Consider the following 144,179-nt stretch of genomic DNA (forward strand, 5'->3'; position numbering starts at 1 on the left):
CAGCTAATAAAGGGTATACGTACTGTGCACAAATAATGGAGGGGTGGGCAAATGGTGGAGATTATAGAAGACTGACGTGTGTGAGGAGGTCTCTCTGTATTGTGATTTTTCCTGTAAGGTTGAAATCATTTCAAAGTCAAAGTTAAAAAATTTTCTCGTGACAGTTTGACTTGGATTAGTGAGCACCATAGTGTCTGTCCTGGGCAGGCCGTGGGGGCTGTTAGACCTCGTGAGGAGCCTGCTGCCCTGCCACAGGACACAGTCGCGTGCTTTGTCGCCCCGGCAGGTCCGGGAGGCAAGACCATCTATGGTTATTTTACTGCAAAGAGGTCAGCCCCTTAAGAGCCCACACACGGTAGATCCACACGCTGGACCTTCCCTCTTACTGAAGGAAGCAGTGGACATTTCAGAGGGCTGCTTCACAGGAGAGGAAAACGTCACCCAGGGACGTGGAGAGCTCCCGGCATCCTTAGTTTATTTCTTTTTCTCAGCACTTGTGGGAAGCTGCCGGGATGAAACAGCTCAGAACTTTGAGAATTTTAGGGGAAACACAGTTTTAGTCAGCCTGCCATCTTACTCATTGTTCAGAGATAAAAAGAGCCGGAAATCAACATTCCCTCAAAATGTAGGTGCTGAGAACCCATCAGTCTCCAAGACTTTTTACCAGAATTATACTGGACATATACATATTTTTCTTTCTTGCCTTTACTTCCCTCTTCCTGGTCCCACCTCCTTTTCTCTCCCTGCTCCTCCCCTCTTCCTCCTCCTTTTCCTCTTCCCCTTCCCCTCTCCTTCCCTCTCCCCATCTTTTAGCACTGTTGGGGTTTGAGCTCAAAGTTGCTGCACATGCTAGGCCGGTGTCGGACCACTGGGCTCCATCCCCCTCCTGATCTTTTCTTTCTCCTTGTTTTTGTGTCTTTTCACACAGGGATGGAGGGGGACGAGGGAGCAAACAGGAGAAACGGGCTAGTGTGTCGAATCTGGGCAGAGCTGGCCCAAAGTCTGAATGAATTCAGTTCACTGCCTGTCTACCCCAGTAACCAAGAATTGTCCGTGACTCAGGCTCTGGTCCATTGTGTTCCTTGGGTCCCCGTGAGACCATGCTCTCTGCTGGCCCAACTTTCACGTGGTTCAATTCAAAGCAAACTTTTGTTTCTTCCACAGAAGAAGTAATTTCCTGAAAATGAGTAATTAAAGGCCTGAAACCCTCTAAGGAATGTTCAGGCCTGTGTCAGCTCTACCTCCTTCAGGGGAAGGAGAACTGTGGCCCTGAACCTGCGGCTTGGGTTTTATGCACTTACGAAGAACTTCTCAGGTAACTCAGAGTTCTGTTGGAATCTGTGGTCGGCAGCACGGGTGTCCATCAGCAAGGCATATGTCCTAGAATGTAGAAACTAGTTGTGTGTGTGTGTGTGTGTGTGTGTGTGTGTAAGCATATGTAGTGTATATGCCTATATATAGACACATATGTTTACTCAGGTGAGTATGCATGTGGAGGCAGACAGTCACCCCTGGACGTTATTCCTCAGGTGCTGGTCTGGAACCAGCTGATTGGCATAGGCTGGCTGGCCAGTGAGCTCCAGGGATCCCTTGTCTCTGACTCCCCATGTTAGAATTGAAGGTGCGTGGCACTGCACCCAGCTTCCTTCCCATGGGTCTTGGGGATGGAACTCAGGTCCTCAAGCTTGCACAGGAAACACTTTTCTGACTGAACTATCTCCCAGCCCCTTAAATAAGTGTTTGAAAACAAGATTTTGATATGTGTCTATTTTTTTTTCTTTAGTTTTCTTGGTTACCTTGATTCTAGCACCTGCATTTTCAACTCTTTATTTCTCGGGGAGCAAATAATAATGCCTTCTTGTGTTTGGAAAGAGAATTCTTGAAGCAGTTCTGGAATATTCTGTGGAGACGTTGAATCGATAGAGGCTTTTTGATAGCCGGCCAGCAAATTGTCCTTACTAAACATGACCATGCAGTAACATGGAATAGGTCCTAGCTGGCTGGTGGCATTCCTGGGGAGGAGGGGGCTGTGAAGTGCTGGCACCCAGGCTGTGAGGTGCCTTCCATCTCCCCTGTGCGGCCATGCAGAGCCCATCACATCTGTATCCTGCTTTGGTCTGGGGCAGCCTGTCACCCAGAGTCACACAGGTCACACCTGCTGTGACAGTCCCAGCCCCAGCCAATTGATGCCTTTTTTTTTTTCAATTAAAAAAAAAATCTCCTGGCTGCATATCATCAAGAAAAACAACATTGTTTTCAGGGTCTCTTATCTCTCCACTCCCAAATATCCTGTTTCTTTGGGCTGGGCAGCCAGGACCAATAGAAGCCTCTTCCTGCCATTGGCTGACTTCATTTCCCAGACTTAGCACAATCTCATCCGCTCAAACAACCTCATCAAAACTACTTTCTGGTCAGAGAGAAGCAATAATTATTATTAACATTTATTAACGATCAATAAACTTGATTGCATTATGGCCAGCACTATTAAGGTAAGGAGAGGGTTCCTCTACATTTGACAAAATCTTGCTCTTCTCGCGCTTGGCTTCCTTTATCAAGGCAGATAAGTTAGGGTTGGGCAACACCCCCCCCTACCACAATAGAGGACAACAAGATTTCCTTTGCGCTGCCTAGTAAATTTCCTTTTTCCTACTCCGACCATCCGCAAGGCTTAAAAACTTCAAACTCAGAAAAAAATTGGGGTTTCTAAATTCTCTGTTGAGCGCCGTGGATTACTTTTGTGAAGGCTTTTTGGAGCACTTCTGAATTCTCAGATTCTTTACCTGTTCCTAACGGTGTCTGGATGTGGGTCTGAGGCGGAGCGACAGTCACAGAGGTTGGAGGGCAGGGTCCCAGAGACGGGCTTGTCAATGGCGAAGGTTTGGATGGATGCGCTTCAGGGACTCCTCACCACCACCAGCCGCGCCAGCCCGTCCCGGGGAAGTGAGGAGGCGCTCCGTGGCTGTTGGTAACAGGACGGACACATGTTGACTTGAATTGTGGGACCTCCATGCTGAGAGGACTGAGCCGCCTCAGAACTCAAATGGTGGTAACTGAGTGTGTTGGCGTATGTGTCTATCCCAAATAAAGCACCTGTCCCTCTGTGCACTGTATGCTTTCTTCCTTGTCATGTGTGGTGTGTGGGGACTGTGAAGCTGTGGTCTGTTGGCCTATTCTCTGTTGTGTTTGGTTCTATGTGTTTTCTTGTAAATGTTTCTGGAAGACAGCTGGTAGAGTTTACCACGGAGACAAATCTGCACGGGTGGAGAATTCAATGTGGGCTGGTTGCTACTGACAGCTGAAGCTGAAATAGATGTCAGTGGAAGTGCTGGTGCTCTGAGGTGGCGGGTCTGTTAAACCACATTCCAGGCCGCCAGGCTTTGGTGACATTTGTAGGAATGAGGAAAGTCAGCAGCCTACATAAAGGAAGCCTAAGAGTGTGTTATTTGTTATGTCTGTAGTTCTGTGTCACAAAGATGAGACGTGGCTGTCTGTCCACTAAGAGTTCTGCTGAGCTTGAAAATTCATGAAATTTGGGCTTTGCCCACAACTGAGATGAGGCGTTAGAAAACCCTCTTAGGTTTAATATCCGTCTCGTTATGTATCGTGTAAACTGTGTTTCAGAGTTCATCCAATTTTCAGTTCTCAGAAACTGAAAATTAATATATAATATAATATAATATAATATAATATAATATAATATAATATAATATAGTAAAGTAAGGCTCACAGCAAAGGCTGTCATCTAAGTGTTTACTTTCTCTGGCTTCAAGGATTAGGGCCAGCTGTAATAGTGTGACCTACAGGGGAATTTTAACATTGGGTCTGATGCATCCTACTTTCAGATAAATGAGTAGAAATGACTTGACTTTTATAACCCCAAATTCTGTTTTTTGCTTTCTGCTTTAGATTTTTAATTCTTATCCATATTTCAGGACAATTAAATCAAATATTCTTTGTAAATCTCTTAAATAGCTTGAGTAGAAGCTTATGCGGGCTCCTTCCCGCTCCCCAAACCAATGCTTTAAAAGGCACAGAGAGAGCAGGCCGCCTTGTAGAAGGTGGAGTACATTTTGACAAACACTCCAATGTGTTACACTGTTTTGTTTAAGATCCATGTTTATGAAGAAGTTGCTTTTGAAGTCTGAATGAATTTTTATCTTTTGTATACATTTGGGGACAATTGCTTGTGATTGTGTAGGACTCTGTGCGTGGTTGAATTCTGTGTTACATGACATTGTATGTCTCCCTGTGACAGAAATGGCTTCCAGGGAATTCTTTAAGGCTCCCTGTCAGAGCAGTCTCTCTTGACAGGTGACTTCTTTGAAGTTCAGCTTTCTGTGAGGTTTCCTGGATAAAGTAATGAGATAGTTTTATGGCTTTGTTTATAGAGTGGGGAAAAAAGGCCTTGAGTCTGTTGACTGCAGTTTTAATTACACTAGTGTGAGCCTCAGATCAGCACAGGGAAATGCCCTCTCAAGTTGAGACAGTCCCCACAGGGGTATTTTCTGATAGCAAATACCTTGGAGTTTTGGGTGTTTCAGTAAATAAATCATTGAGTCCTTTCGTTCACAGGTACACTGTGCTTGTGAAGTGAGCACAGCACTCCAGCCTGGGATTCCTTCCCTTCAGTCATTCTGCCTAAGCCTGTGAGGCTCTTTGCTGGTAGTCTTACCCAGCTCTGCGGGTCGGAGTTCGAGAACATGGTATTTGAGTGGGGGAGAGGTGAAGGTATTTTAGGAACTTAGATTTCTCTCTGCACATTGACAGGCTTCAGGAACAGGTTGAGGGTTCTAAGAAAAACATGTTAGCAAACGAGCCAATATCTCTGTGTGCAAGCGTTTGGAAGATGGCTCTGAGGCCTTCTTACAAGACTGAGGGATGATTGACCCTGGAGGCCGCTATTCCTCAAGTAAACCTTCAGTTAGGGGTTTAATTCAGCCCTCCTAAGATTTTTCTGACCTTGTTTGCAATACCCATTGCCTTTGGGTAGCCCAAGGAAGCCTGCAATCTGCACATACCCTGCATTTAAAAATATTCGGGGGGGTGGGGGGGGAATTGAATAGGGTTCCCACAGGAAAAAGTCTAACCCTGAACAATTTGAGACTGGGAAAGCCTTGATTCTAGAGTTGAATCTTTCAAGTGTGTGCATGTGTCTTTGCATGTGTGTGTGTGTGTGTGTGTGTGTGTGTGTGTGTGTGTAGTATACATGGAAGGAGCATGTTCTAACAGCAGCTTGAGTGGAACCAGCGTAGGAGTCAGACAGGATATGGAAATTTCCTAAGGAGGCCCAAGGCGAGCAGCTATCTAGCAGGCTCTGGATAGTTGGAAAGTTACTGAGGAGGCCCATGGATGGCACTCTGACATTGGGGATGATGAGGGAAAGGTCTTCTCTGCATGGGCTTTCATGGAGGTGGCTAAGCAGCTGTGTTCCTCACCTCCCTCTGGGCATCAGGGGAACGGGAAAGGCCTCCTTCTCAGGGATTCTGTGACGGTGGAGGAAACTCCAGGTGCCAAGTGCTGTTGTTCTTGCTTGGTAACGGCCACATCCCAGAGCAGCCCCCACCCCCCACCCCTGCTTCTGCCCTGGCCTAAGTGCATTGAAAAGACAGCAGCTCAGAGATTCTCACTGTGTGCACTCTAGGCTATTCTCAGACCCTCTGTGATACGGAACACTTACGTCTGCACATGCATGAATGCCTGTGTGTGTATGTCTGTGTGTGTGCACCTATGTCCACCCGTCACCCTGACTGGTGGCCCTGGTGAGCAGAATCGAAAACAGATGAATCTCTGGGTGTACCCCACCCCCCGCCTCGCATTGAACACACTGCAGGACTCCCACACTCTGAGAATGTTCCAGAACAAAATGATTTCTTCATCATCTGTATCTCCTTTTAACTCATTATTTTTTTTGCTTCTGAAAAAAGCAGACTCTGATTTTTAAAAACATATTCCCAAGCACACTCATACATTCTCACCAATGTTTCTTTAAAAAGCATACATACAAAATAAAATAAGTTTTAAAAAACAAACGATGCTTTCAGGAGAGCGTTACTGGTGCTTTCAGGACTTCTGGGAGAGTTTCCTCCAGCTGAGAGGCACTGATGTAGCCACTAGTGCTCGTGAGACTCTGGGGAGGCTATGGGAGTTTCCAAAACATACAGTCTTGGCAAAGGAAACTTGCAGAGATGGTCTGGACAGAGTGGTTTCACACTGCCCTGGTGGGCTTGTCCCTTTGCTACAGAGGCTTCTGCTTCCTGCCCTGTCCTGGGATACTATCAGATCACCCCAGAGGCCATCTCTTACTTTATGGGGCCACAGACACACTTGCATTTGGGTGCTCAGCTGTGTGACCCCAGCTTTCTCTCCATCACAGTGGTGACCCTTCCTCGTGCTGGTGTGAGCCGGCTCTCGGTGAATGGCGGGTGCCACGGAACTCAGGTTATTGTCCCCTTTCATGACAAGCTGCCGTGCTTTCTGATGCCACTCTGTGCTCTGTGTTTCGCATAACCCAGCTTCAGGAGTAAAGCCCACCGCCATGGGCACTGCCTGGGTGGTTTCATGGACACAGAGCGAATGGCGGGGTCTCTTCCAGCTTTCATAATTGTAGCCACCAAGCCTGTGACCGCGTATACAGGGCCAGGGAGAAGGTGGGAGCACCGAATAGCATCCAGTTGCAGCAGGAAAGGTCCTGCTGTGTACCCAAGGAGTCCATTGCTCAGGTGATGGTGGTCAGCCTGCTGCCTTCATCTGTTCTGAGACCCATGACCATGTGTTTGGTGATAGCAGGAGGCCTGGATTGTGTCTTGTTCTTGTCTGTTAGCACAAAAAGAAGGACCCTTGGGCCGGGTGGTAGTGGTACACGCCTTTAATCCCAGCACTCGGGAGGCAGAAGCAGGCGGATTTCTGTGAGTTCGAGGCCAGCCTGGGCTACACAGAGAAACCTTGTCTCGAAAAACCAAAAAAAAAAAAAAAAAAAAAAAAAAAAAGAAGGACCCTGGGATCTCCACTACCCAATTTTCTCCATAAGCTTTTAGGGGAAAACGTAATTTGGCTTTGTACAATTTACAGATGGAGAGTGCAAGGTATTTTCACTATAAGGAAAGTGCAAAGATGTTCCAAAATCAATTTAGTTTCTCTCCATCCCAGCAAGCCACAGTGCCTGCCGACCTCTGGGATGGTCTTTCTGATTGTGTGTGCCTGTTTGTTCCTCCACACAGCTAACTGTTCTGCTTTTTGCTCTTGATATTAATTTACACACATTTCACCACCCTGTCACTACATGCTTTTAATAAACATCATTTTATGCTTTTTAAAATATTAAATTGATGTTACCATTTTTTACAACCAGTGTCCTGCTACAGAAATAGCCTTCCTTCAGGTTTTCATAAATGCGGGGCTGGGCAGGCCCTATCTGATTTCTAGAAAAAACATTTTGTGAGTGTTGTTGCTTAGAAAAGAAACATTTGAGTATGCATATCTTTAATACCTTTGTCAAATTGAAACATTGTGTCGGTTTCACGGACACTTGCCAGCTTTCCCCTAGAGGGAGTGACACAGCAGCTAGGGCCCCTCGAGTATTTGGTCAGGGAGAAGGGAAGCTCATTTTTCTCATTTTGCTTTGAGTTTGTGTTAGTTTTAGCATCTTGTCCCTTTCTGTGTGAGCCTGTCTCAGTTATCCTCTGTGACCCGTGTTTTCCTCTTGTTCAGGCTTCTACTTCCTGGTTGACCCAGCGTGTTCCCTACTGCTTCTTCCGTTGCCCTGATGGAGGCTGGCGGTGGGCGCGGCCTGCCTTCTCCAGTCCCGCACTGCTCCTTTGGTTTCTGGCCCCTTCTCCCCACTGCTCGCCTTTGTTTGTGTGCATCTGTATTCTTACGAAGTCACAGGGCCTTGTTCTTGGTTAGAACGTGCACATGTCTTCGTCGTTGTAGCAGTGGCTGGAAGACTGCAGGGGTTGACAAGTACTGGAACAGTGTTTTAACTAAAACTCAATTATGATCGCCAAGAAGAAAAGAGATAATAACGTAGTCATTGTAACGTCGTATTTCTTTAGTGATCTCTCTCCCACTGAGATGAGTCAAATGGACTTTGTGTTTAAAGGCACATAAAATGCTTTAAAGCACATAGCTCTGGGACGTAGGATTTGTGAATCAGTTTGACACCATCCCCAGAGCTGCCTGGCTGGCCTTGTGCTAAACAAACGGGCATGTCGTCTCATGCACAGAGTGCTTGTTCACAGACGAGGGTGGAAGCTTCGGGAAGGATGTGGATCCATCGATCTCCTTTCTCAGTGTCCCGGTGATCTCCTTATGACGGTTGTTTCCTGTATCCCCAGCACTAGGTTTCTCTGCAGAGAAGAATGGTGTGTTAAATGATGTGAAACACATGAAGACGCTGGGTCATGAGAGTTCTTATAGCTATCTACTCTGCCATCTGTTCTTACGTGGAAAAAAAAAATACCACCAGCAGCTGTTCGGTCCCACGAGGCAGCTACACAATAAACTGCTGGAAGTCTGAGGGTGACATGTTGCCTCTTCTGTGTTGCTTTGATGACAGAGATTGTTTTGGGTTGCTGTTTTGCCTTCTGAGTCTTTGAGATGGTCTCACTCTGTAGCCCAGGCTAGCCCAGAACTCTTGGCAATCCTCCTGCCGCAGCCTCTCCACTGGGAGGATTGCAGGTGTGAACCACTATGCCTGGCTTAAAGGAATATATACGAAGTGGGACTGTTTTTCCCTGAGGCCCTGGGGATGGAACCCAGGGCTTTGTTCATGCTAGGCAAGCACCCTACCACTCAGCTCCACTCTGCTCTAAGAATCCTTTCCTTATTTGGCAGTATCCAAGGGGCAGAGGTTCCCGATTCCAGGTCGGTTGGTGACTGGCTCACATGTCCCGAGTGAGCCCAAGTGTCAACTTCCGTGCTCTGTCTTGGGCGTCAGTAATGAACACTCGGGTCAGAGTTTTCCGCTAGGCCTGCAGCGTCTTTCGGCAGGGTGTTCGTGGAACTCGGCCCCGGGAGGAACAGGTGCCGTGCTGTTGTGTGCAGATAAAGTGCTCAGGGTTTCAGAAGAGAACCACCAAGAAAGCCAAGTAAAATTATTTATGTTTTAAAGTGCCACATCAGAATCCAACCATAACATCAACAGGGCTGATACTTCAAACACTTGCTAAAAACAATGCGTGCTTAGTTCTGGAAAATACGATAGGGACATCAAGCAGAGATGCTCCAGGTTGTGTGTGTGTGCATGCGTGAGTGTGTGTGAGTCTACGTGCACCCGTGTGGGTGTGCGTGTGGCGACCAGAGGTCAAGGCTAGCTGTCTTCCTCAGCTGGACTGACTGGCCAGTGAGCTCCCGAGTCTGTCTTCACCACCCCACTGCTGGGGTCCACGTTTACAGGAGTGCCAGGGGTCTGAACTTGGGTCCTCATGCTTACATAGCGGGTGCTGTATGCACTGAGCTGTCTATCATCCCAGCCCTAAACAGTCTTTCTTCTGAAGCATCTGCATCTACGATGTACTGTTTAGGGCCTTTTCATTTCCCTTTCTCCTGTTTAATAAATACCATCATGGGTTCCGCTCTGAAGAGAGCCCTTCACACCTCCACATGAATCCCCAAATCAATTGATTCAAGTAACCTCAGCCCTTTTGGCATCCCATTCGGCATTATTTTTTAAATGATCTGTTTATTCTTTGACAGTTTCATATATTTACATTGTATATTGAGCATATTCATATACGGCTTCCTCCCTCCACCTACCCCCCCAGACCCCCCATCTCCCTCCCAGCTTCATGCTCTTTGTTGTTGCTGTCAGTAGCCACAAGGCCGATTAATACAGTCCATCTAGGCATGAGCGTGCGGCCATACTTGATAGCGTGTTCATGTGAGCGTCACTTCAGAAGAAGAAGAAACTATCGAAACAGTAGTTCAGAATGTGTCAACAAGGTGAGTTCATGTCTCAATTTGAGGCAGGTTTCTTAAGACGTTGCTTTAAGAACATGTGGTTTCACGTTGCGTGGCTCTCTCCTTGGAGGTCCTGTGCTTGTACAGTGGCCATCAAGAACATGAAGGCTGCCCAGGACACCACAGCCCACAGTTGTCCGTGCCAGAGGCACTTGGTATTCTATTTCTTTGTACCATTGTTGTGATAGAGTCCATGGGAAAGGATTGATTTTATCATTCCTGCAGGAGATGGCAGGTACAGACGGCAGGCACACAAGGGCCACAGGAGAGGGGACTCCCTGGGAGAGGGTGGTCAGATCTTCAGCCTGGCACAGTGGGACCTCAGCAGGAAGTTGGCCTCCCTGGCCTTTGTTTTTTAGGGGTGGGAAGAGCAGAGCTGGGATGCAGAGCTGATCCTCTTTGGGTTTCGGTGGCTCTGTTGATCTCAGGACTCACAAAGCAGTGCCTCATGAGACCTGGACAGCAGGGACTGTATATGCCTAGACAGAAGGCTCCCAGCAAGGATTCAAATCCTGTCCCTTCTCTTCCCTGGTCCACAACAAGTCATAGCCTGTTTCGCCTGGCTTTTTCACCTGGAAAAACCATCATTCCCACTTCCGTTACCATAAAATGGACCGGGCACAGGAGCGCAGAACTCTGCAAAGCACGTGGGGCCTTCAATCCTCAGTGGAGGGAGGACATTTCCATCCACCCAGGCCAGGGTCCCATCTAAGATGAGCAACAACAAAAGAATATGAATTTGCCCACCAGTGAATCCTGATTTTCCATATTCGAGGGGCTTGTTTGATCTTTTTCTCTGTATCATGAGATAAAAGCTCTGACAGAAACAGCCAGTTCCCAGTTGGTCACAGCACTGTGTGCTGGAGGTGGCATGCCCCAGGGCCGGGGAAGTGCCTGATGGTACATTTTCCCGACTCTTTCAGGGAGGCCCCTCTTCTCTCTCCCTCTCCCTGACCCACACTCCCCTCTTCCTCTTCCTCCTCTTTTCTTCCCTCCCTCCATCCCTCCTTCCCCCTTCACTCCTTTCTCTTCTCTTTTTCTCTCTCTTTGCAACTCTCTCTCACGGTGAACCCTGCAGGGGCATTGAAAAGCATAAAAATGAGCAATAGAGCAGAAGAGTCCCCCTGCCTGAGTGTTCAGGTGACCAGTGTCCTTATTGGGTCTGGTCTGCTTATTGCCCTCATCCTGGGAACTTGGACAGAACAGTTTTGTAAAGTCTCGGTGTTAAAAAGCAGAGAGGAGATTGCCCCGGAGAGTTGGCCTCATGCAGAACTCATCCACACGCATGGCTTTGACTTCTACAGTTTCTCTTCATCTTTGTGTGGATGCTTAGAACCAAGACCATATTTGCAGCCCCAGAAAATTCAAACATTGTTGAAGGTGAAATTCAAGTGACTTTCGGGGTTATCTGACTCTAGGAGTTATTCTTTCCACTGACATGAATTAACACAGATGGTTTTGTAGACCTGGCCTATTTTTATTCAAAGAACATGAACTGTGAAGCTTCTAAAAGAGAAATAAAATCTGCTTCGCTGCTTCATACCCCTGAGAGGATGTTGCCTGCCTGACACTAGCCCTGCCTCTGCCCCTACGGCTGGCTTGCTGCTGAAGCATAAACCCATGGCAACTCGTTTTTTAAGATGGTGGTTATGAGAAATGAACACATACATTTTTTTAAGCCTTGTTCTCTGGTGATGGAAAACATCTTTTTTTAGACCCTCTGTTTACTGCTTTGGTAAACAGTAAAATGCTGCTACAGCAATCACCTTGAGGATAAATGGCCTGTAGACAGACACTTCCTACACTTGCTTCCTGCCCTGATAGCCAGGCCAACAGAGGCGCAGGCGCAGGAAGGGCTCCTTGTGGAAGCTTCCTGTCCGTGCGCTGCTCCTTCCTTAGCGGGACGGAGGCCTCCGGATTTTCAAGGGAGGATTCTGTGTTTTGTAGCAGGTGAAGATACGAAGCTTTACTGACTTCTGTGTCTGCCTATCTTGGTGTTATCTCGTACACAGACAGGACTGTGCTGTGTCCTGGGTGGGGGCTTGTGGGTCTCTCGGCCTTTTTGAGTCCTGGAAAGAGATTCAAGTCATTGTCCCCAAGGTTGGATGAAAGGCATCTTCTAGTATTGCTCCATTTAAAGCCATTGTGGAGCTCGCCCTCTTTAGTCAGGCAGAAATCACCAGATTCGGATCCAAAAATTTTCAGTTCACAGTTTGTTCTCTGTGAGTTTACGCCAGTTATTAAATCCCAGGGAACACATTGTTTAGGCCCTTTGAAGCAAAGCAAATAAAACCACAAAGCACAAACACCGAACAATAGAGAGTCATCCATTACCCATCTACAGGATATGTCCTTAGCAACTGGCCCTTTTGTAGGGGGAAAAATATATCAAGTCAACAAACAATAAACTAAACAAAATAAATAGCACGGGAGAGCCCTCAGCTCTAGCCCTGGCAAAGCCCCAAAGAATGGTGTTTACAGGCTCAAAACAGGGAAACCTGCCGCCCCCACAGAGCCTCCTGCAGAGGGTAGAAATAACCAGACCCTGAGCAGCCCCTCACTGCTGCCCCCACTCCCACCCCCGATGCTGGACCTTAGACAAGGCAAACATCTCCGGCAAGCTTTGCTGGGCAGTGAGAAGGACACCAGGGTGGCCCTCTGGCCCTGTGGACACAGGGTCCCTAAGAGATGGTGGCTGCCTCAGTGGAAACAGAGACTAGACCTGACTGGGAAAGGTGTTAGATGTGGGTAGATGACTACTGACCCAGGGTTGCAAGTGGGTGCTTACCAGCATGTTGATATCCCCTAGTGATTTTTATTTGCACAACCACTCAATGTACACATGTATTTTGTGTTTGAAGTGAAGAATTAGAATGAGATGACCCCAAGAGAGATTCCACACCACCACCACGCCGCCCCTCTTTAAACCTGTTTGCTAATCTTGTTGGAGACCTCTAAGCCTAGAACCTCAGTGTGTGTCCCATGTGAGTGAAGACAGCCTCTTCGTCTGCACATCTGCTGGAGGGCATCTGCTACTTTGTTGCCTGATAGTGAAACCTCACCAGCTCTCTCCCAGCATGATTCCCCAGAAGCCACCTCTGCAGGCTTGCAAAGGGTCTGGGCGTTGGTAGGACACCATACATGGTGGTCGTGTGATTCTGGGGCCAATGGAGAGTCTTACCTATTGGGGTCCCTTCAGAAGACCACCCACACTATTGAGGAGGGATTTTGGTCTTGGTTTGTTGACCTTGCCTGGACTGATGCAGGCTCAAAAGAGCTGTTGAAAAATATCAATGAAATGGCAACAATGATTAAAAAAAAATTTTCTTCCTTTTTTTTTTCCATTTCAAAACAACTGCATAGAAGCTGAGAAAATTAAAATTCGGGGTTAGGGATTTAGCTCAGTGGTAAAACGCTGGCCTAGCAAGCGCAAGGCTCTGGGTTCAGTCCTCAGCTCCGAGAGGGGAAAAAAAAGAAAATTAAAATTCAGAAAAGAAAATTTAAAACGCCTTATATCACACTGTCAAGGGTCTGCTGGAACTTGATTCTTTTCTGATATTATAGGGTTTTGTTCTCCATATTTGCAAATATAACATTTGGAAATGAAACTCGTTTTAAAAATATTGATATACTACTCACTTCCTTTTTCATAGGTTCCTTTAGAAATAGAAGCCCATGTTGCCTTTTTTCTTTTGTCTTCCTGTTTTTGTTTGTTTGTTTATTTTCCAGGGTTGGGGATTGATCCCAGGACCTAGTGCATGGGAAGCAAGCTCTCTGTCAACTGAGCTATATGCAGTCCTGTGACTGTTTTGAAAGCTTGATATGTGCGTGAGCACTGAGCAGCAGGGTGCCCAGGTGTGCAAGGGTGGGCTCTGTGGGTACTCACCCTGGCTTCTGTGTTTTGAAACTTTCAAAATTATTTTTTTAAATATTTATTTTTATTATTTTAAAAAAGTGTATGTGTGTGTGTGTGTGTGCATGTGTGTGTATGTATGTGTGTGTGTGCGCGTGTGCGTGTGTGTATGTGTGTCTGTGTGTCTGTGTGTGTGTGTGTGTCTGTGTGTGTGTGTGTGTCTGTGTGTGTGTGTGTCTGTGTCTGTGTCTGTGTGTCTGTGTGTGTGTGTGTGTGTGTCTGTGTGTGTGTGTCTGTGTATGTGTGTGTGTCTGTCTGTGTGTGTCTGTGTGTGTGTGTGTCTGTGTGTGTGTGTGTGTCTGTCTGTGTGTGTCTGTCTGTGTGTGTGTGTCTGTCTGTGTGTGTGTGTCTGTCTGTGTGTGTGTGTGTCTGTGTGTGTGTGTCTGTGTGTGTGTGTCTGTGTGTGTGTGTCTGTGTGTGTGTGTGTGTGTGTGTCTGTCTGTGTGTGTCTGTCTGTGTGTGTGTCTGTGTGTGTGTGTGTATACATGAATGCAGGTGCCTGCAGAGGCCAGAGGTCTCGATCCCTGGGAGCTACAGTTACAGGCAGTCACAAGCCATCTCATTTGGGAGTTAGGACTGATCATGGGTCCTCTGCAGGGGCAGGGTTTGCTCTCTCACCCACAGCCAGCTTTCAGTGCCCCCTTTTTGATGTTGAGACAGGGTCTCACTGTGTAGCTCAGGCTAGCCTTGAATGTGTGATCTTTCTGCTTTCTTCAAACCATTTGGATTTTGCTCCATCATACACAGCTTTACTATTATTTTTTAAACTTACATGCTTTTTGCTCTTCTGAAGTAAATAAATGATCTTTCCCAGATTGTAATTAATTCTCATGTTTGTCTTTGAACCCAATGAACTTTGGACATTTAGAGTTTTTGTATAAAGAAAGGGGCCAGATTGTGAAAAGTGAGAGATGCAATCACGTCTGTGACTCAAGCAAAGACCCACCATTGAGCCGTTGAACTCAGCTCCATCTTTATAATCCCAGGAAACCACAGCCAAAGAAAAATCAAGATGGGCATGAGAAAAGCATCTGCTCTTCCCCAGCCTTAGTCCCCGGATGTGTTCTCTGCCGGGCAGTGGAGAGGTGGTGCAGTTCTATAAGGAGAGACAGCCAGTGTCTGGAGCAGCCCTAGACTTAAAAAAGATACTGTTTTCTCCAGTTCCCAGTGTTGGAACCTTCTTGAGAGGAAGTGAGCAGGCACCTACTGAATTATCATGGATGTGCCGCTTCTATGATTAAAACTACAAGAGAGAGGCCTTCTGGTTCCTGACTCTAATCATAGCTTTTCAGGAGACTGAGGCAGGACGATTGCAAGCTCAAGACCTGCTTGGGCTACAGTGTGAGTTCAAGGACAGCCTGGGCTACTTTGACCCTATGTCAAAATAGTTACAAAGTAGAAAGAGGGCTAGGGATGTAGCTCAGTGGTAGAGCACTTGCTCACAAGTACCCTGAATTCAGTTCTTCAGTCAGCAGTCTCTCTCTCTTTCACACACACACACACACACACACACACACACACACACACACACACAAATCTGTGTCTCATCGGTCATATTCAGAAACCCTCAGGTAAGGACTATGAAAGCTCAGTGCTCTGAGCCTTCAGTATTATGTGACGTCATTGGGCTGATTCCTGTTGAGAGGTGCATCCCAGATAAATGTCTATCTGATGAGTAACGGCTCCAATGGTAAGTGTGTGAGTGAGCATGTGGATTGACTGTAAGATGATAACTAATGGTGACAAAATGATCAGAAAGAATCTGTTCCTTTTTTTCCCCCACATTGTGGGAAATCAAAAACATTTTAGTTCCTTTTCTGAGTGAATACACAATTTTAATGTGGTTCCCCCCCCAAAAAAAATCCACACTTGCCGGGAGGTGGTGGCGCACATGCCTTTAATCCCACCACTCAGGAGGCAGAGCCAGGCGGATCTCAGTGAGTTTGAGGCCAGACTGGTCTACAGAGCGAGATCCAGGACAGGCACCAAAACTACACAGAGAAATCCTGTCTCAGAAAAAAAAATCCACACCTCTCTTCAAAAATGGCTTAAATGATGACTTGCTGTTTACTTTAACTTTTGGTTGTTTGTGTGTAGGTATATGACGTGAGTCTTTGCACACGTTAGATATTGATAAAGCTACTGTACTCAAGCAAGTTAATATGTCTGCTGTCTCCTGTGGTTACCCAGTGTGTATGTCAAGGGGCAAGAGTACCCCAGTTTAGAGTGAGCAAAGTCTCAAAGTCCAACACCATGTCAGCAAGTGCAGCCCTGTGTAGTTCATGATCTCTAGACTCCATCATCTTGCATTCCGGATGCTTCTTCCTTTGGCCTTCATCCTGCCATTTCCTTCTGGACCCATGGTCACTGTTTTATCTTCAGTTTGATGTCTGTACACTTAACAGTTGTAGATTTTACCTGTAAGCAAGATCATCCAGTGCGTTTCCTTCTGTACCCTGCTGTGCTTAGCATATTGTCCTCAAGATTCCTCCACATGTGGACAAGTGATAGAAAGTCACACACACACACACACACACACACACACACACGCACGCACGCACACGCACACACACACACACACACACACACGCACACACGCACTCCCCTTTTTGATAAGTTTCATGTAGCTCAGGCTAGCCTGGAATTATCTATGTAGCTAGTGATGACCTCCAGCTTCTGACCCTCCTCCTAGCATCTCAGGTCCTGAGATTTGAGCTGTGTGATGCCATGTGTGGTTTCCACAACACTGAGCATTGAACCCAGGGCTTCATGAACGCTGGCCAGCATTCTGTAGACTGAAACACGTGCCCAGCCCAGAATGTCACTTTTCAAAGATGAGTAGCATCTGTACATGGCACAGGTTCTTCCTTTGTTCCCCCACCAAGGCTGTTTCCATGTCGTGTTTAAGGGAACAATGCTGCAGTGACTGGAGGCTTGTAGGTATCTTTATTGGGTGTGGACTGATTCCCTTGGGTGTATATCCAGGGACTGGTGGAACATATGGTGGTCACATACTTGAGAACCCCCACCACCAGCACCCTGCCCTCACTATCTCTTGTCTTTTGGTAGGCGGCATCATAACAGGTGTAAAATGACACCTCATTGTAGCTGTGGCTTTTATTTCCACAAACATTAGTTAGACTGAAATCTTTCTATTTCCCTGTTGGCCATTTTTAGGTCATCTTTGGGGAAAAGGAAATACCTTTTCAAGGTTCTTTGTGCATGTTTTTGCTGGTAGCCTAATCATAGGACGACACAGAGCCTGGCGGGGTTTGAGTGCTCAGGGTACTTCTTTGGTGAGTGTATGCAGTCTCCTCTGGGCTGTAGATGGGGACTGTCCTGCTGGTGAGTGTATACAGTCTCCTCCAGGCTGTGGATGGGGACTGTCCTGCTGGTGAGTGTATACAGTCTCCTCCAGGCTGTGGATGGAGACTCCTCTGCTGGAAAATTCCAAGCAGAAAGGCAGCTTCTGAGCGGCTCTGGGCGGCGGCACTTCCTTCCGTGACATTTGCTTTGAGTGAATGACAGCACCTCCCACTGTTCACTTGGGGTCTGCGATGGGTCCTTGGCATGTCCGTCAGCGCCTTGGCTGTAGTCTTTTAACTGTGTCTTGGGTGTGAATTAATGAGAAGTTGCACCAAGTGTGCAGTGGTGGAAACTTTTCACTTCTTCTGTGGCTGTAGTCACTCCTTTAAAGTTTCAAGGACTCTGTCATTTAACCTCTTAATCCCTGGCGCTGGTCTCCATTCCCTGGTCCACAGAACAAGTTTCTCCACCAGTTGGAATCTGGCAGGTGACACCACTGTAGTTTTTATATTATTTCTACAACAGATGTTATGTAAGATCTATATTAATAGATCAGTTTCTGTATTCAACTACAGAATAATCTACTTTTTAATGGAGGTTAATTTCAATAACAGAGAATGACCAGTTTATTAAATTTAAAATTACTTACTGGAATGTCAAAATGTGCAAGTATATTATTTAATTTGGTAAGTATTATGGCTTAAATTGCTCTGTAGAAAATGATGGAATAGGATTTTTGGGAAATCATTCAGCTCTTAAGGGTGATTGCTGCTTTCCCAGAGGACCTGAATTCAGTTCCGCACACAGCATCGGGTACCTGTGACTCCAGCTCCAAGGGATGCAACACTGAGACACTTTCTTCTATTTGTCCGTGGCCTCCTGCACACATGTGACACACATTCATACAGAATCAGACACAGACACCCTATACACGTAAATAAAAATAATAAAAATGGATGAAGAAAATGGTAAAAATATCATCTTCCATGAAATGAGGTATTCTGTGATCCTGGCTAAATATTTTTGCTTAGAAAATAGTACATTTACATGTAGTTTTCAGAAAAAAGTTACAGACAGGTCTCATGGACTCTTTTCCTAGTCTCCCTGAAAGGTAAGATTTTTAAAACGTGTTCATTCTTTCATAATCTCATGCATCTCTAAAGTACTTTGACCATATCCTCCTATTTTCTTACTCTTTTCCAACTCCCACCGAACTCCTCCTTTCCAACAAGTCCCGCCCTCCCCACTTCCGTGTCTGTTTTGGAATCCCTGTGTCAGTCAGTATTGTCTGTGTGAGCAGGTGGGGCTTATGTAGGAGAGGACAGCGGCCGGTGGCAGTGGATCCGATTAAGCTCTTTTTTGTTTTTATCTTTATGGACGTTCTCCAGTTGATCATTAAGGAATTCATCTCTTGGTTATCCCCCTAGCATGTGGAAAGATCTGTCTGTAGATGTCTACTGAAGGAATGAAAGCATGAGGAAGGGATCCAGTGCATACGAAGTCTTTCCTGGACGTGAAACTAGCTAAAACAGGTTCTAGTTTGTAAGGAATCAAAGGAAAGGAAATGACTTTTATTTGGGAATCAAAATGTTGGAAGAAATTTGACTGGTCCCTGAGAGCCCATTGTGTCCTGAGCTAATTACATTTTGGATCTGTACACTTAATTGTTCTTGGATAATTAAAAGAGAAGCAGGGCTTTGCTGGAGGAACAGGTATGCATGGGATAATCATGGAGTAATTTGCTTGCAATTATTGGTTGGAAAACATACTAAGGAAATTATATTTTAACTTCCTTTTGTTGTTTCATTTTAACTTTTAAAATAGTTTTTTAAATTAATCTATTTCTTTTACATTCCGACCCCAGCAGCCTCCCCTCCCCCTTCTGCTTCCACTCCCCCCACCCACCCACCCCTCCTCCGTAAGAAAGAGGCAGGCCTCCCATAGGCCTCAGCAAAGCATGGTGCATCAAGCTGCCATAAGACCAAGCACCTTCCCTGTGTTCATGCTGGGCAAGGCAACTCAGGATGAGGAGTAGGTTCCCTGGAGCCAGTCAAAGCACTAGGGATGGCCTCTGCTCCCATTGCCGGGAGTCCCACAAATAGACCTAGCTACAAAACTGTTACATATATGCAGAGGGCATAGGTCAGTCCCATGCATGCTCTCTTGTAGACTCTGTGAGTTCCCATGAGCCAGGCTAGTAGTTTCTGTGGGTTTTCCTGACCCCCCTGTTTCCTACAACCCTTCCTTCCTCTCCTCCCTCTCCTCCCTCTCCTCATCAGGATTCCCCAAGAAGGCCCCAATGTCTGTCCTTGGGTCTCTGAATCTGCTTCCATCAGTCATTGGATGAAGCTCCTTCGACCTGGGGTAGTGACCAATCTGACCACAGGGGATGACCAGCTCAGGCTATGCATCCTCTGCTGCCAGGGGTCCTAGCTGGGGCCATCCTTGTAGACTTGTGGAAGTTAACCTTGCATCAGGCTGTACCTGACTCTGTAAAGGCCCCCTTTACAGTCATCTTTCTCAGCACTGTCTCCCTCTTCTCACCCCCCAATCTCATCCCTCAAGATCCCATGCCCACCTGCCCCCTGTCCAACCAGGATGCCTCTGTTTCCCCTTCCCAGGGAGATACATGCATTCCCCAACACCCTTGGTTCCTCCTTGTTACCTAGCCTCTCTAGGTCTGTGGACTGTAGCATGGTTATCCTTTATAGTTAATATCCAATTATGAGTGAGTACATACCATGTATGCCTTTTTGGGTCTTGATTATCTCACTCAGGATGATTTTTTTTCTAGTTCCATCCATTTTCCTTTCCTGATGTCATTATTTTTAACAGCTGAGTAACATAGTTGAGCAAGTATCCTTGTGGTATGATTGAGCATCCATTGGGTATATGCCCAAAAGTAGTATCCCTGGGTCTGGAGGTAGATTGATCCCCAATTTTCTGAAGAACTTCCACACTGATTTCCAAAGTGGCTGTACAAGTTTGCACTCCCACCAGCAATGGAGGAGTGTTCCCCTTGCTTCACATCCTCTCCAACATAAGCTGTCATCAGTGTTTTTGATCTTAGCCATTTTGACAGGTGTAAGATGGAATCTGAGTTGTTTTGCTTTGCATTTTCCTGATAGCTAAGGGTGATGAACATTTCTTTAGGTGTTTGAAATTCTTCTGTAGAGAATTCTCTGTTTAGGTCAGTACTCGGTTTTTTAAATTGGATTATTTGTTGGTTTTTTTTTTTTTTTGATGTCTAGTTTCTTGAGTTCTTTATGTATTTTGGAGATCAACCCCATCAGACATGGGGTTGGTTTCCCACTCTGTAGGCTGTTGTTTTGTCCCATGTATCCTGTTGACAGTGTCCTGTGCCTTACAGAAGCTTTTCAGTTTCATGTGGTCCCATTTATTAATTGTTGATCTTAGTGGCTATGCTACTGGTGTTCACTTCAGGAAGTTGTTTCCTGTGCCAATGTGTTCAAAGCTGTTCCCCACTTTCTCTTCTATCAGGTTCAGTGTAGCTGGATTTATGTTGAGGTCTTTGATCCACTTGGACTTGAGTTTTGTATAAGGTGATAGATGTGGATTATTTGCAATCTTCTGCATGCCGACATCCAGTTATGTCAGCACCATTTGTTGAAGACGCTTTCTTTTCTCCTTTCTCTCCACTTTGTTGAAACTCAAGTGTCCATAGGTGTGTGGATTTATTTACTTTATCAATTCCATTGATCCACCTGTCTATTTTTACATCAATACCATGATATTTTTATGACTATAGCTCTGTAATAGAGCTTATATCAGGGATGGTGATGCCACTGGCAGTTCTTTTATTGTACATGATAGTTTTAGCTATCTGAGTTTTTTTTTTTCTCCATATGAAATTGAGTACTGTTCTTTCAAGGTCTACAAAGAATTGTTTTAGAATTTTGATGGGAATTGCATTGACTCTGTAGATTGCTTTTGGTAAAATGGCCATTTTTACTTTGTTAATCCAACTGATCCACGAGCATGGGAGATCTTAACATAGATCATAACATATTAACAAATACAGATTTCAGAAATCTAAAGATGCTTGTGCCATTTGTTCCCTACAGAGTGGTGATGCCCACTGGGACGTGAACTGGATGCATCCTCCACTAGTACAAGGGTAGAGTCTCCTAAGCAGAGAAGCAAAGGTGTGGTCAGACACAGGAGTTGACATGAAATAGTCTACAAAGAAAAATATGCATTCTTCTGAGGAATCATGGCTCCCTGGTTACTGTAACCAGGGAGGAACTCAACTCTTGGTGTAAACCCAGCACTAAGGGAAGTTTGACTAAGACTATAAGGCAAATGTCAGGTCGTGTGATACCCTAAACTGGAAACATGTTTTGTTGTTGTTATAAACAACTGCCGCATTGGGATATCACTCCCCCCTTCCCCCCCCCCCCCCCGGCACCTGTGACAAATCCCACCCCACTGACTTTCAAACCTCATGCTTCTATTCTCCCATTTAGGGAGGATAGGTGTCCCAGTTGCCCTGGCAAGGCAGGCTTCTCACGGAGGTTCTGAGGGGGATTAGACCCCATGCCTCTTCTCTGGCTTCGATTGCCTGCTCGGGATGCTTGTGGCCCCCTTCATTCTGTTCACTGACTCCTGTCTGTGTACTGTTCTGCCTCTAGTAAGGATGCTCTCACAGAGTCTAGAACCAAGTTTAAAGTAGTGTGACCTCATTGCAGCCATTCATTACACTGGCAAGTCCCAACCTCTGAAGAGGCTGTACTTTGAGATCCCAGGTGGATGTGGATTTGTAGGAACACCTACAAACGCAGGATTTGTTCAACCACCATAAATAAGAAAGAGGTAATGGAGGTCATGGAGGCCTAGCTGCACTCAGTCTGTTATTGGAAGAGGCTCAGGTCACTGAGGTCCCTATCAGGTGTAGCAAGAATGCCAGGGGTCTTACCTTCATGACTTCATACCAACCACTTCTGTGTAAACATTCTAGAAGGTAGGAGTGTAATTCATTTTATTAGGAAAAGAAAATGAAATGTGGTAGTGTGCCTGGCCACCGCCACAGTGTTAAATCCTGTGTGATAATCAAAGTGAAATCACTGTAGGGTAAAGCATTCACCCGGCAGCTGGTTCAGTTTCAGAAGATACCCAGTGGGATGCTGCGGTTTCTCTTATCACTTGACTTAGTAAAGACAAGAGAAGTGCAAGGCAGACTCAAGGCTCCATAGACGCACCCGGGTTTGCTGCCCCAGCCGCCAGTCATCCTTCTTCTCTTTGCCCCGCCTACCAGGGTAGATGAGTGTGCTAGTCACCTCTTATGAAAATGTGGTTGTAGTGTCCTCTATCCAAAGACTGAATTCATAAAATTAGGCCCACATGCTAATTGCCAGGCATCATCTCTTTGTTCTTGCTTCTGTATCTTTGATATCTGCTGAGGAGTCACACATGTGGAGATTTCATTCTAGAGATGGGAGCTGCCTGTGATACTCAGGTGCTATGTCATCAGAAGTAGCTTAGTTTCTGGGTTCAAAACCTCATCTTGCCACTAATAATGAGGATTCTGTAAGATTAAGAAACAGGTTCTGGGCTGGGCTGGGCTGGGTGGTGGTAGTACACGCCTTTAATCCAGCGCTCAGGAAGCAGAAGCAAGCAGATCTCTGTGAGTTCAAGCCTGGTCTACAGAGCAAGTTTCAGGACAACTAAGGCTACCAAGAGAACTCTTGTCTAGAAAAACCAAAGAAAGAAAGAGAGGGGGAAAGGGGAAGGGAGGGAGGGAGGGAGGGAGGAAGGGAGGAAAGAAGGGAGGGAAGAAAGAAACAGAGAGGAAGAAAGAGGTTGTGGACTCGTGTCATGGGTCACATTGTCTGTATGCTCTTGCCTTGTTCATGTGCACAAGATCAGGGATGAAAATGTGTCCAGCTCACATGCGGCTGTCCATCTGGCTGTGGCACCAAGGGGCACACAGAGTGATGGGTGAGGTAGGATCACACAAGTGGAATCCTTTTTACACTTGTGATTTAGTGGCGAATACAGGGCTAAGGCAGGTCCCTGGGATTTGGAATTAAGATCTTTCAAAGCTTCTAAATGGACGGATGGTCGGGGCTTCGTCTCTTTTTGTGTACCGTTAAGCACATAATTGTAAGTTTGCAGAGCAAGCCCCTGTTTCCAGGATGCTTTTTCTCAGTCTACAGTGATACTTCTCTGTGTGACTCACGTCTGTGCCATGCTATATTCAGATCCTAGTGTTGGACTGGCCTATACCCAAAACATGGGTGAGGTAACCATGGAAATGTGTTTGGCTGTGTGCAAACATGTCCATGTCCGTGAGGCCTCAGGGCCCAGGGCTTACCCATTGGGTTCAAAGTGGAGATAAGAGCTCATGGGCTGTTTTAAGAGCCATGTTAGGACAGTAAGATGGTCGAGATAGGCTAAAACCCTGGGGGTAGATAAATTTACTTACTGCATGCTAAATGAATGCTTTCAGATTTCCTTTATTTTAAAATTAAGATAGAAGTTGTGGTCCTGCTCTGACAAGCTAGTCACATGGATTACCACCCCCCTGTATGGTTTTGCACATGTACTTTGATATGTCTTGTTCTTTTTATTGTCTAAATACTGGGTATGGCAGGAGGTACCCTATATCCATTTGTGACCAGCCGTGAGCATCATCCGGTCTACCTGTTTAACTAGCATCCCATGCATACATGCATAGGCACAACCCAGAGGCTCGATATAAGCAAATAGCAAAGAAAGCCACCGCCTGGATGATAAGATAAATGTCTGCAGATCCTGCTCTGGGCTTGCAGAGGTTATTTTTAGCTGCCAGCTTTCCCAGCAGATGCCTTAACCTTTTGGTGCTTTACAGGGGCCCTTTGGTTAGCTCCGTCCTTACAGTGTGTGCTGATAACAATGAGATCACAGGTTTGCTGTTTGGGAAGCCAGTAACTTCTCAGAGATGAAAAGGAACAGCTACTCTGTCTTCTGGGACCACCAGTGGCAGGGCTTCTGTGGTCCATAGGCAGGAACGTAGAGCAAGACCATTTGCATGAATTTCTACTGATAGACAGAGGGAAAGAGAAAGTCTCCAGTTCCTTCCAGTGGTAGACATGGCCCTAAAACAGCTATGCCCTGCTCTCCTGGGGATTTTACTTCAAAACACCTCAGTGGGGTTTTATGCTCGTGACCTCAGCTTACTGAACCCGAGGACAGATCATCAGGGCTCTATCCACTGTTGTCTACTTTTTTCCTGAACTTGGTCGTTGGTGCACATCTGTGAAGGGGCCGTTGACGTGGAATTCAAATCTGGTTGTTTAGTCTACGTGGAGTGGGGAAGGGTTCTGTCTCTTTAATATTTATAGCGGTTGGACAGAACTTGCCGGGTGAAGGTTAATTGCTCTCCAGTTTAAGCAGCTCTCTGCCCAGATGGGTTATCAGGGCTGAACACTCGTTACAAGATTAATCTCATTTCCGACAAGACTTCCCTTTCCTTCAACTGATTTCTGCCCAGCCATTGGAGCTGTCATCAGCCGTTAAAAGGAGGGTGGATCGCTCTGGGACAGAAGCACTGGTATGCACAGAAACAATGCAGAGCGATGTCCTATCTCGTGGACATCTTTAGGAGAACACATTTCAGCCCTGCTGTGAAGGCCAAGGCTCATAAACAGCAGGGACAATTGGAGCATTTGTATCTATGTGTCGGTGACAAATTTCTGAGGTGATTGCAGCCCCTTCCCTTGCTGGGGGATCCTGTCCTGGGACATGGAACCACACTTTGGGTGTTATTGGTTTGAAGGTTTTCAGTCATACTGTGATCAGTTTCATATCTGAGGTTCCCCACCCGGGCAGGGAGAGGCTTGCACATCATACTATGTGCCATTGTTGTGAATGGGAGCTATAGCTCAGAATAAGCAGCCTTCAGGGACCATGACTCTGGGCAACCCACTGTGTGCTGTGTACCTATTAGGTGGCTCCTTCAGGGAATTCCGTGCATACCCAGGTTTGTGTTTAATCTCAGAGACTTCGATACGTGGTGCTGACATGTTGGCCTGAGAAGAGCAGGCTGAGTTCTCTTTACTTGAGAATAAGTCTCTTCATTTGTTTAGGTTGTTTCAAGAAGTTCTTCCAGGAACATGGCAGTTGGCTCCGGGGTATGATGTGTGGGAATCGACTCATTGACTTATTCAGCAGTGGTGTTCCCTACCTCCACCAGCTGAGGCTATGCCTGTGGAGGGTCAGGCCCCCGGTCCAGTGGAAATGGAGAAGGCAGCAGTGGGGGCGGGAAGTATTGCACACACACAGAGCCCAGATGTACTGAGATGCAGTACACCAGGAGGCTTTGGGACAGAGCCGGAGGATAGGGCTTAGGGGCTCGGCGCAATCAAGGTGGCTAGGGTAGGTTGGCAGACAGCAAGTGCCAAAGCCCTGGGGCAGGAGCAGCCTTAGGGGTCTAAAGACAATGTTCCCCTTATTCATGTGGGTCGCAGAGGAAACAGAAGGGCCCAGCGCCCTGATAAAAGGGCCCCCTGCTTTGGTTGTGGTCACATATGATGTTAAACACAAGTACCCTCTCCATATCGAGGAGCATACCCTCGGTGTGGGGAACCTGTTCAATGGAAGTGCCTTTGACAGGGGGCTTGGGTGAAGAATGTAGAGGAAATTTCAGCCGTTCAGGTTACACTCTCGTGTCCTGGATCCGCTTGGCTCTGGGCTGGGTGGTGTTCGGGGTCTCGGGCTTCCTGTGCTGTGCTGTGGCTTTGCAGTTCGTTCAGTCGGGTTTCTCACTGACCTGTCTTCAGTGGTTACTGCGCTCAGTCAGGTAGCAGCTGCGCTAGAATCCTGGCTTTGCCGAGCAGCGCCAGGCATCTTAGATAGCTGAGCCTCCATTTCTTTGTCTTTAAAATGGATGTTGCCGGGCGGTGGTGGCTCATGCCTTTAATCCCAGCACTTGGGAGGCAGAGCCAGGCGGATCTCTGTGAGTTCGAGGCCAGCCTGGTCTACAAAGTGAGTTCTAGGAAAGGTGCAAAGCTACACAGAGAAACTCTGTCTCGAAAAACCAAAAAAAAAAAAAAAAAAAAAAAAGAAAGAAAGAAAAAAATTAAATTAATTTAAATGGGTGTTGATGTGCTCCTACTTTAAAACGTTGCCATGTGGGTGTGCATTCGTCCCTGCAGGCGCTTCTCATGGTGCCTGCCACAGGGTGCGCACGCTATCTCAGTAAGCTGTCAACTGTTACAAAGGCCCCATGCTGTCTGCGTGCTTGCTTGGCCTATCCATCCTTTTTTCTTTTCTGAACAAAATGTGATGAATTCCTGTTCAGCCAAGAGACATTTCCAATGACATTGTCAGGGGAGTACTTTGTGTGTCACACCAGTATTGTGTGGTTTGAGGAGATCATGTGTGTGTGAGAGCCTGTGTGCATGCCTATGTGTGCGCGCCTGTGCACATGTATGCACGTGTTTTTTGTGTGGGTGATGCATGTATGTATCTGTGTGTGCATACATGAAGGCCAGAAAGGTATACCAAGGGTCCTACCTTATCATGCTCTGCTTTAGTCACTTGAGAAAGGCTAGGTGAGCCCAGAGCTAGGCGGGCAGCTGGTAAGGCCCAGTGTGACATAGCCATGCCCAGCTCTTTATGTGAGTGCTGGGAACCAAACTCAGGTCTCCACGCTTGGCAAGCAAGTGCTTCTTCCCATAGAGCCGTCTCCTCAGCCCTGCTCAAGGAGATGTGTGAGCCCACAAAGGCATGTGGTATTCAGAGAAAGAAGCGGGGAGGAGGTGGGGAGGAGGTGAGGAGGAGCGGGGAGGACTGAGTCATTGTGCCACCCGGCGCTGTGATGACAGGTCCCTCTAGGGATGCACTGATAGGCCACTGCCCAAGGGCAGATAAGGGCACTTGGTGCTGCACTCACCAGGGTGGGTGGCATCAAGGTGTTTGGGTCTCCTCACCTTCTCTTTCTTCTTGGCTTCTCTGTGGAGAAACTCTCCATTTCCCTCCTGAGAGTTCTTCTAGGGGAGCCACAAACTGGAAGTACTTTGGAGAGGGTGAGTGGAGAGAGCCCACAGGAAATTCTTAGATGTGATCATTCTTGTTGGTGGAGTCAAATCCCAGTGTGTCTCACCCTTACAGTTACTCCATGGGTGACTCACAAGGCAGCCAGAATTGCCACTCCCAGACTGCACTACGGTTTCTGGGAAATAAAGGTCTCCTACATGATGTGTTTCCTTGTGAGTAAACTGTGAACCAGCCTTTTTAAAACCGCTCAGAAAAAAATCAGTTGACGTTTTCATTCCAACTTCCTCTCTGTCTCTCTCTTTCACACACACACACACACACACACACACACACACACACACACGATACATACACATGTGTATGTATATATATAAAACTCTATAACTATCGATATGTATAGATATCTTACTCATAGATCTATATCCATATCATATTTATAGATATGTTACATATAGATATGTATAATATATATTCTTATTTAAGTTCCAGCCCATCTAATTTGATAGGGAACATAGCGAACTTTAGGATGATAGCTAAATTATACAATTACGTATAACTGTTTCACGAAATTATAGCACTCCTAAGCCATGTCTTTGAAAAACGTTTTTTTTTCTTCTCCTGGTTATTACTCCCCACATGTGTGAGAGTTCCAGATTTGGGTCTCTATCTCACATTAGCACAGGATTAGGTTTGAATCAGCACTCCCTCACCACTGTCTGCTGTGTGCCTAATAATGGTCTCTTCGAAACCGAGAACAGCTGTCTAGAAGAACTGCATGGGTGATCAATCATACAGAGAAAACAGAAACAGTGGCAAGCCGAAGGAGATAAAGGGCTGTGGCTGTGGCACGTCGCAGGCCACCTGCAGGACTTCTGTGACTCCGCCCAGCACGGTGACCTCGCTGTGGTTGTACTGCTCTGGGGACTTTGGAGGTCTGGGTGGTAGCTATCCCCTTCTTACTTGATTTAGAAGCTGAGGTCAATCTGCAGCTTCCTGGAGTTGTCAGGCCTAGGGATCAAGGTGACCTGGGCAGGCGTTGTCCAGAATTGGTGTGCTCCCTACGTTGCGCGTCCTGTAGACGCCTTTGAATCTACTCTCCTTTGTCATGGTGACAGAGGACATCCACAGATATGGCTATTTCACAACAAAACTGTTTTCAAAGACAGGGGCTGCCCTGGGCTAGAGAGCTAAGTCTCCTGAGTCCTGGTTAATAATCCTAAACCAGTACTATTTTTTGGTCTTGCTCATGGACCCTGGTTTTGTTAAGATTCCAACACACGTAGAGCTAGGGTAGGTATACAAGAAACTCTCTGTGAGTATCAAGCAATTCTTCTTATAATTTTTAAGTTATTTCGCCAAAATAGTTTGGAAAGTGGAGAAGCAACAATTGTGTGGCTGTGTGCCAACTTTGGATGGCTTCTGTGTTCCCCTGCCATGTACTCCTGCTGTATACCTTCCGGCCCCTGGTGCCTGGATGTAGTCAGGTGTGGCCGTACATATTCCATCAGTACAGCCCTGCCCAGGAATATGTTTTCTGCTCATGCTCTCACCTGAATGGTAGAGAGACATCAGGATCTGATTCCTTAGAATGAAGCTCTCCAAGCCTCAGAATGGATCCCCGGAGGGCCTAATAGACGTTAGCTCAACAGTGCCACGTATCTGGACTGTAAATCTCTTCCCCTGTCTCTACGGCATGTTTGCTTGTAAAACTGGCTGAGTAGACTCCACTGGAACCCAGGGCTTGTTCCCCACTTGCAGGCACAAGGACATGAGTTCAGTCCCAGGGTTTGTAATCCCAGTTCTGGGTTGGCAGTTACAGGAGGATTCCTGGGGATGGCTGAACTAGCCACACACACACACACACACACACACACACACACACACACACACACAAACACACACGCTCACTCATTCCCAGAAAAGCAAAACCGAATGCGCACACACACACACACACACACACACACACACACACACGCTCACTCATTCCCAGAAAAGCAAAACCGAATGTGCACACTCTCTCTCTCTCTCTCTCTCTCTCTCTCTCGATCACTCCCAGAAAAACAAAATCAAATGTGTACACACACACACACACACACACACACACACTCTCGATCACTCCCAGAAAAACAAAATCAAATGTATACACACACACACACACACACACACACACACACACACACTCACTCATTCCCAGAAAAGCAAAACCGAATGTGTACACACACACACACACACACACACACACACACACACACACACACACACACGTTCCTAGAAAAGCAAAACCGAATGTGCTCCTTGGCTTCCACTCCAAAGCTCTCCTGAAATGGAGAATGGCTCTCTACTGAGGCTGAGGAGGGGAAAGATGGGATTGGAGTTTGTATCTCTGGGAACTCATCCTTCAGAAGGACAGAGACTCTGACCGTTCTGAGCTGTGGAGACCTCTCTCCAAGCACATTTCTAGGCAGGTGTTCAATATGCAGAGCAGGCAGCCTGACTGAGCAGGGAAGGGCCTCAGAGAGCGAACCAGAGCCTGAAGATACAGGGTAGAGAAGCCTCAGCAGGGCCAGGAGTTACAGGTGGCAGGCAGCTGCAGAGGCCATGGGCTGACCCACATGTGGATCTGTCCACTGGAGCTGGAGTTAACAGAGGCCACATGGTGGGAAGCTCAACGCTCATTCTGCAGGTCTGTGGCAAATCCAAATTTGCATTGCCAAATTGGACATCGAAAGTGAAGTTGAGTTCACTGAGTGGAGGCTGATGTTTCCCTTTAGGAAGAGGAGGGGTTCTGGGGCCTGAGACCGCGTACCCTTTCTCTAGACCTATAAGGACCTCCTTAGTAGCAAGGGCCAGGGTCCTGGCCGCAGAGCCGTGGCCGTGGCCACTTTCTAAGTAGATGGCGGACTTGGTCCAGTTTTTAACCGCTGTCCGTTCTCTCGCCCTGTCTCCCTGGTCTCTCTGATTCCTGCATAGGTGTGTCGCACAGTGCCTCCTTGGGGCTTTGCCATCTCTGGACAGGAGTTACAGGTTCATAGGAAGAGTGTCTCAGAGGGGGTGTGTCCACCTTGTGTCCTATCAGAGGGTCAAGATGCCAGTCTGGGACTGGTGGGTGTGTTCACTCGCATGGCTTGGTTGAGGCACCGTGTGCCACTTTTAGGGAAGAGGTTTAAATTCTATCTTTGGCAAGGAAGTTATAAAAGGATTTGTAGACAAGCCAGTGGTTTGTCTCTTTAATGCTGCCCTGCTGATCTCAGGGCTACTCAATAGCTCTTGTGTGTGGTGGCGACGTACCTTTCCCCTCATTCCTTGGCGCTGACTATTTTGAATTTTTTTTTAAAGAAGAGCTCTCTCTGGGGCCGAGGAGATGCTCTGTTGGTAAAGTGCTTGCAACACAAATGTGAGGACTGAGTTCACATCCCTAGGACCTAAAAAGCCAGGTGTGGTATGCAAACCTATGTTCCCAACACTGGGGAGATGAATACAGGAAGATTCCTGGGGCTGGGTGGTCGGCCAGTGCAGTCAGCGAGTACAGTCCAAGGAGAGCCTGTCTGAAAAAATAAAATGGAGAAGTGATTGAGGAAGACACACACAGTGAGATTCTGACTTTCACACAAATACATAAATACTCCCTGCACACACACACACACACACACACACACACACACACACAAATACTTTCTACATACACACACACAAACACTCCCTACACACACACACACACACACACACACGAATACTTTCTACATACACACACAAACACTCCCTATACACACACACACACACACACACACACACACATACACACTTTCAACATATACATGAACACTCTCCCATACACACACACAGGAACATCCCCACATAAACAAAATACATACAGAAGTGTCGCTTACCCTGACTGATTTTATTTAATTCTGTTGTGAATTTAATCACTATAGACATTCAGATATATTTATTTTATCCTTTGTGTCATAACCTAGAACTGTCTTGATTTACTTTATTGCTCAGCATTAGCCTCCAGGAACACCTGTGTCCTTTTGAGATGTTTCTAAGACTTGGATCTACTTGTTTTTGAGCATGTCTGTTATTACTCTTTGAGTAGCTATGATCCTCTGCTTATGGTAGAGCACTCTACTGGTAAATGTGGCCTAATTTGCAAATGCAGGTTGAACACGTGCGGCCTTTTCCTGACCCGCCACAGGGCATGGCTTAGCAGCACCCTGCAAAGGGCCTGCTGTTTGTTCTTGTTGTCTTGGGGCTGGGCTCATGGCTGCTGCCCAGTGTCTTGAGAGAGGTCGCCATTTCGCGATGCTTGGCTGAAAGAGGTTAAAAGTTCACAGTTCCAAGCATGGTTTCCACAGACTGCATTGCACTGTCATAAAGTAAAAAGATCATGATATCATGGTAAGTGGAGACCCCACCACTGTAGACTGCTTTGCATGATGGGAAGGTGCTATTCCTGTTTAGAAGGCAGTAGGAAGGGATGGGGTGCCGATTCTGGGATGCACTAGCCGTAGCAGGGAGTCGAGGTCTGCCCCAGAGCTTCGAAAAGGTGCAAAGACAATATGTAAAACAAGACTGTGTGGACATAGGCTGCCAGACTCAGGCAAGTGTGAACACGGCTGCCAGATGCATTTCCTTCAGGTCCTTCAGGGGCTCCTTGGAGTAGAAAAACAGGAAAGTTGGACAAGATGTCCCCTGAATGTACAGGAGGTGAACTGAGTCTGCAGGCCAGAGGTCAAAGCACATGGCTGGGTCTTGTGCAGCTGCTTCTGCTGAGGCCATAGACCAGAGAAGCTAGCTGAGCCACCATGCCAGCTCGACTCTTCCCAACTCCGGCTGTGGTTTGCAAATGATTTTTGCAAACTGATCACTTTTTTTTCCTTTCCCTCTTGACTCTCAGGGCGCCCACATCCTAGAACTGGGGTTGCTCTACACAACGATGATTCCAGCCACTGTACCCAGTGCTGGCACCCGCTCTGAGAGCCCACTGAGTCATTCTGTCGTCTGTTTGTGGTTGGGTTTGGTGCCAGTAGGAGCGTGTGGGGCAGGTGTCCGTGGGAAAGTGGAAAAGGCTGCTTACATACTTCAGTGCTGCTGGTACTTGGAGACCTCTCAGAAAGAGGGGAGAGTTTGGCTTAACAACCATTTTTGCACATGATTGTTTTCTGATGATTGAGGTAGGCGCTGGTCCTCTCAACAGGAAGGATGGAGGTGGTCATGAGGATGGACACCAACCTCAGAGGATGTTTCCACATTGTCTTCTCTTTCTCAGAACACCCTATCCATCACCCCTCAGTGTGGCAACACAACTTGGACACCATCGTTCTTTACACCCTCCTGTTTGGGAGAGTTAAGAATCAGTCAGTCATGTGGTGTCCTCTCTCTCTCTGTCTCTCTCTCTCTCTCTGTTTCTCTCTCCCTCTCTCTCTCTGTCTGTCTCTCTCTCTCTCTTCCTCCCTCCTCTCTCTCTCTCTCTCTCTCTCTCTCTCTCTCTCTCTCTCTCTCTCTCTCTCTCTCTCTCTCGGATAGTTCAGAAGACAGCCTTTGTTTTCAGTCTCTAGGTGCTGGCCTAAGAGCTTGGCAGGCTGGCTGGGCTGGCGCAGCTGAGACAGTGGGACCCTACCTTTGCCTGTTCAGCACCAGGATGACATGAGATCCCCAAGATGCCTGCCTTTTGTGTGTGAGTTCTGGGTATCAAACCCACCCAGGTTCTCATGCTCATGCAGCGCACATCTGAGCATCCCACTGAGCATCCCCCAGCCTAGAAGCCCTTATTTTTTTAAGAGCTTCTTTGAATTTTCTTATTTTAATGTTTAAATCAAGCGATTGGACTGTTTGTCCCTTTTCATCACTGACCCCTGTCTTCTCATTGAGCCTGTTTGTGAATGAATCTGCTCTGATACCATCTCTAATGTGGATGTGTCATTCACCACAGCCTCTTTGAGAGATGAAGCAGTAAGGCATGCATAAACCAGGGAGACAATGTCATGGTACCTACTTAGGGGAGGGAGGCTCAGAGGAACTCAGCTTCAAATTCTACAGGAAGACACAGAACACTCAATCACCTGGGCCTTCCCCAGCCCTCTTCTGGCTCATGGTCAATCTTATGAAAAAGTGCACAAAACTTCTTCCATTTTAGCCCTTTTTGGTTTGTTTCTTACTTAGAGTCAAAATGTGAATTATTTTTGCATTGTCCCTATAATTTATAGCAATTTTCATAAACTCTTACAAAAATAAACAGAATAGAAATTGATGAGCAGTAGAAAGTGGCCCAGGTGAGATACTGAAACCATGGGGGTGTGTAATGTCTTGCACAAACGAGAGGCATGCCCATGCAACACAAATAACACAGTTAAATAGACGGATTCCTTATGAAAAGGGTGTAGAAAACCAACAAGTGTGAAGATGATATTGGAATGAAATGGGGCTGTGCATGTAAGCACACTCCGTGAGCTGTGCACAGGAGGGGACAGGGATACTATCATTCATTCTCTACCATCATCTCCTTACCATCAGCAGTCAGCCCATACAATTCAGGCTTTATGACCTGAGCAACAGCAAGTCCTGCTTATGAGCTGCCTGTATGTTCAAATCTATTACACAACACTTTATTTGAAAATAAAAATGAAAAATAACTTAGGACGTCACAAAATATTTTTGCTATGAATCAGTATTGCCTTAGAAGGAAGAAGGGGAATAGAATAAAACAGTTAGTACAGTACTCTAGGGGAACGCAGAGCTCAGTTAGTTATGGCCAGTTGTACATCTTCATTCCCTAAGAAATCAGGGTGTTCCCAGCATTAGCGCCCTGCACACGTGCACGATGGTTATGAGCGTTTGTGACTGTGTGTCTATCAAACTCCCATGCAAAGAGCTGGAAATTCTTAAGGTGCTTTACGAACGGCAGGGACCACTGATGTTTGTTTGTGTGCTTGTCGGCCTCCCTGGCATGGGTCACCACACCCAACTTTTTTATGTGGGTCCTGGGTATTGACCTCAGACCCTCACACTTGTACAGCAAGCACATTCCTTCCCCGGGCTGTCTTCCCGAGCTGTGGAACTCAGAGTTGTCTTCACAGTCTCACCTTAACCACCAGCTCCTAAATGTTAGCTGTAGAACAAAACTGTAGAGAACTTGACGTATCACCGTGAACGTGTCTGTGTTCATCGCTTTGTTCTATCAGCCGGGAAATGATAGACTGAGCTACAGGAATCAGCAGTCCTAAAATGCGGGTGGGATCAAAGAGATAAAGGTGTTCTTCTCACTCGGTTCAGATCACCTGCAGGGAGAGAGTGACACCAAAAGTCATACTCTAATTCTGACAAATGGCTGCCCACATTCTAAGGGCCCGTTAGTCCTGGAGCCAGCAAACTTTAGGAGAGTGCTGTGTCACCTGCTGCAGTTGGCATGATGGCTGATTTCGATTGTTTCAAGAACTACCTGGGCAGTGACAGCGCACGCCTTTAATCCCAACACTCAGGAGGCGGAGGCAGGCTGGTCTCTGTGAGTTCGAGGCCAGCCTGGTCTGCAGAGTGAGATCCAGGACAGGATCCAAAGCTACACAGAGAAACCTTGTCTCGAAAAACAAACAAACAAACAAAAAACACAGACAAACAAAACAAATGCCCAGGGCGTTAGTGAGACACACCTTTGGGCGTGTCCACAACTCACGAGTTGAATGGCAGCATCGCCGGTGTTGACCACGAGCCTGCACACACCTGACAGTTCTTGGGTCCAGAGCATAGGAAGGTTTGACAATAGGCCGACATGATGTGGGGCTTCCTTTTCCAAATCTGCTTTCCTCTTGTGGTTATTGGAAGCTATCTTTACTGCTCCAGTCAAATCACTGCCAGAGCAATCATCTCCAGCCACCTACGATGGGCGACTCTTCCACGAACCTGTTGGGCCACCCAGGCCAGATTCAGAAAATTAGAGGGTGATGCGGTAGATTCATCATTCCTGGTGAGGGTTCCTGCTTTTCGGGTTGTTTATGAGCTTACATGCTGCCCCTGTGGGAGACTTCCTCCCTGCTGTGGCTTTCGGAGGACAGAGAGTTAGGTCACCGTCTAATGAAACAGATCAGTATCATAAACTAAAGAAATCACTGAAGGACTTGGTGGTTTATGTGAATCAGTACCTAGCTCTCTGTACTACCCAGCTTTCACATGCAGCTTTTTCTTTTCTTTTCTTTTTTTTTTTTTAACATGGGCTCTGGGGGTGGAACTTAAGTGTTTACAAGGCAAGGACTTTACCAACTGAATTTTCTTTCCAGTTCCTGGTTTACGGCCTTCGTGGCACAGCCACCTCCTTTGTGCCACAGCAGTCCCACATTGATGAGGATTGTCGAGAAGACGGTAGAGGGTGGACACCCTCACCTACATTTGCAGTAGACCCTGTCTACTGGGTTTTAGAGAGTGGGAATCAGCACTTTTCTCCACCCCCTCAGTTATATTTAAGTCATGAAGTTATAGATTTAATGGAACACACCGAGTCACCCCCCATGCTTCCCATTTCCTGTAGCTCAACTACCAAAGTGAGTAGCAGAGTAGTAAGCTCAGTGGAGCAAACTACTACATTTTATTGCTGTAACCATGGGTCACTTTAGGCAGTATAGACTGTCTCAGCCATGATTAACCATCTAAATTGTGGGTCTCAAACTTTTGGTCTTAGGGTCCTTTTATGCTCCTAAATGTCAGAGGTATAAAGCATAGTTATTTATGTCAGTTACATCTATGAACACTCGCAGAATTAGCTAGGGAGCCAGAGAATTTGAAACATCTACTTACAAATTCACTTACAAGTGACAGTGAGAAACCTATATGTTAGCACAAACAGTAGGTGTCTAAGAAAAAATAACTTTATTTAATAAATGTTTAGAGAGAAAAGTGTATTAGTTATCTGATAGACAAGCCTCTTCAATGCTCAACCGAAAGTGTCGTGGGTTCCCATGTATTTACAGGGGTTTGCCTGGTCCGTTTTGCTTTGAGGCAATGTGTAGCCTCTGGCTAAGGTCCTTTACTTGCAGCTGTGAGAGGATAGGAACAGGAAGGGCAAACATGTGTCAGAAAACAGTTGCACAGTCCCTGGAGGGCCCCAGGAACCCCAGGGTGTTCCTGGACCATGCTTGGATGGCTGTAATGTGGTACCTAGCATTGCGCTGTGCAGAGACACCCAGCAATGAACGGAGGGTTATACATTCTCTGTCCTCCTTGAGGAGGACTGTTGACTGTCATGGTTGAACTGTGTCTCCATGGTCATATGTCCTGACCCTCAATACCTCAGAATGTGACCTTTTTGGAAAAGTCTATACAGAGGTCATCAAATTCAAATGAGCTCTTTAGGGTGGTCTCTATTCCACTGTGGATGCAAAGGCCATTTAGACCCAGAGACAGGCATGTGCAGAGGGGAGAGATGTGAAGTCATAGGAAGAAGACGGCCCTAGGACCATAGTGGTCCATTTCCAAGCCAAGAGGAGGGGCATAAAGAGGAGTCAATCTAGCTGACACCTTGGCCTTAAACTTCAGCCTCTAGAGTTCTGAGACAAGGAGGTATGTCTCTCCAGCCACTCAGCCAGTGACACTGTGCCTGTAAGCACCGCAGATGAACATGCCCAGACTGCCCACCACTGAGACTGGGTTCAAAGCAGGCTATGAGACCCAGCCTGTCACCTTGAAGAAAATCTTGAGGGCAGAAGAGGAGCTTCCGTTCCTGAATGAGGAACGACCAGACTCTATGGACGCTCTGAGAACTAGAATTCTCCAGAGGCTGGAACAGCGGCAAATGGTTCTAAAAGCCCTTTCCTCAGACATGTTGATTCTTTTGTTTAAACAGGAAATAGCTGGTGATTTGCACGGTTGCTCAAGCCCGAGAACCCACGTCTGTGTGTGCACATGAGGGGGGGGGCGGTCGTTGGGTCTGACTTTTTTTGTTGTTGTTGTTGTTGTTGCCCTCCAGGACCTGTTCTTCCATTGTACTGTCCCACAGTCGGCAGTGATGTGAGGCAGGGAATCCACCTGTGTGGCTACTGAGCTATTGTCCTACCTCAGGTGCCCCGATTGCTTTTCTTAAAGGATAGGTGAGGGTAGTCACCGTGCACTGGTTTCTGTGTTTGCGAAGTCTTTGAAAAATAGTTGTAGGCTCTTGGGATAAAAGTTCCTGAAGGTCCTGTGTGAGAGGACAGATGGAGGTAACATGTGGGCTAGGGATGGCGGTAACATTTTATTAGGCATGGCTTTTGGTGTGCACATGGCAGACACACCACGCATGGTCTGATCTCATTTCGTTTGAAAATAATAAAACTTAAAAGATAGAGCTTTCTGTGTGGAGTCCTTATGATGTGGAAGATATTAATCCGTCTCAAAGGAGATAGTCTCTGGCTTTTGGCCAAGGCAGCTAGAGGGTCTCTTGTCTGCTTTCCCTCTCCAACACCGGGTCTCTGCCTCAGCCTGGCGGACACCACATCTACTCCTTCATGCATGCTCCCATCTCCCTGGGTTCTTGCTTTTCCTGCTCCAAGTTCCCCACCCCCATTCCCAGTGCCTGCCTCTGGCTGCTCAGCTGTTGCCAGGGCTGCAGGTCATTCCCTCCCTCCATTTCTCCACATGTGCTCAGGCCTCACCTGAGGACTCCCTGATAGCTCTGCTGAGAAATGCCATCTCCTTCTCCCCACCTGAGCCTCCTGCTTCTGCTCACCATGTTCTGACCCAGTTCTCACCCAGTCCAACATGTGTGTGATCTGCCTGACTTAGGAGCTCTGGGCTGGGGTGGGATTCTAAATACCTACCAAGGTCCTAGGTGCTGCCTCTTGCTCAAGAACCTAAGAAGGTTCTGATTTTCTCTGTAAATTATTGGCTGATTGGGTGCAGGTAGGGGTGGACATTTACTTGGTAGATGATGAGAAGCATCTTGGAGCTTCTAGGTATGAAGGTTTAGTGCACAGTTGTTGAATTTGTAAATGTTGAACATGTAAATATTCTTTTCAGTACAGTGTGTAACTATAAATGACCTTACTAGGAGGCAGAATTCTAACTTTTTTGAATGAAGTTGTTTTGAACTTGACCCCATCCATTGTCTATGGAGTGACCAGTCCTTCAGGTGACACAAAAGACTGTGTTGGTGTAGAAATCCTAATTACGTAGGTTATCGGGGTAGCAGGAGCAGAGGTGCTTGTTCTGTTGTGTGGGAAGATGTGCGTCATCCAGTTGGTCTTCAGAGGACACCCTAGCAGTGCCCAACCCTCTCGTGTTGTCCGGATGAACATAGTTGAGGAGTCCTTGTGGCACCATCTGAAAAGTAGTGACAGGAGGAAAGTTTGCATCTGAAGACCCTACCCTGGCTGAGTGCTCCCCGACTCCTGCAAGTCTCTTGTTCTCCAGTTACACTCCAGGGACTTGAGTCACCCAGGGAAAGAAACTGGATAAAAGCCAGCAAGTTAGGAAAATCCCATCATGCAAGTGCGGTCCTTCCCGAACAGTGTCACCCTTGAAATAAAACTGTCTGTGGGGGGTCAGGGGTGATGGGGAGGGGGAGGCTGAGGCCACAGGAGGGGTACAGAGAGGGTGGCATGAGGAAGTGGTGTCCACTGAGGGAAGTGACCCAGGGGAGTGCTGAAGGACAGCTGAAGGAGAGCTGAAGTATAGAGAAGCAGGAGAGAAAGAGGAGGGTAGGGGAGTGAGAGGGAAGACTGTCAGAGAGGGCCCAGGGGAGCCCGGGAGAGTCAGCACAGGGGGAGTGGCCGGACTAGCTTGCTCCTCTGGAGGGGCTAATTGATCAAGGAGCAGCAGGGACTGTGGATCCAAGGCTGCTGCTGTCCTCAGCTCACTGCTCATCTTGGTGCAAGGGTAGCAGAACCAGACTGCTAGGTTAGAAGAAGGAGCAGGAGCTGAAGATTCATTAAAGAGTTATAAGCCATTTAATACAGCCATCCCTGGTTATCTGAGGGTGGAGGTGCTTCGAGATCTGTCAAAACTCAGGTGCAAAAGCCTCTCTCTTAGATGAAATGGCTCATTCTGCGCATAGAACCCTTGCATGGCTTCCTGTAGTCAGTTCTTCACATTCAGTAGTACAGCGTTAATGTTGTGTGAATCCTCCTTATACTATATTGTTTGGGGGATAAAAGTCAAGATAAGACTGTGTGTTTTCAGTAAAGAAAAAAAGACTGTACGTTTCCAACAAAGAAAAAAAGACTACATTTTCAGTAAAAGAAAGTAAAACTACATTTTCAGTAAAGAAAATGTATACTTCAGTACCGATTTGGGATTTTGTCTTAAATATTATTAGTTTACTGTTCATTAACTTTGTGGGTAATAGACCTGGAGTACTGTCTGGCTGAAAGCTTGTCCCTGTAAGGCCAGCTACTGCCCATCCCCTGACACTCAGACCCGTAAACTTACAGTCTTTGGCTTGAAAGCCAACTAGGAATGTTGGAGACGTAGGCTTGAGTGGAGAGGAAGTTTTCTCGATCTTAGATAAATATTGCACATTTTCACTGGATAAACGCAGCTTGGGTAAATTCTGTGGAAGAGCAGTGTGGTTAGGAGGATACTGGTGCAATGTCACGTTAGTTAATAAAACTCCAGGGCCTATGGCAGCCTGTCTTTGCAGGCACGGCGTGATGGGACCTTGTGAGGGGGTCCGTGTTGATGCTGGTTCATTCCTGTTTCCTTCGGGTCAGAAGCTCAGTCATTAAGAGCTGACAGTGGCCTGGATGGCTCCCTGGTTTCCAAGGGTGCAGTTCTTTACACCTTTCAAGCTTTTCTCAATCATTTTAGAGTGAGTCTATGTTTGCAAATATGTAGATAGTCAAGTTGGCTGCACTGGGAGAAGGGAAGTGTGACTTCTCTTCCCTTCTGTTCTTTGATGTAGTTACCTGGCCATGCATGCACAAGGTTGATTGTACAGGTTGGATGAATGGGCCAGTTTGAAAGCCCTCTTAGCTCAGAAGGGAGGTCGCCTCTCAGGCTACAGGTAACCGCTCCTCACCTCACCTACTCCCGTCTTCATCAGCAGATACCACCATGAGGCTCAGGATCTGCATGGGAGCGCACGACAGCTGTGCACCCTAGAAACTTCCTGTTCCCCAGAAAAAGGTGACTAGGTAGGGACATCTGTGACTCTCCTCCTGCAGGAAGTGATGAGGTGCTCCGTAAGGGTGTAGTCCTGAGACTCCTGTGCAGGCTACATGGAGAGGTCAAGCCTCCTAGTTAGTATGGAGGTCAGCATAGTCTGGATGTGAATGGATCTTCAAGTTTTTAAAGAGCCTTTGGGACTTTCAAAGGAAATCTATTTACAGAGGGGCTTGCAGCCAGATGCTGGAGACCCCCTGTTGAGTGTGATGGATGTGTGAGTGGTTAGGATTTATAATTCAGCTGTATACAGGGTGGGGGGCTGGTGTCAGTGCTCCCAAAGTTATAAAAACCCAGTCTACTGGCAACCCCTTTGTTGGGGGCATTAAAAGTATAACATCAACGGGGTGCATCCCGCCCCTCAGACTACGTCATGGGAAAAGAACGAGCCGGCCTGGAGCCTGCACAAAGGTCCTGACACCCTGGCTGCCTGGCCCCCTTCCTCTGCAGCACCCAGGGAAGATTTATGTGCTGGAAAATCTTCTGCAAAGTACAGGCTTAGCCCACTGGCCCCGGAGAGGGAGGTGACACCATTCACCCAGAGGAAATGCCAGCTTGGTAGGGACTAGACCCTCACAGTGGAGATCAGTGCTGCTTCCACGGTGGGTGTCAGTCTGAAGAAAAGAAAGGTTTTCATTTGTGTCTGCCTTATACTGTGTGTGGCCTGTGCCTCTAAACATTGGAGGAAAGTGATTAAAAAAGGGGGGGGGGGCTTGAACCTTGTGAAAACAGTAGCAACTATACCTGTAGTCTCTTCTGCTAGCACCCCAGTTTCTGAATGCCTTTTTATTAGAACCACGTTCATTATAAATGATGAATTTTACACATAAAACAGCTGGTGTTTGCACACAGGCGGCAGGGTTGCAGCCACACTTGCAGACACAGAGCCGGCTCTCTGGGGCACAAACCTAACTTATTTCTGCAGTTAAAAAAAATTGTGTGTATGTAGGTTGTGTGTGTGTGCACACGCGTGCGCGCGCATGTGTGGGAATGCTTCCCTGTTCGTACATGTGTGGAGTTCAGAGGTCAATATTGGTGGTCTCTTCCTCAAGTATTCTCCACAGCTTCTGAGACAGTGCATTTCAGTGAACCCAGAGACACCATTTCAGCCAGACTGGTCGGCCAAGTGAGTCCATGGCCTCTCTTGTCCTCATACCCTAGATGTTGGGGCTTCAAGCATACATGACCACGCCTAGCTTCTTAGTGAGTGCTGCGATCGAACCCAGGTCCTCACTCTCTGTAGCAAGCGCTTCCCCCACTGAGTTCTCACCACAGTCCACGAGCTGGCTTCCTGCTATTAGCACAGAGCTATCTGTAGAGATGTAGGAAATTAAAATCTGGGGGCAGCACCTGAGACCCCAAAGCTATCTTCTAACCCAAATTTGCAGAAACTTTTTAACCATTTCATCTGCAGTAAATGTGTATCCTACCCCGTATGTATTCAGACATGGAGAAGGAGACTGTGTCTGCTCCATGGGGCAGGAAGAGAACGCTGCCAGTTAATAAACAGGTTTGGGGGTGGGGGGCAGGAGACAGGGCCTTAGCAAACACTGGTGCACCAAAGCCCTCAATGAGAAGACCAAGTCTCTGCTTCGTGTCCTGTGATTGTGGCTCTTCCTGGTGTGACCCTCCCGACACCTGCATGTCAAGTCCGCAGTGACCACCATGTCAGGAAGCTACATCCATTCTCTAAAGCCCCAAAGCTCTTGTAAAACCTGCCTCTTATGGAAAATTTTAGACTGACTGTTTGAAGGTGTGAGATGGACACCCGATGGACGTGAGCTGAGCTGGAGACAGAATTGTGGGAGGAGGCCAGGGCATCTGCTGCTTCCTCCTCCCACTTGCCAAGGGTCTCCATTGTGCCAGAATTTTCTCATGAATAAAATTCTTGGAATTCTGTGGAAAACAATGAATCCATGTGTCAGAGATTCATGGAGGAGACCCGTTCCAGATGTGTAATGTGTTATATTTTTAGCATATGTGGTTTCTGTGGAGGCCAAGCACACGGGACTGCCTGGATTTTATGGACTTTCTCTGAAGACCAGAGGAATGTTGGCCCATTCCCTCCTCCAAGAAGGACTGCTGTAGTAGAAGATGTGTGCAGAAGGCTCAGCCCGCTGGCCTGGGGGTATTTTCATGCCTCTCATAACCTCACTCATCAGACTCTGCAAGCCTCAAGGATCAGAAGGGTGGGATGGGGTCATGGACTTCTTCCCAGGCCACCATCAAGATACTACTGTGCTGCTATTGGAAACCCCAAGACGTTTTAGGGAAAGGTAAAAGCGTCCTGTAGGGATGAGGTCAGGCAGATGGCTCAGTGAATAGGAGTGCTTGCTCCATAAGCAGGAGTGCTGAATTTGAATCCTCAGCACCCACATAAAAAATGGGGCATGGCTGCATGTGCTTGTAACTCCAGCCTTGAGGGACAGAGTCAGGCAGTTCCCACGAGCTCTCTGGCCAGGTAGTCAAGCTGAAATAGCGAGCTTCCAGTTTAGCGAGAGGCCCTGTCTCAGAGCAGTACGGTAGGAAGTGAGAGGGAGACACCTAAAGCTCTGCTCTGGCTTCTACATCATGTGCACAGGAGCCTGCTCTCACACATTCCTGTGTATGGAAGACGCGTACTATACCACACACATGTGTACTCGCATATGAGTGTCACACGCGCGCACACACACACGCACACACACACACACACACACACACACACCCCAAAACCATACACAAGGCATCATGAGTCACACATCTCAGGAGTTTGAGGAGCATCATTTGCATGCCATGTGCTAATCTAGATGTGTTGGTTTCCTTTTTCTTTTGTGATGTTGGGGGTGGAATCCTTAGTGCTGTACCACTGAGCCACACCCCTGGCCTCTGCTTGTTTTAGAGAAGATCAGACACATGCCAGGAGCATACCAGGCTCCCTTCCTTCTGGACCAGGCTTCTGTTGAATCCATATCAGTGTGGGATTATAATTGAAAACCTGCGAGAGAACGGGACTAGGGACTAACACAGCTAAACCACATGGGGCTCAGGTGACCAGTGTGCTCTCATAGAGAGTAAAGATCCTGTATTCCTTGCTTCTCTCCTTAGACAGACAGATGATTTAAAATTCGGGACTTCCAAAGGAGAAGTGACTAATCGCATACAGAGGGTTGTGTCATCTTCCTGGTGTCCAGCTTATTAGAATAATATGTCTAGAGATGGATAATTCTGCTTCCAGCTGTTGAGGACTTTGAGTCAGCATTGTCAACTTTCTCAAACTTGATAATAATTTGTATGTACTCAGGCTTATAACATTTTTACATACAGTGGCGTAGTTGACTTACCGAGAGCCCAGTGGCTGTGATCTGCACTACCTTTGTGGTCGAGGAAGTGAGACCCAGAAAAGACAGAGCTGAGCTCGGTGAATTGGCATGTGCTAGTAACTCCTGGAGGATGCCTTATAGCAAGAGCCTACTTTCCCAGGCTGAGTTTCGAACCAGCTAGCTCAAACATGGAGCAGGAGGGATTTGAGAACTGACAGAGAGTAGGGGCAGACCTAGCTGTAAACTGGGGTGTCCTTTCCTCACTCGGGACCAGGACTTCTTTGTTCTGTAAAACCATCTCCTGTTTCCTGCTGCTTCTCCAGAGATCTCCTAAGTTTAGCTATTAAAAACTAAAAGCAAAAGAAACCAAACGAAGGGGCTAGGGAGGCAGCTCCATTGGGACAGTGCCTGTCTGCATGCCGGAAGCTCTGGGGAGAGTTGGTTTACAGTAGGGATGTGGCCCTCAAGAGCCGTGCAGTGCTCCAGTAGATGGTCTCACACCCCAACAGGGCAAGGCAGTGCTGAGGGAGCTCAGTGGGTTTGCAAACAGAGCACGTAGTTTTGGAAAGAAGTCATAAGGCCATGGGGGAGGACTGGAGAGGGGATTTGATCAAAACCCATTATAAGCATGTGTGAAATTCTCAGGTAGTTAATAAAGAAATGGTCATGGTGAGGCATGCCTGTAATCCTAACACGTGAGAGGCGGAGGCAGGAGGATTGGAGTGGAAGGTCATTCTCCTTCTGCCAAGACTGTATGAGATTCTGTCTCCACACAGAATAAAAACTAGGCACCGTCTTTTCATGTAAAGGGGATTGCTAGAAACCAGATAAAAGTAGAGATGTCTGTGTGGCTGTTCTCTGTGTGATCTGTTGACAGTGATTAGAAAAACAAGAACAAAAAGAATCGGCTGAGAAGAGTCCGGACAGAGGAGCAACAAGCCGCAATTCTTCACACTCATTTGTTGGGCGGGGGGAGTGGGCAGGGAGGAAAAAACTTACTAATATCAAACACATTAGTTTTTAAAGAAAGAGTGGTTTATTTATTTTTCTTGTTTTTTTTTTTACTTTTAAACTTTTTGTATCCGTATGTATTGTATATTTAGGGTGTTGCTCAGGACACCCCAAGCCCTTCCTTTACTCACCCCTCCCATTAGGCTCCTTCATCTCCTGTTCGTTTCTACTGTCATGTCATATTACACACACACACACACACACACACACACACACACACACACACCCCTACCTTTTTATCTATGCATGTGAAATCTAGAATCACAACTGAGAGAAAACATAAGGTATCTTTCTTTTTTTTTTTTTTTTTTTTTTTTTTTTGCTTTTCGAGACAGGGTTTCTCTGTGTAGCTTTGCGCCTTTCCTGGATCTCTCTCTCTGTAGACCAGGCTGGGCTCGAACTCACAAAGATCCACCTGCCTCTGCCTCCCAAGTGCTGGGATTAAAGGCGTGTGCCACCACCGCCCAGCAGTATCTGTCTTTCTTACACTAGCTTCATTCACTTAATATAATCATCATCAATTGAATCCATTTTCCCACAGACAACACTTCTTTTTTTCTTTATGAAAATGCATTTGTATATATTTTTTACTAGCCTTATTTATAACTGATTTGTAAGACATAGAAATTGTGCATTGGATAATCAGGTTAAATGTGTGTGAGCCCTCCTACCTATCCTTCAAGGGACTAACTGACCTTTGCCAAGCTGGTATCCCTGGCTCCTTCTAGTCCCCAGATACTTGGGGGCACCCCATATGCCACCAACCAAACAAAAAGAGATGACTTCAACATTATATTGGTTGGGTTTCTTAATTTCTCCAGATCCACTGGAGTCTCTTTTGTATTGTGGGGAACATCCTTCACAGGTTTCTGCAAAGTTCCAGTTTTTCACGTTTTTAGACTCTCTGCTTCCTGATTGGTGCTTTCTCTCCTTGCTTTGGAAAAGTTTGTTTTCTCTAAAGCCTGATTTTCCTCATAGGCTTGTACAGTTTAGATTTCTTAGCCTTAGCCTAGATGAGGTTAGAGCAATGTTGCACATTCATGTACTTCGTGATAATACGAGAAGGCACAATGCCACTCTCAAACTCCACACCCACTCATCTCAAGAAGCACATTTCCCCTACTCTGGCCATGACAAATGTGTTTGAACCCCACTGACAGCATGGCCATGGGGCTTAATACCGTGCCCTAACTTTGTTATATGGTTAAAATGAGCATCAGCCAGGGGGTAACATCAGGAAGCTGTTTGAAGCACATTTGTGGGTGGAAGGTGGCGGTGTTGGTGGCTGAAAATGCTTATGTTTTATTTATTTAGTTATGCTAGTTTGTTTACTTTATTTATTTAAGATGTTTTTTATGTAGCCCAGGCTAGAGACTTGTTTACTTATTTGTTTATTTAAGATCTTTTTATGTTGCCCAGGCTAGAGACTTAAAATTCACTGTTCTCCTGCCTCAGTTTCCCCATTGCTTGGATTACAGGTCTATGACAAGAGACCTTGGTCAAATGTGAATTGAAATCCATTGATTACAAAACAAGATAGAACTGGCCTTGGGCCTCCAAAAGGAAGGATCTTATCTGGTCCTTCTCCAAAGACATATAGGCAGACAAGGGAAAACACCTTCTAGGATGAGGAAGGAGTCAATGGCAGTGAGAAGAGAAGAATTCAGACTCTGTATCAGTGAGGTAACGGACGTCTTACTTAGTGGCCATCTGAAGGAATGCCTGGTCTATTAGTGAAGATAACACAGCAGTGTATTGCCTTATGTTTATTTGCTAATATATGCACCTGTATATATATATATATATATATATATATATATATATATATATATATTTTCATTCATGCATATGTGTACATTGTGTGTAAGCCCTCGTGTGTGTGTGTGTGTGTGTGTGTGTGTGTGTGTGTGTGTTTCTGTAGCAGTTCTGGGTCTCATTCCCTTATGTTTATTTGCTAATATATGCACCTGTATATATATATATATATATATATATATATATATATATATTCATTCATGCATATGTGTACATTGCTGTGTAAGCCCTCGTGTGTGTGTGTGTGTGTGTGTGTGTGTGTGTGTGTGTGTGTTTCTGTAGCAGTTCTGGGTCTCATTCCCTTAGCACTGGGTCAGTATTACAAGTTGTAAATTGTTGGATACTGAAGCAATGCCATATTGAAAGAAAACACTCTTTAGATGGACTTAGTTTGCCTACATACATTTTCCCTTTGAGGTTAATCCAAGTTTATATATATATTTGGAGGACTAAAATAGCAACATGTTAAATTAGAAAAATGTGAACACAAAGCAAGATGCTGTGTTCAACACATGACTCTTCTCTGAAGAGGCAAGAAGAGAAGAAACAACATCACGGGGACACAGAGGACCATGCCCAGCCTCACCAGCATCTTCCATCTTACAAGATGCATTGACAGTCAAAGGTTCACTGTGTCTGAACTGTAAATATCCATGAGGGGTGTGGGGGTGGAGAGACAGACTTGCCCATGGGGTATTTGCTTCTGGCATGAGGTGCTGAGCTCCATCCCCAGATCCTGTGTAAAAAAAAAAAAAAAAGCTGGGCATGATGACAAGACCTTAAACCCCAGTGCTGGGGAGGCAGAGATGGGCAGATCCCTGGCATTTGCTGTGTTGTCAGCTTAGTCTTTGTGGCACGTCCCAGGCCAGTAGAGACCCTAGCTCAAAGAGAAGAAAAGCCCGCCGAACTAAACAAGGATGGTACTTGAGGCGTGACCTCTGGCCTCCATGTGCACACACATACATGTGCAAGCACACATACGTGCACGCGGGGACACACACCTCCACAATGAAAATGACATTCCCTACAGGCCTAGAGTCCTGCTGCTGTTGGCCACCGCGGGGCTGTCTGCCAGTGTGTCGTCTGTTTTGTTAAATTTTCCAAAAGCATCTGCTGTATGTGCTTGGAAAGAAAGAAGACATAAATAATAGGGCTGTTGGCAGCCTAATAGGTGGGTCCACGGTGTCGTTAGGTGCGCGGACACCCACTAACGTTCTCCCACTGGCTCCTACAACGTTAAAAATGCTGTCCCCACCTGCCCTCATTTTCCATGTGTTATTAACGGAAGGCAGACATCCATCGCAACGACTGTGTGACGCACCATGTTCTTTGGATCTGAATAATCAGATTAGCCCAGAAAAGAGCAGGTTTCTTGACCTAAACTCTTACTTAAGAAATAAGTAATACTTCAGGACCTGTTGTTGTGAGTGCTGTGAACTGGGGGACCCTAAGAGACTCTCCTCACTCCCCTCACACTCATGAGTTCCCCTGTACTCATTCCAGCCTGCTGGATTCTGGGCAAGCATTCCCTTGTTCTTCTGTACTCTCGGCTCTCTCCCAGCCTTTCTCTTTCTAGGTGGTTCTATTTCTTATCTTCAAGACAGAGCATGTGGGCTGGTGAGATGTCTCCGTGGGTAAAGGTGTTTTCCACCAAGACTGACAACCTAAGCTCCATCCCAGGCACTCACACGGCAAGAAGAGAGAACTAGATTCTACAAGTTCTGCTTTGACCCACACATATGTTTTGTGCAAGGGAGCACACACATTCACCCACAAATAAGTAAATAGACTTAAAAGATGTTAACATAGTGCATTTAAGGCTCTGCCATGTACCGCCGTCCATACACCTGCTTGTTTCTGATGACTAGTGCTCAACCCTGGGGAATAAGTCCACCATATATGTGCAGGCCCAGCTTCTCCATCACCCTCACAGTGAATGCTGTATCTCTTTCCAAAACCTCATTTCTATCTGTGGGCAAGAGTGATAGCTGAGCTTACGGGACTATTGTAAACATGGAGTGATTATGTCCCATAACTCAAAGATGTCACCTGTGATTAAACACAATGCTATTTTGCATTCCATCCGAACAGAAGCAATGCTGGTAGACGCCTTGGACATGCCACTGGTTCTAAGATACAGCCAGCTTTCAGAGCTGGTAAACTGTGAAAAGTGATGTAACTTAGAGTCAAGAGCATAGGATTCAAGACTCTATTGCATGCACGGTGTGCAGTAATGCTTTTATTTTATTCATTGATGGATCAGGTGTCTGCGAGCATGGTCACATGATGATCGTTCACTGGCAGTGGTAGGAGGAGGCAGCTTAGTTTGTGGGAGAGGAGTTTAAGGAATAGGCTATATTGGAATATTATGGGATGAGAGCTTGGACAGGAAGGCGGCAATGGGTGAGGGCGAGACTTGCTTCCTGAGGATTGATGGCTGCCTGGGCTAGGTGGGCTTAATTATCAAATCATGATTTCCCATAATCCTTGAGGACGCTGATTTTGGAATCTGCTGGCTGTCTTCTCGTGTTCAGAAAGCATGGATGGTCATTTCCCCACTGCCCTCCCCACTCCCATGACAGAGAGCTGATTATTCTGTGAGATTTTCTGCCTGTCAGCACTTCATCATTCCCAGATTCTCAAGGAAACTTAAATGTGGTGAATTCTCTGCATGAACAATGGAGTGTTTTCATGGACCACGAGGATCACAAATCAGAAACAAATTGGGGCTGAGACCCTGACTGTCCAGCTTTCAGTGAAATGAGTCTAACAGCATTGGGGTTCATGAAATCTGTCTGTCTGTCTGTCTGTCTCTCTGTGTGTGTGTGTGTGTGTGTGTGTGTGTGTGTGTGTGTGTGTGTGATGTGGAGGTCAGAGGTCAGTGTAGAGTCTTCTTTAATTGCATCACTGGTCAGCGAGCCCCAGGGGTGCTCGTATCTCCACATGCCCAGCGCTGGGGTGATGGATGTGTGCCTCCACACCTGGCTTTTTATGTGAGTTTTGAGGATCCACACACAGGTCTTCATCCTTGCACAGGGAGCGTTTTACCCACACTCTCTCCACATCACCCTGAAGTCTTTTACTGGAAATGTCAGTAAACATGGGAAGTGTCAAGTTCTCGTTTATGTTTTTTTAATGGAACTATTTTGGAAGATTTTTTAGTATCCAGATTCAGTTTCTTGAACATATATACTCATTTTGATACTTCAGTATAAAACATAATCTGTTCCTTGATTGCTATCACAGGATCAGGACCAGGATGAAGATGGTCCTGCTGCTGATATTGTCGGTACTCAAATGAGAAATAAACACTGGTATGTCAGCACAGCAGGACCTTTTTTTTTCCCCCCTGGGGGCAGTTTAGTTAGAATTTATGTGCTTCTTTTAAGGTCATAAAAAATGGCCTTGGGAGGCAGCCACTAGCCACATCAGACTACCCCAACTTTCCTGGAGCGACAGAGTGAACACCCCCGCACACTGGCACACACTGATCTAAAGTGCGGGCCTTTTTATAGCAATGCAGAGGCGGGAATATTAAATTATTAGGCCACATTTCTGCCAGATTTTGACTGGTTTTGAATTTTGAGTTAAAAAGCAACCCCAGCCTCTCCCAGGCCCTGGGCTGAAGGTTGCAGAGAAATAACTGTAGCCATGTTATCTTAGGCTTCTACAGACAGACCTCTGGGCAGGTAGGCAGGCAGGGCAGTGGCAGGCAAGATGGCCAGCTACAGAGGAGGGCAGCCAGGAAGCAGGGACAAGCCAAGATCAGAAATTCTCCCCAGGGCTGGAGGCTAGGGACCTCCCGTGCTCCTGGGTCCCACTCAGTTCTCCTTTCTGGAGTCTGTCCCATCAAGCTCGGTGCCCTCCTTCTCTTGAAGTGCTGGGACTGCAGGCAGAGAGGCTGCTGGATGCTCGGGGCTTTGTTTTTATCATTCTGACTTGAAATGGGAATGGTGAGGCCTGTGTGTGCAGTTAGTTGAACTGGGAACAAAGTAATGTTTGCATCTGAGGCTGGCTTTTCATCCAGCAGCTAAGTTCAGTGACACGGGGCTCAGAACCTACCCCCTCAGCTTTCTTTATCACCCAGTGGTGTGTGTGTGTGTGTGGTGTGCACATGGGTGTCTGTGTGTATGATGTGTGCATGTAAGAGTGTGTGTGTGTGAGAGAGTGTTATTTTGGGGGCACTTTTGGACTTCTGTTTAGGATAGAGTCCATATTTTACCTGTTTTGAAGCGTTTGTCCCAAAGCTCCAGTCAGTCCTTTTAGAATCTTTTTTCTCTCATGAACAAAGCAACCACAACCGATGAGTGTTTGGATTACACTGCCTTCCTCATTTTCATGCAGCTCTGACTTTGAGAAGAATGTTCCGAGGGGAAGAAAGGACTTGTGCCCTTCTTATCGCTAGAATTTTAAGGCTTTCCCCACTTAAATCGATCTCAATTAACTTTGATTTCTTTCTTTAGAAAACCATGTGTGAAATTATACTTTGCCAGATGTGAGAAGATTCCTTCCCAAGTACACACACGTTTAGGCCTCATTTTAGCTGGGATATTTCAGTCCTCCCCCACAACCCTGCACCACATTTATTTCCCCAATGGCTTTGTTTACAAGAATATCTTACTTTATCCTGAGAATAAGATTTTTAAGTTACTATGTTTTTGTTGCTATTCAAGACTTCTAATTTTTAAAACACAACCTCACATTTTGTCAGCCCCTCTGTGTAACCTGTTTTTGCCAGTTTCTGATAATAAATCACATATTTATTCGTGTGTCTTCTCATCAAAGAGCCAAAGCTAACATTACACAGTGTGTTATTCTCCACAAGCCTTGCTTGAGTCCTCATGCCCAACAAGGAGCAGGAGTAGCCGCCAGCCCTGTCTTCTATTCTGAGGCCATAGGAAGGGGGACCTGCCCAGAAAAATAAGTTGGAGGTATAATACCCCAGCTTTAGTAGGTCTGTTGGACTTTATTTGACTTTGGGGGACTATTAAACCCCCACAACTCTGAGATTAAAGTCCTTAATTCATACATCCAATGAGACCAGGAAAGATTGCTCTATGATTCACACTCTCTGACATTCAGGATACCACTGATAACCCCATTTTCTGGGACTGCAGCTTCATGACCTGTGTGGATATGAGTGTGTTGCCTGGTTAAGATGCCCACCCCGCCTTGTGCCTGCCTGTGGTTTTCTGGAGGACACAACCCATGGTTCAGTTCCTGTTTAAACTCCAGCCACGCTCTTTCCTTAAGTGTGGTAGAGCTGAAGCCAAGGCTGGGCTTTATGTATGCACAGATACCTGCTACTGCATTGAGAGGTGGGCAGAGAGTTCCTTCACCTGCTTCTTATGCGTTGACTCAGCACAGTCAACCAAAGAAGCCTGTGCATGTGGGAAAGAGAGAGACACTTGGTCGTCGGGAGAATGAGATGGGGGTGGTAAAATGTACTTGGAAGGGGCAAGAGTGCAGGGGGATTGCTTCATGAAAAGTTGTGGTTGTGGTATGTCGGGGGGGGGGCAGGGGAGGCAGGGTGCATCTTCAACAGGTGCTGTGAAAAACTGCCGCTGCTGGTGAGCAGTTTGACTCACTTTAAGGTCAACCTGAGGAATGAGAACAGAGTGCCAGTGTGAGCATATTTCCCAGTGGAACAGATGGTGACACAGGTTTGCACCTTCGCAAACTCCCCGGCTTGCCTTGGCCAGCTCATTCACGATTAGCTCAGCTCTAACGGTTCTGGGTCACAATGAGAAAGGTTTCTAGAGCTTTTCCCCCACCTCCTCGCTGGGTCCTAAGTTCAATTTTTAAAAAATTATCCAGGGCTGGGGAGATGGATAAGCGGCCAAAGTGCTTTTCATAGACATATGAAGACCTGAATTAGGTTCCCAGCACCCACGTAAAACCCAGGAATGATGGCGTGCACCACGCACTTGTAATCCCTGCATTGGGAGGCAGAGACAGGGGCACTCAGGGTGCTCACTCACTAGGAAATAAAGCTAACTAGCTCAAGGTTCAGGAAGAGTTCCTGCCTCAAAAATTAAGATGAAAAACAATTTAGAAAGATACCTTCCATCAACATGACCTCTACATGTGTATGCACAGATGTGAGTGCGCGCACACACACACACACACACACACACACACACACACACACACACACACACACACACAGGGCTGGTGGCCTCCTCATTAGTTGATAACCATGCTGAGCAGACCTAGGGATGGAAACAGACATAGTTATGAGTTGATGAGTTGTCTCAAGGAAGGACTTTGCTCTTGTTCTAGAAAATCAGACTGTTTCTTAATTGCTGCATGTAGTAGCTATACAACGTATTATTCAAGCAGCTGAAATTTCTAAGTCAGATCTGCCTTCACTGATTTGCTCATAGACTCTAAACATAACCATAGGCTCACCCTTTGCTGAAGCCCAGAAAAATGTCCCCACTGGGACAAGTTTCTATTTTTTTCTCACAAAAAGAATGAAAATATCAGAGGACAGAGAGTGAGCAAGTGTGAGCTAGCTCTTTACTGATCCAGGTCTTTCAAACATCCCGGTATTTGGAGGCATCTGGGTAATTCACAGCTTTTTATTTTTTTTGCTTCATTTACCATCCAGATGTTCACCATCATGGAAGCGTTGTTTGAAACCCTATTTGGCTAATAACACAGAGTGGAAAAAGCCGCGTCTTTGTCTGGCTGTCCTTTGGTGTTGCGTGTCCCTTCACTCTTGGGAGGACCTCTCTCTCGGAGTCTCCTGGGGCATGGGGGTTCCACCAGATGCCTAGGTGTCAGCCTTCACAGTTCTTTTTCTAATCTTCACGACCATTCTGCGACCTGTCTGCCTGAATTATAGATTGCATTTGTCAAATAATGACAGATGCAATTGGATGTCTTCTAAGACCTTTGAAATTCAACTTCCCCGTGTTGAGATGAAAGTGGGCACTGTCTGCCCCTGCACAGTCCAGACTAGGGTGCTTGAGACCTGCAGCTAAGCACTTCTAGGCTGGGCAGCTCCAACTTCCACAGTGTGCAGTGAAGGAAACAGAGGTACCTTGTTTTCCTGTTCTTCAGTAGAAAGTAGAAAGGCAGGCCTTTGAAACCATATAAAATGTGGTCCCCCAAATGTTGGAAATGGCTCTGAGACACCATGTCTGTTGGGATGTCCTGAATCTCCTTTTCTGTTTCTTCACCATCCAGGAGGCCTTATCAGTTGTGAGTGAGGACCAGTCACTATTTGAGTGTGCCTACGGAACGCCACACCTGGCTAAGACAGAGATGACTGCATCCTCTTCCAGTGACTATGGCCAGACATCCAAGATGAGTCCTCGGGTCCCTCAGCAGGACTGGCTGTCTCAACCCCCAGCGAGGGTCACCATCAAGATGGAATGCAACCCTAGCCAGGTGAATGGTTCCAGGTAAGCAATGCTGGCCTTTCCTCTTCCAAACCTTGATTCTTCCTGTCTGCCAAGACGTGGTGTAGCTTCTTTGCTCTGCTTCAAGGACTCCCAGAGAGTGAGGCCACTAACTGGAAACACAGGGCACTTCTAGGAAAACGTACTCTCCAGTGGTTTGGGCTGAGGACAGAGGCTGCAAAACCAGTAGTAGTGCATTTACCAAGAACTGCCTTTGAAGACACGCTGCTCAATTCTGTATCCCAGGTGTGAGGGCTGGGAGGGAGGGAGGGCCTTGGTCACATATGGCGGAGTTCATTTCTGGGGTTTTATTGCCTGGAAGACTGCTGTCTTGTGTTTCTGTGGAGACACAGTGTCAGCTAGTGGCCAGCCAGCGTAGCATCTGTCCAGTGGGTCCGCCATGGATGCACACTCAGTCTTAGCCTGCTGTCCCCGCTGTTGCCGTCCCTTTTCACATACTTTAGCACATGATGCTTTTATCTCAGCTTAAGCGTCTCAAGTCTCACATAGATGCTGCTTCTTGAATTTTGTCAAGGAAATGTGGCTGGCACTCAGAATGTTTTATCAAACCTTCCCTAGCAGTCCAAAGCATTTCATTACCCAGAAGTTTGAAAGGTAGCAAGGGGGATAGGGAGATTGCTCAGTGGATGGTGTATTTGCCACATGATCACGAGGACTTGAGTTCAAATCCCCTGCACCTACACAAAGCTAGGGATAGTAGCATACGTCTGTAATAGCAGTACCCTTGCAACAAGATGGGAGGCAGACACAGGAGACTTGCGGGAAGCGGGAGGGCCAGCTAGCCTGATGTATAAACAGTGTCAAACTACAAGAAGACCAGTCTCAAAAAAGCTGTAGGAATTCCTTAATATGTATTGTGGCACCCCCACTCTGAAAGAGAGAGAGACAGACAGACAGACAGACAAAGGTGGGTAGCATTAATTTCCATTATGCTATGCTATATATACCTAGGGGAATGAATGTAAAACCCAGAGACAAAGATAGGATGATTTCTTTTAAGTCCCCTACGATCTCCATTATACACAAGGTCCTAAGAACAGTTCCCATTTCCTTGTGTTTTGCGAACACCAAGTCCCTTTATCTCTAGTAGGTCATTGCTCCTCTAATCAGCACTAGGAGGAAGGCCTGTTCCCATCTGATGGATGAGGACACGGCTGAGCAGGCTGTTGGCTGGCTAGCCCAGACATGCAGCTTAGAAAGACTCAGTTTGGCTGGCAACCAGCGTGCTGGGCTCAACACCCAGAACCCTTTTCACCCTGCAGCCATGAGAGGGTCTCTTTGTTACACGTATGTCTCAGTGCTAAATATGTTTAAAGTGTTGTGTTTCATAAGTGCTGGAAACCATTGCGTCAGCTGCTAGTGTGGTGTTAGCACAGGTGTCAATCACAGAGCTTCCAAGGAGCTGTTAGCATCATGGCCACCGGGGCAGCCTGGGGAGGTGGGTGGGGTGGAGCTGGCCCGCACTCTGAGAAGGTGGCCACCGCTGTGTGTCTGGCTTTTATCCCCAGGGGTGTGTGTTTGTTTGCTTGTTTGCTTTTTGTTTGTAGTTTTTTTTTTTTTTTTTTTTTGAGGCAGAGTCCCACTACATAACCCAAGCTGGCTTTGAACTCGGGATCTTCCTGCTTCTGCCTTCTAAGTACTGAGAGTGTGGGATCGTGCCACTACACGGAGACATGCTGTGGTGGAGGCAGGGGTTGGAGACGTCCTTCATGGACTGAGGACCTCAGTACTTAGAAACCAAGGGCTGGGCGTGGCTCACCTGGGGACAAGTGACTGGAGGAGACTCGTGATTGGCTGGGTTGATTCCCTTCGGGTCTGCCAAAGACTTGGCCCATCTCCTTGTCCCCAGGCCAGTGGCTTCTCCTGACTATCTCTGACCTGGGCTTACATGGATAGGTCTTCCTGAAGCGATATGCCTTTGGAAGCCAAATTCAGACACTGGGCTCTGGCTGTGGCATCTGGCCTAGGACCTGCATGGGCTCTGCTGCTCTTTACGTGGCTTCATGAGACAAGTGCATTGTACAGCCTTGTGCTGGCCAGAGCCAGGCCACCTCTGTCCCCACGGGGCAGAGGAGGAAGAGGAGGGAGGGGAGAAGGGAGGGACAAGGGGGAGGGAGGGAAGGAGAAAGGAGAGTGGGACGGCGGCACGGTGGAATACTGCTGAGCCTCAGGCCCACCGTGCTTACAAGCTCCTGAAATAAAACCCAAGGGGCAGGGTGAGCATTGTTGCCATTCAGTTTGTTTTTATAAAACATAAGGAAGGGACAGCAGAGAGGAGGGAGCGGCCACTGCCGCCGCCGCCGCCGCCGCCACTGCAGGAGATGGCAGGGAAGTCCTTGTGGGTCTGGCTGGGCCATGCAGAATTCTCGCAGACAGAAGCTAATTTCAAGTTGTCCTGTAGACACTGGCCATTGTCACCTCCCAGCTTCAGGGTTCGGTGGTAATCTTGTCTCTCCCCTTTCTTCACTCAGACCTCCCTCACAGGAAGTACCCTGGGGTTCCCACAATGGGAGGCTGGCAGGATACAAAGCTGAAACCAGCCGCCAGCACGCTGTACACAAAGGGTCCCCAGGGGCACCAGCCTCTCCCAGCGGCCAGCCTCCCACAACTCCGTTTGCAGTGGGATATCCGTGGCTCACTGCAGGCTGGCCACACGGGCCAGAGCTAGTGTTCCCGAAGGCGTGGCCATACCAACTGCCTCCACTGCCAGGTGAGGGGCGCTGCCCAGCAGGCTGTCTCCCAGCCCTGTGCTCCCTGGCCCAGGCAGCCGGCTCAAACAGCTGCCTTGGGTACTAGTGCCTTTGCTGGACGCTCACAATGGCAATTCTTCTTTTATTTTAAATATCCATAGAAATCTGTACCATTCATTGAACACATACCTCAGAGACCGACCGCCTCATCTCTTTGCTTGGCGCTCCCCACTCTTTCATCAATCTAGACAGTGGTACTTACACTTTGATGTCCTGTATTCATATGTGATTTTATGTATCAGTAAAAAAAAAAAAAAAAAAAATCTGTTAAGAACCATAAATGACAAAAACCATGAAATTCGTCTTTCTGAGACTGTTCTCTTCTTTATCTGTGAACTAGGTAAGTTTGCTCTTTTTATGGCTGAAAAATATTCCATGTGTATACATACCACATTTCCTTGATGGCAATTCTTAGTGGCCTGCCTAGGGTCCCACAGCTACTGGCATGTCATAAACTGGGCTCCCAGGCCTGTCCCCAAACTTCTTGGAGCCAAGAACTCATTGATTCTGTCAGATGAGGGTCTCCCTGGGGTGGTGCTTCTCAAACTGAGGTCCTGAGCCAGGACGTGGGGACAAGAGCTCCGTCTGCACAGATCCTCAGGCTCTGGAGTCTGAAGAGATGTGGGCTAAATCTGCATGGCTGTGAGGAACGCTGCAGGGTGTCCTGGTGTCTTGGTGACTGAGAAGCACCACTTTGGGCGCCACCGAGGGAGAGGAGAAACAGCCCTTATCTGAGCCAGTGAGGGGCAGACAGAGGGAGCTGTCTGTCTACCCATCCACACATCTCTCTTAACTCACCATGAGGATCCTGTGCCTGGTGGGGTCTGGGAGGTAAGAGATGGAGTTCCCTGGGCCTTGGCTCTTGGTGTAACTTGGGAAATCACATGGGACCTGCCTCACTCCAGCCTGTGGTCAAATAGCAAGATGTATTTTAGAGTTTTCTTTTTTAAACTGTGATACAGGGTCTCATGTATCTGAAGACTAGCCTTACGCATGGTGCAGCGTAGCTAGGGATCACCTTGAACTCTTGATCCCTCTGCCTCCACCTTCGAAATGGCTGGGATTACAGGAAAGTACCACCAGACCTGATTTATGCAGTGCTGGGAACTGAACTTAACACCTCACGCATGACAGGCAACTGTGCTACCAACTGAGCTGCATCTCCTGCCCGGTGATGAGCCACTTTAACAGTGTGCCCCGTGGAGTGTGAGTAAGGTCATAGAAAGGGCAGTGGGCCACTTGATTGGCCCTTTGATCTCAGACATGATGGTTATTTACAGTCAATTCATTCCACTGGGGTTGTGAAGCACCTGCTATGTACAGTCAGTATTCTAAGGCTGGAGCAATAAGAGCCTTGGTTGTTGGGTGTGTAAGGGAGGGAGGCAGCCATTTGATCTGCTGACTCGTTAAAATACACAATGAGCTGGGAGAAAAGGAAGGCAGTTCCAGACAAGGTGGCTCAACAGGGTCACCTTAGAAAATGACATCTGATCACACACCCAACAGCAGAGGAGGAGGAGATCTGTAGCTTAAGTTTTCCTGCCTGGCCCACAGTCAGGGCAAATCTCTCTCACCTGCCAGTCCCACAGCCTCTCAGACCCAACCAAGTAAACACAGAGACTTATATTGGTTACAAACTGTATGGCCGTGGCAGGCTTCTTGCTAACTGTTCCTACAGCTTAAATTAATCCATTTCCATTAATCTATGCCTTGCCACATGGCTTGTGGCTTACTGGCATCTTCACATGCTGTTTGTCATAATCGTGGCGGCTGGCAGTGTCTCTCTGACTCAGCCTTCCACTTCCCAGCTTTATTCTCCTCCTTGCCCCGCCTATACTTCCTGCCTAGCCAACGACCAATCAGTGTTTTATTGATTAATTAGCAACACATTTGCCATACATCCCACAGCAGAGATCTCTTGTCAAACAGTGGAAGAGCGTCCTAGTAAGGGGGTGCCCTGCGAAGGCCCTGTGATTAGCCTGAAACCACAGGAAGGCTGTCCACTTGACGTGTAGTGACCAGGGGGAGGGACCGGAGGTGGGTTTGCAGAGGTCCCTGTGAAGGACCTTGGCTTTACTACAGAGCAAGCTTGCCAGTGAAGGAGGGCTGCGAGTTTCCTCAGACTCCGCGGGTCTTGCTGGCACCGGGGATGAGGCCGAGGGCTGGGTGCTCTTGCAAGGCACTGGGGTGTGTTGTCCTGGGGCTCTGCAGAACAACAGAGTGACAAGGGCAAGGAGAGGCGTTGCGGGATGTGCATGCCCTGGGAATGGAGCTAAGTGCCCTGCTCCTGGGGTGAACAGTGTGAGGAAGGAAGGAGTCAGGGACAGGGTAGAGGTTATAAATCAAGCACACGGTGGGCAAACCAGAGCTGGAAAGCACCTTGGGCTCAGAGCCCAGGCTGCTCTTCAGTGACAGCTTTTACTCTGTGACTCGGCTCCGACAAAGACCAGGTAAAACGTGGGCTCTCCTGCCTCCGTTGGTTCTGTAAACCTTCACCCAGTCCACCAATGGGTCCCAGCCCAAGGGAGTTTTGCCTACAGGTGGAGGCTGGCAATGTCTGAAAGACACTGTGTGTGTGTGTGTGTGTGTGTGTGTGTGTGTGTGTGTGTGTGTGTGTGTAATGAGGATTCCCTAGGTTTAGGGCAATGGAGGCCAAGGGATGTTGGTGTCACAGGATGGCAGGCACCACCCCTCCAGCAATGGCCTGACTCTGCCTGCTCACAGTGTGTGAAGGAGACCCAGACTCCCCAGCAGCGGGTGGTAGCGTCTTCAGCAATATTGTTTCTGCTCACTGCCATAAAGATGAGGCTGTGGGGAAGTCTGTCAAGGGAGATGTCGCTCATCCCCCCAAGGGGGATGGTTTAGTTGGTAGTGTGCTTGTCTCTCATTCACAGCCCTGGGTGTCACACCCAGATTTGCGTAAGATAGGCAAGGTGGTTCCCACCTATAATCCCAGGACTCTCAAGGCAGAGGCAGGCAGATTAGGAGTTCAAGGTCAGCCTTAGCTACATGGAGTGTTTGAGAGTCACCTGGTCTATATAAGACCAGGCCTCAAATGAGTGATTAACAAGACAAAAAAAAAAAAAAAAAAAAAAAAAAAAATCTCCAGGCCGGGGGTGGTGGCGCACACCTTTAATCCCAGCAGAGCCAGGCGGATCTCTGTGAGTTTGAGGCCAGCCTGGTCTACAGAGCGAGATCCAGGACAGGGACCAAACTACACAGAGAAACCCTGTCTCGAAAAAAACAGCAACAACAAAAATGTCTCCAGAGATCAGCAACAGGTAATCTAAATGCAGAGAATGCCTAGGACCCTGTGATGATTGAGGTAAGGGTGAGGTCTGCTCTAGGGGCCAGGAGAGAGAGCTGGGGAAAGCCACCACTGGCCAACATTTCTATAAGGCAGTTACTGTTTAGAGAGTATTTTACCATAGAGGATATCCGATTTCCTTAGTGAGACTACAAGATGGCGAAGTTGTAGTTAGACTCATCTGGTGTTTTGTTTTTTTTCCTACTGAGGTTCTTGGGATTTCTGAAGGTTATAGCCAGCTCGAGCCCACCCGCCATAGGCATTTTGTCCTCAGACCCACGTCCGTCTTCATTCCCTCTGGCCTCCCCACTTAGCTGGACATTCTCTTTGCTGGCAGGGACAGCAGGGCCTTGTGCGGGCAATGGTAACGCAGCGGTGTGTGCCCCCTTCGCTCTCTGTGGTCTCGTGTCTGCGCTTGAGCTGGTCAGCGCCGCTGTTTCACCTCCCTTCACTTTGTATCTCCCGTGGGAACTGCACCTCAAAGTCTTAACGGTGGACCCTTTACAGCGGCCATCGGTGAACATCCGCTGCCCTAGAAATAAAACTTTAAAAGTTGTGTTTCAGGGCTCACTCTTCACAGTTTCTATGTGTGTCACTGTGTTAGAAATGGTGCCTTGCTACAAACAATCCCTAACACAGGTTTTTAATGCCAAGAACTCTGTGTGCAGCTAACTTGTGTTAAATATTTGAAGCAGTTCACAGGCTTCTTTTCCCACTTGCTTTTTTCTCGCTTGGGTTTGCGATACATATGTTTCCTTGTACTTGGGGAGCCTTAGGCATTATTTGGGGGTCAGTGACATTCCCTGGACTAATTGCATTTGCTCCTTTCTGCCTTGGGGCTCTGACTTGAGTTGGCAAGCAAGTTACCTCCTAATTAAGCTCAGCTGCCTCCAGGCTGTGGCTGGCACAGGCCTTGGAGACTCTCAAATGAGTGGTCTTTCCTAACAGTCATGGTGAGTGTCTTAGTCAGCTTGGGTTTCTATGACAAAAATACCCAAGACTGGGTAGCTTATAAACAACAGAAGTGTATTCCTCATATTTCGAGAGACTGAGAAACCCAGCACCAGGGCACTGGTGGATTTGGTGTCTGGTGAGCACCTGTTTCCTGTCCACTGAGGGTAGCTTCCTGCTGCATCCTTGCATGACTGAGGAACAAACTCGTTGTTCTCTCTCTGTCTCTGTCTCTGTCTTTGTCTGTCTCTCTGTCTCTGCCTATCTCTCTGTATCTCCATCTGTCTCTGTTTCTCTATCTCTCTGTCTCTGTGTCTTTCTGTCTCTGTGTCCTTCTGTTTCTCTTGCTGTCTCTGTCTCTCCTCTCTCTCTCTCTCTCTCTCTCTCTCTCTCTCTCTCTCTCTCTCTCTCTCTCTCTCTCTCTCTGCTGCTGGATATGAATGCCTGTTTGCAGTCTGTGAGCACCAGAGGTTGATCAGATAACTTACCACAAAGGCTGGGGGTCTCACTGAACCTGGAAGTTTTCTACTAGCTCGTCTAGCTATCTAGTCAACCCGGGGATCCCTTGTCGCTGCCCCACAAGCTCTGGGATTATAGGTAGGCGGCCACACCCACTTGGCTCTTATGTGGGTGCTGGGGATCTGAACTCTTGCGTGACAAGCATTTTATCCCCTGAGCCATTCCCCTAGCCCTGGAGTTGTCTTATATAAAGACACCAACCCTATCCTGAGGGGAAGACTCCATTCTTGGGTCCCAGCATCCTCCCAGAATCCACCCAACTCCATCACGTTGGGTTCCTACATCAGAATCCCGTGGGGACCCACCCACACCTGCCACAGAGAGGCCTGCGGGCAGTGGCTCCTTTTACTTGTGTGGACCCCATGTCTTGGTGAAGGTCATCTCACCGTGCTGCAAACGTGAGACATGGGTGTACAGAGGGCAAGGTGAGGAAGGGACACAGAGGCCGGCGCTGCTGTTTGCTGTCTCCCCTTCCTCCCTTCTCCTCGGGGTCCTGCCATCTTTACTCCCTTGGGGGCCAAACATGCAGACTATTTTGTAAACGAAGGGACACAGGGCCTCGATCCCCCCTAGGGTTGCTGAAGGGCTGCTGCTGGGGGAAAGGGCCTTTGCTTTGGCATTTTCTGTCTTGAAAGTAAAGTCATTTCAGTTTATCAGAATTTACATGTTTTAAAACATAAAAATCCAAAGCTTGGGGATGGGGAAGTGGCCCAGTAACGTGTTTTCTGTGAGGACCTGAGTTTGGATCCTAGCGTCCATGTGAAAGCTGGGTGTGGTAGCGTAGCACCTCACCTCTAATCTTACCCTCAGGTCGGGGCAGAGACAGGTAGACCCCCCTGAGTCTCCTTGGCAACCTAGCCTAGCCTAATTTGTAAGTTGTCAGTCCCAGTGAGAGACCCTGTCTTAAAAAACAAGCTGGGAATAGACTGAGGAGTGACATCTGACATCAACCTCTGGCTTCCTCAGGCATGCACACACATGTACTACACAGTATCAAACACATACACACTACATACACCACACACATACACATGAATACACACATACACACTACATACAACACACACATATACATGAATACACACACAATACATACAACACACATGTACACACAGTATCAAACACATGCATACACACTACATACACCACACATACACATGAATGCACACATACACACACAGTAATACACCACACACATACACATGAATACACACATACACACACAATACATACATCACATACACACAACCCCTCACGGCCCCAGAATGACTCAGTGATTTCTCTCTGAAAAATGTATTTCAGATAAAGCTAAAGAAACTCACACGTAGCTGAGATGTTGTATCTGATCTCCATTGTGGAACTATAGACATCATGTTCTATAGAATATTCTAATCCCAAATAGCAATCCCTCCACAAATTTTGAATTTCCCTCTGGTTTTCAAGACCCAAATGAGGTACTGTCTTGCTGATGGCCATTTTTGGCTATAAATAGAAGCATGTATTTAAATAATTAAACTTCTCGGGGAAATGTCAAGCCCCTTTTGGGAGACAAAGAACGAACTGTTGTCGAGTTAACGTTTAATTAATTTTGCCTTCGACTGCTTCGGAAAGGGGGAGGAACAGGGTTGCTGGGAAGAGGCAGAGATTCCAGGTGTAAGAGAATATTTAGCCAGAGTAAAAATAACAGGCAGCTGTGAGGACAAGCCTGCATGGTTTCAGTTTGAGCCTGGAGTTGCACATGAATCATGCCGAGCCCCACCTGCTGCCTGGGCCGTGGGGTCTGAAGCAGCTTTTCCACTGCGTCTGATTCAGAAATAAAACAGACCCACCAATTACCCCGGAGCTGGCCAGACAATCCACTCCTTGTCTGGGGTCCTAAAAATACCTTTTGTGGGGAGTTGCTTCCATTCACACTGTGAAACCTAGGTCGGGTGGTTTGGCTGATTAACACTAGGCAGGGGCTTTGGGGAGGAGGTTTGATTGAGTTATACTCCAATGGGACCCAGGCCTGGAGAACTTGTCTCTAAGCCAGCCCTGTGTGGGGTGGGGGTGGTCCTCTCATGGAAACGATCCTTGTCTCTTAGGACAGCTCCATGAATCTTTATTAACGTGTGTGTGTGTGTGTGTGTGTGTGTGTGTGTGTGTGTGTGTATGTGTGTGTGTGTGTTTCTGTGTGTGTGCGCATGTGTATGTGTTTGTGTGTGTGTATGTGTGTGTGTGTGTGTGTTTCTGTGTGTGTGCGCATGTGTATGTGTATATGTTTGTGTGCGTGTGTGTGTCTGTGTGTGTATGTGTTTGTGTGTGTGCATGTGTGTGTGTGTGTTTCTGTGTGTGTGCGTGTGTGTATGTGTGTGTTTCTGTGTGTGTATATGTTTGTGTGCGTGTGCGTGTGTGTGTGTGTGTGTGTGTGTGTGTGTGTGTTTGTGCATGTGTGTGTGTGTGTACCCCTGTGTGTAAATGCATGTGGAAGCCAGAGGATAACCTTGGCCATCATTCCTCAGGCACCACTCACCTTGTCTTGTTACCTGAGACAGGGTCTCTCTCTGGCCTGGAGGAACCCAGGAAGCTAGGCTGGCTGACCAGTGAGCTCCGGGATCCCTTGTCTCCACCTCTCTTGTGCTGATTTTTCACTTGGCTCTGAGGATCGAGCTCACATCCTCATCCTCGTAAGGCAGGAACTTTACTGACTGAGCTAGCACCCCAGCCCTAGCATGTGGTCATTATGGGATGTAAAGTGAAGGCGCCTTAGCCACTCTGGTGTGGCCCCCTGAGGACAGGGACACTGATGTCACCTGAGGCAGTGCCTGCTGTAGAAGGCTCCATGCACATTTGTGGGTGGAGGAGTAAGGCAGGTGCCCAGCCCCTGCTTGCTGGGGAGTGCGCCCTGATCCCTGTGGCTCAAGGACAAAGGCAGGATGGACCTGGCTCCTTGGCTGTGTCTCTGGGAAGGAGAACCCTGTCATAGCAGCAAGGACATTTGAAAGCACAGCTAGGAATGTCCCAGGGTAGGACAAAGAATAAAGCTGTAGAGGGTCACCTTTCTGTGCGGGGGAGTGAGAGCGAGCTAGGTGAAGGACAGGTCTTGAAGGACAGCCAGGTATGTGACAGATTGGGTAGGTCGGCTCTACCACTACACACAAAAAGATGCCTCAGGTTTCCCAAGTTCCACCTTGGCTGACCTTGTACAGGACCCAGTGCCCCCTCCAGCTGTTCTTACGGGAGGGTGAACCCCAGGCTGAAGGTGGCTGGAGAACTCGGGTTTGTGCTGGGTGACATTCCTGGATAAATGAGGGCCATTCACACTCACAAGGGTGGTGACAAGTAACACAGCGTGGACAGCACTTGCCAGGCTAATGGCCACAGCTCTGCCGTTTACTGCGGGCTTGTTCCATGATGGAATCTGCCCGGCTGTAAGCAGACACCATGTGAGAAAATAGATTGCAGATGCCAAGTTTATTTTGTTTTTTTGAAGACTTTCAAAAGATCTCATTTTATATTTCTCAGTAGGTTTTTCCAGGGTTATTACTTCTTCTTTTAAAAAAAGGGGCGGGGGAGTATGTATGGAAACTACTGAAAGAGACTTTCTTCTTGGGCTGTACGCCACTCGGTCTTAAAAATCTGGTCAGTGTCCTTCCCAGCAGCCCGTTGTCTGTCCTGGTCCTCGACCGTCTCTTCACGGGCCGATGACCTGAGTCGGGTTCATTCCCACTCAGCTCCCTTGGCCTGAAACTTCGGCTCGGCCTTTCTTTCGTGCTTACGTATGTCCATCCATCATCTCTGTGAAGCATGCACCCTGCAGGGCACCTCCTGAAACTTCTAGAGAATGACATGTGACCTTCAACTGCAGAGTCAGGTGACTCAACCAGACTTCAGGATCATATGTATGTCCACACAGGCACTGCCTTCTTCAGAACTCTCTCAGAAGCTCTGCCTTCCTCCCATGTGGGTGCTCCCGACTCAGTCAACAAAACACGTGTCCTCACCAGCCAGCTCCACTCTGAGGAGGAGATTCTTTGGAAAATATTCAGTACTGAAGGAAAGGAGTCTTTTGAGAGGCCATCCAACCACATCTTGCTTGTGTGGATGTACCAGTGAAATTGTAGTGTACTCTGGGAAAGAGCTTGAATTCAGGACCTTGGATACCAGAGTTTAAATGCCAGCTCTTCTAGGACTGGTCATGTAGCTTTGGGCAAGTCATCCTATCTTTCTATGCTTTATCTGTGACACTGCTGCTTACTATGACGGTCCCTCGGCACTTGGGGACAGGATAAGCTCAGTTGAAGAACCGTGAGACTTTGTTCTTCGAGATGTATTTTTTTTTTTAATTTACATGTATGTGTGTCTGTATAAGTGTATGCCGTGTGTGTGGGTGCCTGTGGAGGCCAGAGGAGGGTGTCAGACCCCCTGGGACTGGACTTACACGTGGCTATGATCTGCCTGATGTGGGTGCTGAAAACTGAGCTGGGGTCCTCTGGAAGTACATCCAGTGTTTCTAACCTCTGAGCCATCTCTCCAGTTTCTATGAGTTTAAAGGAATACAGTTTCTGTGTTTAAAGGAACACTTGCCTGTTTCTGGTGCTGATAAGATTTCTTTTTCTTAAATAAAGCAATACCTGAATTGATGACTTTGAAAAAGATTTCCTGCCGGGCAGTGGTGGCGCATGCCTTTAATCCCAGCACTCGGGAGGCAGAGCCAGGTGGATTTCTGTGAGTTCGAGGCCAGCCTGGGCTACCAAGTGAGTTCCAGGAGAGGCACAAAGCTACACAGAGAAACCCTGTCTTGAAAAACAAAAACAAAAAAAAAAAAAAAAGAAAAAGAAGAAAAAGATTTCCTTTCTGCTGGCCCTTATGTGTGTCTGTTGTACATGGGCTGTGCCAGGGAGTGACCAGATCTCCAGCTAGGACATCATGCCCGGGCTGCACTGCAGACTTTAAATTACAACAGCATGTGACCCAAGAAGTCCTTGTCTACCTCAAATTAAGGGTTGTTTTTTTTTTGTCTTTCAAAGTAGATCCTCTTTCCTTCACTCTGCGCAGGTGACGAAGTGTGGTGGTGAGTTCAGGCCACCTTGCATTCTAACTTGTCTCAACAGGGCATCTCTATCCCACCCCACCCCCTTCTTATTTTATGTGTATAGATGTTTTGCCCTGTGTGCATGTCTGTGCACTGCTTGTGTGTCCAGTGTCCAAGGAAGCTAGTGGACGTCAGATCCCCCAGGACTGGAGTTACAGATGGTTGTGAGAAGCCGTGTTTGTACGTTGGGAATTGAACCCAGGTCCTATAGAAGAGCAGCCAGTGTTCTTAACCACTAAGCTACCTCTCCACCCAGCCTAATCTTTTGTGTGCTCTCCACCTCTGTAAGATGTAGGTGGCATCTGTTGAGCTGTTTTGAGGACGGGTTCCCACTAGGCAGGGCCCCACACATGTCAGTGCCGGGCCTTCCTATGACGGGTCCTAAGGGATTACCACAGACAAGATGGGGGTGAGAACAGAGCAGCTCCAGCTCCTTAGTGTTTGTTGAGAAGCTGCTTCGGGCGCTGGACCATGCAAGATGCGCCTTTCCTCCAGAGTTAAAGAGTTTCTTTAGTTATTGAAAAAGTTATAATGTTCAGAATCATGGCTCCATCCTTTCTTCTTCTTTTAATAACTAAATGGAATAGGATAAAACATCATGTATTTTATCTATTATTCTAGAGATAGAAGTTTTGAAGATGGGTCTACTGGTTTCCTTTTGGTCTTTTCTATGGTGAAGGATGAGATTAGAAACTCACTAACATGAATTATGCCTGAGCTTATTAAATGAACACAGAGTAAACTTTGCTAAAGGCTGCCTATGTTGTCTTTGTGTGCTTGCTTGTTTAGAGACCGAGTTTCACTACATAGCCCAGGCTGGCTCCAAACTCACTCTGTAGCCCAGGCTGGCCCCAAACTCCTAATCCTCATGTTTCAACATCTACTCTCCCTGGCTTTGGCTGTATTTTAAATAGTTATATATAGTTTGGGCACACACACTGGCAAAATGCAACATGGCAACCCATTATATCCAGATTTGGTAATGGGGGGAGTTTCCTTCATTTCATAGAAAAGCTCTAAAAATTCATGTATAGAACGCATGTCCTCAGCTGGGAAAATTAAACTGTCAGGAATTAAGTGAGGGACAAGGGTGTGTGTGTGTGTGTGTGTGTGTGTGTGTGTGTGTGTGTGTGTGTGTGTTTGTGTTCTAGTATTTGTAAAGCAATGTGGGGCGATCAGATACGAGACTCCTAAGAAACTTTAGGGCCAGCAAGCTTGATATACTCAGTGGTAGACAATAGGAGACCCTATCTCAATTAATAAGGAAGTAGGTGAGGACCAACACCCACGGCTGTGCTCTGGCCTCCTTATGCACACAATGGCATTCATATGTCTACACACACATACACACACACACACACACACACACACACACACACACACTCACACACACTCAGGTGATGATGGACAAAGAGGTGGTTAAACCCCAGATGCCACATCTTTCGGGCCCTTGATGTTCAGGTGATTAATTCCTTTGCTGGATAAGAAAGAACTGCCGGTGCCTGGTATACAGTAGGCGCTCTATAAGTTGTCTAAATGAATGAGCAAGTGATTTAAACTTTACAGTCATTTCTGATGTTGCTTTCATGCCCTGGATACCATCTACTATCAAAAAACTTTCTCCAAATGCTTAACTTCTCTCTCCCAAGTATCTTTGAGACAAATACACCAGAACATTCACACCGCACGAGGTTGACGGATTTTTCCAAAGGATTAGGAAACTCTGTCTCAAGCAAAGATACTGTGGATTTGATATTAGGATGAGTCTCATAGAGATAAACATTTGAAGCCAGGAAAATATAGCATCAAGCAGAAATCATGCATGTGTAGACAGCACTGGAAATACACAGACCCTGCTCCGTGGGAACATGGACAGTTGTTATTCTTAAATCGCCTTTGTATCAGTACAGCTGTGAGTATTCTACAAGACAGGCTGTGTGTTCCCAGGCCTTGCGAGGACCTCGGGATGCCACGCTGGCATCACCTGCTCAGAGAGCTTGTTGCCATCCCCTTGGTGCCAGCTCTGAGCTCCTCTGTGGTTCTGGATGCATTGGCAAGTGAGGCTGAGGAGAAATCTCTATTTCGAAGCCCTGGATACTGTGTAAACTCTTCCTGGGCACCGGGTCCTCAGCCAGGCATTCCTGTCCACAGTTCCGCCAAGGCCTCTGGGTGAGAAATGGATTTCACTACTCCATTTCAGTTCTGTCCTGCTCATAAAGCAGCCCTGCACACCCACCTTAGGTGCTTTTGCCCTTCTCAGATTCGAAGGTCAAGTCCATGGCCAGCCTGAAGTTCTGTGGTTCTACAAGTTACCTGCAAAGCTGAAGCTAGAAAGCCTCAGAGAAGACAAACAAAGCCCCATAGAGGCAGAATTTCAACATTAGATTAAAAATCTGAAGAGTCTTGGGGTGTCTAAGATTTCTAGGAATACGGAAAATGGAAACCAAACCACAGTGAATCCATGTGCTGGGTAGAGTTTCAGAGATGCTTCCAAAATTCTACTTTGGTTAATGTAGCCAGAATGTAGAGATACCACTGCTCTGGTGATCCAGGGTTATCCATCTGTGGGCTCACATCTGAGGAGACAGCCGTTTGTTCTTCGTTCTCTGATGAAAGTGAATTTCTTCTTCTTTTTTAGAAAATATTTATTTTATTTTATGTGTATGTGTGTTTTGCATGCATGTTTGCATGTGCATGCCTGATGCCTTTAGCAGTCAGAGGAGGGCATTGGATCTCCTGAAGTGGGAGTTACAGATGGTTGTGAGCTACCATGTGGGTGCTGGGAACTGAACTTGAATTCTCTGCAAGAGCAGCAAGTGCCCTTAACTGCTGAGCTGTCTTTCCAGCCCCTAAACTGGTTTTCTTACTTGACGTTTACCTGTGAGGCCTGATTCTGATAGCTCTCAAACATCACTTACACACACACACACACAAACATACACACCAGCATGCACACATGAACACGAACTCATGCACACACACTCACATGTGCACACACACACACTCACACGTGCACACACACATGCACACTTTTTTTTTTTCTAGAAAGGCATGTTTGTCTTTTTGCAGAGACAGTGACTGCCTTACTAATGGTTCCTGTGGCCTGTTCCCAGGGTCAGTGGGGAACACCTCATCTCAAACACAGTGCCGTTTTCAGGTCACTTCCTGAGTTCTCTCAGGCCGCTGGGCTCTCCTCTTCAGCCGCCTCCCTCACCTCAGTCCCCAGCTTCTCTAACTTCCTGGCTGTGCCTCGGCCCCCATCACCTCGCATCCTCAGCACTCCAGATCCTGGGTTTGGCACAGGGATGGGAATCCAAGAGGGGGTTTTCACTGAGGTTTCAGAAGAAGCATCACCCCAGGAGAGCGTCGCTGAGCAGCCCGGGCCCCAGTGTCTGTCTGTCCTGCTGGCCCTGCTTCCTGTCCCTGGGCAAGAGTGAACACCAGCTCTCTGTTCCCCGTGAGTGTTCCCAGTCAGCTGTCGCAGAGGGAGTCTGGACATGACGGTTTCCGAAGGAGCTGCCCAGCAAAACAGAAGCCAGACAGCAGCTTGGCCTCCCACTTGCGTGTTCTGTTTCTCCCGAACGTGGGCACCAGCGTGGTCTCAGACTGCGGTGCAGGCTGCCAAGCCGTGGCAACAGGCATGCTTCGCTCACGGTTCTGCAGATGGGGCAGCCAAGGTCAAGGTGTCCTCTAACCCCAGGGCTTTCTCCACGGGTTAGAGGTGGCTGCATCCTCACGTGGAGGGAGTGGAGCAGTGAGGGGCGCGGGGGTTCTTTTCCGCTTTCTTCATATTTGTTGGTCTCGTACATGTGTGTGTGCGTGTGTGTGCAGGTATGCACACTCATGTGTGTGCCAGCGGAGGCCAGAGTTCAGAGTCTGGTGTGTTTCTCAGTCATTTTCCACCTTAGTATTTGAGACAAAGTGTCTTCCTGTAGCATGGAGCTCACCGATGGGCTAGACTGTCTGGGCAGCACCAGGACCGTGGGTGTACATTCCCCATGCCAGGCTTTTGAGTGGGTACTGGGGATCCAGCTCAGGTCTGCATGTTTGCATAAGCGATTTACCCACTGAGCTGACCCCCCAGTTCCTCACCTCCTCCTCATCCTTTTGTTACTGGCTCTATCCTCATGCCCTGGGCTAAATCTGGTGACCTCTCTATACCATCACATGGGGTTTATAGCTTCAACATGTGAATTTGGGGTACCACAATATTCTGACTTTTTTTAATGCTTTCACAGTCTTTCCCACATTGCCTCTCACTGGACGCCTCCATACATCACAAGCCCCGAGCCCTGCTCTTTGGGTACCCTACTAACAGAAGGATTTGTCTTCTCCCACAGGAACTCGCCCGATGAATGCAGTGTGAGCAAAGGTGGGAAGATGGTGGGCAGCCCTGATACTGTGGGGATGAGCTACGGCAGCTACATGGAGGAGAAGCACATGCCACCACCCAACATGACCACAAACGAGCGCAGAGTGATCGTCCCTGCAGGTCAGAGGCCTAGGAGTTTCGCTCTCTAACCAACAATTCCTTCCAGGAAAGATGGCCATCTCTGTCTTCCACACATCTCTGTCAGGGACGATAGGCCCAGCATTCCTGCCTGGGGCTGCTCTCTGCTTCACCCCTGTCCCTCAGCCCCAGTCTGTCTCCTTCCTTCATCCTTACCGTCCTCTCTCACGAGGACGTGAGCACCTTCTCCAGGGCCAACCGTACTGCCTGGCACATGTCAGCACTCTGGGTGTTAACCAAGGACAGGTAGGACGAAGGAGGTCTAGCTGCTGGCACACTCCTTGTCGGAGTGGTCAAGGGTAGGCATAGCAGAGCTGGGTAAGCTCCACGGTCCCCGGCTCGAGTGTCCAGCTAAGCGCATCTCTGTAAAGAGCAACAGTAAGCAGGATCAAGCTCCCCGTGGTGTCATGTCCCCCCTTGCTCTGTCATCTTCCAAGCAGGGGAGTTCAGCATGCAGAGACTCATGCAAATACAGGCCTACAAAATGTGTCACCAAAGGGGGGGGGTCCCTTCAGGTATGTCATGACAAGACTTCCAGCAGACCAGAAAGATGACTCTGTCATCAGGCCACCACCAGGGTCCTCCTTTAGGCCTGTAGTAAGACTGTCAGGGGACATAGCAGTGGCAGTCCCGTGGGCCAGAACTCCTCCAGATATTTGTTTGAAGATGGGTGGCATATACTCAGACCATCCATTTGGCTTTACTCAACATCCATTGAGCTGCATGCTCCGAAGTCACCTTGCTTGCCAATGTGCCTTCGCATGGGGGCAGTTCTCATGGACTCTGGGCTCTGTTCTTTATGTGTGCCGGCTACACCGGAGACTGAGAGTGTGGATAGAAGGACAAGGGGGGCATGGCTGGATGTGAATAGGAGGAAGTAGAAACCCAAGGGGAGCCCACCCTAGCCCACCTGCCTCTTTGCTTCCTCCTTAAAAACTTCATTTCTTCATCTGGGGTAAACAAAGTCTTAATCATGTAAGATAGAGGACCAAGCTTAGCAGAGGCCTGCCTCAAACACCCATCTTGTCTTGTAGAATCGTGTCGGGTGGTGCAGCGTTGGGCCATCTTGTATTTCTGAGATATCATCGAGGTGCTTCAATGTTATCAGTCTTTTCGAGTGAGGCCAGTCTTTGGTTGTTCCGCATGGGGAAATGAGGTGAAGAATCAGTCTGGTCAAGTCAGAGTGTCAGCGGGTCTTATTCTTAGGCACTTGTTCAGTGCTGGCTGGACAGAGCAAAGGAGGCTTCTGCAGACGGGCTCCAGTTGGCATTGGGTAGAGGGCTGTTTCTTCATTCTGAAGGAAGCTTTCTTTCAGCTGTCCCCTTTTTGGGTTGCTTCATGCCAATGTAGGCAGTTATTCAGTTAATGGTGTTGGTAAGAGAGTGAGCTGTGGATGATTTTGCAAGTTGTGAATTTTTCAGTTATTGGTCAAGCTCCAGGTATGTGTGTTCACATGTCCACAGATGAACACACACACACACACACACACACACACACACACACACACACAGAGCAGCTATTCTATCTATCCCTTTAGCAGCAGCACAGGATTTCTAGACATCTCATTCAGACACCTTTGGGGTGAGGAGAGCTCTACACATTGAAATCACCAGACCCGAGTCTGACTGGTTCCTGGAACTCCTGCTGGTTAGATGCAGGGCCTGGTACCCAGCAATGTGAACCGAAGACTTAACTGCTGTCGAGCATTTGATCTTTCCATCACTACATGCTGACGTTCATATCAGAGAGAGACAGAGAGGGAGACAGAGAAACAGAGAGGGAGAGACAGAGAGGGAGACAGAGACAGAGACTGAGTTCAGATGCAGGGCTTGGCAACTCTGCACTCTAGAACTGTTAGAGTTCATTTTGAAAAGTTATTCCGTTAATTTTGACCTTGAGACCGACTCAGGAGCTAAGAAGCTCAGAAAATACTAATGAGGAGTAACCATAGGCATGTTCATATGGATGGATATACCATGATCAGGTATATTTACACTGCTTCTTGTGGCAAAATGAATTGAAGAAATATCCTATGTACAGACATATTCAAAAGCAGGATGGACTCAACTTTAGAGTCAAGGAATGAGGTGTGTGGACAAAACGGAGAACTTAACATCAAAGGAGACATGTGTGGTACACATGGTATCTGTGTAAACATGAACATGTGTGCATTCCTCTACTAGCTATGAGATTGCATAGCAATGAGTTCATTATAAACTGAGATACTGTTTGTAACAAATACATTTACTACACTCCTCTAGTAGACATACTAGCTTAGCCTCACCTATTTTAAGCCTGCTCGGAACACCTGCACAGGCAAAATCATCAAACCAAAGCCCACTTTGTAATGAAGTGCTGAACAGCTCAGGTAATGTGTTGACTGAAACCCAGAATGATTGTTCTGTGTCTCTAGTCTGGGAAAAGATCATTCCTCAGCTCCATTTTGTGTCAGCTCAGATTTCCATTGTGACAGATGGCACAAAGCCCCCAAACAGCGCTGTCTCCTGTTCTTGGTTCCTAACAACAGCCCAAATCTAGTAGGTTTAACTCAGAAGTCTGATTTCCCGGTGTTTCCAAGGCTGTGGCCACAGGCCAGTGTGTAGAAACAGTGAATTTCCACTACACACGGAGCCGACTCTGTAGATAGTCTACCGTCAAGGACAATGTCCTTCTGTGTGGTGGTGGTGTGCCTCTGTGTGATGGTGTGCCTCTGTGTGATGGTGTGCCTCTGTGTGATGGTGTGCCTCTGTGTGATGGTGTGCCTCTGTGATTCTTCTTTGTTTGTTTGTTTGTGTTTGTTTTGTTTTTTTGAGACAGGGTTTCTCTGTGTAGCCCTGACTGTCCTGGAACTCACTCTGTGGACCAGGCTGGCCTTGAACTCACAGAGATCCACCTGCCTCTGCCTCCCAGGTACTGGGATTAAAGGCGTGCACCACGACCGGCCGACATGCCTTTGTGATTCTCAGAAGTGCGTGGAATCGAGGCTGCTATTTCATTATTGGTCCTGTATACCAAGATGTGCTAATGGAGTGCGCAGCTACAGAGGAGGGCAAGGTCACAGTCTTCATGACATTCTTAAATGTTGCGAAATGCTGAACAAATGCAATAGGACCTCTGGTTTTAGCAGTTTATAGCATTTTTGAAAGATTTTTCTTTTTGTTTATTCCCTAAAATAGGTGCTAAAATGTTGAGCTCTTCAAACAACTTTTTTTTTTTTGCCAACATTTTAGTTTTGGCTTTTAAAACAATCGGTTCAAACCCTTTGATATCAGTATCTCAGAGACTGAGTGGCCACACCCACATCTTCCCTCGCTCTGCATTCTCTAAGCTTTTCCTGTGTTCCATCACCGTGGACAAAGGCGCCTATGAGGCTGTTCTTTCTTCTCCGTCTCCAAACACTCATGGTGGAAAGCCCTGGCATCGCATCTTACCCAGCCCTTCCGTGTTGAATCACCCAGGAAGTGTCCACTGAGCGTCCATTGCTCAGATACCAGGCTCTTAGGAGACAGTCGAAGAGCACTGAGGTTGCTCTGCCCACTCAGGTGGGTGACAGGAGAGTGTGTGAGAGCTCAAATTAAGGACTGCTGAGTGTTCTAGAATATCAGAGCAAAGGGGGGCATTATAAAAGGCAGGTCGTGGAAGTTCCACTTCCAGCTATCACGATCCCTTTTTCCTCAGCCTCCTCTGTTTCCCTCAGCTTCTTCCCTCTTCCTCGGCTGTCCCCCAGCCCCCAGGCATACTGCTGTGCATACCCTGCCTCTTCAGCCTCAGTGCCTGTCCTGTGCTGTTTGTGCAGCTGTGGTACCCTCTTCCTTCCTTTGCTGACAAACTCTGCTTATCCTTCCAGACCTCTTTTCAATGCTCCCGTCTACATGCTTAATAATTTTCTAGCAAATTGCTTCTCTTATGACATCTGACCAATCGTTTCTTATCACACTTTTGTTTCACTCTACATTCCACAAGGCACATATATGCTTATATAAATAGAGACAAAGACATTTAATTCTAAAATAGATCGGAGATGCTTTATGAGCTGTAAACTATTGGCCACGGAAGTATGACCCAAACTACTGATCGAATTAAAATTCAGATTCAATGCAGTGCAGTTAAAAATACACATGGAAAACTAAAAGTACATGAAGGAAGGATGAATTCATGCTAGTGACAGGTTTGGCCAAGATGCTGTAGTTAAGCCTCTAGTGTGGCTTTTAGCTTCCTGGTAGCCAAGATAAAAAGTGCAATTTGGGAAAACAAAACGTTGTTTTATAGGAGAGGCAGCGCTTCTGTCAGCACAGACGCCTCAAAGCAGTGTCCTTGGAGATTCTGCGCAGTTGTGACCGAGGCTTTCGGCAGCCTGGTGTTGTGAAAGGCTGAGTGAGTAACACTGGAGTCGGCCTGGGAGAGGCAGCAGCAGATTACTGGGGACTCTTCGGTGGCTTCATGTGACAGGGTTTGGAGTTCTCAGAGTGATAAAGGACTGACATGAGCATCCCTGAAAATGATGTTGCTGAGCTGGACCAGGGACCAGAAGGGTGACTAGGACTGGAATCCCGCCCTGCCCATACCCCCCCACCCTGGGCAGGGGGGGGGCGCGGTTCTGACAGCACAACACATTTTCATCACACCGACATTTGTTATTTATGTGTGACTAGATTGTAAGTTGTACAAGGTGCCCGAGGCGCCCTAATCACCAGAGCTGCAGGTAGGGACAGTTGAGCTGACGGTAATTGTCACTCATTAAGCGGGAATCAGAGGATCATGAGAGTTGCATGGGGATTGGAAGTCACAGTTCAAAGTCTCCCTTTAAACATGAGAAAGTAAATACTCAGAGAGATGAAGGCACTGTCCCAGAGTCACCTGCACAGCTGAGTGGGGCCAGAGCCAAAGCCCAGGTCTGCAAAGAACCCATTGGTTAAAACACAAAACCTATACTCAGTCCTCATCTTTCTTTGTCCCCCCCCCACGCTCTCCTGGCGGCCTTGTCCATTATGTCATGTTTCTGTGTGGACTCCTGCTATGCCAACCCCACCGACTAAACCACCACACAAATGAGAACTGAAACCCTGAAGTCACTGCTCACTTTATCTGTGAAGTTAGTAGCTGATGGTGGTTGAGGAAATTGCATGGGGTTATATGTAAGCCTGAAATTTTACAAAATAAGATGATGACAGCTGACACCTACTGTGTACACATGATTGTCAAGCACTCGGACATAGCGTTTCTGGAAATGGTGAGGCCCTGCCAAGATAGGATGCAGGGAGTGGTCACTGTTCTCACTCCCCTGAGGAAGCAAAATCACGATGCCAGGGGAGTTAGTTGCCGTGGATGCTCGGGCCAGTGCTGTGGAAAAGCCAGAATTCTAGCCCAGGGTTGTGTGACTCCCACACAGCTCTTAATCCCATATGACCCCAATAAAAACACCCACGAAGAGCTGGGGGATGACACAGTGGAGTCTGCTGAATTGATGAGATTCTGCAATGACCTTTTCCAAGGGATTCTAAGTGAGGAAGAGAATCATTGTGAGGATACACAGGAAGCTACAGAATTAGTCAAATTTACTATATTAATTGAGGGTGGAATTAGAATTTCAAGCAAAAGTGAGAGTCTATTGCTAACTGTTCCTCACTTCAGGAAAATAAGTTTTAAAAACAGACCTTAATCAGAAGTTGGTTAAGTATAAAGATGGGTACAAAGTAACAAACGTAGTCTCTTCCTGGTTTCACTTATGCTGCTGGCAGCAAAAGTAACTTAAGAGAGAGAGGGTTTATTTCTTTTCTTTTTTTTTTGGTTTTTCGAGACAGGGTTTCTCTGTGTACCTTTGCGCCTTTCCTGGAACTCGCTCTATAGTCCAGGCCAGCCTCGAACTCACAGAGATCTGTCTGCCTCTGCCTCCCAAGTGCTGGGATTAAAGACGTGTGCCACCACCGCCCAGCGAGGGTTTATTTCTTATCACGGTCCTCCGTGGTCCACCTGGGTCACAGTGGCAGGAGCTCGAGATGGCTATCATATCACATCCACAGTCGGGAGCAGAGAGAAATACACACATGTAGCATGCTCATTTGCTTGCTTATGCTCAACACTGTTTCTCTACTTGTATACTATTCAGGAATCCCTGCCTTGGGAATGGTGCTGCCCGAAGGGGGCTGGGACTTCCCAAATCAATCAACTTAATTAATACAATTTCTCATTGATACACTCATGGGCCACCCCAACATAGACAATCCTTCATTGGGAATCTCTTCCCAGGTTATTCTAGGGTGTGTCAATAATCATCATAGTCTCCTAGATGGGGCATAGGAACAGGTGGAATGGCAATGTTATCATGTAGGAGAAGGGATTGGAGAAGCAGCTTTCTATGTTCCTTTTGTTACTTGAGAAAAAAAGAGAACCTTGCTAATAAAACTTTACATTTATTTTAAATAATAACAAGAAATAAGAGAAATAGTGTGGAAATGGCCAAAGCAGTAGGAGAGGGAATGAACATAAAAATAGATCAGTTTTAGGCTTAAACAATGGCTCACAGTGGCTAAGAGCACTGGCTGTTCTTGCAGAAGACCTAAGTTCCGTTCCCAGCACCAGATGGCGCCTCACAGCTGCTGTAGCTCTTAATTCCAGGGAGCCCTGATGCCCTCTTCTGGCCTCCACTGGCACTGCACACACGTGGTGCATAATATGTTGAGAGGGACACCTACACATAAAATAATAAGGAGTAAAATTAGAGCCTGGGATGCAGGTGAAAAAAGAGCTAGCAAAGCAACAGAAAGTGTAAAATCTAGAGGGAGTAATGAAATAACTTACCCAAAGCAATTATGTGTATTTATAAATACATTTACACACACACTAAAATGATTGATAGTAAACGGCTAGAATGAGACATATTAATCAAAAACTAACAAGAATCTGAGAAAAATTAAAATAAAACATTGACAAATAAGATTTTAGACAGAAAGCCTTATTGGGGATGATGGAGGTTTATTATATGATATTGAATTCACAGGAAAGGCATAATGATGATAAACATATGTACCTAGTAACGTAGCCTCAAAATAAATAAATGGCGATGAGGGAAACCGACAAATCCATTTCAGTGCATGAGTTTGATTTACCTTTCTCAGTAATTGGTAAGTCAATAACAAAATTGTGTGTGTGTGTGTGTGTGTGTGTGTGTGTGTGTGTGTGTGTGTTCGTTCCAGAACTCTGCACGTAACAGGTAACATGTGCTTTTAGGTAGGTACGCAAAGGGAAATTTACCAATGTTACCTTGGTCTCTGCCATCACAAAGGCTAACAAACCAGAGTGTTAAAAAGTCAGTGTTGTAATAGACCTTACTCTCTTGCCAAACTGCAATAAAATTAAAAACGTGTGGTGCCAGGAGGATAGATTAAAATAAACCACACACCATCAATTATAAATTTGAAAGTTTCAAAAACAGCTTTGAGGAAGTCCTTCTCTTGGGGTCAAATTTCAGTTTGTGGTATTGAGCACTTCTGAAATTCCCGCTCTCACCTGGGCCTGCTTTATAAATGGACTCTGCCCTCACCAGGAGGCCGAATGCTTAGTCCTGTTTTCCTAGGCTCGTCTTAGGTACAGATCGATCGGCTCACTTGCCCCAGGTCTGTTTTGGTTAACAAAGACTTTACACTGGGCCCTTGTTATGGCTTGGGGACACATTTTATTTTATTGTATATTCCACATTTTTCATAAGCAAGAATGACTTTTCTGTTGAGAAGGCACAGTATTTCTCCTTGATAAGTCTTCATCAATTCTGATCATGTTTAATCTTATTCTCCAGAAGGGCTTTTGAACTGGAAGTGTTTGCCCATGCCAGGGGTTGTGTTTCATGATGGCACAGTCTGCCATTGACAACACAGTAGTCTTTTTCCTAATTTCAGTCAATATCTATTAATATTTTCCTGGCAGCTGATGAACTTAACTGGATCAGAATCTTGTTTCATGGAACTAGAAAAAAGATTTTCTTTTTCTTTTCCTTTTTGCATGTGAATTCATTTATTGTGTAGGCAGATGGGGGTGCTCCACAGCTAGTGTGGGAGTGTCAGAGGACAACTTGGATGAGTCACTTCTCTCACATCACCATGTGGGTCCTGGGGATCAAACTCAGGTTGTCAGTCTTGGCAGCAAGTGTCATCTCACCAGACACAGAAAGTCTTTATGACTTTTCCCTGCCTTGTTCACATGTGTCTCTTCCACACACAGGAGTTAAGAATAACATAATCAGCAACTCTATATGATGGTGTGCTTATACGTTTTAAGATCCAGTTGGTTGAAATAGAGTTCATAAACCTATAGACTGTTGATCATGTGATTCAAGATACAGGAGAGGCCGGGGAGCTCTGGCCCTTCCCGGTGACGTGGGTCCTTGCTCTTTTGCTGTCCTTGGAACCATAATGACACAACATGACTGTTTCCAAAACAGTGCAGCTTCCCAGGAGGAGGATGAACACACAGTTTCTTATCTTCGTTGGCTTATGATTCATTCAACAGCAGCACCTCCAAAAGGCTCTTAAAATAAGAGATAAATCAAGCTTTTGTGTCCACAGGAAGAAGCAGCCCTGGAAATTAAATTGATTATTTCATTTTAGCAGCGTTGACTATGCAAACCCTCTGTGTGGGCGCTTCCCTCTCTCGAGTTTGTTGCTGTTGGCCGAGTGTTTTCACACACATTATCTCATTGACTTTTCAACCCCCCCCCCAGCAGTTCATTTAATTAGCCATAGGAAAATAAGACTAATTCCAGAGAAGGCAGTGTTTACACCCGCTAAGAGGGGAAGCCAGAGCCCAAACACGCATGCTCTGACTCCCAAGAGAGTCTTCTGTTTCCATCACTGAGTTCTCTGTGCTTGCTGTAACTAAAGATACTTTTCCATGCCTCAGAAATTCCTTATGACTCTGAAATTCCACATTGTAAAGTGTGACCTTACCAAGGTGCTCATGGTTCTCCTCCATCTGACCCCAACTTTCATTTTCATCCCTCATCTCCATCCTCCACCTCCTTCCCTCATCTCCATCCTCATCTACACCTCCCATTTCCATCCCTCATCTCCATCCTCCATCTACACCTCCCATCTCCATCCCTCATCTCCATCCTCCATCTCCATCCTCCACCTCCATCCCTCATCTCCATCCTCATCTACACCTCCCATCTCCATTCTTCATCTGCCTCCTCCATTTCTATCCCCCATCCCGTGCCTCACTTCCATTCTTCCTCTTCATCTCTAGTCCCCATTTCCACTCCCTGAGAAAACCCACGGACAGTGGAGCCACATTACCTCCAAGAGGGTTTTGAGTCACTTATACTTTATTTCAAATCCTTGGTTAGTAGTTTGCACAAATAGTGTTATTATTTTATTCTTGAGTGTCTGTGTGTGTGTATATGTAGGGATGTATGTGGAGGCCAGAGGACTTCTGGAACTCATCAAATATGTTAGGCTGACTCACCAGTGAGCCCCAGGAATCTACCTGACTTTGCTTCCCCTACTCTGGGCTTTCAAGTGAATGCCACTACACCCACCTTTTTTCTTAAGTAGGTTCTGGGAATTGAACTCAGTTCTTCATACTTGCAAAGCAGACACTTTACAGACTGAGCCATCTCCCCGGCCCTATTTATATTTTTTGTAACCTGTAATAAGCACTCTCTTGATGATGTTTCATAACTCTGTCTTTTATATAAACACACCAGTAGTTTTTCAAGGGATGCCTTTTAGTCTTGTATATTTTAAGTGAATAAATAAAGTGAAAATAACTTAAAATGAACTCAGATATCTACAGGGAACTATCTGAGCCACAGCAGCGGCAGATCAAATTCTCATCAACTTGGAGGATGCTTCACTTTGAGGATGGAGATCTGTGGATGGGGCTCTCTTTTGTCACTCCCCAAGATACTGTTTCTCTTGCTGTGACCTACTGAGCTTGGCCACAGGCCTGTGCTTCTGGAGCTGTGAGGGAGGGAGGCTGCCCTAAGGCTGTGGCTGATGTGCGATTCCACTGCGGTGCCCTCTGCTTGGAGCTTTGCCTTCAGGAGTGACTGAGTCTGTCTTTATTCCCTTTTAGATCCTACTCTATGGAGCACAGACCATGTCCGACAGTGGTTGGAGTGGGCAGTGAAGGAGTACGGCCTTCTGGACGTGGACGTCTTATTATTTCAGAATATTGACGGAAAGGAGCTGTGCAAGATGACAAAGGATGACTTCCAGAGGCTCACTCCAAGCTACAACGCAGACATCCTTCTCTCACATCTCCACTACCTCAGAGAGAGTAAGCTGCCCGCCCTCAGTAGCCATACTTGTTGCCATGGTTACAGACCCAACTTTAGTAGGTTCGGACGGGGTGGTCCCCAGCATCCCCTTGCTCTCACTCAATGCCCATGTCCGACCTGAGAGGACCACATAATAGAGCTTAGAGCTTCGTGATGTAGACGAACACCACAGTCTCTGCTGGGGACAAGGTAGCAGCATTCTCCTCCTCCTGCGTTCCCGAGACCAGGAAAATGGAATGTTGTGGAGAAGTAGCCACACACTCAGTATTTTTTATGACGTTCCAGACTAGAAGGCAGAAAAGACTCCTCCTGGACGGGAGTGTGGGGAGTTATCCTCGTGAGAGCCGTGGGAAGCCCCTCCCCCCTCCAACCTGAACACACTATTGATAGGTGGCATATTGGTCAGTATAGGCATAAGTCAGAAGATTGCTGCATGCTGTAGTGATGGCAGCTCTGAGCATGGTCCAAAAGGATCCCAAATACAAGCAGGTGGGTGACTCCCTAGGTGCCCTTCTCTCCTGTATGAAGTCGTCCCTTTTCATATTTATCTCATTCACCAGTGTCCGGGGTTTAGATAGTTCCAGCACCCCTAGGTGAGGGTAGGGAGGTATGTTTTCCTTTCTTTTCCTTTGGACTCCGTTTGTTTTTAAGAAAGGTCATTCTCTGTCTTTCCATCTCAACGTTGACTCTGTTTTGTTTTGTAGCTCCCCTTCCACATTTGACTTCCGATGACGTGGATAAGGCTTTACAAAACTCTCCACGGTTAATGCATGCTAGAAACACAGGTAATGCTAGCCTTTCCCACCCCAGGACGAACATAGGTTGCTGTCTCTAGATGCATGCTTTCAAATGAAATGCACAGGTTAGAGGTTAGAGGTTAGAAGGCAGATGCAGAAGTGAAGGACGGTGAGACTGTTGGGTATCACTTCCTGTTATTTCCACCACAACCTCCTTAGCCATGAGAGCATTTTTGTTTTTGTTGTGTTGTGTTTTGTTTTGTTTTGGGACCAATTGTACAAATCCCCCAACATGTCCCACTGTTAGTCCCAATCCATCCACCAGTCCTGTTGCCTGTGGAGATGAAAAGCTCCCTGGTATACGGTTCCCCCCGACCCCCACGGGTCTGTTGTTCTCCATTTCCATTCCTAAAGCAGTGTTTTCTAAGACTCTTTGGTGTTTCTCAGACAGTTTTGGGCTATTGGACTTGCCTTGACTTAATCTTCTGCACAGATTTGTATGTTTGCACAGGGCCATGGAAGGAATATTTCCTGCTCTTTTCAAACCTTTATTCCCAGGGAAACTCTGCCACCACTTCAGAGAATATAAAACCGGCCCCTAATCCAGCACCTTCCTTCCTGTCTCTGACTCCAGGTTCTACGTGTGTGTCTGTTGCATGCCTGAGTCCAGCAGGGCTTAACCAAGGCACTTGATCATGCCTAACTTCCCCTCCTGCTCTCAGTTTGCTTGGGGTTCTCTGTGGATAAATGTGTTACTCATGTTCCATAGACAGATCTTCCCCTCCTGGTGGTGTCACTGGTGGATACATGGCCACTTGCTGCTCACCTACTGGGTTAGCCTAGGACTACTCCCTACCATGTCCTCCCAGGGCCCAGCTAGGGCGGACAGCAGCAAGTGCCGGGAAAGCTCTGACTCCTCGTAAGCCAGCCAGCCAGTCCGACCATGGGTCTCCCCAGCTGAGCAAGACAACAACTTACAAAATACTCTCCTTTTGTTTTAAAGTGTCCAATCTCATATGAACCGAGCCTCAGTTCTTTATTTATAATAAACAACTGGTTTGCCTTAGTCTTCGGTGTCCCAACAGGATGCTTTTGACGTCACGTGAAGCTCTTTAACCTGTTCCTTCTCAGTCTGCATGCATCACACATATCAGCCTGCTAATGACCTTGTGGCCAAAATTAGCAAAGAGCCATCCCCTTCTCTGAGCTACACAGGGATTCTCACATCATGTTCATTTAGAAATTCTAAATTCTAAACAGTGACTAAGTGTTCCACAGAAGTTCAGAGTTCATAGTTTTACTGTAGCTACACATAGAGGCAATGCAAAGACAAGGATGATGAAGTTTCCAAAGGACTTAATGCCAAAGGGGAAATTTCCTCATCTGGGGAGATGACCACTGATTGAGGAAAATAAGGAGAATCATGTATTTGAATAGAGATATAGATTAATTCTGAATACACGCCATAGAGTGTTAGGAAAAATTTGTATAAATGTTTCCGAGATCTGCTTTCCAAGATCTGTTAAGATATTTTGTGACTCATATATGATTAGTAGTAAGTAAATAGCCATGCCATGAATAGATCTTAATAAAATAAGATCGCTGGTGGGACACAGTGGGGATCCATCAAGAAGCTTACAAAAAAAATAATAAACAAAGCACACGGGAGACTCGTGTTCACATTCAGGATCCAAGAGTCTGACCCAGGGCTCCTCTTTACCCAGAACTCTACTGACATTGCAGGGCCTCTCCTAACATTCCAGGTGAGGTCGGTTAGCACAGATGTTCAGGTGAACAGTCACCACAAAGGACCTTCACACTGTGTCTTTCCTTTTGTCTGCAGGGGGTGCAGCTTTTATATTCCCAAATACTTCAGTATATCCCGAAGCTACGCAAAGAATTACAACTAGGCCAGGTACGCTAACACACCCCCGCGGGATTCCTTCATTGAGAGACTCCCAGATGTCCAGTTTAGACCCAGGACCGCAGCCCATGACCCCAGGAGCATGTCTTGGACCTGAAATGCAGTGCCTTGCAGTCAGTCTTTTCCCTGTCCCTGTTGATGTGCAACCAAAATGCAGTTGGATTGCTGCGTTCAGAGACCACAGTAGAGGGGGACAAGCCGTGGAGTCAGAAACAGATAAGGGCCTTACGTAGTAGCTTTGAATATTTGGGCCAGCGCCTAAGATAGGAGCCCCTTGTACCATCAAGTTAAGGGAAGGATTGATGTGCAATCTGTCTATCCCTTCTGAGGGGAGAGCAATTCCAAAATCAGTAGCGACTGATTCTTACCTCCCATTTCTCAGAGGGGAAGCATCCAGCATCTAATATTTACATCAGAGTCATACTTTATGTCTTTTCTGATGATTTAATTAGGTAATTAATTTACATATCGTTCATGTAAAAATAAACATTTATCTAATGCCAGTCACAGAGTTAGCCTCTGGGAAAGGAAAGCTGAACCAGACTCCAAGCACTATATCTCTTCAGAATGCTCGCTTGCACATTCCACAAGGTTTGTGGCTGGTTGAGAGCCTTGTTGGCGTCTGGCAAGGGGTAGTTGCAGTAAGCTGGTAGGAAGGTTTAGCACAAAGTTCTAGAAGATAATTCAGTGGTGTTACCTGGAGCCAGAGCTAGTGCTTAATCAGTGATTCAGATTAAGCACTAGAGCAGGCAACAGAGGCGCTGCCTGGAGTCTGGAGGCCTGGGAATGGAAGGAGTCTGACCCGTGTGAACACAACCAGGAGGCCTTCAGGGAACTGGGCAGGGAGGAGAGGACACCGTGAACTAGGGATCTATCACTCTTAAACACCACCCCTCGTGGGGGCCATGACCACCCTGTGTGTTAGAATTCCTCATGCTGTCGTGAACACTGAGGGAATCCTAGTTCCAGGAAGCACAGTGGATTTCCCATACTCCTGCCTTAGTCCAGCATACATGTCTTCCCCCATCCAGGCTGCCTCTCCATGACTCTTTACACGTCCAGCCTGCATGAGTCTAGCTGACCTGGTCCCCAGGCTCGGAAGCTCTTTCTTTTGAGGGAGGAAGACAAACTAGGGTTGGGGGCTGGCTGAATGGTGGTGACAGGGACACTTTCTGGAGTGCTTTCGTACCCTTGACCACACTCTGTAGCTTCTCTGGCCTGAGAGAGAAAGCTTACTTCTTTGTTCCTAGAAACTACGTGAAAATGCCCAGCTAAAGCCCCCTGTCATGTTAGAGATCAGTAAAGTAATGGAACAGATCCAGTGTCTACAGTTAACTCAGATGGCCCCAAAGAATGCCACCAAGAGCATTGAGAATGAAGGGCAGAGGCGTGCCCTTTCCCTGGCTCCGGGACTTTCTGACCTTGCTACCTACAAGTGCATCTTGTGGGACGGACACACAAGGGAGGGTGTGAATGGACGTGAATGATTCCGGGGCTCTTTCAAAAATGCTTCTACCCATAGCTAAAAATAAGTAAAAGCTCCCCGCAGAACATTTGGCCTTTAAGATTGATTAGCCAATTTAAAAACTATGTTTGTTTAAAGTCACCTCAGGAATGCTGCTGGCTGGATTTCAAGGCCAGGGTTTGTGAGCCGCTGTGGTTGGCGAGACAGGACAAGGGGCCCTGTCGCAACTTCGCTTGTAGGGTGGTGGTGTGACTGTCTGCGTTCATTTTCTGAACCAATTAAAAAATCCAAAGGGGGTGCAACAGGTAGCAGCAGGGGGGTTCAAACAGAGCAGACGGAGGTAGCCTGTGAAGAAAGGCACACACCCAGCAAGGCAGGGAGGACCTCTCCAGGGTGGGGCGGGGGCTTCTTGAGAGTCTGGTGGCAAAGACTCACATTCCTGTCCTTTGTGTGTCCATGCCCACTTCATTTCTCTAATTCAGTGTGAGGGACAGACGCTGGTAGGCACCTCAGAGCAAGCCAGACTTCGGTCACTAGTCCATTTAGACTCCCTTCCACTTCACTAGTCCATTTAGACTCCCTTCCACTTCACTAGTCCATTTAGACTCTCTTCCACCTTCTCTACACTAGAGCCATTTCACCAGGGTCCCTGCAAGAAAAAGTCAAAACAGATCAACAAAACCAGAAAAACCACAAGACTTCTGTGTTTCACAAGATCAGATGAGATGGCATTCTCATCCTTTTTGCAGGATGCCTCCATTCACACCCACTGTCCTCTGAATCCTGCTGCCAAATGCTTCCTCCCCACTTGACCTCCTTTCCCTCTGCCTCCAGTCACCTACTTCTGAGTTACCACCCCCAGTCTACCTACCCACCCTCCTTCCCTCCCTCCCTGCCTTCCTGCCTCCCTGCCTTCCTGCCTTCCTGCCTTCTTTCCCTCCCTCCCTCCCTCCCTCCCTCCCTCCCCCCCTCCCCCCCTCCCTCCCTCCCTCCCTCTCTCCCCCCCTCCCCCCTCCCTCCCTCCCTCTCTCCCTCCCTCCCTCCTCCATCCCTTCCATCTTTTTTTATGACCGCACTTCTGCAAAAGTTTATTCATCCGAGAGCCATGCACCCACAGGCCGTTCCCGACCCATGGGCTCCGTTCCCCTCCCACCTCTGTGCCATAACCATCTCTTCCGTGCTTGTGGCTTTGCTTTCCACAGTTCTACATTAAGACCACAGCTTCTTCCCCTCCTCTTTGTTGAATGAGCACCTGGATTGGTCCCCTACCAGGATGCTGGCACATCTTGTGTGTTCTGTGATTTGGTGACCATTCTTTTGTTACAATCACCCAAAACCCTTCTCCCCAGCTCCTCTGTACAAACCATTTTCCTCCCCCGAGTCTGTTTCTTTTGAAGCTACAGACCCTTGAGGTTTCAGTTTAAAGTGTCAAAGTCAGAGACAGGCACCAGCCACAGAATCTCATTGGGCTGTGTGACCTTATGATATGCTTCCTAGCCTGTCCTTTTATGAGCTGGTCATGGGAAATCTGGCCTATTACATGGAAGACATCAGGCAGGCTGTTCCTTTCCTCCTCCATCACCATGATAGCTCGATGATAGTATGATACACACCCAGGGTGTCACCAAAAGTAATTGGAGTGTGTAGCTGCCACACACAGCTTTGTGTGGAGTGTGACTTTGAAGCTGGTGCCTCTGGGGGGATTCCTCCATGAAGCTCTGAAATGTGTTGCTGCTGAGCATGACTGAGCTAGGTGAGCCCACAGCTGTACCCCTCAGTTGGGTGCTCTGTAAACCTCGGCCCTTAGCAGTTGGCTTATTGCATTCTTTGCTTGTCCAAGTTCCTATACAGCCACAGAGACTTGTAAGCATAGTTAAAAGCACATGATCATCATCCACAAACATGGTCTATAGGTGTTGATACAGGGGTGAAGAAGAATTTAGGAAGATCTGGATGAAGAAGAGTGCAGGTTAATTACCCGAAGGCTGAATCTAAAAATTCCTGTTTTCCAGAGCTTTGCAGATTGGTTCTAGGCAGTAACTCTCTCCGACTTACTGCCATGTCTTCCTCATTAGCTTCAAATGCGTGAGAGGAGGCCCATCCGTTCCTTCCCATCTCCTTCCTTCCTCCAGGGGATCACCAGAGACATCTTACAGGCCTGGTATAGATTCTGCAGAATGAGGGAGAATGTTCTGGAGAGCCAAGTCCTGGTCCTTTAAAATGCAAAGTGACTCTGTGGAGGTCACAGGAGCTGGCAAGCCCCCTCCAGTGATCTGAGCCAATGGAGAATGCAGCTTAGTAGAACTTACCCTCACTGGGGAGGGGGACAGGATGCTGGAATGATCCTCTGATGTCTTAGGAAGAATGTGGTAGAAAGGACCTCATTCAGGATTAGGAACTGATCTCAGCTCCCCCAAAACACACAAGCTGCTCTGTGTGGGGGTCTGCACAGCCAGACAAGCCTCCCCCACTTTGTATCTCCAATGTTGTTGTTTTCATATGGTTCATGGCATATACCATGTTTCGATAGCCATCCAAAGCTGCCCATGAGATTGCTTTAATAAGGTTCAGGCTTGCCAATCATTTTCAACAGCTACAAGAGCAGAGTGAATGCCATAAAGTGACTTCCTGTGCACAAATGTGTAAGCTAATTACTTTGAAAAGACAACTCGGGGGGGGGGGGAATGGGCATTAGGCTGCTCACCAAATTTAAATGTAAAATTTTACATATATATATTTTAAATTAAAAGCCTATGCTTTTCTATCAGGCTGGGCAGCAGAGGCTCATGGGTAGTGGTCTTCTAAGCAGTCAGGGGTAGACATATGTGATGCTGGCTCTGCCGCCATCCTGATTGTTCCTCATCCCCAGAAATTTCCAAGGTCAGCATTTCCCGAGGTCATCTGCCACAGGAGGGGGCTTAGTGTCACAGTGTGTGACCAGTGGCTGATAAGGAAATATTGGCAGAGACTCTCATGAAAGAAAACAAGACCCGCGTATCTACCAGGGCAGTGTGTTTGCGAACATGTTAATCACTTGTCCATGCAAACATCTCAAATACTTGGCTGAAAATTAAACTCAGTCTGGTGGTTGTTATTTCCAGGGGAGGGTGGGACATGGCTATTCATCTTTCAAAGGATTTTATGAATAAAGAGCTTCCAAATATTAGTTCTAGTGTGATGGTTAGTGTTCTTTTTCCAGCCACATTTCACAACCAGTGCTTTTCTGGGTGTAGTTGAGAAACTCAGGGCTCTCGGGTACTTCACCTGCCTTCTAGCTCAGGTCCCATGGGCCCCTTTAGAACCTTTCCATACCAGACTGTTCTACAGTTGTAGTTAGATCTGCATAGTCTGGCTAGCATTCCTGAAGTCATTATCTTTGAGAATGGTGAATTTTAGAGGAACTCTTAGAGTAGAAATTCTCTGGAGCTGGCTTTTGCACACTTCAACATGCGTGTGAGTGGTCTGGGACCTGAGCGGGCTTCTGGCTTTACTCTGTAAGTCCAGGGTTAGAGTCTGCGTTCCTAACCCTCAAGTGTGTCTTTGGTTGATGATCCATGGAACACACTTCTGTGACACCACCATTTTTATTTGGTAAATCGGCCTTTGTTGGTGTATCTGTCTGCCTCTGAAGTAGGTGGGATATCTCACTTACTGACTTTCTTCCTAGAATGATTTCTGTCATAAAACTCTGGTTAACCAGCTTTTAAAAAATAAATATTACTACGTTTTATTTATTTTGAGGTGTGGGTGGGGATGTACACATGCCACGTGGAAATCAGGGGACAGCTTAGCTGAGTTGACTCTCTCCTTCTACCCTGCAGATTCTGGGGGTCCATGTCAGGTAACAAGGCTTGGAAGGAAGCCCCTTTGCCTACTCGGCCATCTCACTGAATTCTGCCCCCATGTCCTGCCTTTATTATTTTCATTTTAGAAAGAAAACCGAAACAGGTTGAGAATATGTTTTCAAAATGTTTCCAGAGATGTAAGACGGAATTTAGTTGTAAATTGATTGCAGTTACAGATTTCATTCCCACATGCCATCCCAACTCTAGAAAAGCTGAAGGTCCCAGAATGCAAAAGTGCCCCCAAGAGAATGAGCAATAGTGGGGTTTTAAAACGGAAAACTGTCTGACTTTCCGAAGCCCAGGAGGGTAGAATTTCACAGACCACACCAGTTGCGATGGGGGCAGCCAAACAGACTGATTGAATTAAGGCCTTTCTGTGTTGGGTTTCACGTCGTTCTCTTCGGGATGTGAACATAGGAAGGGGCACACACCCGGCAGCATGGTGGGGGTCTTTGAAAGCTGATCCACCAGATTGCCAGTTTTGAGTAAGCTTAAATGATTTACTTAAAGAGAGACCCAAAATAATTGCACCACTCCGTCCTCCAAGTGAGAATTCCGTGGCCATCCCCTGTTGTGTGGCAGCAGCAAGCCTGCCGGATTACGTGGCCGTGGCTTTCAGGTGGTCTAGAGTGGTGCTTGACATTGAACCAAGACCCACCAACCAAGGGAGTTTTGTTTTAAAATTCATTTAAAGTTTTGCTTTTGTTCCAAGAGAGCATCTTACCCTGGAGCCCAGACTGGTCTTGAACTTACAGCAATCCTCCTGCCTCAGCCTTTCAAGTGCCAGGATTACAGACACAAGCCTTCACACCTAGATCTAGTTTGTTTTGAGGTAGCAGGGCATGTAACCGAGGCTGGCCTCAAATAGTCTGTGCAACTGATGAGGACTCTGAGCTGATTTTCTTGCCTCTACTTCCCAGGTGCTGGACTCACAGGCCTGAACCACCACACCTAGATCGCAGTTTTGAGACGGTTGTGTAATCTAATTACATGTAGAAGTAGCTTCCCTGTATACATGGTTAATAAGAGGGAGGAAAATAATGATTGTGGGATATATTTCTGAAAGAAAGCTGAAATGACCTAAAAGCTTGGTGTGACAAGAGCCTCAGTGACAGAACCTCCGTTGAGAACGCAGAACTGTAGTTACTAAATTTGCAAGTGCAGTGGGTAATGGCCGTCCCTGGCACAAATTATGTATAAATAAAAATAATTGGCACGTATTTATGTCGATGTGTCGTAGGACAATCCTTTCAGTCCTGAATTTGTTTCATGCAATTCATTTTAGAGAGATACTAAATTCTCGTAGGAAGCAAGAAAGAGGGTCCTTTTGAAAAACAACTAAGCCGATTAAGACTGAGGATGTCAGTGGGTAAGATTGTCAAGGGGAAGTGGAGGGAGCCTAGGGAGTGGCTCACAGGAGGTTAAGAAAGCGGCTCTCATTCCCAAGTAGAGGGCAGACAGCAGGAGCGTGAATGTCGCTGGGTAGATTTGGGGTGATCCCAGGCAAGAACCGATGGATTCCTATCAGGTGTGGGCTCTGAGTTCTGAAGATGATGTAAGTGTAGATTCTGACCAGTCCTGTGGTAAGTCTGCCTGTGAAAGAGGTCCTGTGATCTCCATTTCTGATCATAGGAAGAGGCTTTAGGAGAGTGAGCAGGAGGGGCCTGGGAGCTGCCTCAGCTGTCAGGTGCTTGTTTTGGGGGGCCTGAGTTTGATCCCAGTTTCCGCATAGAGATCTGCACCTGGTGACATGTGCCTTTGCAGCTTAGCTAAATCAGTGAGCCCCAGATGAACCCCAATGACAAAAGCTGAAAAACACAAAACAGTGATGTGAATGGCACTGGAGGACAATATCCAAGGTTGGCCTCTCTAGCCTCCACACGCAGGTGCACCTGCCCATATATAATACATATATAACACACACACAAGCAAAGTCTAGAAGAGTCTACCAATGATAGTTTTCAGCTAAATGAAAATGAGAGTTTTATTTAGATCAATAAAATATACATACAACTATATAAAATATGCAAAGTGCAATGTATAGGTAAAACCTACATTGATTTTTTTTTATATTATGTCAGTATTTATGCTAAGAAACAAATCTGTTATTTAAAAAAAAAAAAAAAGGCTGTGTTTTTCTTTAGTCCATTTATCTCTTTTTTGCAGATTTACCTTATGAGCCTCCCAGGAGAACAGCCTGGACCGGCCATGGCCACCCCGCCCCCCAGTCCAAAGGTACCAGCTCAGCCCCCACTGCCTTGAGCTGTGTCACAGGGCAGGGGTGACTATAGCCAGGGTCAGTTGTAGTTTTAGTGGTTGATCTGTGATCTTTGCAACATGCAGAGCGGTCCTTCCGTTGGCGACAAAACGTGTGTGATCTTTAAGCGCAGCTCTTTTTGTTTGAGAAGTGAATGGAACAGTGATTCTCACTGGGGACAAATGGGGTTTGTTTACACGCTGGTGAGCTAACTGCTGCTTCCTCTCACGGGGCTCCGCGGGGCTCCACTTCTTCCCTGGCACTTTATTTTACACCATAGTTAATTTCATTCTCTTTTGTAAGCCAGCTCAAGTTTCTCTTCATTATGTTTAGAAGTAATGGCTACAGTAGATCGTTTAAATCATGAGAAACGTTTTAGAATGTTTATATTTAATGTCATTAGAGGGGGCAGTTTCTTCTTACCACAAATGCTTCTTGTTGTAGAATAAGATTACCATGCTGACAATTAATTGATTATAAGTGAAAAACATCAAAGACATGCAGCCCAATCTGAGTTGTGGCTAATTGTCCTTTTTTGTTCTTTTTGTTTGTTTGTTTGTTTTGTTTTGTTTTTCAGCTGCTCAGCCATCTCCTTCCACAGTGCCCAAAACTGAAGATCAGCGTCCTCAGTTAGGTGTGTTTCAGAAGCCATCTTGGGAGCCCTAAAAAAAGGTTACAGGCTTAGCTGGGGGTCTTTAAAGTGTGCCCTCTTTAAAATGAACTTCATAACTGTCATGTATGTAAGATGAGGTCTCAGTTGAAAGGATTTTACTAAACCATCTCTAAGGCCTGTGAGTTGAATGTGAGCAAACTGTTCTCGTTGCTGGAGGCTGTGCCCTTGGGATCTGTGGGTTCCGTTGCTTTGATGTCCCATGGTTGTAGGTGTCTGTGTCTGTCAGGGTGGAAATGCAATGGAATGCTGACCTTGAACAACCTGGCCCATGTGGCGCCAGGCTCAGCACTGCCCCACTTAGATCCTGGCATAGTGAGGGCTATGGGTTGGTGGTGGGGAGCTATAATGCTCCCCTGAGGTCTGGTGTGACACCTCACCTCATGTAGGAGGTAGAAGCAGGAAAATGGGGGGCAGGGAGCATCCTCACCTCTGCACACAATTCTGTCAGCCGGAAGTTGCATCGTACCAGACCCCTGCCCGTCTCCCAGATCTGACTTGTTTTCTTCTCTCATAGATCCTTACCAGATTTTGGGACCCACCAGCAGCCGCCTTGCTAATCCAGGTGAGTTGCCACTTGTGATCTGCTCTACAGTTACTTTAGAATTGGGACAATTTCCGAAGGAGAACTTGTACTGGTGAGAAACTCTTCCAACTGAGAAACTTGGTCTTCACGTCTCATCTCACTGAACTATTTTATTTGCCTTTATTGAAAAAAAAAATGGATCAGGTTATAAATTAAGGTTTTTAGCTTCAGCAAGGAAATTTATAACCTAATTGAACTTATAATGTTTCTCTGGGGTTGTGGCAACAAAGTAACACAGCCTGTGTTGGCTCAATAACATCAGTGCATTGACATAACTCTGAAGGCTGGAAATCTGAGGCTGGTGGCTGGGAGCTTCTGAGTTATGAGGAAAGAATTTGCTCTGGGCCTTTCACCCTGGCTTGGATGGCATCATCTTCCTGTGTTTCATTTAATTGTCTTTCCTCTCTATGCTTCTGTGTCCATACCTCACCCCGTGTGTGTGTGTGTGTGTGTGTGTGTGTGTGTGTGTGTGTGTGTGTATGTATGTGACTGTGTGTGTGTCTGTGTCTGTGTGCCCATGTGGGTGTGATTGTACATGTATATGGAAGCTAGAGGATAACCTTGAGGGTTAGGGTAACAATCCAGACAGTATCACACCATCTATCTGTTTTTTAAGACAGGCTCTCTCACTGGCCTGGGATTCTGTAGGTAGGCTAGACCAGCTGTTCAGTGAGTCCCAAGAATCGATCTGTCTCTGTCTCATCATGTGCTGTAGCTTGGCTTTTAAAAATCTAGGTTCTGAAGATCAGACTCAGAGACATCTCCTCAGTCTGGGACATTTCCTTTTTTAAAAGATACCAGTCATTCTGGAATAAGGATCCCAGCATACTGGAGTATGGCCCTCTTCAGTGTTCTTAGTCTGTTTAATAACCTCTGTAAAACCCTTGTCTCTAAAAAACAGGTCACTTTCAGAGCTACTGAAACTCGGATTTCAATATATGAATTTTAGGGGACATAATTCAACCTGTCACAAACCAGATCCAATAACCAGTATTTTAAAAAAGATAATCTTACAACCATCAGACTCCAATTATAGTCAACTGTGAGGATGTATTTCTGAACTCAGACGCAGGAGGAAAACAGACTCCTCACGATACCTGGCGGAGACCCATCACCTGTCCTCACATTTTGGTGCCAACGAGCTTGTTCTGTTTGTATTCAGATCAGAACCAGCTGTGCTGGCACGAACTCCAGGGTTCCATGGCATCTGCTTCATATTCTCAGCTGTAAATTCGGTGTCAAGATGTCACAGCCACACTGCAAATGCAGGCTGGGATTTCTGTTTCATGAACCTTAAGCCAAACAGGGGTTGGAAAACACAAAGCTTCAGATGCCATCATTGCACACATCCCCACAAGAGAGTCCATTCTCGGAGAACCTGAAATACCGTCATGATTGAACGACGGAGTCTGCCATGAAATTTTGATTAATGCTGATTAATTCCGTAAATATGTTCGAAGCATCTCTGCAAACAGAAGGGGCTGTTTTCTTCATTGTTTTAGCCCAGGGCTAAACAGAATGGTGCCCAGCACCTTATGTGCTTACTAGTTCATCCCTGAGATGACAAGATACAGTTGGCCCCAGGGATCTGTCACCCAGTGGAGAGATGGGCACAGGTAGATCCAATGATCTCTAGCCCATGGAATCACAGCCCGTTGTCTATTCTGTGGCCAACCACGGAGTGGCCAGGGCTTCCAAGCAGTCCCTCCTTGTCCCCTTCAGCCTTCCTCGTAACTGTCTCATAGCTATTCTAACGACCATAGTAGCCATGCGGCTGGGGAGACCATCCAGTGGGCAAGGTGCTTCCTGTGCAGTGGGGAATCCCCAGCACCACATAAAAGTCAGATGTGTATGAATCCTGTGTGTTTCTAGTCCCCCTGTTGCAAGAGGGGAGGCTGAAACCAGACAATCCCCAGGAGCTCACGGGGACAGCTTGGCATACACAGCTGTGAACCACAGATGCCTCAAGCAAGGTGGACGGCAAGACAGACACCCAGGGTTATTCTCCCACTTCCACACGTACATCTGGCTGTGTGCACCTGCACTCACTCACATGAGTGCACATGCATACACACATGAAGGTTTTGCATGGCTGTGTTTGGAGGTAGTGATAACTAAGTATCCACATGGTGGCTGCCTCACAGGGAGTGTTTACACCTGTGGTTCCCCTCCAGGCTTTGTATGGCCCACGACATTGTTATCTCCATCCTGTAGAAGAGGAGCCAGAGGCCCTTTGAGGTCAAAGAGCTTCCCCTGGGTCACAGCCAAACAGGAAGGAGGCTCAGTCTGGAACCAAGTGTCTGATTTTTGTTTTCTTTCCCCCAACACTTCTGGAAGATGAGCTTGAGGGGAGGAGGGAAGCTTTGAAAACATGAGCTGTGGGTAAGAAAGGAAACACTTTGATTTAGGTGTACAGCTGTCAAGGTTTGGAGGATGAGGATGAGGGAGAGAAGGCAGAGGAGGAGGAGGAAGAAAGGGAAGGCAGACAAGGCATTAGAGCAAGAAGAGGAAGGAGGAGGAGGACAGTGGCAAGCTGCATTAGGCAAGACCATTCCAGCCTTTCTGCTCATGCCCATAATGTCCTTGTCCCCGCGCAAAGGGACTGCTCAGCTTGTTTAGAAAATGGAGCCAAAGGGAGTCATTTGTTCCTAAGCTAAGTGCCTGCTTTCAGGGTGCCCCCTTCTCCTCCTGTGAGCTGTATCCTGGGATGCTGTCTGTAGGCAAGGATGCCAAGTCAGAGCCAGGAGATGGAAGCACACCCTGGGCCTAGGAGCAACATCCTGAGGCATCACAGGTCCATGGTCCTGGTGTCCAGTGCCAAGGACCACATTTCCTATGCTGAGACCATTCCTGCGGGACCTGGGCGATGACAGAATCCAGCCTTTGATTGATAGTCAAGAGACTCAATTAGTTTTCAAGGAAAGAGACTTCCCGTCATACACCCCCAGGCTCTGAGCCAGTTGGTTCACGTGGTCTTTGACCCCAGAATATCCCCATCTTTTGTTTAGTAAAATGCTTCTTGTTTGAGTATCTCTATTCTCTGATAAATTAATCCTCAGAAGTCAGTGACTTCTAGCTACTAGAAAAGCTGAGTCAGGAGAGTCACAAGTTCAAGGCCAGCCTGAACAATTTAGTGAGGCACTGTCTCAAAATAAAATGTCAAAAGAAGGCTGAGGATATGTGTCTGGATGTGTAGCTCAAATGTAGAACACTTACCTATTATTTGGGAAGCCTCGGGTTCAATCCTCAACACTCCTTCCCCACCCAAATTTGATTTTAAAAATTAAAAACAATGCCTATGTACAGAGATAATTTTTTGAATTTCACACTTCTCATTAAACCTTCAAAACCAATATGGTGTCAGGAAAAGAAATCCAATAATTCAGCAGAAATAAAACACCAGCTAACACATTCATAGGAAATAACAAACCCCTTTATATGTTTTTCTTAAATGTAGATGATTTCAGTGCATCTAAAGAATGCTGATTAATGGATTGAATTAAGAAACAAGAACCAACTATTTTCTCTCTCCAAGAAACACACTTATCTAGTAAAGATACCTTAGGATGCTAGAGGAGCAGCCCATTCTTTCAACAGCTGAGTCCCCTCTCAAAGCCTTGTCATGCATATGAATGCATAAGGTGATGTCAGTGTGTGGACGTTCCAATATCTCCATTCCAAATATGCATTTGGTGTGTGCTTAGAATACTATTTCTCCTGCTGAGAAAGGTGTGTCCTGGCATCCCCACCTCATGCATCAGTGATGAGCCACCAGCCCTTTTACATTCCATCAGAACTGCTGAGCACTGAGTACCTATGATGGAGTCCAAGTTCTTTTCTGTGGAAGAACTTTTCTTGAGGTCCGTCCCGGAATTCTGAAGTAGTGGGTATGAAGATACACTCAACGCCTTGAAAAGGGTCAGAGCCATCTCAGAATAGTTTTGTCAGTTGTTAGAAGTAGGCATCTGTTACTTTCAGGCGAGTGCCCAACCATTTGTAGGCCCAAGGGAAGACAGCCTAGGAAGGACCAGGAGGCTGCGGAGGTGTGTGTAGATACTGGGCTACAGAGTTCTGGTCTATGTAGGACCAAGAAGTTTGACCTCTGCTGACGTTGGGCATAAAGGTCAGTCCGTCTGTGTGCACCTGTGTTGTCTCAGCTTTCCTGTAGGCTAAACATGATGTTGCGGGGATTAAACACACGGTCACACGTGAGCGTTTACAGTAGTGCCTAGCTCCCTGTGAACTTCAGGATGAAATCAAACTCTGAGAATGGCCCCATTCCAAGCTTCTGCCTGGCCAGGGTGGTGGTCCTGAGTGGTCAACTGCATTGGCTGCCTCCAGCCCGACAGTGAGAAGGATGCTGGAATTACAGACGGAGACTGTCCCTACCTGGTATTTGCATAGGCTCTGGGCATCTGAACTTCAGTCCTCACATTTGTGTGGCAAGTGCTGAGCTCTCTCCCCAGCAACAATCTTGTTTTTCCTCATTGTTTTGGCTGGTGAGTGACCCAAGCCACATTTAGACTCCCTGAACCGTCATTACACTTCTTGTCAGAGTCCTACTCTATATTCTACTGCACCTCATCACATGATGACCATCACAGTAAGAGCAATAATAGCAATTTAATAAATTACTTCAGAATTTTTGGCTGACAGTAGGTCACTTAATTTACCCAGTGATGATTTCTCAGTACCCCGACCCCCCATCGTATCCTTGAGAACTCTTGCTCAGTGAGAACATGTGTGGCCTAAGTGATTTAGGGATTGATGGACTGCTTCTGTTAATAGTGTTTACTTAAGCGTTTGTTGATTTTTTTTTTTTACAGCTAGTTTCTTCTTCAGGTTTGGAGGCCAGTGGGAAGGCTTGGCAGGCTCGGTCAGTCCTGAGCCCTTTGTCTTTCTATCTAATGAGTAAAGTGAACAGCCTAGGGCGATGTGAGCTCATTTGTCCTCTGAGCTTTGAGCTTCCAGCCATGCATGTAGAGCTTGCATGTTTTCTGGTTCTTCAGAAGCGAGGGAGACAGACAATTTTCCCCTACTGCTTCCCTCCTACACATGCTCATAAGGGAAGTGGGTGAGGGACACATTCCCAAAGATGATGCCAATGTTTGAACAGATACCAAGTGTTATTTGGTCTGTGTATTTGTATGAAATCTGTAGAGTGGCTCTCTCCCTATGGGAGGAAGCTGACACTAAATATTTATTTTCCAGCAACTGTCCATGTTTAGAGTGAGGCATATGTTAGACTGTTAAACCCAAAACTCACAGCTTCTCCTATTCCCAGGTCATCCATGGAATTCTTTTTTCAAGTTTTAATCCTTTGGTTACAATATATATACTAAAACCATATGGTTCTCTCGTTCCATCTTTTATATTTTTCAATGCATATTAATGAGATGTTGGAGGCAACAGCCCTTGATTGAGAACAGTTTGTATGTGTAGCTCCAAAAACAGCACAGGCTTCCATTCCGACAAGCTACAAGCTGTTAATACATTTCAAATGTGTCGCTTGACTGAAAACAACCCTTTCCAGAATATAGTGAAAAGAGGCTGATCTTTCTCACGATACTGCTGCATCGCTGGGTGGATCCACAGACCCCCCCATTTCCATGGAGCCTACATAGAGACAAGGATTAGACAGTGTGTAGAGGGGGGCTAGTGGGAAGGGTTCAGAGAAAGCAAATTCATCATTGAATTTTACATCCCATCAATTCCCTGAACGGATGATTGTCCAAGTTACTATAATCATTGATCACATCTATTCACATTACTTATCGTATCATAAAAGATAATATTTCTGGTAATGAGCCCAAGGCAGTGCACTGCCCTGGAGGCTGGGAAGAAATATCTGCCTCCCACTCACTTTTAAAACTCAAATCTGTGCTAGTTAACTTTGTTTCTCTTAGTACTGGACATAACTTTCGCTAAGCAGCTATGGAGCACAAACAGTAGACAGAACAGGACTGTCAGTCTGGCCTGGACTGTCTGGGCATAGCTATGCTCTTATCCAGCAAGGGTTTCCCTCTGGAGAAGTGGATAGCCAAGGGATAAAGCAGAATGGCCCAACCATGGAGGGAAGAGGGAGGGCAAACCTTGTTCAGGACATACTGGGTCCCTCTACACATCCAGAGATCCCCTGGAGCAATGTAACATGGTGGCTAGAGTGATTTGCTTAGGTTGTTCTCTGAAAAGTCATGAGGGTCAGAGAGGGTTCAGTCAGCCAAGTGCTTGCCCTGGAAACATGAGGAACTGAGTTTGATCTCCAGAACCTGTGTAAAAGAAAAAAAGGAAGAAAGATAGAGAGAAGGAAAGAAAGAAAACCAAAAAACCAAAAACCTCAGTGTGGTTGTGAACACTGATAATCCTAGTGGTGTGGGTAAGTGGATCTTTGGGACTCATTGGCCAGGCAGCCAAGGCTAATGGGTAAACTCCAAGCTAACAAGAAAGCCTGTCTTAAAACACTGAGACAACATCACCAAATGTCTTTTTCTTACCTCTCTCTCTATATATATTATATATATAATATATATATGCACACATATCCACACCCACAAACACCCATACGTACAAGCGCGCGCACACACACACACACACACACACACACACACACACACACACACACACACTGAGTTCTTTGAGCCAGCCTCTCTTTGCCCCAGGACTGGAAATGGGTGATCTGGTTTGAAACAGAGCCGGTTCTTTCTCAAAACTTCCTCATTTTGAGTGGGTTAATTCTGTGTTGGGGAAAGTTCTGGCAGAATTGGTCTGAGCACCAGCCAGATGTTACGTTAGAAATAACAGGGTTTACTTCCGTTCTCTGTTTGATTTTCCATGAACTTGTAGATGTTCATTTCCTAAACCTGGCTTTTGTTATTTCACTTGACCCAGCCAATATAAATGATGTTGGGCTATTATTGCCATCCGTAACCTTTTCTGCCTCACAAAAATGGGGGGAAAAAGTAGCTCATTCATTCCCCCAAAACCAGTGTGACCCGGTTGCTCTTTGAAAGATGTCTGAAGTGAAAGGAACCTCCCTGAACTTTGCCCTATGTGTGTTCTCCTTTTTGTGTGGAGAACTTGGGTCTATGAGGCCATCCTGAGAGTGATCAGGGACTGTCATTCAAGGACAAGTTCCTTAGAAGTGGAGACAGAAATGAGGACACTCCAGGAATAGTTCCTTCAGGGTTCATTCTCAGGAGGAAGCAGCGTTGGGCAGTAGAAAAGCTGAAGCAGCTTCCAGCCTCCTTGAGCCTTCATGTGCCGTGTGGTCCCTAAGGAGCCAAGGGTCACAAGCAGCAAACAGAATTAGGATGTCCTGTAGTTCCCCCTCATCAATGTGACCTGGAATATGTGGGTGTGGACCAGCTCCTGTCTAGCCAAGGTTTGCTCTCTGGAGAGGTGAGCAGCCAAGAGACAAAAGCACCAGCAGCCCAGGAGCAGAGATCTGGGTTGGGGGTTGGGGACCAGACCTGATCCAGGAAGTCTGCATTGAGGAGTGACTCTCCTGTGCTTGGCTCTCACTGGCTTTGTGTCCTTCCCCGTCATTAGGTAGTGGCCAGATCCAGCTGTGGCAGTTCCTGCTAGAACTCCTATCTGACAGCTCGAACTCCAACTGCATCACCTGGGAAGGTACCAACGGGGAATTCAAGATGACAGACCCTGATGAGGTGGCACGGCGCTGGGGGGAGCGGAAGAGCAAGCCCAATATGAACTATGATAAACTCAGCCGCGCCCTCCGCTACTACTACGACAAGAACATCATGACCAAAGTGCACGGGAAGCGCTATGCCTACAAGTTTGACTTCCACGGGATCGCGCAGGCCCTGCAGCCCCACCCTCCCGAATCATCCCTGTACAAGTACCCCTCTGACCTCCCATACATGGGCTCCTATCACGCCCACCCCCAGAAGATGAACTTTGTGGCTCCGCACCCTCCAGCCCTCCCAGTCACATCGTCTAGTTTCTTCGCGGCCCCAAACCCGTACTGGAATTCACCAACTGGGGGCATTTACCCGAACACTAGGCTCCCGGCCAGCCATATGCCGTCTCACCTGGGTACTTACTACTAGAGACCAGAGGGAGGCCTTTCCCAACAGTGTACAATCACCTAGCAGTCACCACAAGCTCAGAGAACACACATCGGAAGTGCCTCATGAGGAATGAAAAAGGTTGACCAGAGCTGGGGAAGGAAGCTGGAAACCAAAGACTCACAGGGGAGGGTGGGCGTCACCCAAGTATTACTACAGAAATAGAGGAAGCTCAAAATATAATGTACATGGACGTATAACCTGTGGTCCCCCCTTGTCAAAGACATTGTATGTAGAAAAGCATGACATGATAAGGACAAACTGCCAAAGAAAGTGGCCTTAAGTAGTGTACAAAGTGTAGAGTGTGGGACCTTGCTTGTACCAACCAGGACTCAGTGAAAGCACTAGAGATAACAGTCACACAGTCTTGGCCTAACATACCATTTAGAATGTCATTTGAAGGGAAACTACCTGTGTTTAGAAACATATCAAAACGAAGTAAGACAAGAAAGATTGCAGCCCCTCCACAAACCACACTGTGGATTTTCTTGGCTGGCATTTGCTGTTTGGGATGAAGTCAGATTCTTTCCATTTGATAGAGAGATACCAGGTCTGTCAAACTGTGAAGATGACCCAAAGTCTCATCTCCTTTTCAGTATTATGAGAACTGTGAGCCATGTGGTGGGCAGGGCACGTGTCTGGTGTGTGAGTATGTGATTATAGAAAAAAATGAGAGAGGTGGAAGTAGAGGAGGAGGGGTTGTGGGAAGGAGTGGAGGAGAAAGAGAGGAGGAGGAAGAAGAGGAGGATAAAGAGGAGGAAAGGAACAGAAGGCAATTACTCAAGCCATCAAAGCTGAATGTAGGACATCTTGGGACCAAAGAGCATGAATCGTGATGTTTGATGCTGTCGGTGTTGAAAGAAAGTTCACAGTTTTATGGAGGACTGGGAGCAGTAGTATTCAAAACCAAAAATATGTCTCTGTGAAAAGAAAGTTGTAACTGGAATTGTCTAATATTCAAAAAAAGTTCAGGACCTCTGCATTTGGTGGAGGCTTTGTCCTTCATGGGAGCAGTCGAGAGGCGACCTGTGTGGCCGCCACAGTCAGAGAGACCAAGCAGGCATTGTGGGTAGGTGGGCTCCAGTTTTCCTTAATGAGTCGCGAACGCTGTGCGTTCGTCAGAACGAAGTCTACAAGTCAATGGGTTTTTTCTTTTTATATAATAATTATATAACTTATGCATTTATACACTACGAGTTGACCTCGGCCAGCCAAAGACACACCACACACAAAAAAGGAGACAATCAATGATATGATGTGGCCTTGAATTTTAACTCTGTAATGCTTAATGTTTACAATATGAAGTTACTAGTTCTTAGATGCAGAATGTATGTAATAAAATGAGCTTGGCCTCTCATGGCGATCCAGAATGGCAGGGGTCTCGGGTTGCACTTCTTTACTGATGAACGGTTGCCAGCAGAAATCTGAGCTGAAGCTTATGGATTTGTGTTATAGTCATTGTCCCAGAACTTAAGCAGATGGGAGTAATACAGATAGAGTGTTACACACACAAGCAGCATGGACCTCTTGACTCCCAAGAGCCCACTCTTTCTCATCTTCATCCAATTCTACAGCAGAAAGAGCAAAGGTTTCACCCTGGAGCCTCCATGACTGTCCCTTCAGCCTCTTTGGACTGATTATCACTGAGTAATTCCAGTTCTGCACTGGCCACTGGTCCCCCAGATTATTGTCATGTTCATAAAATGTTTGTTGAGTGATGAACAAGCCCTTGTTAAGCCAGATTTTCTCATCCTTGGTAAATCAGTCATGGGCAGCTGCAGGATCCTGTTCCAAAGTATCAAGGGATGGCCAAGCAGATGGTCACGCTAAAGCACTTGCCTTGTAAGCATGAGGACCTGAGATTGATCACTAGAAGCTATGTAAAATGTCAGGTGTGGTGGCCCACTCCTATAATCCCAGCTATGGCAAGATGACAGCCAGAGATACGCAGGACCCTGGAGCTCTGGCCAGCTAGCCTAGCCTGCTTTGTGAGGTTCTAGGCCAACAAGAGACCTTGTCTCAAAAAAGCTGTGGAAGGTACTTGAGGACTGATGCCTGAGGCTACTTCTAACTCTGACCTCTTTGTGCACACACATATGCATGTGTGTGCACCCCCCCACAAATACACACACACACACACACACACACACACACACACACACACAGCCCCAAGGCCCAGCTTCTGAGCTTACCACTTGGCTCCTCATTCTGAAGACTCCCCGTCTAGACTTGGGTTCTGACTTAAACACTCTGGAATCCTTATTCTTGGGGTGACCTTCCCAGCTCTCCTTCCCACACACTCTATTTTCTGTGATCAAGCATCAATTTCCCTGGACATCACTCATTGTCTTCACAAATGCTGCCCGCCTGGACCAAGGTGAAGGGTATAGGGGTGTCACTCAAGCCACCTGCTGGGAGCAGCGGGCCCAGGCCCCTTCTGAGCCTGAGTCAGTTTTAAAATTGGCTCCATCTTCTAAGCTGTTTCACGTCTTAGCAGTTTCAGGACTCGGTTTGCACTTTGTAATCCCTTCGCCATGATTCAGTGCGCCTGCCAAACCCCTGCGCTGGGGATATTTTGGCAACAGTCTGTGAACTCAGTAGGATATGATTACCGAAGCTTCAGAGGCCCCTCGTTACTGGGATTGAGAGGAGAGTCCAGACATCAGTCATCCTGCAGCAGCTTGGGAAAGGCCACAGATGGCCTGCATCTCCTTAGGACTAAAGACAAGAGCATCGGCCCTGGCTGCTGGGGGGCGACCACATGGTTCTTGAGGGGAACATGAGTGATTTGATTTTGCAGCGCAGAACTGGGGCACACCTACATTCTTTGTATAATGTACAAATTCATTTGGATAATCACTCAATTCCTCCTTTCAAGACTGCATTGTGAACGAAATAATAAAAACAAGCCATGGCCATTAGATTCAACCCTAACAGATGTTTTTAGTTAGATCCCTCACAGCCCCCAATCCCATCCTCTGCCCACTTGGGTTTTTGTGAGCCCAAGGACTAGCCTGAGCAGCTGGGTCATTTTGAGATAACATGGTAGTGCTGATTCTCTTGCACAAGTAAGGCTCAATCATCTTGAGCGAGTGGTAAAGGTCAAGGTCTGGGTCTGTGCTAAGTGGACTCCAAGGCTTCTCCAGGGCTCTGACCTGCCCCTCCTCCCCCCATTGTCTCCGCCTCTCCCTCGATGTGTCCCTTGCATGAACCCCTCCTGCTGGCAATGTGTGTCATCAGTGATCTTTGGGACTTTGTACTGGGTGCAGTCCCCAGTCTCAGTCAAGACTTGACCCTGACTCTGTCACGCCATGCCACACCACACCACCCCACCATCTCTAGTCAGAGACCCTGGCATATTGGAAGGTCCCGGATGGCATGCTTTGCTGTCTTGTTTCCCTCTGAATAGTTGACAGCTGGCTCACCAGCCCTTGAGAGCTAGATCTCAAACAGCTGGCCTCAGAGGGCAGGCGCTGTATCCGAGGAGGCGGAGGCCTGCAAGCTGGGGAAATGATGCATACCAGGGAAACATTTTGTAAATACCAGGTTAGATAAATACTATAGAATATAAGGGGTGGCTGGCTGGCAGACGTGGGTCACGGGGATTGAGGGTTTTGATCCCATTCTCTGCTTCTTCTGGCTGCCATGGAAGGAGATCCATTGCAGGCTGTCATTGTAATGGAACCACTTTCCTGGCCACTCCTTCCTCCCACCTGGGACTGAAGCCATAAGGCCCAGTAAAGCCTCCCTTGAGTTGTTTCTGTCAACTGGACCTGCATCCTGGTGATAGGACACTGGCCTAGCATGCACGAGGCTCTAGGCCACATTAAAAGTGTGCTACGATGCCACCCATGTTACAGACACCTAGACATGGGAGCGTGTGGATCGGGATGAGGGCTACGGCAGCAGTGACGCTGACAGGAATTAAGAGTTAGCACTGAAGGAACCACCTGTGGACCAGGCACAACCCGTGTGTCCTAGTTAGTTAGTTCTTTAAAATGTATTTATTTTTATTTGATGCATATGAATGTTTGTCTGCACATATGTGTGTGCATTGCATGTGTGCCACGCCCGTGGAGGCTAGAAGAGGGTTTTCAATTCCCTGGAACAGGAGACAGGTGTTAGCTGCCATGTGAGTGCTAGGAGCTGAACCCCAGCCCTCTGTAAGAGCAAGAAGTGCTCTTAACCCCTAAGCCATCTCTCCAACTCCTATTCCAGTTAAACTGTCAACTTGACACATCTAGAGTCACTTGAGGAGAGAGTCTACATTGAAGGATTGCCCAGTTCAGATTAGCCTGTGGGCATGTCCGTGAGAGATTGTCTTGATTGTTAATTGATGAAGGAGGGCCCAGCCCACTGTGGGCGGCACCACTCCCTGGGCAGGAGGTCCCAGGCTGTGTAAGAAAGCTAGCTCAGCCTGGCGGGAAGCAAGCTAGGAGGCAGCCTCTTCCAAGGTTTCTGCTGCACTAACTGGTTATGAATGCATTCCCTGGTTGGAGCTAACAATGTGTTAAGTAACAAGGACCCCAGCTTCAGGTTCCTGCCTTGAGTTCCTGGCCTGAACTGTGGACTGTGCCCTGAAAAGGTAAGACAAGACCTTTACTCCATAAGCTGCATTTGGTTAGAGCATTTTCCCAGAGCAAAGGAAGGGATACTAAACATTGTGTTGTCTTTTTGCCTCTTCCAACTGTTCCTATGAGACTGGCTTTTACATTTATTGTATTTAATTTGTTGTTTTTTTTAGAATTTCATGAGTACTGTATTTACTTCATTTCCACTATATCCACTCTCCTTACGCTTCTCATGTCTTTCCCCATCCCCTCTTCCTGACCTTGTATTCTTTAGTCACACACACACACACACACACACACACACACACACACACACACACACCCTGCTGAGTCTATTTAGTGTTGTTCTTATGCACCTGTGTTTAAGGCTGGCTGCTTGGGATTAGATAACATATTGGGGCCAGTTGCTGGAGAAGACTGATTCTCCCTTTCTCAGCAGCCACTAATTCCCCACAGCTGTTCATCTGCCGGTGGAGTCTTGTAAGATTTTCCCCGTCCATACTGGCATGCCCACTGGTATGGTCACTGTATAACTTTTGTTTCGGCAGCCATGTTGTTGAGACATCATAGGTGAGCATCCCAGTAGTATGCAGAAGACAGTATCTCACAGCAGACATTCTGGACATCTTTCTCTCTTCCTCTGCATTCCCTGCGCCTTAGGTGCATGGGTTGTGCTACAGACGTTATCCAGTGTGTGTGTGTGGGTCTCTGTCAGCTTTTCTCTGCAGTTTTGACTAGTTGTAGATTTCTGTGATGGTCTTCTACGAGGCAACCATTTAAAACTGCTTAAGCCATTTACCTGGATCTCCCAGGGTCAGAGGCAAAACGAATGCATGTTGCGCCCCAACTTCCACACTGATCAGCTTTATGCTGACCTAAAAGCCAATGCAAGGGTCATCGTGTGAGTAAGACCACATCTGTCAACTACTCACTCAGCCTTGGCACATCTCGTGATGGTAGTAAGCTACATGCACAGCTGAACCAGGAGGTTTAGCTGTTAGAGGCTCTGGAATGTTCCCAGGTGCGTGCCCCTGCAGTTCTGTGTGCAAACTGACCTGAGCCCAGTTCGTCTACAGATGAAGACGTGAGGAACACCCCTGCCTGTTCAGAGCTGCGGGGCCCAGGCAAAGACAGAAGCATCCAGTTTACTTCTGAGCCCTTTCCTACTTAGTGGGAAGCCTGCCTCCTGCAGCACCCAGGCAAACAGCACGTGCCGTGGGGGGCTGTTGGTCACAGCCTGCTCAGCATTAGACACGGCTCAGCTAAGAGTGTCAGCCTGCTTCAGGGACCCTCAACCCATCTCCAGACTAAGCATTTCCACCTCAGAGTTGGCAGAGGAGGCTGGCTGTGAGCCAAGGTTGCCTCTCCACGTGGGCTCCGGAGGTAGAGAATAAGATAGGGAGGGGGTGTGGGTCAGAGGTTGTGGATTCATCTTGTAAAGTGTCTTGACTAGCAAGCTGTCAGAGGTTGACAACTTTGTGCCCATGTGAGTGTGTGTGTGCGCGTGTGTTTGTGTGCGTGTGTGTGTGTGTGTGTACTTGTCCAGGTACATGTGGAAGTCAGATACTGACGTCAAGATGTTTGTCTCAGTCTCTTCCCCACCCTAACTTTTTTAGACAGGTTACTCACTGAACCTAGAGCTTGCCTTTTGGGGCTAGATTGGCTAGCCAGCATTCCCCATGATCCCCTCTGTCTCTGCTACCCCACCCTGTGAATTGCAGATACTCTCTGCCACGGCCATCACTTTTACATGGCTGCTGGGAATATGAACTCGGGTCTTATGCCCACATAGCAGGTATTTTAGCCATTGACTCATCTTCCGAGTCCTGATATAAACAAATTTTATGTAAGTTTTAGTTAATTTCCTTCTTTCTTGGCAGGGATACAGTGGAAGAAGTTGGAGGTGGGTGAGTGGTAACTTCTAAGTTTTTTCCCATTAGGGATAAAGGGAAAGGAAGAAGTCAAGTGTCCACTCCTTTTCTGTGGTTCCGGGCTCTGGTAGTTAGGCCATGGTTCCATGTCACGGTTGCAGACCATAGTTCCAGGCTGTGATTCTAGGACATGAGAACAAGCTATGGTTCTAGGCCATGGTTCTTAGAACAGAGCTCTAAGCCATGGTTCTCAGGCCAAGGCTGTAGTGCATGGTTGCAGGCCATGGTTCTCAGGCCAAGGCTGTAGTGCATGGTTGCAGGCCATAGTTCCAGGCCAAGGCTGTAGTGCATGGTTGCAGGCCATGGTTCTCAGGCCAAGGTTGTAGTGCATGGTTGCAGGCCATGGTTCTCAGGCCAAGGCTGTAGTGCATGGTTGCAGGCCATGGTTCTCAGGCCAAGGCTGTAGTGCATGGTTGCAGGCCATGGTTCTCAGGCCAAGGCTGTAGTGCATGGTTGCAGGCCATGGTTCTCAGGCCAAGGTTGTAGGCCATGGTTGCAGGTGAGGCTTAAGGCCATAATATCAGGTCAGGGTTTTGAAGCTGCCGTATCAACATGGAGAGCAGGCTGCTGGTGCCATGGGAAGGCTGATCTCCAGTCTAAAGAATATGTGAGTGAAGGTTCCAGGCCCAGAAAGGAACTTCCTGATGAATATCATTTTCCTCTTCTGCACATTAATACCAATTGCGGCTATTTTTTTGTGTTAATAATGGAGAAATGGTGAAAATATACCTACGTGAGCCTTTTAATTTAGCTTGCACAGTAACACTGAAATATTATCATCTTTTATCTTTTGTCTGTGAACTTGAAGCCCCAGGTTAATCCGTCTCCCTCACACAAGCACCTTCTGAATTCAGAATTCTGTCTATAAACCATCAGTTGGATGGTCTTCCCAGACTGTCAGGCTAAGTGCCCTCCCATATCTTGAAATTCTGGTCAGAAGCCTGCCTGGAGGTAGTTATCAACAGGAAATAAAACACAATCCTCCCATTTCCCCATCCCACCCTTCAGTCTTAGTACTGGAGAGTGGGTGGCAGCTGGTGCTGGCCACACTCGAGGCCTCTGCTGCAGAGCACAGTGTTGAAAGCAGGGGGCTCCAACAGTGCTAGGGGCTGGGCCTGTGACCTCTGACGGTGGAGAAGATGCTCCTGCACTCAGAGGCTGGTGACTGTCTGCTTTGTGCTGTCAGAGATGGAAGGCCAGCTCCCACCGGGAAGGTTCAAGTGTCCCTATAGCCATCCCTATGCACGGTCAGCACCGGAGTCACACAGATAAGTAAACGCTGCACTAATAGAAGAACATGATTCTCATTGATGTGTTTGGTCAGACACAGGGCAGAAAGCGGCTCCCCGAACACAGGGAGCAGAACAGGCATTTCAATGTAGGTCTCACCTCCTGTAGGAGAGAGTAGGGAACAGGTGTGAGAGACAGCCGTATGAGTGCTATCGGAGCCCTCCCTACGGAAACATGGCTAGCGAGGGACAATAGTTCCATATGCAACAATGGCCTGGGTCTCCTTGATCAATTTAACGGTTCTCCTTGCTCGTATCATAGTTTTCCTTTGTTGCCTCGGTCACAGGGCATTTAAAAAGAGAGGGTAAAGTAGGGCACGAAGGTAGACTTCTGTAATCCCAGCAATTGAGAGGTAGGAGGATCAGAAGTTCAAGATTCTCCTCAGCTAGATAGCAAGTTCAAGGACACCCTGGGTGTCTTAGCTTCATTTCCATCACTGTGATTAAATTCTCAGACGAAATCAGCTTTAAGGGAGAAACGGCACATTTGGGTCACACTTCCAGGTTATAAACCATCAAGGAAGGAAAATCAAGGAAGGAACTTGAAGTAGATAACCACAGCACATCCTCAGCCCAGAGCAGAGAGGAATGAATTGGTGCGTGCATTCCTAACGCTCAGCTGGCTTTTTCTGCTCTTGACAAAAATCAGGACTTAAAATTAGAGAACGGTACCACCCCTGGTGGCCTGGATCTTCCCACGTTAAGACAGGTCTCCATAGACATGCCTAAAAGACGCGCTTTTCCTGTGTGATTTTAGATTATGTCAAGTTGACAATTAAAACCAGCCACCACAACTCCATCCCTGTCAACTTGACCCACAAGCACATCACTTTTAAGATATAACCTTCCTTTCTTGTTCCCAAGGTCTCAGTTATCCCATAATGTAAAATACAGTCCAACTGTAAGAAGCCCCATAGTCTTTAAACGTTCCGAATACTTTAAAGTCCCAAGTCTCTTAACTGTGAACTCCTCTAAAAACCAAAGTTTACACATGTAACATGCAATGGTAGAGAGCAAACACTCTTATTCAGAAAGGGAAGTGCTGTGGCTTTGGAACAGTGAGATTTAAACAAAGCCCAAACCCAGCAGGGCTCTGTGCCCAGCCTCTGGGGCTTGTGATGTAATCCTCTGGGCTCCGAAGGTCTTGGACCCCTGCAGCTCTGTCACTTGTAGCACGCAGACCTCCCTCAGGCTTTGGTGGCTCCTTTCTTCCTTGGTGGACGTTCCTTGGTCTTGGCATCTCCAGAATCCTGGAGTCTCCACTGCCGCTGAGGCCTCACTGTCACAAGTTCATACAGTAGCCTCTCAGGGCACAGGGACTCCACCTCTGCCACACAGTGCCCGGTCCCAGCTGTCCTGCATCATTCATCCCAGTCTTGTGTCTTTGCCTTCAAACCAGCACCTTGCAGACAGTCCTTAGTACACTGCCAAGTTCTGCTACCACGTGGTGCTGCAGCCTGGCCCCTTTGGACCACAACTTCTGTGTGCTGACCCCAAGCAAATGCTTTCCCAGGCAGTTGCTTCTGAGGAACAAGGAACCTCTTCAGCCTAGGCTTTCCTTAAATGAATTCAGATCCCATTGAGGTAGAGCTTCTTATAGGTGGGATCTTACCCCCAGGACAGACTTCCCATTACCCCAGGACAGTACAGGAGTTTTTACTTCAGAGGTGCTGGTATCACAGCTACTTTCTCAGCCTGAATGCTCTCTTCTCCTGAAATTTCCTCAAATAAACCAGTCCATTATCTTCAAACTTAATCCTACAGAAGGTCTCAGGACACAGGCAGAAGGAAGCCAGATTCTTTGGCCAAAATATCACACCAATGGACCTTATCCCAGTTCATGATAAAGTCAAGATATTTATCCCTTGTCCCTCTGAAACCTCATGATCCCAGCCCTTTTCTACTCTTAGGAAATTCAGAACTCAAATCTAGGAAATGCTGCCACCCATAGTGGTCTAAGTTGCTGCAAGCCGCAAAAATATACAAAGTAGGATTTCAGCTGATTATGACAAAGCTAATACCTGGAAGAAGCCTAGGGCCTTCCAGAGGTCAAGCTGAGGCTCAAGGAGCCTTGGTGATATTTGGCTTTTGATTATTAGCCATTTCCTGCTATGAGTTTCTTGTGTTCTGTTATAGCTTTTCCATCATTATTTGGGCACCATTTCCCCTCTACTAAAGGAATATTTAGATAACCTTGTGCACTGACAGCTATGCACAGCCAGAACCCCAGTTCAGGCCTCCCTGTAATTATCATCATTAGCAGCATCCGGCCAGGTCCATCCCCAGACGGAGGAAAGTACCTTATCAGAGATACCTCTGTACTCTCTAAGAACAGACTTGAGTGTCCAGACTACCTGTTTGAGAAGGCCTGGCAGATGTGCCAATTAAGCTTAACTTCCTCCTTTCCCAAATCTTACCTCTAGTTCCAAATCTCCCTTTAGCTATCACCAGAGGCATCTAGCTGTACACAGGTTGCCTAGCGAACGAGCACACTTTCCCCCACCCTGCAGAAAAACGACAGATAGCTGGGACAGATAGGAGCCACAGGAAAAAAGAAGGCAGTTTTATTTTCTCCCATTGACCTAGCAACTTATAGATCCTTAACATTTTCTACCAATCACGTTTGAGATTATAGTTGAGCATATAACATCCCTCTTCTTAGATATTACCTGAATTCAGCCTTTAGTTAATTCATTTCCCCATTGGTCACTTCCCTTTGGGGTTGCAAATGATAATTAATGGTTATTGCCTCTCTATGTGATTCTTATCACCCCTCTGTTTGACCCTGGAAGCCTGGCTTTGCACTGCCAAGGGATTACTGCTTGTAAGTGTATATATACCGGGACTTCCGGGGTACATGGGGGTCAGAGAAGAGAAAAGAGAATGGAAGAATTAGACGGGTAAGAACTTGAGAGGAACAAACTGAGATGGGGAAGAACTAGATTGAAGGGCTAGAAGAGAGGACTAGAGGAACGAGATGGAAGATGAAGAAGAGCCAGATGGGGAAGTACTAGCTGGGTAAGAACAAGGTGAAAAGGACCTAGATGAGGCAGAATTAAGATGAGAGAATTAAGATAGAACTTGGAACAGTAAATAAATATAGAGAGAAATCAGGCAAGAAAAGAGCTAGGCACGAGAACAGAACTAAAGCTGTGTAAATAGGATGTTATGCCAGAGGAATTAAAGCAAGTGGACTATAGAGCTCTGTGTGCTGAGATTCTATTTCCCAAAAATAGTCCTCGCTGTTTGTAGTTCTCTCTCCTGAGCCCCTGGGATGTATAATATTAAGGCTGGTCCCTCTAATAATATACAAGACTAAGTGTCCCCACATCTATTTCCTAAGACGGTCTTTCACAGATGTGCTGGCAGGCCCGCCTGATCTGAACAGTCCCTCACTCTCAGCATCCCTGTCTTCCAGGCTCCTACCAGACAGCCAGTGAAGTTCTGCTTCCAGCATTCAGTGGCTTTCTAGCTTAGTGAACCAAATAACTCTACGGTCCTTTCACAAATTAATTCAAAAGTGTAAATGCTATGGTCAGGTTTATCACAGCAGTGGCCTCATTTCTTAGTTTTGTTTTTATTTTCGTTTTGTTTTTCCCTCCCATTTCTGAGATAATATACCTCGACAAATGCAACTTTAAAGGAAGACAGAGTTTGTTCAGCTCACACTCCGAGGTTCCAGTTCTTTATTGTAGGGACATCAAGGCAGGAACTGAAGCCACGGGGCACATCATATCAATATATTCTTTAGGGGTCATTCAATGGCAGTTTGAAAAAGAAAGAAAAAAAATGATCGTTCCAAAGTGGAGATGAGAATCAGAAGAAGGGCCCGGCTTCCTACGGGTGCGCACAAGATGCTGCTTGATCTCCAGCAGGGAGAAAGGGTGGGGTGCAGGAGGAAGGGAAAGCGGGGAGGGAGAGAGGGGAGCGGGGAGGAGGAGGAGGAAAGAGGATGTAGAGAGAAGGGGTGAGGGAGAGGAAAGCAGAGAGGGAGGGTGAGGAGTGGTGTGTGTGTGTATACATATATACATGTAGGAATACATATGCATATATATACATGTAGGAACATATATATATATATATATACACGCACATGTAGGAGCACATATATGTGCATATACGTATATATAAACATGTAGGAACATATATATGTGGGTGCACACTCACACACACACATATATACTCATACATACACATACATATATATGTTCTTTTAAAACATGTGTCCCTGTGTAGCATTGATGTACAAACTGCCTTCCTATATTTTAAACATGCTATGCAAAAGGAGATTAGGCAACATCTCTTCAGAGAAGCAAGCCCTAAGGAGCTCAATGGGAAGCAAAGCACTCTGGGCCGTCTGCGCTTCCTCTTAGGAGCAGGCCTGGCGCTCACTCTGAACTCTGCCCTCTGGTGGTCGTTGCTGTGAGGGTCTCTAGATTCTGTTTCTCTCCTGTGGATCCTGTGATTTCTTTTCTTTTACTTTAAGAGATGGAGCCTAAGGGTCTGGAGAGGGTGTCGAGAGAGGGAGCAGGAGAGGAAGAAAGAAAAGAATACTGTGTTTTCTCTCATGTTCAGAATCTTAATTTAGATGTATGTTAAACAGATATGATAGGAAAGCGGCTGAGGAGTGTTTGGAGGGAGGAAGGGACTATTGAGGAGGGGAGAGACGGGAGGGAAGGGTGTAGGTGTGAATGTAAGCAAAGTACAGTGACACACACGTACAGAAATGGTGTTAAAAAACCTGTGTTTTGTTTGGTAATTACATAAAGAAAACAAGATATAAATAATATAACTAAAGGGGCTCAGCCCAGCACCCATTGCAAGGCTTGGTGTTGGGAGCCTGGGTTCCCTTTCAGACTCTAGGAAATCCAGGGCTGGCCTGAAGACAGAGACACCTCCTGGGCCTCCAAGGATGTCTTCACAGCGTGGTCTTTCCTCACCCCTCACCTCCATTTCCTCCCTGTGGGCTTCAGTCTTGAGCAGGCTCATTTGATGTAACAGCTGGGTAGAATTGCTGAAACTAAACGTCCATGGCATTTCCCAACCTCAGTGGTGGAAATCTGGGGCTGAGTGCTTTTTGTTGGAAAGGGACACTGTGCACTGGTAGGATGTTCAGATATACTCGGGACATCTACCTAGTCTGTGCCAGTAGTTACTCCGTGTGCCCAGCCATGTGTCTGTGTATATGGCCCACTCTACATAAAACCACTTATTCTCTTCCCAAGACTAGGGAGCAGAATGGTCCTTCACAGTTGTATCAGAAACTGAGACAAACGTTTGAGTAAGTGGTGTGGTGGTATTGTGTTCCCCAAAATATTGTGTACCTTAATAAACTTATCTGGGGTCAGAGAACAGAAAAGCCACAAGATACTTAGGCTAGAAAATGTTAGCACACGCCTTTAATCCTAGCATTCCAGAGACAGAAATCCCTCTGGATCTCTGTGAGTTCAAGGCCGCACTGGAAACAGCCAGGCATGGTGACACACGCCTTTAATCCCAGAAAGCAGCCTTTAATCCCAGGAAGTCGTGGTAGAAAGCAGAAAGGTTCATAAGGCGTGAGGACCAGAAACTAGAAGCATTTGGCTGGTTGAGTGTTCAGGATTTCGAGCAGCAGTTCAGCTGAGAGCCATTGGGATGAGGACACAGAAGCTTCCAGTCTGAGGAAACAAGACCAGCTGAGAAGTTGGCCAGGTGAGGTTAGCTGTGGCTTGTTCTGTCTCTCTGATCTTCCAGTGTTTAACCCAATACCTGGCTCAGGTTTGATTTTATTAATAAGAACTGTTAAGATTCCTGCTACAAAGTGGGGATACTCCTTAGCAACAGGTAGGAGCCCCATGCCTCCAGCCTGGAGATGAAGTGTCATTTGAAAATGTGCTCCTATGTGCTGTTTCTTTGGAGGTCAAAAACACTCTCTCCACCTGTCACCTGAAGAACAATCCCAGAGGAGTGGTCTGATCTTGGGACTGGTGGCCATAGGATATTGACTCTATGACTGTGGTGGCAGTTGGACCCCGTGAAGAGAGCCCAATCCCAGGCCCTTTCTATTTCCGTACATGGGGAGTGTCACAGGTTCACACAGAGGCTTTTCTGTTGCCCCTTCCCACCAGCGAGCTGCCAGGGACTTTTGATTCCGGAAGCTTCCTATCACACTTAGAATAAACTCACTATGCTGCAAAGGCTCTGCAGGATGTGGCCCCATGGCATCCTATCTCCACAGCCAGGCTCTCTCCACATCCTTCTTTCCATTCCTCATACCCAAACTCCACTGTACCTTAAGTTTATCACCCAATCATCATTACGGCCTGGGTGCTCTTCCTTTAGGTCAGAGTGGCTATGCACATCCTTGAGTCCCCGTGAGGCCCTCCCTGACCTCATCTCATTAACTTTGTTGGTAGGAGGGTTGCACATGGCCAGTTCTCTACTTCATTGTCTGTATTCATCCACACTCTTATGGTTATTGTGACCTACTGGGCAGGAGTCTCCTGACATGCAGTAAATGTCCTCTGAATCATGACTGTTCCCTGCATAGGCCATGGAAGGCCAGGCCTGGATGTAGACAGAGATGCTTCCTGGTCTCAAGTGTTGTCTTTATAATCTTTCCCCATCCCTTAGCTCCATTTCCTCTCTGTGAACTTCCATCTTGGGCGGGCTTATTTTGCAATGTCAAGATCATTACCCAAACTCTCACCTTAACTGGACTTTCTCAACCCCAGCTTGATTGACATCCTGAGCTGAACAATCTTTTGTTGGGGTGCAGCAGGCCTGTTCTTTAGGATGTTTAGCTCCATCCTTACTTCCCACCTGACCCCCTGCCAGTGGGTACTCTTAGACATGTAAACCAAAAATTCTACAGACATTCCCAGATATCTGCTAGGATCACTGGCTGACAGCATGGTGTCTCAGCTGCTCCAACAGAAATCTAGAAGAATCTGAACTCTGAAGATTCTCTGCCCAGGGAATGTGATAGTTCTTCCCTTATACCTTGAGATTTTTTCTATCAGTCATAGAAAGTTCTAGGTCCTCCTTGGAGCTGCATCATGTTTCAATGTGAGAATTGTATCTATTTTACTTGATTTACCTCGGCATTGATAAACGTTTTGGTCATGTCCAATCTACTGATTATGCAAATGACATGGGAATGAGTAACCATGGTCACTGGAAGGAGAATTAATTAGTAGAAGATAGGAATAGTTGGAAGGTTTATATTTGAAAGAAACCATTAAGAAAACATCTGGAACAATGATAATATGTCCATTGCTTAGAAAGTTACGTGGAGCTGCCGCAGCCCCAGTCCTGTTGGCTACATTCAGATTTTACTTGTCTAAGCAGGGCCCACGTGCCAGCCCTTTGTAAAGCTTTTCGTGTGCCCCTAATGGATGCCAAGGTCTGAAGCTTACAGTGTGAGGAGGGGCAGAGACTGTGTTAAATGAAAACCATGTTTTGGAGAAGTTTTGGCAAGAATGGAGAGCGCCAAGGTGAGGGGCTACTGCATGTTTCAAGGGACTTTAGCAAGATGTGTGGGCAAGGACACCTCCTTCTTCGTGCCTTGGATGTAGGATGGTGTGCAGTCTCCCTTCCTTCCTGGCTTCAAAGACCAATTAATAAAAGCTCACTCTCTCCCAAGGCTGACATAAAATGGGCAGTGCATGACACATGAACTGTTGAGAGTCTTCATTGTGCCGGTGTGGATGAGGCCTCAGGCTCGGTGGCCTACCCAAGGCCCCCAGCTCTACGGCAGGAGACTCACACCCAGGCCTGCCAGCAGGGCCTGACTTCCTCTCTAACATCGGCCAGGGCTCGAAGACCCGTTGCTTACTACTTGTTTTTCCTTTCCTCTCTTCATCTTGTCTAAGTCCTTTTCCCTCTGGCTCTGGGACTGACTTCCCAGCCTCCCTCGGGTGAACCGCTCTCCATGGAATCTTAGGGAAGCACGGCACACAGGGGCTTCTCCCTCCCTGCGAGAGGGGCAGTGAGCTGGGTCTCTAAGCTGTCATCTTTGCTCCAGGCTGTTCCTGCCAGGATGGTCTTTGGGAGCCCTGCCCCCCGTAGGAGAGCTGCTGGGTGTGTGACAGGCCAGGGCCTTCCTTCCACCCTGATAAGGCCAGGCAGCTAGGGCTGGAATGTAAACCACCCCTGCAGCGGAAAAAGCCCGGCCAGTCCATTGTTTCCTTTCTGGTATGGCAGTACAGTCTTACTGGGGCTCTAAGGAGAGGCGACCTTGAAAAGGCAGCTTTGGCCAAAAGGATGATGGGATAAAACATTCCATCCAAGTTTGGAAAGTAGCAGGATGCAGATAAGTGGGTACCAAGAGGACTGGTGCCCTTCAAGAGGTTGGGGAAGAACCTGTAGGCACGTACTTCCCTAGGTAGATGTCTCTGTTGAGGTTGTGTGTGTGTGTGTGTGTGTGTGTGTGTGTGTGTGTGTGTGCGTTTCCTCACATGCGTGCATGCATTTGAACAGTAAATCCTGCAATTCCTTTAAAACTTGGTTTCACTCACTGTCTTGGGGAGGAGTTATAGGCCACATTCCTTCCTCCCTTCTTATGTTTATCTTGCTTTAGGCCCCTACAGAAGAACCAATGTTGGTGTGTTGCCCCCTTTCTCTTCCTTTTAAAATGAAATACAAATATAAAAGATGTCAGTTGCATTGTTCCATTGTTAAACGCATCCTACTGGCATATTGCTAAGGTTTGTAAAGACCCGCTTTGGGTACTACCTAGGAATCTGGCCTATGGAGGGGAAAAACCCTGCACTCTGCAGGTGAGAAATCCTGGAATGGGATGATCCACTAGGTGGCGCTAGAGCTTCATCCTGCCACTGTAGCCTCTGGTGGCTTTAAGGCTTGGCAAGTCACACTGGAATAATTTAGAAGCTAGTTGTAGCAGCATCTCATGTGTGTTTACAAGAGGCCCAGCTATGGAGTCAGTGGGACACAGCTCATTGGCTCAGGTGGAATTATCATGACCTTATCATTCATTATCATAAAAAAATTATAACACAGTTTCTTAAAAATAACTTTAAAAGCCGGGCGGTGGTGGCGCACGCCTTTAATCCCAGCACTCGGGAGGCAGAGCCAGGCGGATCTCTGTGAGTTCGAGGCCAGCCTGGGCTACCAAGTGAGTTCCAGGAAAGGCGCAAAGCTACACAGAGAAACCCTGTCTCGAAAAACCAAAAAAAAAAAAAACCAACAAAAAACAAAAAAAACTTTAAAGCATCATTTCCACTTCCCTCAAGTTGGGTATTTCCATTGATGATGGGAAATGTTGGGCCACAGGCTTTTCATCTGAGAGAGCAGGGGTCCAGCTGGCCCTGGGGTTTAAGAACAGTGTGCCTCCAGAAACCTATTAAGCTCCAGGTTGTAGGAGCAAAGGGAGGCTGGGGGTGGGGTGTGGTGTGGTGTGTCAAGGCCACCTGCTGCAGGGCAAGGCCTACTTCAGACATTAGGCTCAGTAATCCAGGACTTTAGAATCCACATCTATAGACCTCTGTTCTAGGAACTCTAGCTTTTCCATGACCAAGCATACCCCACCACCAGGAACACCTCACCCCAGGGCTCCTGTGCCCTGTCCTGTCTGTTTTGATTCCCCTGCCCCAGCAACAGGGAAAAACAAAATTTAGTTGGCTCCAACATCTATGCCCACAGCCTCCAGGGCAAAGAAGTGTTCTGACTTAGGCCTCTTAGGTCAGTGTAAGTAAGATACTGTCACTTGCTGTTGAAAATCTCTCAGAGTCCCTGGCCCCTGTCATAGCCGGTCAAAGACCCTCCATGTGTGGACCTAGCTCAAAGACCACATTGCCCACTCAAATCTTCCTAGTCCACGTTCAATCTCAGAGCCCAGTTCCCTTTTTCTTCCTCCCTTCTCCTCCCCCTCCCCCTTGCATTCTTGGTTTGTGGATTTGAAGGGTACCTGACAAGCACCCAAATGTACCTAAGAAGCCTTCCTAAGAAATCTCAAGAGGAGGCAGGGTGACAACCTATGACCCTTCCATTTTTCTTTCTTTTTCTTAAAATGTTCCCCCCCCACATTCCTAAGCTTCCTTGCTCTAAACGAAGTTAATACAGGGACTGGAGATGTGATTCAGTTGGTAGAGTGTTTAATCTAGCATGTCCGAAGACAGGTTCTGTCCCTAGAACTGCATACACCTAGCATGATGGAGCACAACTGTAATTCTAGTGCTCAGTGGGATCAGAAGTTAAGATCATCTTTAGCTACATAGAAAGTTTGAAGGCCAGCCTGGGCTACATGAGACCCTGTCTCAAAACACAGACAGGTAAAAAGCACACAGAAACACACCACCAAAGATAAAAACAAATGTTGCCAAATTAATCTGTGTGCACATTCTTTATTTCTCTATAGAGACCTTCTCCCTCATTCCCTCCCTTCCTCCTTCCCTCCCTCCCTCCCTCTCTCTCTCTCTCTCTCTCTCTCTCTGTCTAAAATTGACAGAAAAGAAAACTCATTTTATCACTTAGGAAGGTACTTGATATGGCTTGATCACCAGTTTTAATGCATCTCCTTCATTCTGTACTTTATCAAAGCTGAAGGGTGCAGAGGAATTCTCTGCTCTGAATACAGTGAGTGTAATAGGCCTCCCCTCTGAACCTGGGCAGAGCCTGAAATGGAGCCTTGAGGCCGGGTGAGAACGAGGACACTGCTTTGTGTGTCATTGTTGCTGTGTGTCCCTGGGCTCCTGCCTGTGAGAACCTGTTTCATAGGTTACTGTGTAAGTACTCTAACTCACACCCTGTGGGGAGGAGTGTGAACATAGTTTCTCTTTAGTTGGAGAAAGACCCTAAAGAAGAGGCACAGAGAAGCCCCGCCTGGGCAGTCACTTCTGGTCACCCGGCTGTGTGGAGGAGGACACTATAGTTATTGGAGCTTACACCTCCTGCAGATTGCACCGACCTTGCCTTCCAGGACCCAGATGCTGACTCCATCAGATCATTAGGCTTTTCCTATGGACCTTCATACTCAACTGAATCACAGGGCAGAGGGACAGTCGCTGAGGGAAAGAGAGCCAGCCCAGGTGACTGGCTGGGTGCTGCCCTCAGGCTTCCAGGTAACATCAGAGATCTGTTCGTTGAGGTCTTCAGGAAGAGCATGCAGGTGCGACTTCTCTGTGGTCACATGCTTGTGGCTCTTCACAAAGGGTGGCATTGGGACTCCCAGCATCATTCAGTCTTTGAAGGTTCATTTTTGCCTTCTCTACCACCCCATCAGATGTCTGCAAATTTTAAAGGGCTGATTTCCATGTGTGTTTGAGACTGTGGGTACATAGAAGACCCTTGTCTAGTAAAGAGCCATGATGTTCAGGGGTGACACTCACACAGATCCTATTTCCCTGCGTTTGTATAGTGACTCATTTATTATTCCATCTCCTTTATAGATAGAGTTCATCAATCAGCTTAATTTAAATGGGGAAATGTTCACACACGAATATCTAATGGAAACTGAGGTAAGGCCCAGCTTCGCCTGGTCAGGCAGGGCCCAGGTGAACAGGTTGTAGTAGGTAGCCATTCCAGCTTTGTTCTGGAAGTTCCAACCCCCATTGAGACTTCGGCAACTGTCACGCCTACAAGGCGGGGCCAAGGGAGGCGCCTGGGGACCCGAGATCCGGATCGGCGAACGCTCTCTTGGTTCCAGGACGCTGGATGGTGGAGGTAGACAGAGGAGAGCTCCAGAGAACACCGCTGGACTGTGATACACCTTCCCCAGACCCCGCGACCTACCTATCCCTTAATTTGTAAGTTACACCATTAAATAAATCTCCTTTTAACTACGTGGAGTGGCCTAAATAATTTCACCAATACAGGTCCTCTCTCTAGTCCCACTCTAGGCCCCACTCGTGCTCCCAGGAACCTCCAGCTGAGTTCAGTGGTCTGAAAATAGGGCTGACAGACCCCTGAGTCTAATCCTAGGTGGGGGACTGCTAACCATGCAGACTCTGGACATGGCTACACCCCGCTTTCACCAAGCATGCTGCAAAAACACTGTCCTGTGCTTGGCCTGGGCAAGCTTGTATAAAACCACACCCAGCTGTGCAAGTGGTGTGAGAGAGAAGGCTGATCCAAAGGCTCAGAATCCCGAGACAATGCATCTACCATTCCAGGTGGCTCCTGCAGCCAGCATTGTTACGGCTGAGGGAACTGAGGCATAGAGTGATTCTGTGACTCGTCTGAGGGCACATGATCCAAAGAGAAGACAGAGTGGCAGTGGGCCCTCAGTTCAGAGGCCAGCACCTACCCGCTTTTCCACACAGCCTGTGTAGAGTGTGAGTGGGTAGGGCCTCCCTCTGGAAGGGGAAGCATCTCACGAAGTCCCCTCTTTAGAGGCTGCACTTAGCTCCCCAGAAACTAGGACAGAAGCCTGGGGAGACTGGCCAAAGAAGCTGGGGGCGGGGAGGGTTTGCATGGGAGACAGGAAGATGTGCAAAACCCTAGTAAAGAATGATTCCTGGAGGCTGGGCTGGGGCACATACAGAATTACGGCAGTAGCCCAGTGTGCGTAAGGTATCTATCCCAAGAGATATAAAAATATAAGAGGGGAAAATATGGTGGCACATGCCTGTGATCCCAGCACTTGGGTGAGGGAAGCAGGGGATCCCGAGTTCAAGGTCACTGTCTGCTACATAGTGAATTCCTGCCTGGAAAAACCGAGAGAGTAAGAGGAGAATGGCAGATGAGGGAGAAAAAGGAAGGGAAAAGAAATAAAAAAGAAAAGAAAACGGTTGGAGCCTTGGTGTTCCAAGGTGGGCAGGAGACCCACTATGTATGCCTGCTGGAGACCCGGTTGGTACTTCCACAGGGGATGTCAATACCGTGATCTTCCAGGAGGTGGCGCCAGGGTTCCCTAAACCCGAGGCAGCTCAGCTGCGCCCGTAGCGCTCTCCACCCCTCTTTTGTGGGCAGCTTGGTTCTGAACGGAGAAAGCCTGCGCCTCAGCTCCAAGCTGTGGGGGAAACACACCCTCTGCTGGCGGAGCTGGGCAGTAGCCGTCCAGTACACAGCACACCCAAGCTGCGATCTAACAGGAGGATCTGGAGGAGGGAGGTTGAAGGGAGTCCAGTCCTGGGGAGCCAGCCCAGCCGCTCCTGACTGTCTGAATAGACGGTTGTTCTTTTAATCCCTACTGCACAGGCCTGAAATAAGCTCAGACAGGACGTAGCCAGCGAGGGTGACAGGCGCATCCAGAGCTGGGGTGGCAGGTCTGGTGTTTCCAGCCCGGTGCCCACAGCCCCCTTTCCTCAGGTGGTGCAAAGCTCCTTGTGTGCCCAAGAGTCGGTGTGTTCAGAATGTCCCAGACGGGGAAGAGGGGAAACCCCGGGTGCCAATCTGTCTTCCTGTGTTTGCTTTTCTCCTAAAGGCGGAAACTGGTCCGATTAATTGAGGGTTTCAGTTAGCTGCACTCAGGCTAACTCCAGGGTTTAGTGTGCTCCCCTCTCCTTCCCAACCCCCAGCGACGAAGCACCTGTAATCTTGGCGGACTGATATTCTTTGCAGGAACTGTGAAGAACTTGCGTTCTAGGACAAGGACAGCAGAGGAAGAGGAGGCTTCTCATTCCAAGGGTCTTAGCCACACCGTGTGGTGTTCTCTGCCTGCGGAAGCTTCAGATTTCAAAGATCAGGAGACCAAGCTGAGTGTGATCTCTCCTCTCTCTCTCTCTCTCTCTCTCCCTGTCTCCTCTTTTCTCTCTCTTTCCTTTCTTCTCTCTCTTTCAGTCTCCCACCCCCTCTCCCCACCTCCTGCTCTCTTCTCTCCATCCTTCTGTCCACTTCTTCCGTCTCAGTGTCTTGCTCCCTCCCTCCCTCCCAACTCCTGTGTTCTCCTCTCTCTTCCTCCCTTCTATTCTCTTCTTTTTTCTTCCCCCTCCCTCTCTTTCTTTCTTTCTTTCTTTCTTTCTTTCTTTCTTTCTTTCTTTCTTTCTTTCTTTCTTTCTCCCTTTCTGTCTGTCATCTTTTTCTCTTTCTCTGAGTTCCTGTTGGCTTGGGCATAGTTACCACAAGCTGACACTCTGGAGAGCAAAGATTCTTAGATTTTAATGTGCCCTAAAGGAAATGACTTGAAGATCTTATTAAAACAGACCGGGCCCAGGGTGGGCCTCAGCTCCTTCTTGTCTGACAAGGTCTTGGATGCTGCTGCCCCAGCAGACTAGGCAGCAAGTCCTGTGTTTCTATCAAAGGATGAAATGTGATGTGGATCCTGCCTGGGTCAACGGGCCTCAGGGGCTGCTGACTGACTGTAATGGAGCCTAGGATAGTCCCCCAGGGTAGCGGGGACTCCATGATAACTAGACCCTGGGCTGCCTTAGGCCACTGCTCTGAATCCAGCAGCTTTGGGCTGTGGATTTTGGGGGAGAGTGGAGTAGGGAAAGTAGGAAGAATGGGGTGAACACTTGGCACAATCTTATTAGTTCCTTCACCAGTATTGGATATGTCAGCTAATTTTCCATTAATGTAATAAAATACCTTAGGCTGGTGACTTTATAAAGAAAACACATTCATTGGGAAGCTGTAGCCAGTCTTTCTTGGCCCGCCAACCCCCAAATAATGACATTGAGACTTATTATTAATTATGAAAGCTGGGCCTTTATTTTGGGCGTGTTCTCAACTAGCTCTTATAACTTAATTAATCTGCTTCTATTAATCTACATTTTACCACATGGCTTTTTACCTCTCTTCCATTTTGTCTGTCCAACTGGCTCTGTGTCTTGCTGGCGTCTCCCACTCTTCTCTCCTGCCTTCCTATTGGCCATTCAGCTCTTTATTAAACCAATCACAGCAATGCATCTTCACACAGTGTACAAATATCCCACAACAGGACGCTAGAAGCCTAGATAGCCTGGTCTCAGCTCTGATGAGTATTCACCCTCTCAGCTACATTCCAACATGGTGGGTAGGTTCTTCACAGAGCATGTGCAGGAGAGCATGCTGGGATGAAGAGGCCAAGGACACATCAGGGAAGGGACAGGCTTGGTCTTTTATAATATCCTTCTCCTGGCTGCCAACTATGGTACCAGGAAAACCACACCAATCCCTTTCAACAGCAGAATCCCCGATGATATATTTACATCCCACTAGAATCTGCCTTTGGTCACTGTCTCCTGACACTGCTTATTGAGGTCAAGACCCTGACAGTTGAACCCTTAGAGGACACACTCAAGCCACAGCATTGGGGAAAAGAAGGTGACTGTTCTGTGCCCGCTCTTCAGGCCTCCATGTCCCCCCAACCGAGTCAGTTGACACTGCAGGTGTGACAGGAGGATTTCTTTTACAGTGCTGGCAGGCTTAGAGGCAGCCCTGGACTCCTCTGAGTTTGGGGGATGAGTTCTGGGCTGCCTGCGTGATTCATATTCATACTGATGTTTGAGAACCAACCCCCTCTAAAGTCAGGCTCTGAAGGCTTCTCCAGTTGGGCTCATGTGACTGTAGGTGCTGCTGTACAAAGCCCTGAGTTTACCCTGCCCCTCCCTCTCTTGAGAGGAGCTGGCCCAGCACTTTGTCCTGGTCCCACAGCCGCAGGTGTGGGTCAGCCCTAAGTCCCTGATATCAGATCTGGACCCTCCTTGTAGCCACCCCCTTCTCTCCTGTCACCGAGCACTGTCACTCAAACAGTAACTTCTTTTAAATTATTATTTTTCATTTGCAGCCATATATTACAAGTGTCCCCCAGCCCACACATACCCTGTTTCCCCCATCCTCCCTGTAAGAACTTAGAGTCAGAATCCAGCCTCCCAGGCTTCCTCTCACAGATGTTGACAGTCACTCCACAGGGACATTGCTGGTGAGGCTGCAGTCACCAGGCTTCCTGGTGCCGCACCTCACCTGAGAATAGAGTCTACATCAACGGGATGCTGCATCCTGTTCCCACCTCCTTCCCTGCCTCCAGCCTAGGAATGAGGGAGCCTTGGGATGGGCTGAAGCATGGTCCTAATTAGTCTTAACAATAAAAACCTGGAGTCAGATATTGAGGGTGAAGCTGAAAGATCAGAGAAGCGGAACAGCAGCCACTAGAAACTTCTTACCTCTACAAAATCTCAGACTGAATGCAGCGAGAGCCTCTCTCTACGAATCCTCAGACTGAATGGGTAGGAGATCCTGTCTCCACCCCCGCTTATATTCCTGTCTCCACCTCCCTAGTGCTGGGATTAAAGGCATGTGCACCACCACTGCCTGGCTCTGTTTCTCTTTTAGACTGGTTCAATCTCATGTAGCCTAGGGTGGCCTTGAACCCCTCATCTTCCCACTTTCTTCTCTCACTGGGTGGGATTGAAGGTGTGTGTCACCACTGCCTGGCCTCTATGGTTAACTACTGGCTAGCTCTGCCCTCTGATCTGCAGGCAAGCTTTATTTGTCAGAACACAAACAAAATATCACACAGCAGTGGGCTCTTGGCTCTTGCTAAGAGCCTCCGCCATCTTTACAAGGTATAGAAAGACATTCTCTCTTGTCTCACATGGCCTTTGAGTGAGACCACCATGCCATCTCTGGTGCTCGGGCCTGAACTTTCCTCAGAGCGCTCATCATGCCGTTATCCCTCTATCTGTCTACCCGTGATGTTAAACACTTGCAGTAACTTTCTTATTCCCCTGTCCCGTCCCCGTGTCCTCTGGAACCACCTGCCCCATCTAAAACCTAACACTCACACTTTCTTTCCACTTCCTCCTCCGGATGGTTTACTCCATTCTCCCACACCCTTTCACATCTACTTTAATGTATACACACACGCTTTTGTGTGGCTTCCTAAGATCTAAGGACCGCAAGTGAGATAAAATAAATTAGTCTTCCTGAGAGTGATTTAATTCTCTTAATGTGATGCTCTCTGGTTTCACCACTTTCCTGTAAACAGCGTAACTTTATTCTTCATTGTGTGAGTCACATTTCCCTTACCCAGCCCTCTGCTGGTGGACACCTAGGTTGACTCCATAACTCAGCTATTGTACTTTGGAGCACTCCTTAATTTGTCATGGATTTTGTCCCATCTGTCCATCATCCTTTAATGCTCAGCAGATCAGTGTTTTGAAGCAGACTGCTTCTGCTTTTTCTGATCCATTCCCACACTTTCTTTGGCTCTCAGAAAAATCTACCAAGAAGATCTAACCACTTATCATCAAAAGAGCCTGTGTGACCTGCCAGTGACTACCTTACTGCCACACTCACCCAGGAGCCCACCTGCTCTCCCAGGAAGTGGCCTTGTGGCTACTCCTTACTCCAGCTCCCTCATCCTGGAATTCACCCATCTAGAGCACCTTCACACTCTTTTTCTTCTTGCTAGAGTCTGTCCTGTCCTCCAGGACCAACATGGGTACCCTCTCTGGCATGAGAGATAACAAGTCCCCATCTGACTTCCCACGGCATTAGGAATGTCACTTGACAGCTTGGAGGCTCTGAACATTCATGGGTGGGGTCCCCTTATCCCAGGACCTTCAGGGTCCATCCTAGTGCCAAATACTTTGCAGGTGAGTGGCTGATTGGCTGGGAGGAAGAATGAAGTCCTAGGTAAATGGCCGTGTGAGAATGGTCCACCTGACCTTGGCTGTATCTAGTCCCCAAGAACACCCTTTTTCAGATTGGCAAAGATGATAACGCAGACATTTTTGTACTGTTTACCCCAAATACAAAATATGTAGTATGTCCTCAGTTTACCTTTTCCAAAACAAATAGAAGGTGACCCCAGAGATATAAAGAGGTTCCATAGTCAATCAACTAAGACAGTCTGTGCCTTGGAGTTGGGCCTGGGATTCTCAGGTTAGCTGATGGCCACTACCTACATTGCTAATGGACTGTAACTCTAAAGCCATGTTTGAGGTCGCGACCAATACTTAGATGCTGTTTAGAGAGTACAAGATTGACCTTGTGAGGATCATGCTGATCAGTCTGCTGAGGTTCACACAGGGGGAGACCTGGGATGGGTCCTTCTTCGGGCGTTGTGGGCAGCAGGTTAGGTGAAGTGGCTTCTCCTATTTCGTTTTGATGTCTAGCCAGGTTCCAGAAATCACACCTTCCCACCTTCCCCATGACTAAGCAGGCACGTGCTCTGGCCAGGGAATTACTGGACAGTGCTGTTTCTTTGGCACCACCCTCCTGGAGCCATTCTGTCCATGTTCTCCAGGTGACTTACAAACCCCGCCCCGTTCTGCTTCCTGTAACCAGAGCCAGCAACCCCTGGACCAGCAGGGAGAGTCATTATTTCCATAGCTGTCCGAGAACGATTTTCCTCCTTAAACCACGTCTTTCCAACGATCCCTCAAAAACAACCCAAATGGAGAATGTGTTTTCTTAAAAAAAAAAACAAACAAACCTCAGTTGAGTATCTTGGCTGATTTACCATGTTCTTTCAGCAGATTCCAGGAAACAGAGGTGCCTTTGGAGGCCCCAGCTGTGGGTTTCCAGACATGACCCTCCCGCTCTGACAAGAGGTAGCCGGGGGTCAGGTGCATGGCATGGTTTGGTCCTCTTCCTCACTGCACACAATGTCAGGCTAGCTTTGCTTCTTCTGTTTACTGTCAAGAAAATGTTGTCGTTGTTTGCATTCCCCCCACCCCACCCCCATGTGTGTGTGTGTGTGTGTGTGTGTGTGTGTGTGTGTGTGTGTGTCTACATGTGCATGTGAGGGTTTGGATGTATGTGCAGGTGTGCAGCACATGGGCGCATGTGCATATGAAGGTCAGAGGTGATGTTCGAGTGCCACCCACCCTGTTTTGTGACACAGAGTCTCTCATTTTTACCTGGAGCTCACCGACACAGCTAAGCTGACTGGCCAGTGAGCCCCAGTGACCCTCTCATCTCCACCTCCACGGTGCTGGGATTACAAGCCCATGACACCACACCTGACCTTTTACATGAGTTCTGGGGGTCGAATTCCAAACCCCATGACTTTTGTGGCAAGTACTTTAAAGACTGAGCCATCTCCCTTGATCTGTTTTTGATTCTCTACAAATCGGTCACATTTGAGTTCGGGTTTTCTTTCCTTTTAGGCACAGATGGTAACAGGGTCTGGAAAACTTAGGTACTTGCTTCTACCTGATGGAACCTGAAGGCATCTTGGCAAACACACTGCCCATTCCTGAGATGGCAGAGGAGTGGGGAGACCAGCTTGTGGAGGAGTCCTTCTCAAGGAAGTCTTTTCCTGATCAGGCATGCCATGCTCCCTAAGATCTCATTGAACAGGCTGTGTGTATCCGGGAATCCTCCTTCCCTGCCCTCAGGTGAGAAGACACATGCCCTGGGTAACTGTAACTTGGGTCTTCTGGTTTGTAGTTGTCTCCAAGGGTCCACAGCACTGGGGCCCATTTTGTTTAGAGACAGAATGAATCTCAGAAATCCTCAGCAAAGGAAATTCTTAACAGAGGCGCGATACCTTCAACCCTTTTCCAGAGAGAGTCTTCAGGGATGATGCAGGTCTTGCCATTTCCCCCAGGGAACCAACTTTGAGGAAGGAGGAGGAACCTGTGCAAAGATCACAGCCTTCCATTTAGTGACTCTCTTCGCGTACATCTCCTCCTCCATCCTGAAGTCCTGTTCTCTCTTAGCACACTTCATAGGTGGGGCTTTGTTTACCTGCAAGGAAGCTCATGGTGGTCAAGAGTAAAACAGTCTTGAGATGGTGAACAAAAATGATATTTTGTGCTCTCCTTGTGACTCTGGACCACTAGCCTTGCAAGAGAAGCCCCAGCATTAACAGAGGAATGGTCTATGGGGACTGGCACAATTCTTACAGTACCAGGGACCCATGCAAGGACAAGAGCAACTACCAAGATGTCTTGCAAAGGGCATCCCTAGAGATAATAGCTGATACCATTGCCTGGTGATTGAACAGTGTGATGTCTCTTTTCAGATAGAAACAGTAAAATTTGAAAGTTGAACAAAGGCAGCATGGACCCGTACCCCACGACAATAGACTTTTGTCCCAAAGCAATGGGTTCATCCCACAATAGTGAGCACATACCACAACACCATCCCACGCCCCACAGCAATGGACTCAAGCCCTTCAGAAATGGACCCACCTCACATATAGAGCCCCCTCATAACGACAGACTCACCCCACAGCAATAGACCCTCCCCAAAGCCATGAGCCAATCTACAGCAGTGGACCCACCCCACAGCAGTGGACCCACCCCACAGCAGTGGACTCACCCCACAGCAGTGGACCCATCCCACAGCAGTGGACCCACCCCACAGCAGTGGACCCACCCCACAGCAGTGGACTCACCCCAGAGCAGTGGACCCACCCCAGAGCAGTGGACCCACCCCACAGCAGTGGACCCACCCCACAGCAGGGGACCCACCCCACAGCAGTGGACCCACCCCACAGCAGGGGACCCACCCCACAGCAGGGGACCCACCCCACAGCAGTGGACCCACCCCACAGCAGGGGACCCACCCCACAGCAGGGGACCCACCCCACAGCAGGGGACTCACCCCACAGCAGTGAACCCACCCCACAGCAGGGGACCCACCCCACAGCAGGGGACCCACCCCACAGCAGTGGACCCACCCCACAGCAGGGGACCCACCCCACAGCAGTGGACCCACCCCACAGCAGTGGACCCATGTTCCACTGTAGGTTTTGCCTCTGCTCTGCACTGTGTTGTCATTTGTGGCTTTGTTGTGTGCCTCCTTCCCTAGGTGGCTGCAGGCACAGCAGACAGGAACCTACTCCTGAGCCTGAGAAGCAGAAAGGTTGGTGTCATACTGGGGACCAATGTGCCAATGCATGGCAAAGCAAGAGAGAAACATGAGTCCTCACTCACGTTGGCTCAAGTTGCTCTCGTTCTGGGAGAAGGCCATCAGAGAGAACACCCTTCTGTGTGATGGTTTAATTGAACAAATATCTGGAGTCCTTTTATTGTCTGACTGGATTATTCATGTTGTAAAGTGTAAGATCATTTACTTTCCTCCTGGAGCCAGAGGGGCCAGAGTCCAGGCTTGCCACATTGCTCCAGCAAACCTCGAGGGCAGCAGAAAGCCCAAACAGCAGCAGAAGTGAGCCAGAGCTCGCTGGACTTCATTGATATGTCACCACCATCACCAACATCATTAAGGTTGTTACTATTCACTTTATTGCATCTCTGGAAAAACAAGCTCCAGTTTCAGCAGAGGGAGTGGGAAGTTGGCGCTTATTTGAACCACCATGCTCTCCATTTCTTGCATTCTCATCTACAAAGCTGTCTCTAAACCTCTGCCCCGGGCTTCGGTTTTCAGGCGATCTGAAGATCCTTTCAACTGGGCCAGAGACGGGTTTGATGTCCACGAGTGAAAAAAGCCTCGCATCAGAGCGGCCACCTGGCAGCTACGTCAACTTGAGGTTGCTGTTTCTTTGTTCTTTCCTTTTTTAACCTGTTGCCAGGCTCTTTGTCTCTCTTGGCATTCTGTCTCTTGCTATGGGACCTGTACCAGTGGGTACCACTCAACTAAAGCAACCCCAGGACAGGGGACAGACTCAGCATAAACATGGTCCCTCATGAGTCAAGCTCCTGGGGTAACTGAGCAAACACTGGACTGAAAGCCTGGGACTGAGTATTACTGAGTGTTATCACCTGCTCCTGGTCTCCATGGTGCTTGGGGCTGGCCAGGTTGTGGCATGATGTCCGTGTTCAGAACTCCGTAATGGCCAACACTGTATCAACACTCAACATCCTAACAAACACTTGAGTCACTCACTTGTTCCTGGCTTCTCTTTACTTGATAACAGAAGTGTTCTGTGGAGAAATAGTTGTTTATGTCTGGGCATTGGTGGGGCTCATGGCTCCCAAAGCTGACACTCTGCCAGGCGATTCATTGAATTGAAGGACATTTGTTACATCATGAGGTTATTAGAAAGTAGGGAAGAATGAACAGATCGGCTACTGAGACTATCCAGTGAGGGACTGCTGCAGAAGTCTTCCCACATTCTTTCTGTTTCTTGTTTGCAGTGATACTCTGGGAACTATTCATGAACCAGGAAGTCCTGTAGGGCCAGAACTTTTTTTAAATTAATTTATTTATTTGTTATGTATACAGTGTTGTGCCTGCATGTATGCCTACATGCCAGGAGAAGGCACCAGGTCTCATTATAAATGGTTGTGCACCACTGTGTGGTTGCTGGGAATTGAACTCAGGACCTCTGGAAGAGCAGCCAGTGTTCTTAACCTCTGAGCCATCTCTCCAGCCCAGGCCAGAACTTCTTAGCTGCTGCCCCAAAGATGTCGGTGACAACAGACCAGCAAGCGTTATGGCAGGCAGCCCTGGTGATTTATAGAGATATTTTAATACAAAACCGTGCTCTGTTTCATGCCAGTCTCTAACAAGTGGGGAAAATGTGAAAGGTAAAGAGGTGATTGCAAAGAGGATGTGTTCTCCCTGGGATGGTAGGACCTGCCGGGTTCAATCTGCCCATGCGTTTCTGATAACTGAACAAACACTGGACTGAAAACTTAGAACTGAGTATCTTGGAGGTAAATTGGGAATATACAAGTGAATCCAGCCCCTGTAATTACAGAATTAAGAGAGAGAGGGTGGTTAATGAGTGACATCTTTAGAGATGCCATCTAGAAATAAGGTTTTCTTCTGGGCAGAAGACTCTCCAACATCTGCCTTTGGAGTGACTCTGAGGCTGGCTCATCAGCAGGTTGGGATCAAGTCGTGGAGAGCAATGCAGGATGAGGGTGACTCCTGTCCTTGGATGAGCTAGAAGAAGTAAGTACAGCATGCCTTCCAGCAGGGGGCGTTTCATAGTCCCCTGGACTACTTGGCAATGCTTAGAATGGGGTGTTCGGTCAGAGTCATGGATACACATGATGAGATGAAGAACAGAGGAGGCGGAAGAGGACAAGAACCCTGTCTTAGTTGGGTGGTAGTGATGCTCTATAAGGGAATGCTGGCCAGCTCTGCATTAGGAATGATAGCCAATGAATTCATGTATGTACTAGGCAAAATATAAAGCTCAATAAATGTTTTCTCAAGTCAACATGATCATGCACCCATCCGCATTGTGTAGCTCATATTAGGTGCCAGCCATGATCTGATACTAAAAATAAAATCACAGGCAAGAAAGAGGTATTATTACCTTCACCTAGCTCAAAGGTTGGTCTATGGATGGTAACTGACTACAGAGGTGACTGTTGCCATGGCGAACATCTTTTTGGAGCCCTACCAAACTTCTCTTTTCATGGAGAACCTACGAGATCTGAGGATGGGACTGAGCTGCTTACACAATTGCAAGGGTTGAGAAACAAAGTACAGAGACCCCAACATTGGACATGTCTTTTTAAGCCTTCTGACACTCCCGGGATAGAGACTCTTCACTCAGCTTTTCCAAGGACTTTAGATCTGTTGGTCACTCCTCGGTTACCTCAGTTCCCCTGGGGTAAGCCAGGATCAGCAGTGGCTGGTGATGACTTCGTATCTCTGCCTGGGGTTCATTGCCTTTGGCTTTGGCCTAGGCCCGTCCCATGTGTCTCTGGATGAATGTTGATGGTGTATAAGGCACTTTTCCTCAGAAGGCGAGCCAGGCTTGTGGCTTCTGGCAGAGTGGGCTGGAAGTTGTCTGTGACTCAAAGGCACCAAGATAAGGTAGAAAACCTTCCTGCTAGAGCAGCAGTTCTCAAACTGTGAGGTGCAAGCTCTTTGGCAAACTTCTAGATCCAAAAATATTTACATTACAATTCATAAAAGTAGCAAAATTACAGTTATGAATTAGCAAGGAAACAATTTTATGGTTGGGGGTCACCATACCATGAGGAATTGCATTAAAGGGTCGCAGCATTAGGAAGGTTGAGAACCACTGTTCTGGAAGGAAACCTGTGAGAGACTGAAGGGCAAGGAACAGAGACTCTGGGTGGTAAGATCAGCAACCTTGTGCAAAATTAGACCCAGAAGCAAAGCCAAGCTGTGACCACCAGGAAGTGGATCTTCAGAGAAACAGAGACCAGTTAGGAACACCTGGTCTGGAGGCCAAGAGTTCTTCATAAAGCCTGTGAGCCCACCAGCCCTGCGTGGTCTTATTGGATGACAGCTCAGAAGGCTGGGATCTGGACTCCACCTGGACTATCGAGAACATATCATTGTTATGTTGAATGGAGGGGTGCTGTTCTCCCCCCTCTCTCCCATTTTCTGTCCTCTCTTCTTATTCATTAATTTCTTAAGAACACAGGCAGGAGGTGATTAGTGACTGCTAAGAGAGTGAGAGTCAGTCTCTCCCAGGGATGAGCCTCCTAGTTGGTTATCCAATACAAAGTGGTCAGATCTGAACTCATGTAGACAGATGCAACACCAGACTCAACAAGTAGTATTCACATATTTACAGGTATATATATATATATATATATATATATGTGTGTGTATATATATATATACACACACACACACATATATATACATGTATATACATATATATAATATATATATAATAATCAAAGAAAAAGAGGCCATAAATTTGAGAGAGAGCTGAGGCAGGGTGAGGAAGGGAAGGGTTGGAGGAGGAAAAGGAAGGGAGAAGTGGTTATATTTTAATTAAAGTTTAAAAATCATAACTAAAAAAGACATGGTAGGTATGATACATGGTCTTCGTGGAGGGGGTTTGTCCCCAGAGCCTGAGTCATTCAATAATTTCAATATTTCAACATTTCCAGGGTCCTCACTGCAAGGAGCAAGACAACGTCAATACTGAGGCCAGTGTCATGTGCCACCGAATATCTAGATCAAAGGCAGGCAGGTTTTTTCTGTAAAGAGCCAGATATTAAACATTTCAGACTTCGAAAGCCACATACGTCCTTTCTACCTTTTTGGTTTTTACAACTCTTTAAAATTTTTATAAGTAAAAAGCATGTTTAGGCCACAGGCCATAAAGAAACAGATCGTAGAGCAGGTTTGGCTCATAGGTCATAGCCCTCCCCAGCCAACAATGGTCTAGACAGCCCAAATCCCTCAGGATAGCAGCCATGAGAGAGGGTGGGCAGTCTGCAAAGGCCTGGGGTGGGACTGAGAGTCCATGAGTCCCCCAGGAACAGAATCTGCAAAGGATCTTTCTGACTGAGATGAGAAAGGACACATTCCCCAGTGAGGGGCAGAGTACTGTGTTGGTGCAAAGATGCCATCTACAGCTGGTGGCTACAGTATGTCAGGTGTGTCGTCTGTGTTTGAGAAAGTCAGTGTCATCTCTCTGGCTCTCTAGCCTTTGTGGGGACCAGGCTGGTGGGCTAAACGTGGTCAGTTCAGTGACACTTATCCCCACTTTCTTTGAATTTCTGCAGGTCACTGCCCTAACTTCTCTGTTGCTATGATGAAATCCCCAGATCAAAAGCCCCACAGAAGAGTAAAGGGTTTCTTTAGCTTATATCACCAGGTCACAGACTATCACTGAGAAAGACAGAGCATGAGCTCAAACAGAAACCGTGGAAGCTGCTGCTTTCTGGGCCACTGAAAAGCCCGTTCTTAGCTAACTTCTTTATCCAACTCCAGAACCACCTGCCTAGGGAATGGTGCCGCCCACTGTGGGCTGGGACTTCCTACATCCATTAAGACAGTCAAGGGAACCCTCCCCGCCCCAACACGATCACTGGCTAATCTGATCTGGAAAATTCCTCCACTGAGACTAGCTTCTCAGGTGACAAGCTAATTGGACTGTGTCAAGACGGCAGTAAAAGCCTGTTTGCCTTTCTCCACTATGAAGGTTGGAGGGAAGATGCTAACCTCCCAGACACAGGCTCCTCACACCCTCCAAGGACTCTTACTCCTATTCTACGATCAGTAAACACCTGACAGAAACAGCCCCAGGAAGGCAGAATTTATCTCAGATCACAGTGTTGGCAGGTTCAGTCCTCAAACTTGGCGCCATGTTTGGTTTTTTTCTTGGCACCAGGTGCTTGGGCAGAACATCATGGTGATGGGACTGTAGGGCAGACAAAGGAGTTAGGTAACGAATTCCCCCCAAGTGCCTGCCTTGAGATTTCTATCAGGGTCCAGAACAGATGCTACAATTGGCTAAGGATATTAATCTGAGGGATATTCATTGAATCTAAGCACACCAAGTTCGTTAGTCCATTCACTTTAGTCTTCTCAGTCAGTTCTACCGACACAGTTTCCTTTCTGCTCTCTTACTTAGCTCCTCTCGGTCCCTCCTGCTCTCAGTCCCTCCTGCTGTTCTCTCATCATCTCTACCTAGTTCTTTCCATCTCTGTCCTCATCTTTGTTCTTCTCCATCAATCCTATTCTCCCAGTGCTCTCAGAGAACCAGTATATATACCCACACAGTAATTCTTTGGCAAAGCAATGCAAGGCTTGAAGTTTTCAGGGTCTCAGAGAGAGGTGATAAGGATCCACACATAAAGCAATAATTGTCAGCTTCCAATTACAACCCAAAAGAGGAGTGACTAAAGGGGAGTTCTCTGGTAGGGTCAACTAAAGGCTAAGATCAATTAGGGAATTTATGTGCTCAAACTGTAATCTAGAAATGGCTAGGTAGAATGTTAGGGGTCAATAAGTCACTAGACAGTAAACTGTCTTTGGCGCCACTTTTCCCACTCATTCCAGCTGCAGCTGCTTTCTGATAGGGAGGGGGACATATGCTAGGTGGCTAAGCCACCTCTGTCAGAGCAAGTAGCATTTGGTTAGTAAAAGCACTTTCACTCAGAGTAATTGTTGAGAAAATCTAGGAATAGCACCTGGCTGAGGAGGAATTAGAACTTAATTTGCACAAGAAAGAAGCTTGGTACCTGCCTGGCCTTGTAGGCAATCTCCTTGGGTCTGTGGGAAGTAACTGCCTTAACTCAGTATCTAGCAAATGGCTAAAACATCATCCCAGGAATGTGAGCAGTAAGTCTCTTCAGTTAGGGTCTTGTGTAAATAACCCAGGGTGAAGGTAAGGGGTTGAGGGTTTAATTGTTAGTGGTTCTTTTCTCTATCTGTGAGTGAGATGAGCTATCTATGTGCAGTTTTGTCCTTGGAAAAAGGTATCTTTGCTGATACTTTTGTGTGGAGAATGGCCCTGGCCAGATTTATGTTAATAAAAAATAGACACAGCTGGGGACAGTTGCCCAATTACCCCAAATGTATAGGGAAAGTTGTGCCCAAGATTGAGATGCAATCGTGAGATTACATGTACACGTAACATGGAGATGCATGGTAAATGGGGAGAATCATAGCTGTTATTGCACAAGAAGTTTACAACAAGAGACAGCCAGTTCATTCAAAAGGCAGTAATTCCATAAGGCTTGTGTGATGGTTTCCTCTAACAGAACCCTGAGTTCTGATACGTTGACCTTCTGAACTCTAGTTGTCACTGCTGTATACTCCATGGACTTTTGCTACCAGCGGCTCTCAATTGTTAGGTAGGGGAAGCCAGAAACAACACTCTCCAGGTGTTGTACTTCCCAGTGACCTACTTCCCCCAGCTAGGTCCCACCTCCTAATGTTTCCAGAACCTACCAAATCAGAGCCAACAGCTGAAGATGAAGTTTTTGATTCAGTGTGGGGTATTTCATATTTTAACCACAAGACTCACCCAGTGAGATGAAGACTGGGCAAACAGACTGAGGTCCTCTGAAGGGGAAGAGGTTCTGTCTCCAGAAGGCTTTGAGACTCAAGATTGTAACATCAACTGCTAGGACTTCTTGGCCTCGACTGTGGATTGCAGACTCCACAGTCTCTGTACACATCCTGGTCCTCTGTACACATCCTGTTTGTTGTGTCTAGGGATCCCTAACTGAAACACCACAAAGTTTTGGACAAAAACAGTTTCATCTTGGGTGAGAATGACTAGTGGAATGTAGTGGGCAGAGAGGTCAGAGCATGGAGTGGAGAATGCACTTGGGCTTTGACCAAACAACTTGCCATCTTAGTCAGGGCAGACCACATCCCTTCCTCCAGGAGCGTCTCCTATTACACTTCCAGTAGAGGTGGAACCTAGTAATCACTTGTCTGATGACTGAGTGAGCACTCTGGGCCATGTTCACACCCACTTGACAAAGCTGAGGCCACAGTGGGAGGGATCAATCACGTGAGCATTTAGTGTTTTCAGAATTAACTGCTGTAAGCTGTGGAGTTTGCAAAGTGGATAAAGTGGTTACCACACCAATGTGAAGACTTGATCCCTAGAATCTACCTAGAAGCCTGGCATTTGTGGAAGCTGCCTGTAGTCCCAGGCAGGGTATCCTTGGTGCAAACTGGCTAGCTAAAGCAGCTGGAATTAGTGAGCTCCAGGTTCAAGTTGAGAGGCCCTATATTGACAAAGTGGAGAACCATTGAAGAAGACACCCAAAGTCAACTCTGGGCTTCCATATGTGCATGCACTCAAATGCATGCTCACACCCTCATACAAATAAGTCAACACACATGAAAACACAAGTACACACACACACACACACACACACACACACACACACATTAACATGCAAAAAAAAAGTCTTAACTGTTCTGCCAAGATCCAAGATCCCTGTTTGAGGAAAGAGTGTTTTTAGGGGCTAGAAGATGTAAGTTGTACTGAGGTGTGTATTAAAGAGAAATGCTGTGGGATGGTCTCTATGTCAAATTGCTCTGATTGGCCAATAAATAAAACACTGATTGGCAAGTGGCCAGGCAGGAAGTATAGGCAGGACTAATAGAGAGGAGAATTGAAAGAACAGGAAGGCGGAGGGAGTCACTGCCAGCCGCCGCCATGACAAGCAGCATGTGAAGATGCCGGTAAGCCACGAGCCACGTGACAAGGTATAGATTTATGGAAATGGATTAATTTAAGCTATAAGAACAGTTAGCAAGAAGCCTGCCATGGTCATACAGTTTGTAAGCAATATAAGTCTCTGTGTTTACTTGGTTGGGTCTGAGCAGCTGTGGGACTGGTGGGTGACAGAGATTTGTCCTGACTGTGGGCCAGGCAGGAAAACTCTAGCTACAGAGAAATGTGCTTTTTATTCACTTAAATTTGTTTCAAGGGTCTGTTCTACCACTGCTTTTGTTTTTTTCTGAACGTTCTTCTCTGTTATTGGCCAGACCATGTCTTCTTCTCCCCCGGGATTCCTATGTTGAAGTTCTAGCTCACAGGACCTTACCTTGTATTTGGAGACAGGGTGAGTCAGTTAACATGAAGCTCTGAGAAGGAACCCTAGTCCAATATTGTAGCTGGAGTTTTCCTGCCTGGCCCACAGTCAGGGCAAATCTCTTTCACCTGCCAGTCCCACATCCTCTCAGACCCGACCAAGTTGCTTTCAAACTGTATGGCCGTGGCAGGCTTCTTGCTAACTGTTCTTATAGCTTAAATTAATCCATTTCCTTTAATCTATACCTTGCCACATGGCTCGTGGCTTACCGGCATCTTCACAAGCTGTTTCTCATCGTGGCGGCTGGCAGTGTCTCTCTGACTCAGCCTTCCACTTCCCAGCTTTATTCTCCTCCTTGCCCCGCCTATACTTCCTGCCTAGCCAACGGCCAATCAGTGTTTTATTGATTAATTAGCAACACATTTGCCATACATCCCACAGCACAATATGATTGCTTTATTTAGGAGAAAACAGATTTAGGAGACAGAGTCACATAGAGAGAGGGCTGTGGAGATATGGGGGAAGACGTCATCTGCAAGCCAAGATGAGAAGCCTTGGAGACACAGCCTGTCAACCTTTTGGTCTCAGCCTTCTGCCTTCCATGCTGCTGGGAAACACATTTCTAATGCTAAGGCCCCAGGCTCTGGTATTAGTTATGGTAGTTCTAGCAATGCACCTCCCTCTTGGATCTGTGTTTCACTCCTTGGGGTGCAGAACTGCCAAGTGGAAGGTGTGTCTCTCACTCTCCAGTCCTCATTGGTGTCTAGACATGTGATAGCCCAATGGTTGACCCTGGAGCTCAGGAGAGGTGCTCAGCAGTTCCAGACCCCAGGTCTCCTTCTGTACTATCTAAGGGACACTGTATGTTCTGTGAAGAAGGAAGGCAGGTACAAGGCTGCTGGGGGGGGAAACATATGGGGGAGGGGGGCAAACAGGGAGAGGGGGCAGACAGGGAGTGGGAATGAAAGCTGCAGCTTAATGAGCGGACCTTAAATCCTCTGGATCCACAGAAACTTCAGGCCAAAGCTGCCAGGACTTTCTAATGTGACACTGATGAGGACTCTCACATTTTTTTAAATGATGAGTGAATGTGTGTATATATATATATATATGTGTGTGTGTGTGTGTGTGTATCTGTGTGTATCTGTGTATATATATGTGTATATATACATATATGTGTATATATATATATATATATATATATATATATATATATATATATATAAATTTGGTTTTGAGACAGAGTCTCACTGTGTACCCCTGACTGTCCTGGAACTGGAACTCACTCTGTAGAGCAAGGCTGGCCTGGAGAGATCCACCTGCCTCTGCCTCCCAAGTGCTGGGATTAAAGGTGTAAAGCACCACATCCCGGTGAAAATATTTTTTTTAAAAACAACGCATACTGCTACAGTGGTCCTTAGGACAAATACCAGTGGGAAACCCTGTGTTAATAGCATCCCATGGCTGGTTTCAGGCTTCCAGAACCTCCAAAGGACACTGTGACTTAAACTACATGGTGCTTCTTCCTTGAGGATGATCTCTCTAAGCTACGCCTGTGGACAAAGCCCCAAAATGCCAGACGTCACTCTACCCTCTCCCACCTCCTCTCCTGTCTCCCCTCTCTCTGCCTTTTCTGTAGAAGGCTTCTGAAGCTTCTATGCAAGCACCTCTTGGAAATTCTGCCCTCAGTGTAGGTTTTGCCTTATGGTCTTGTTATGTGAGTTCAGACACAGTCTTCCTAACTGTGGGCTAGAGAAAGTTCCAGGACAGTCAGTGAAGTCAGGCTCTTACATCTGTCTCTCACCTGGATCAACGATCATCTTGACTCCAGGCATACTCAGTTCTTCGCCTGAGGGCACCTGGCCACAGGAGGACTGTGGACACACCCTTCCGGTGTGTTCCTGAGGATTCAGGCAATCATTAATTTTATATTTAATATCAAATAAACAGGCTATAGAGTGGAATGTAGGGTTCTTATGAATTATTCAGATCAGTACAAAACTTCAAAGACACTTCATGTCCATTACAGGCTTGCTTCAGGCTATTGTTCCTGATTCCTGACCCTCTGACTTCCTCTGCAGTTAGAAAGAACTCAGTAGAACATTCTAAGAAGTTCTCTCTTACAGAGAATCATGGACTTTGAGATCTGTTGCCAGAACTCATTAGCCTGGGGCTCATGGGTTTTTTGGCCAGAGTAGCTGGATTTCAGGTGGACAGGCCTTGGAGCTGAGTGGAAACTTCACCTTCAAGTGCATCATGGGAGTTGACAGACCCTATGGCTTACGGTGCCACCTGGGGGTCTCTAGCAGTTTCTGCTGGGTGGCAGTCCAGGCCAGCTAGCTATGCACTGTGGACTAGACTTGTCCCAAGCCTCACTGGACCTGGGCTTGCTACTCTGTCTCTCTGCCATCCACCCACCATGCCTGCAAGGGTGGGAGCCTGAGTTGGGCCCTCAGCGTTCATAGTTGCCAATGTCCCTGTGTCATTACCTCTGCCAAATCCTCAGGTCCTGTGCGAAACACATCAAATACATCATCTCAATTCCCTCTCCATTTCAAGCAGAAATGGCAGCTGTAGAAGAGACACACATATTTGCATAAGCAGGTGTCTCTTACTACCAGAAGGTCTGCAGCTGGGTTGGTTGCAGACAACTGTGTGGCTGCTCCCCCACACAGTTTAGATCCCAGGACTGTGGAAACGGGGTGATTCGAGCAAGGCTCCTAGGGAGAGCCAGACCCAAGACTTAATGACCTGGTCTGTTTTAAGTGGGCCCCCACCATAACCAGGCTTGTCTGCCAGTAGAAGGAAAAATCGGCCAAGGCTCAGATTTTGGCTGACGTGAGCAGGGAAGTGAGGAGAGGCCGTGTCTGGTCCACTTCCCTCCTAGCTGTGCAGCCTTGAGTCACATCCCCACTGCCTGTACCGAGTCTGCATGCCTGACTATAAAGTAGAACTCATCCTTCACTAGCAAGAGTGAAAGCCGTGAGCACGAATTAAGTGAGTATGGGTGAACACAGCTCCTTTAACGCACCTCTTATCACGGTGGCTAGAGCACTGGAAGTGATCTAAATGAAAGGTTGTGTTTGGCAATTGAAAACGTAACAGCTCTGGCCAGGACCAAGAATTGATACAGGCGGAGGAACGAAGAAGGAATCCAGGCTACATGGATGAACACCTTTAGCCCCAGGGCTGCCCAGGTGCCTGGAAGAATGCTGTGCCCAGGGATGTTTGAAGGAAGGGCTGGAAGAGGGGAGTTTCAGGGTAGGAGTTCAAGGGGCACAGCGATTCCGGGGAAGGCCTGTTTCTAAGGAGCTGCAATGGCATCTGGCATGTTCCATGCCTTTCTCTCCCTGAGAGGCAGTTTCTCCAGGTCTCCCTCAGGCAGAGTCCCATCTGTCACAGTCTGGAGTGTGTCAGAAGATCGCTAAGCAGAAGCAGGAACATCCCCCTTATTTCACCTTCACTGATGGGGTGTGCATTAGAGTCTGGAGGAAGGGGCAAAGCAGATGGAAGAATTCCTGCTCGGGCTTCTATCCTGGTCCCCTGCAAAACTCCCATGGAGACTGAACTATGCTGGGGTATTTAAGAACATTTTTTTTTAATTTTTATTTTTTGTATATGGGACTTTGTCTGCTTTTATATCTGTGTATGTAGTACTTTACAGAGGCCAGGAAAAGGCATTGGATCCCCAGGAACTTTATTTATAGATGGTTGTGAGCCACCATTTGGGTGCTGGGAACCAAACCTGGTCCTCTGCAAGAGCAGCAAGTGCTCTTAACCACTGAGCCACCTCTCCAGATCCGTAAATTGCCTGTGTAACAACTTTATTTATTAAGAAGTGAAACTTAATGGAGATAAATATGTCATGGGGACTCCGTTCTCATGAAAGAATTTAGACTTTTATCATGGGAGTGGCTTAGTTACTGAGAGGGAGGGAGGGAGGGAGAGAGAGAGAGAGAGAGAGAGAGAGAGAGAGAGAGAGAGAGAGAGAGAGAGAAAGAGAGAGAGAACGAATGTGTCATAGCTTAGAGATACAGCCCAGATGGGGTCCCTTGACTTTGGGATTCACAGCCTTCTGAACTGTAAAAAAATAAATCTCCATTCTTCAGAAACCTCTCAGTCTCGGGTACCACAGCCATAGGAAGTAGCCCAAGACATGACACCAGTAGGTCCCACCCTCATCAGCTTTGGCTGTGGGTGCTCCTTGATTAGTATCTGTAACTGTGAAATGAGGGACTTAAACTGGAAGGGAGCCAAGCACCGTTTCGGTGCAGACAGATTTCTTCTTGCAGGTTGGATTCCCTTGGCATGGCCTACATGCCAAAGGATGGCTAACCTGTGTGCTCCCTGACCTGGAGCTTTGAAGCACCTGGTTGCGTTTGATCTGAGTAGGTGGGCTGCGTAGCTGGTAGAAACCCCAAAGTGGCTGGGCTTTTGGTGTTTCAGGGCCTGGACTGAGTGAAGGATGAGACTGGAGTCCTGAGGCAGGGTTCCTGCTGCCAGTGCACAGCAGGGCTGCATTTTCCTAACCCACGCCTAGAAGGTGGCCTGGACACAGAAAGCCAAAGGGTGGCCACAGCCAAGGACTGTGGAAGTAAAACTCTGGCTTTGGAGGTGGGGCACAGTCCCTGTTACTTTTTGCTAAATCTCTCTCAACTGGATGGCTTAAGGCAGTGATTCTCAACCTGTGGATCGTGACCTGTTGGAGAGGCCACATATCAGATATCCTGCATATTAGATACATACATTACAATTCATAACAGTGGCAAAATTACAGTTATGATAATAACTATACAGTGATAATAATTTTATGGTTGGGGGTCACCAAAATATGAGGAACTGTGTTAAGGGGTCACAGCGCTAGGAAGGTTGAGGACCAGACACTGAGAGTCACACACCTGGGTTAGATTACCATCTCAGCCTCTTGTTGGGTAGCTAGTGACAGCTTGGCCTTGGTGACACCAACCCCACCGTGGCTAAAAGGCTGCGATGATGGTTCATAGAAGGTTCTTAGCATGAGAGGTAGAAGGCCTGCCGTTAAGGCTTGGTAACCTACCTTGTCTTTCACTCTGAAGAAAGTGGCTTGTCCCCAAGTCCCTACCATTCTGCTCCCAAAGATCATGACCCCTTTGGTACATGACCCAAACAAAAACCTCCTCTAATAAATGGAACAGATGATAGTTGTTCTGATTTCTGAGGAGTGGGATTCAGTCTCTTGCAAGCCAGTCACAGCCTAGTGTGAGAACCAGGGTCTACAGCGGCCTCTTCTTACTGCAGGCAGGCATGGATAGAATCAGACAGCTGTAGATATTGCCATTTTGTAATTTTGTGTGTGTGTGTGTGTGTGTGTGTGTGTGTGTGTGTGTGTGTGTATTCATTAGTAAAGTATGTGTGCCTGCTTCAAAGCTACAAAAAAAACAAAAGCTGCTGGGAAGTGGAGAGGAGTCCAAGGAATGTTGGAAAACGTCACAGTTGATGCTTTTGGTGTTACTCGGTCCTGTTTTATTATCTTTTTATTGAAAAAAAAAGTTGATGCTGTTTTCTTCTCCCCCAGTTCCTCTCACCTAACTTTATGTTCTTTCTCTTTAAAACAAAAACCAAGAACCCTCCCCACACCCTCAAAGCCCCCACAAAAATGGAAATCAAAATAAATAAGCAAAAGGCCAATAAGACAAAAAAATGACCAAACAAAGCAAAGAGAGACACAAGTCTACAAAAATACCATTGTGTTCTGGCCGGCCTCAAAGTGTGGTTAATGTACCTGGTGAAACTCCATTAGAGAAAACTGATGTTCCCTTTGCCAGTAGGCGTCGATGGCAGATAGCGTCTTGGTTTGGGGTGGGAGCCCATGTCCACTTTCCCACTCAGCGCTGGGAGCCCGTCTGGCTTGAACATGTCCAGGCCTTGTGCGTGCTGTCACAGTCTGTGAGTTTATGTGTGTGTCAGTCCTGTTGTGTCTGGAAGACACTGTTTCCTTAGAGTCATCTATCACCTCTGGCTCTTACATTCTTCCTGCCTACCTTGATCCCTGAGCCTTGAGGGGAGGGCTTTGATGAAGACCCCATTTAGGACTGAGTGCTCCAAAATCTCACCCTCTCTGCACATGGTCCAGTCGTGGGTCTCTGTGTTAGTTCCCATCTACAGCAAGGAGAAGCTTCTCTGATGAGGGCTGATCTATGGGCATAGCAGTATATTATTACAAGTTATTTTATTACTATGTGTCTTTAACAGAATAATAGTGTTAGGTTTTACACTAGGCCCGCCTATGTTGTAGAATATTGCTTTAAGGTGTGTTACTTTTGTTTATGTTGCATTTGTTTAACTCTGTGAAGCTGTGTTTACTGTGTCTGTCTGAAACACATGATGGTCTAATAAAGAGCTGAATGGCCAATAGCAAGGCAGGAGAAAGGATAGGTGGGGCTGGCAGGCAGAGAGAATACATAGAAGGAAAAATCTGGGATGAAAAAAAGAAGGAATGAGAAGGAAGGAGGAGGACTTCAGGAGCCAGCCACCCAGCCACCCAACCACCCAGCCACCCAGCCACCAAGCCACCAAGCCACCCAGCTACA

General features: G+C 47.2%; 1 protein-coding gene across 2 annotated transcripts; it reads left to right on the top strand.

Moving 5' to 3' along the window:
• The first annotated feature begins 2,374 nt into the window (after positions 1-2,374).
• Erg (ETS transcription factor ERG) lies at positions 2,375-102,180 on the top strand. Of its 2 annotated transcripts, XM_059277314.1 has the most exons (10): positions 2,375-2,489; positions 53,620-53,837; positions 70,797-70,948; positions 81,035-81,238; positions 81,944-82,024; positions 83,820-83,891; positions 91,377-91,445; positions 92,045-92,101; positions 92,655-92,702; positions 100,272-102,180. In XM_059277314.1, the coding sequence occupies exons 1-10, from the start codon at positions 2,472-2,474 to the stop codon at positions 100,790-100,792; spliced, it is 1,440 nt and encodes a 479-aa protein (XP_059133297.1). In that variant the 5' UTR covers positions 2,375-2,471; the 3' UTR covers positions 100,793-102,180. The 2 variants fall into 2 exon arrangements, with proteins under 2 accessions (XP_059133297.1, XP_059133298.1); XM_059277315.1 differs by lacking the exon at positions 83,820-83,891.
• Positions 102,181-144,179: the final 41,999 nt, after the last annotated feature.

This window comes from Peromyscus eremicus, chromosome 12, assembly GCF_949786415.1.
Source record: "Peromyscus eremicus chromosome 12, PerEre_H2_v1, whole genome shotgun sequence".
NCBI lineage: Eukaryota > Metazoa > Chordata > Mammalia > Rodentia > Cricetidae > Peromyscus > Peromyscus eremicus.

Excerpts from the sequence above, each read along its gene's own strand:
- Erg (XM_059277314.1), top strand. Across the intron at positions 83,892-91,376 it reads AAGAATTACAACTAGGCCAG|ATTTACCTTATGAGCCTCCC; the intron begins GTACGCTAACAC and ends TCTTTTTTGCAG. Across the intron at positions 92,703-100,271 it reads CAGCCGCCTTGCTAATCCAG|GTAGTGGCCAGATCCAGCTG; the intron begins GTGAGTTGCCAC and ends CCCCGTCATTAG.